Source organism: Myxine glutinosa, chromosome 7, assembly GCF_964187855.1.
Source record: "Myxine glutinosa chromosome 7, kmMyxGlut1.1, whole genome shotgun sequence".
Taxonomy (NCBI): domain Eukaryota; kingdom Metazoa; phylum Chordata; class Myxini; order Myxiniformes; family Myxinidae; genus Myxine; species Myxine glutinosa.
Genome location: NC_136267.1, coordinates 102,089,914 through 102,234,092, shown reverse-complemented (window position 1 = coordinate 102,234,092; position 144,179 = coordinate 102,089,914). Strand labels below are relative to the sequence as shown.

Sequence of the window (144,179 nt, the reverse complement as noted above, 5' to 3'; positions counted from 1 at the left end):
GTCATTGATTTAATGGACTTGTACTTTTGTATCTTACTGTAACTGCTTACATTTTACTGGATAACAAAACGTTTTGCAAATGATGAACTAGAGTACATCACAAGAGCAAACCACAAATGTTCCCTCAACCTGATAACCATCACCACCACCATCACCACCCGCTCCCCTTCCGCAGATGTGTGCGGAGTACTGCTTGAGTGGTGCTTGCTACTCTTAACAAAGCAGGACAATGAGCGGTTGGTGTTGAGAACGTACACCCGTCCACCTTCAAGGCCAACTGACCCCCCAGCACAATACCACCCGTTAATTCCTCTGCAGAAAGCCTTACTTCGGGATGTTGCAACGGGTAATGGCGATTGCGCATGCTTGCATTTGTTTGTTATGGATTGTTTGTCAAATAATTATTTAGCCACGGTGCTATTCAAAGCATGATTTTATCAAATAAAACTGAATAAGACTGTTTACCACTGTGGGGAATGCGATGCAGCTTACATTTCTAACGTTAGCCTTTCGTCAGAGCAAAGTGCATTCATCAAATTGACAAAAGAGGATGAATAAGTTATTTATGTATCCATTCACTCACAGAGAGTGATGTTACAACAAGATGTTACGATACCACTTGTACTGTGTGGGTTATCTACACTGATGCACTGATGTTTTAAACAGAAATTGCTCACTCTTGTTTAGAAACAATGAATATGGTGAATTGTGCAGTGTTTCAAACCATGAGCAACTATCATGGAAATTTGAAAGATTCTTGTCCCAAATTTATAGTGTTTCATTAGCTTTTATGGTAGAATTAAGATACAACTGGAACCCAGCCATTGTTACCCTCGCCTGAGAATAGGGTATTGCATTTGAGTCCGTTTGTTTGTTTGTTTGTCTGTCTGTCTGTTTGTCTGTTTGTTTGTCTGTACAGAATAAATATGATTTTCTCTGCAACCGTTGGTCCGATTCACAGGAAATTTTCACCACAGTGGCAACTCCACCTGTATAATTTTTAAATCATAATTATGACGTCATACGTCACGTGGTATGGCCGCCATCTTGGAAAACCTGAACAACTTTGCATCTCTATATCTCCAAAAGCGCTGCATATAAAAACATTGAGACATGGCTCATTGTAAAGAGCTCTCCATGTGGCATAACATATGTTAATGATGATGTCATACGTGCCTCCATTATGGCGTCACAATTCGACAAGTACAAAACTTCATCTGATTAAGATGAAATTTCTTGAGCATCATCTAGGGATAAATTGGTGGAGGAAAAAAAAAACGACGACGTTATCGGTCACGTGGTTCGGCCGCCATATTTGTTTTAACACAACAGCCTTAAAAAAAAACACTGAAAACACGTCCTGGCGAGGGTCTGCAATCTCTGATTGCTCTTTCTTGTTAGTAGTTGTAGTCTCAGCATGTCATCATTGTGCTAGTTAACATATATATATATATATATATATATATATATATATATATATATATATATGTATATATATAAAGGTATATTTCTTGGTCTGAGATCAAGTTGAAAGAAAAATGTAAAATAATAATTGGGAGGTGTGTGTGTGCGTGCGTGCGTGCGTGCGCGCGCACGCGTGTGTTAATGTCACATTAATTACCGGCTTTTTTATCCAGAAGGTGAATATAAATCTGTCACTTTTACTTAGTATTTGATACGTTATTAATACTAGCAGAGTAACCCACCTTTCAGGCGTTCTTCTTTCAAGCGTGCAATGCATTCTTCTGGCACATCCCTTTATTTGGGCAGTGTATAGGCAAAATACCACTGTCTCGATCGCTCCCAAAAATAAAAATAACCTGCATTACTTAAATGAAGCAAAAACATGTGTACCGCTTGTGTGCATATGTAATACTTTGTGGTTATATGTATAGCTCGGATAGTAATTCCAACTGCGCTGGGCCATAGGCTGACAACAGAGGCCTAAAGTCCAAGGCTTGAAGTTCAAGGCCTGAAGCCTGAGGCATGTATGTACTGTCACCTTCACTCGGCTCATGATGCCAATTGGCCCCGAGCTTTCGATATTTGAGGATCCTTTTAACAGTCGCTTTGGTTGTTTTACACAGAACAGAAAACTTGTAGGTTGGGCATGGCGATTGTGAATGACACTTCCAAACATGTCTTAGGCTTACCAAAATGGTGGACGTATGATTTATTTTTTCAGGTACAATTGTGGCTGGTGTCAGGCCAGCTGTCCAACCAATGGGCATAGAGTGGGCATACAAACATACACATACAAACACTTGTTCCATTATATATAGATCATAATGTGAAATTTAGTCTTATTCAATAATGAGCAAGCAATGCCAGCTCTGATCATTTCAAGGATTTTGGAGAGAAGTTGCACCGTTATTTACTTTTGTATGAATCATTAAATGCAGTCACTCCATATGAAGTCAATTGTATGGAATCAATTACTGAATTTTTCTGCAATGCACTCCAGAGCATAGTGTTTGTGGAGTTTTGTGGAATGCACAGGCATTTGTGGAATGCACAGGCATTTGTGGAATGCACAGGCATTTGTGGAATTTTTGGCTTAAACCTCAAAAAATATTTGTGCTGCTTTTCACATTGGTTTTAATAGAGTCTTAAGTGAGGATATTATCTTTTGCTCAACAGGCATTAATTACAGATGGAAGCTTTATTTGTCTCTACCACTCATGAGTTTTCTTTTTGTCATAGCGATAGTTTTGTGTTTTGAAATGTGTGTGCGCATCTGTGGACGTGTGCATGCATATTTATGTTCTGATTTGTATTCTCCTATCTCCATTATCTAGCATGTTTTAGCCCCGCCCATTCCCAAAGGGACAGGAGAGTCCATTGTAATCAGTCTGTTTCAGTAAGTGTGTGAGAGTGAGTCTGCATGCAGATCCTCTTTCATGTAGATTGTTCATTCCCAGATGTGCGCTAATCTATATACCCCAGTTGAGACAGCAGTATTAAATAAATGCTGGGTCTTTATTGGCTGATTCGATAGAAGGACTGAATTGAGATTACAGGTTTTACCTATGTTAATTTATTTTTTTTAGACAAAAAGGCCTTCTTCTTGCTAAGCACAGCTGGCTCTACTCCCCTCATGTATGAATTTGTGACTCCAACGGTGATGGAGCGCCGTTCCTGGTGGGATTGCATTGCCATGGCCTTGTCTCCTGCCAAGCAACTCTCTCGAACATCTCTCAATGTCTCACATGATCATTCGCAACTTCCTGTTGTCTCGCCTAGTCTATTTCCTCCACGCCCTGAGAATGGGTAAGCGGTTGACCACATTCAGGTTGAAGGCTCCCATGCTCTGGCCACCTCATTGTTGTTTGAATCTGATGATATGTTTGAACCTGATGATGTGAGATTCAACTCTTGATGCATGCATGCTTGTTCAGAGACAAAGATACCGAAGAAACAAATGAAAGAAAACTACCAGACAGTCAGTTTTTGGATTCTCAGATACGTGAGTGAAATGAACATGCAGAAAAGAATTGTTGTAATTGAAATGTTGAATTTGTTAATGCGTTTGGGTGGAGTCCTGTTATTTCACGATGACATTTGTACATGGTAATCTTTAACATATTTTGCAGTTCATTAATTATTCTCCCTCCTTTAACATCCTTTTGTTTTTATCCCACTGCACAGGTCCCACTTTCATCCACCCCCCTAACCCTCCTTCCCACTTGGCCCCAAAGTTCCTCTTTCCTCCCCGACCACCTTCTCCTCTGTTCCCTCGGACAGATAGTCCGTCCCTCCTTCTCCTCCTTGAAGAGGATGAATGGCTGATAAGTCGATCCATTGAAATAGGTGACCTTTTTTGTTTTTTCACTCATTTATGGAAAATTTCTTTTCGTCACGCATAGTCAATTTTGTGCTATGAGGAAATGTAAATAAATTGCACAAAGTCTATCTTTCAAAATAAAAGTAACTCTAACTTGTAAGCAATAATTTTTTGCCTGTGGTATTTGGGTATTTGCAAGCATTTTTATATTTGTGCATTATGTGGTACCTAGCCTGGTGTTGGCTTAGCGGTTAGGGTGCCGGCTTGGGATCCTAGGATCCTGGGTTCGAATCCCGATCGATCGCTGAATTAACGCCAGGGGGGTTGACTCAGCCTGTCATCCTTCCGAGGTCGGCAAATTGAGTACCAGCTTGCTGGGATGAATGATCCCGGTGTGTACCCCGATTTAGAATAGGTACACCGTATCCCTGCGCATCGTAAGAGGCGACCAAGGGTTGGCGTCAGGAAGGGCATCCGGCCATAAAATAAAACATTGCCTCAAACAGGGAACCCATGATTGTCATGGAGCCCGCAAGGCTAACCCCCGCTCTAGCGGGAAAAATGGCCTTAAAACGATCATTCATTCATTCATTCATTCATTGTGGTCCCTCTGTGCTGTCTTTCCCTCGTGGTCCCTCTGTGCTGTCTTTCCCTCGCGGTCCCTCTGTGCTGTCTTTCCCTCGCGGGGTCCCTCTGTGCTGTCTTTCCCTCGCGGTCCCTCTGTGCTGTCTTTCCCTCGCGGTCCCTCTGTGCTGTCTTTCCCTCGCGGTCCCCCCTTGCTGTCTTTCCCTCGCGGTCCCCCTGTGCTGTCTTTCCCTCGCGGTCCCTCTGTGCTGTCTTTCCCTCGCGGTCCCTCTGTGCTGTCTTTCCCTCGCGGTCCCTCTGTGCTGTCTTTCCCTCGCGGTCCCCCCTTGCTGTCTTTCCCTTGCGGTCCCCCTGTGCTGTCTTTCCCTCGCGGTCCCCCCTTGCTGTCTTTCCCTCGCGGTCCCCCTGTGCTGTCTTTCCCTCGCGGTCCCCCCTTGCTGTCTTTCCCTCGCGGTGCCCCTGTGCTGTCTTTCCCTTGCGGTCCCACTGTGCTGTCTTTCCCTCGCGGTCCCACTGTGCTGTCTTTCCCTCGCGGTTGTCAGCTCTTTCACGAGCCTCGATACAGTATTTTTTTTAAAAAGAAAAAAAAAAATTCATTTATGTGGTACTACAACATATTGATGTACTGTGTATTAAAAAGATAAACTTTCATTATTGTCTCGTATAAAACAATGTTAAAAGACCAATAGTCATGACTGAAATGACATTGTTTTGTCAACAAAATAACAACTATATCATGTATTTTTAACCATTCTAGAATGTACAAAAAAAAACAAGTCCCACCTTTTTGAAAATAATAAATATTTCAACAAAATGGGCGAGATATTTATAGTATCCTGGATTACCACATGATATATTGTTGGTCTCGATGTTGAATTGTTTTTGTTGACCATCAGTTTGTTTTATGGATATTTATTTATTTATTTATTTTTCACTGGAACATACTGTATTTGATTAAATGCTAGTTATCAATTATGTAAGAAACATTGCAAGTTTTGTTGACTTAAAAAACAACAAAAAAACAGACATGTATGCTTTTGGTAAATATTGCTGATGACCAAAGCCCATAATATTGCCTACGTCATACTGTTGTGAATTGCACTATTGCAATGGCTCACATTGCCACATAGTTCACCGGCACTTGTAGTGCTGCTGGCTTTAAGATTTTATGATATTTTCTTGCACAAACTGTAAGAAGGAATTATCACTTCAGGGATATACAGTTGTCATCACATGTTCATAAGATGTTGACAGCCTAACACCAAATTCCACACGTTGTTGGCGTACTGTGAGGTGTATTTGTCATACCAATTTGGTCTTCCGGACATATAATCTGTACATCTCATTGTGTGCCGTAGCCTGTTTTTTTCCTCTTTTTTTTGTGCTGGGTTTGTGTGTGCTTGTCCAGGCCTCATGCTCTTGCAGGCCTCGTTTTGATCTGTTGTTTCTTCCACTTCCTCTTTTGCTGATCATTCATTCCTGCTTGTTACTCCACTCCCCCACTGTCGGGTGTGTTGTCCTTTTCTCCTTTGCCATCTTCCTCTTCCATGAGCCTCCATTTTGCAGAAGAGAAAGGATGTCTTACCATATTTCAAAACCCTTGGCATTTATTTCTTCAATCCCCTCCTTGGGGGTGAGGGGTAAGGGAGTGTGGGGAAGCTTATTGGAGGGAACATCCTTTATTTGTTGTGCTTTATAATATTTGTGTATTTAGTGAACTTCCATTTTATTCACACAAATAAGTCATGTATCACTTTTTCCCCCTTTTTTTTTGGTATACAAGATCTAGGCTCGTGAAAGAGCTAACATTAATCACACAAAAAGTCAAACTGACACATAAAACATATAATAAGGGGAGCGGTAGACAAGATGGGGAGAGAGGGGGAAGGACAAACACAACATTTGAGAGCAGGGACATCAAGAGATCTGGGGGAGGGAGAGGGCTTGGGGGGAGGTGGGAGAGGTATAAAACATATGGACACTGCAAGGACTTCCAGGAAAGAAGTTGGTATTTCAAAAAAGTGGATCTGGGGTGAATTAGCAGGGGTAGAAAAGATCAAGGTTTTGGATGGGGGAAGATAAGAGATGGTGGTGAACAGCTGTTTTAAAGACCTGGAAGGAGAAGTGGGATTGAAGGGAGTGGGGGAGTTTGTTCCAGAGGTGGGAGAAAAGAGGAATGAAAGCGTGAAGGTGAGCAGAGAGCCTAGATTTTGGCAGTTTAACCATAAGAGGGTTGCTGGCAGATCTTTTGCGACCTGTAGGAATACTTGGGGGACAGCACAGAGAGAGCTGGGGGAGCAAGGCTGGAGAGAAGTCAGTAGAAGACAGAAAGACCACCAACCTGCCTGCGGTGAGTGAGTGAGAGGCCCTCGGAGTTAGCTTCATCGCGGGAGATTTCAATGATTCTGAAAGCTTTGGTTTCAACAGTGTGAAGCTGAGCTCGGTGTGAGGCAGGAGCACCGGCCCAGAGGGGAGAACAGTATTCCATTGAGCTGCGGATGAAAGCCTTGTATGTGGTGAGGAGCTCAGGTGTGCCAAGGAAGGACTTCACACGACGGAGGATGCCCAGTCGGCGACTAGCTTTGGAGGCCAGCTTGGAAATGTGGTTTTCCCAGGAAAGATCATGGCAGATAGTGAGACCCAAAAGCTTGAGCGACAGAACTTCTTGGAGAGGATTGTTGAGAAAGTAGATGGGAGGGTTGTGTTACGGGGTCCTCTGTGATCCCCTGGTCTCGGTAACCTCCAAACCCCGAGAGGAACCCCGGCAGAAAGATATATATGTTATTCCGTGTCACCTGGTGTTGGCTTAGCAGTTAAGGTGCTGGCTTGGGATCCTAGGATCCTGGGTTCGAATCCCGGTCGATCGCTGAATTAACACTAGGGGGGTTGACTCAGCCTGTCATCCTTCCGAGGTCGGCAAATTGAGTACCAGCTTGCTGGGATGAATGATCCCTGTGTGTACCCCGGCTTAGAATAGGTACACCGTATTCCTGCGCATCGTAAGAAGCGACCAAGGGTTGGCGTCAGGAAGGGCATCCGGCCATAAAAACATTTCCTCAAACAGGGAACCATGATTGTCATGGGGCCCGCAAGGCTAACCCCCACTCTAGTGGGGAAAAATGGCCTTAAGGGTGTAGTACTGGTGAACAGGTGATTTTTTTTATTTTTATTTTTAAGCTGAACAGTTTCCTTATAGTCTTATAAACAAGAATCATGCTATTGGAGGTCATAGAAGTACCCCTAAATATTGAAAAATTCAAATTTCAATTCAATCAATATAATATTTTGCATTTTGCATGCATGAAATTTGTTATAACTTTAATTTGCATCATTCCTTTGGGCTGAAATTTGGACAGGATATTCAGAATATCACTTCCTTTAAAATGATGAAGGCTTTTGTTTATAGGATTAGCTATTGTGGATTTATTGAAGGACAACCAAGTTTTATCTGGTAATTGGCATAATTAGCTAATTAGTGAACATTTGACATAATTTCACAAAATCCTCTCATCAGGTAGTAGAGTAACACATGTATAATACATGTACCAAGTTTTGTGTGAAAAGAATGATAGGTGACATAGAAGATAGAAGTAGAAATGTGTTCTTTGTTTTTCCTTGTTTTTTATTGACGGTCTAATTTATGCAAATTATATGCATGTAATATGACAAAGAAGCGTTGAAACTGGTCTGAGTTAAAGCCAAGATTATATCTTTCAAGAAAAACTGAAAATTAGATATTAACTTGACTTTGTTTTTGTGTAAAGGCCTCTCAAAGGTACCGATGTAGTTTTCTCAATTTTTCACCAGTACTACACCCTTAAAACGATCATTCATTCATTCATTCAATCAAACACTAATGAAACCATCCAGGAAACCACCAAAGGAAACAATCCAGATCAATAAGGAAACCACACCCTTGGTTGGCAATGAACAAATATTATATTAACAGCACATAAAAAGAACCATACAACAATGGGGGCAATCAGCCCTACAATCAAATCTTAAAATGGTAACCTAGCTCAAACTCACGGCACCCCAGGGACTTAAACCGAGCCCTTCTCAATGTCTCTGGAACACAATGGTGCTCCTGGCGAAGAGGCGATGGCGATGAGGCGGGTAAGGAGATGTAGGTAAGGCGGGGACCGTCACGTGGTCCCAGCCAACCCCAATTGGCGGTGGAAAGAGGAATCCCAAAGACGCTATCCCAAACGTGCACATACACCGTGCAGTTGTGAACCGCACCGTATTCTTCAAAGGCCGCGGTCACGCACACACATCCTCGGCAAACCACCGGAGGGCGGGACCAGCGGACGCGACTAACCAAGGGTCCGCGAACGACGCGCGAGGTCCCCGAAATGGCGGTCGGTTCTTCCTTGGGCTGCAGCCACTAGGCGAAGATTCTCCAGAATCTCCCACCTGTACCTGGCTTCGCAGGCTTTTCCCCGACACCCGCGATATCAACGATCGCACGAGATTCCTTTCCAAGACTCAAAGTTCCCTCTCCATGGATGCTCGACCACGCTGGGTGCAGAGCCGTTACCAAACGCCTCGTTTCACCTCCGCCTCACGCGCTCTTCCTCTTTGCTCCCTTTGTCTTCCGGGTCACGATCCGATTTCCGGCCACATTTTACCAGGAGCGCTTTTAAACCTTTTAACCACAATAACCCTTTCTGTTAAGCCACAATAAGCATAATATCTAGAACCAACAATGATAACAATAACAACCATAATTAGGGCCGAATCCGTAACAGTTGTCCAGTCGGTCTTTTCGGAGAGACATAGTAAGAGTGTGAGATTTGTCAGGATTGAAAGACGTGTTCCACTTGTTTGACCAGTCTGTGATTTTGTCCAGGTCTGCAGAGAGTGAGGAGGCTGCAGACTGCCCATCTGAGGGATGAGGAATGGAGCGGCAGAGAGTGGAGTCATCAGCAAAGATATAGAGAGGATTTTCCAGAGAGTCGGAGAGATCATTGATGAAGACCAGAAAAAAGCACAGGGCACAGAACACTGCATTGGGGAACTCCAGCCTGAACAGGAAGGGGAGATGAGAGAAATCCATTCCGGGCCACACGTTGACTATGACCAGAGAAGAAGTCCGTAAGAATTCACATACTTGTTCAAGTGTTCAAGATTCAATTCAAAATTCACATACTTATTCATCCACATTGTATGAACCCAATGGAGTCATCGCGATCATCTATTGGCTTATCAGTCACTGCACCTTCCGTCGACTTTCTCGTTATTATAAGTACTCACGGCACTTTCAATGGACTGAGAAACCAACTCATCTCAGCTCAACGAGTGGAGAGCATCTCACGTGTGACTGCCTTGCTTAGTTTGATGTACGACTAGCCGTGCTGGGAAGGCATTGGCAAACCACCCAGTATGACTCTTGGCAGCAGCACCAATGCTCTGTAAAGAGAGTATGGTATAGGTTTTATACCCAGAGGACCCAAAAGACCCATAACACGCCAAGGACTCAAAAGACCCAGTGGACCAAAAAGACAGAAAAAACCCCCGATGACTAAAAAGACAAAACCATACACATCCTGGCAAAGGTCTGCAATCTCTGATTGCTCTTTCTTGTTGTATTATTGTAAAATTTAACTTGAGATGCATATTATTGCAATGAAGTTGCACTTCCTCTCATTATCCTTAGTTACTCCCGCCAGGGAGTAATGCATTCACTTGTGTGTGTGTGTGTGTGTGTGTGTGTGTGTGTGTGTGTGTGTGTGTGTGTGTGTGTGTGTGTGTGTGTGTGTGTGTGTGTGTGTGTGTGTGTGTGTGTGTGTGTGTTCATGAACAAGATATCTGGAAAAGTTCTGAACGAATTTGGATGAAAGTTGGTGGGATGATTGCCCTTGGGATAAGGAAGAATTGATTCGTTTTGGTGAAGCTCAGGATATTATTCCCGATCCAGGAATTTTTTGAAGGATCAGTAATCGATTAATTATTTATTGATTCATAAATCAATTTTTTTAGGTGGGGGGATTAATGACTTATTTAATTAATTTCCTAAAAGTTACAGCTTCGGATGAAGCACTGGTAGTTTAAGTATGATATTAGCCAATTGATTAATTATTTTGTTATTGATTTTAATTGTGCAATCAATCAATTATTGTACACCTCTCCCTCCCAATACAGTCTCTATGAGCTGCACAGCGGTATTGCCGGGCGCCTGAGGTGCCCCGGCAAATCCGCGCTGGAGGATATTTAATTATTTTGCATGGGGGCGGTGTACTTTGAATGTATCTGTACTTGTTTCAGTAATTGGTTAATGACAGCGTGGTACTTATTGGTGTACACATAAGAATAAAAAGCAATTGTGTTTGGCCTGATCGATTTTTGTTTTCATTTTATTTGATTGTTTTTTTAATGTTTGGGAAGTTTTGATCAATCTTCATCAACTGTATTCCCCTTCCCTCCCAACTTCTCTTCCACAGTGAATGACATGGCATTAAACTGGCAATCTATCTTGCCAGCATTAGCTGTGAAAGTAGCCACAAATGCAGATCCTGGAAAACAGGGTGTGAGGGTGTGTGAGCCAGAAAGCAAGATACAGGGCATTAATGACAATCAAAGAAAGAGCAAGAGCAGTGAACTGTGTGATGTGGACAGGGACAGGCAGAAAGAGATTGTAAAAACTGGGAAAGAAACTGAAAAAGAAGAAAATCATATGAAAGAAGGGGCAATGGGGTGCAAGAGCACAATAGAGTCAGAAAACGACCAGTTGGAGGGTGAGGTGGGCAGCTTGATGGAGGCAGAGGACGGCAGACCTGATGGCGAGGCGGACGGTGGACCTGAGGGTGAGGTGGGCGACAGTCCTGAGGGCGAGGCGGGCGACGGTCCTGAGGGCGAGGCGGGCGACGGTCCTGCGGGCGAGGCAGGCGACGGTCCTGAGGGCGAGGCAGGCGACGGTCCTGAAGGCAAAGTGGGCGACGGTCCTGAGGGCAAGGAGGGCGACGGTCCTGAGGGCGAGGTGGGCGACGGTCCCGCGTGCGAGTTAAGCATGACAAGAAAGACCAAGGATTATTTTGAGAAAAATGAGAAACTGTTCGTAATTGTAAGAGAGGTGGAGGGAGGGAATGGAGATATTGTGAGGAATGTGATAGAAGAAGTGCAAAGGAACGTTACGTGTATGCAAGAAGATGGGGAACATACCAGAGGTATGGAATCAGATATTAAGGGTGCCAAGGACATGCATGGAAGAACAGCAGATACCAGGGTTATGGAGAGTGACCAGATGGATGTCAGCAATATGGAAGGAGGTGCACTGGATGCCGTGGACTTGGAGGCATATGTTATGAGCACCAGGCATTTGGAATTGGACGTTATTGACATACAGGGAGAGGCTGAGGCTGTGAGAGATTGCAGGTACATTGAAGGAGGCACAGTTGACACAATGGAAGTGGAAGAAGGTACAGAGGATGCTAGGGATACAGAGAGAGGTGCAGAGGATACCAGGCATTTTGAAGGACAGGCAGTGAGTGCCAAAGTAGAAAGAATGGCAGAGGAACTGAGACAGAAGGAGGAACTGGCAGAGGCAACAGTTAATACGAAGGCAACTGCATGGGAGACAGTTCAGACAGAAGTAGGGATAAAGGACACAATTAATGCTGAGGCTGTGGCAGCGTTAACAGATGAGGCAGATGCACTGGCCGAGCTTCCGGATCGGGCGGAGGAGCCGGCCGAGGTTCCGGTTCGGGTGGACACGCAAGCCGAGTTTCTGATTCGGGCAGATGCACCAGCCGAGCTTCTGGCACGGGAGGAGGTGCCAGCCGAACTTCCAGCTTGGATGCAGGTGCCGGACGAATTTTCAGCTCAGAGAGAGGAGCCGGACAAACCTTTGGCTCGGGCAGAAGAGCCGGATAAGCTTTCAGCTCGGGCGAAGGAGCCGGCTGAGCTTCCAGCTCGGGTGCAGGCTCCGGATGAACTTATGGTTCGAGTGGAGGAGCTGGCTGAGGTTCCAGTTCATGTGGAGGTGCCGGCCGAGATTCCGGTTCAGGGGGATGAGCCGGTTGAGGTTCTGGTTCGGGTGGACACGCAAGCCGAGTTTCTGATTCGGGCAGATGCACCAGCCGAGCCTCTGGCTCGGGAGGAGGTGCCAGCCGAACTTCCAGCTTGGATGCAGGTGCCGGACGAATTTTCAGCTCAGAGAGAGGAGCCGGACAAACTTTTGGCTCGGGCAGAAGAGCCGGATAAGCTTTCAGCTCGGGCGAATGAGCCGGCTGAGCTTCCAGCTCGGGTGCAGGCTCTGGATGAACTTTCAGCTCGGGTGGAGGAGCCGGACGAGCTTTGGGCTCAGGTGAAAAAGCCGGACGCAGGTGCGGCTCAGGTGGAGGTGCCGGCTGATCTTCCTGCTCGGGTGGATGCGCAGGCCGATCTTCCGGCTCAGGTGGACACGCAGGCCGATCTTCTGGCAGGGGCGAACGCGCAGGCCGATCTTCCGGCACGGTCGGACGTACAGGCCGATGTTCCGGCCCTGGCAAATGCGCAGGCCAATCTTCCGGCCCGGGCAGATGCGCAGGCCCACCATCCTGCCCAGGCGGATGCGAAGGCCGATCTTCCGGCCCGGTCGGACGCGCAGACAGATCTTTCGGCCCGGGTGGACACGCATACCAATCTGCCATCTTGGGCAGACGTGCAGGCCGATCTTCCACCTCGGGCGGAGGAGCAGGCCGAGCTTCCAGCTCGGGCGGCGGAGCAGGCCGAACTTCGGGCTGTGGCAGAGCTTACAGCTCGGGTGGAGGCATCGGCCGAGCTTCCGGCTCAGGTAGAGGTGTCGGCCAGGCTTCCGGTTCTAGCGGAGGGGCCGGACGAGCTTCTGGTTCGGTTGGAGGGGTCAACCGGGCTTCCAGTTCTGGCGGAGATGTCTACTGGGGGACCGGTTCGGGCGGAGGGGCAGATGGATTGTCCAGTTCGGGCGAAGGCGCTGGCGGGTGATCCAGTTCAGGCAGAAGGCCCAGCTTGGGTAGATGCATCGGCCGGCAGCCAAGCGGGATTGCCAGGGGGCCTGGCACAGGTGAATGCACCTGAATCTGGACAGAATGTTGGGATGACCACAAAAGAAATGCAGATAAAGGGGTTCTCTGATGAAGCATCTCCTGTGGTGTTTGATGGAAGTGCAAAAAGAGTGAAAAAAGGGGATAGAGCTGTTGGAAAGATAGATGAAAACATTGAATTGGAATGTGGAATTAAAAAGCGAGAACGAAGGACCAAGAAAGAACGAAAGGGCAAGCGAGAACGAAAGACTAAGAAAGAGAGAAAGACCACTAACTTGGTCGAAATTGATTGTCAGCATAATATTGGGAAAAAGGATCGAGCAGGAAAAAGACAAGAAAGTAAGTCTGAGGAATATTTTTCTGATAACTATCCTTCAAAGAATAATGATGAAGAATGTACTTTTTTAAAGGATAAACCAATTGGAAAAGCATTGCCAGAAACATTAATGGAAAAAACTTTAAAAAAGATTGAGACACTCGACATGGCATGGGACAATGACACACAAGAGATGGACAAAGACGTTGACACCCGAAAAATTGCTGAACCAGTGTTGCAGAAGCCTGTAAATCGTAAACATATGCAAAATAATCAGAAATTTTCGTCAGCGTTGGAAGCTGATGAGGCGGGCCCAGCACAGGAGGATGATGGAGTCAGTTTGCATAAGTCTGAGGATGAAGAAGATGCTTGGAAGTGTGAAGCTGAGGCAGAGGATACGGATTGTGCCAGGATGCGGGAGGCAGAGCATGCCAAGAAAGCAACCACATGGGAGGCTAATGATGTGGGTGGTGGTGCTGGAACATGGGAGTGCAACAATGCAGACTGCATCGGGAAGTGGTTGGTCAAGGATACGGACGGCATTGTGACACGGTATGGCACCACGATGTGTGAGGTTGAGGATGTAGACGGTGTTATGACGCGGGAGGCCAAGAATGCGGATGGCGTCATGAAGCGGGAGGTTGAGAATGTGGACGTCGTTGCGACGCGGGAGGTTGAGGATTCAGATGGCATCACAACACTGGAGGTCGAGGATGCAGACGGAGTCACCATGAGAGAGCTCGAGGAGGTGGACGGCTTCCCAACACAGGAGGTCAAGGATGAAGACGGCGTCGAGATGCGTAAGATCAAGGATGCGGATGGCATTATGACACAGGAGGTCGAGCATGTGGATGACATTGCGACGCAGTTGGTCAAGGATGTGGAAGGTGTCACGATGCGGAGAGTCGGGGAAGGTATCAGCATCGCAACACGGGCGGTTGAGGATGCAGACTGCATCATGACACGTGAGGTCGAGGATGTGGACTGCATCGCGACACGGGAGGTGGAGGATGCAGACAGCGTCAGGACACGGGAGGTGGAGGATGCGGACATCGTCACGACACGGGAGGTCGATGATGCGGACGGCGTCATGACACGGGAGGGCAAGGATGCGGATGGCATCGCGACACGGGAGGTGGAGGATGCGGACAGCATCACGACACGGGCGGTGGAGGATGCGGACAGCGTCGTGACACGGGAGGTTGAGGATGCGGATGGCATCGTGACACAGGAGGTGGAGGATGCGGACAGCATCACGACACGGGAGGTCGATGATGTGGACGGAATCGTGACACGGGAGGTCGAGGATGCGGATGACGTCGCGACACGGGAGGTCGAGGATGCGGACGGCGTCGCGACATGGGAGGTCGAGGATGCGGACGGCGTCGCGACATGGGAGGTCGAGGATGCGGACGGCGTCGCGACATGGGAGGTCCAGGATGTGAACAGCGTCGCGACAATGGAGGTTGAGGATGCGGACGGCATCGCAACACGGGAGGTTGAGGATGCGGATGGCATCACGACACCGGAGATCGAGGATGTGGACGGCATCGCAACACAAGAGTTTGAGGATGTGAACGGCGTCGCGATATGGGAGGTCGAGGATGTGGACTGCATCGCAACACGGGAGGTTGAGGATGCGGATGGCGTTGCGACACTGGAGGTTGAAGAGGTGGACTGCGTCGCAACACTGGAGGTTGAAGAGGTGGACTGCGTCGCAACACAGGAGGTCAAGGATGTGGACGGTATCGCAACACGGGAGATTGAGGATGTGGACAGCGTCGCGACATGGGAGGGCGAAGATGCAGACAGTATCAGGACACTGAATGTAAAGGATGAGGACGGCATCGCAAAGCGGAAAGTTGAGGGTGCGGACGGCGTGGATGCAGATGGCACCAGGACCCAGGAGGCAGAGGATCTGGGTGGTGCCACGACAGCAATAGCCGAGGATGAAGAAGGAGGCAATACCATGCCACCCAATTCAGGGGATGAGGATGGTGCCACGATGCCCAAAGATGAGGATGGTTCCACAATGCTGGGATCCAAGGTTGACAGTGGTTCCACGATGGAGATAACCAAGGATGACGAAGACACCATGACTTTGCCAGTAGAGAATGAGGATGACGTGCATGTAACAGTGCTCGGAGATGCGGATGCGGATGAGGCTGGTGCCAATACAGTGGAAACCAAGGATGTGGATGACCCCAGTCCATGGGCGGCCAAAGATGTGGACAGCGCCGGTACGTTGGCAGCTGAAGATGCGGACTACATCGGTACGCGGGAGACTAAGGATGCGGACGGTACCGGCGTGCTGGGTACTGAGGGTGAGGGTGGCACTGCTTTGATAGGAATCGAGGATGACGATGAGGAATGTTCTGTGACACCACGAGCAGAGGATAACAATGAGGAGGGTGAAGTGACACCGAGAGCTGAGGATAAGGATGCACATGGTGCCCTGATGTTGAGAGCTGTAGATGTGGAAGGTGCCTGGGCCCCAGAGCCCAAGGAAGTGGGGGGTGTCCTGTCCATGGAGCCTGAGGATGAGTTTTCTGTGCCATCGGAAATTAGGGAATGCATACGTGCCCGGGAAGCATGGAATGATGAGGGTTCTTGGCCTCTGGAAGCTGAGGTAGTGAAGGGGATTGAGATCCGGGAAACCAAGGATGTGGATGGTGCTAAGGATCTGGATGATTGCAGGTGCCAGAGTGCCAAAGATGTTGAGGTGCGTTTGGCTGGGGCATGGGCCATCGAATGTTCCAATGGCACCAATTTTCTGGAGGTTTCTGATGATGATGAACATGATGATGATGATGAACATGATGATGATGATGGGTTAGGAGCTCAGCGTGAGGATATCATCTGGACTCGAGAGGATGTGAATAGGGCAGCCCTAGATGTTTATGAGGACGAGAATAAGACAGAAGTCAGGATATGGCAGGCTGAGGTCATTCGGATGCGGGATAACAAGGGATTGGCTCATTTTCAGACAACGAATGAAGGAGCATTCAAGAAGGGGAGAGAAACATTTCAAGAGGAAGAGCAACAACCAAGGGCAGATAATAAAATGGACTTGTTGGAAGATGAAAAACTTGGAGATCAAGAGCAAAAAGCCAAATATTTACATGCTTTAGAGGGAATAGATGTTGATCCAAGAATCCTCGAGCAAAAATGCAGTGATCCTCAACTGCTGGCACAAGGTTCTTGGGAAGTAGCGGCACATGGTGAGTAAAAACTTTGTTCTTGTTGGATTTTGTTCTTGCAATGTTTTATAATTCCACAGCATACAATGTTCTGTAATTTACCGGCACAAATATACTTTGGCCATTTCCACCGAAATGCACTTGAAACGATTGAGGATTTCATGATCCATCTGGATAAAGTTTAAAGGGGAATACCAGGCTAATTTTGATTGTAAACTCATTATTGCCCTCATTTAAGTGTTTGCTCGTTTGCCAGTACCAGATTTTATGCTGGATCCTTGGGATGAGTTATTTGAGCAGGTAGCTCATGATGCCGGGATTTAAGGTTCAAATGATGCCATACCCTGTTGATTTCTGTTGTCTTTCAATGCCATTGTAATTCATCAAAGGTATTGCTGTCTCTAAATGTTCTTGTCCTGTGTGTGAAATGTGTACAATCTCCCCCATGTGCACCTTAGGCATTTTAGGATAAAAGTTACTTGCTGATAGAAATAAAGCATGTGTTACCTTGCTGGTTGGAATACAATGATGTATTTTTACCTCTGCAACTGAAGGTGAATGGATGTTATGTTTACACCCTTGTCTGTTTGTTTGTCTGATTGTTTGTTTGTGAACAGGATATGTCAAAACGTTGTGTATGGATTTGGACAGAATTTTGTGTAGAGATTGGGTATGAGACACGGGCGAAATGATTAGATTTTGATGAAGATCCAGATCTGTGGCTGGATCCGAGAATTATTTAAGTGCTTTGTATACAAGGTCGAGGCTCGTGAAAGAGCTAACATCAATGACAAAAAAAAAAAAAACGGACACACAAAACATACAATAAAGGGAGTGGGAGACAAGATGGGGGGAGAGCGGGAAGCACACAAGTACAACAGGAGAGGACAGGGACAGCGGAAGATCTGTGGGAGGGGGAGGGCTTGGGGGGAGGAGGCATGGGAGGAGGAGGCATGGGAAGGCGGAGGGGGGGGGGGGGTGAGAAAGGTATAAAACACATGGACACTGCCACAGATCCCACGGTGCGTTTTGCAAAGAGGATTTGGGGTGAATTAACGGGGGTAGAAGAGATCAAGGTTTTGGATGGGGGAAGATAAGAGATGGTGGTGAATAGCTGTTTTAAAGACCTGGAGGGAGGAGTGGGATTGAAGAGAGTGAGGGAGTTTGTTCCAGAGGCGGGAGTAAAGAGGAATGAAAGAGTGAAGGTGAGCAGAGAGTCTTGATTTTGGCAATTTTACCATCAGGGGTTGCTGGCAGATCTTGTGCGACCTGTAGGAATATTTGGGGGACAGAGCACAGATAGAGCTGGGGGATCAAGGCCGGAGAGGAGTCGGTAGAAGACAGAAAGACCACCTACCTGCCTGCGGCGAGTGAGTGAAAGGCCCTCGGAGTTAGCTTCATCACGGGAGATTCCAATGATTCTGAAATAGAAGTGAAATAGAAGACATTTTGTCACAATCTTGCACTGTAACATATCCTTTGAGCCATAGACATAGTTCAAGGCAAAGGCACACATTTCCTTTCAGCAGCCAGCCATTACTCTCAGTTCATCGCTACAACAAACATAAATGTTGATGATATAAACAAACCACTTTCTGCAACCGAGAGTGTCAAAAAAACTGGGTCAGAGAGGAATTGCGCTGACAAGGAGGTGCTGACACGCATTGTGTGAGTCGTTTTTGTGATGTCCATTCAATCCATCTCGACCTTCTGCGATTCAAGAGGAATGGCCGCAAATTACTTCTGTTCTCTCTCTTAAATTTCCCTCGTGTCGTCCACAGAGAGTGGCCTTTGGTCTTGTGAAGGGTGAGTTCCATTGGAAAAAAACCTTGGTCAGATTTCAAATTCCTACTTTAAACTACAAGAAGACCACAACAGTGGCACATTTGATTTCCCAGCAAAGTATGCTACCCGCAGCCACATGCTGCATACGACAGCTGAAGAAGAGGAGTTCTCCATTGGCTGATGTCTATTTGATTTCATTGCTGCTCACTTTTGTCAACCACACTTGGCAAGTACGCCAAATGCCCCTCAAAATGAAATGGGTAAGGTCTTAGTCATGGAATGAACTGGAATAGCAGGCTGAGAATGTCAGTGCTAGTGATGATGGAAGAATGCCTCTTCCCTCTAGCGCTGAAGACATTACATAATCTTTTTTGTTCCTTCTTTCTTTTCTCTAAGTTGTTCTCTAACTTCAACTTTGTTCTTTGTTCTCTATTTCTCAAAGTTCTATAAGTTCTCTCTTTGTTGGATAACAATCACAATGTTTTGTTTGGTAAAAAGTTTAAAGTTATTTAAAAAATTAACCCTCTTTGCGTCTTTGAAGATAAATCAGTGACAGACAGATGGGGGTTGCAGGTTTTTTCCATACGAAGTTGAGGTTCGTGGAATAGAACTATAACACCGAACAGAACGGAGTGGAAGGAGGGAAAGCACACTGTGAGAATGAGAGAGTAAGGGAGGAAGAAGAAGAGGGAAGAAAGACACAGCGTGGGAAAACAAGCTCAAGACCAGCTGAAGCTGAAGCATTAAGGGGCTGAAAGAACAGGCTGGGAAAATCAGGGATTAAAGAGCAATGGAAGAAATAAATTGAGAGAGGGGAGAACATACAATATCCAGAAAAGGAAGGGGGGGGGGGGGCTTGGGAAGGGTTAATGAGGGTATAAAATACCAGGTGTAGGGATGATTGAAACGAAAATGTAATGCTGATATAATTGTTTGTCTTTCATCCTGTTTGAAAGTATAATTATTTGCCAATGTTTCTGGTAAGAAATCTCGGTTAAACTTACCCGAGTCAGACATAATACCCAATTCCTTTTGAGAGGGAATCCCTAGTTTTGGTTACTGTGTGTGTCCAGGGGTTTGCAAGTACATGAAGGTTGACGAACCCTGGCCTAGAGGTCTGTGCACTCACCTTTGAACTATCTGGTGTGGATTCAAATCTCAACCCAGCTATAAACGGTCACCCTGCATGGCGTTTTGCACCCAGGGAAATGCAATGTGCACCGACGTCCATCAAATCTCGACCCAGCTAAAAGCGGGAGGACCCATCTGCCAGCATTGGCCGTTGGTGGACATTAAAGATCCCACGGTGCGTTTTGCAAAGAGGAGGGCGAATTATCGCCGGCTCCATGAAGATTTTCAAATTCCTCCTTTAACCTACATATGGGGCACTGCACCAGCGGCACAGCACCATTCCCAGCAGTGATGTAAACAATTAGCCATGCATTGCACACGAAAATACGATAGGTTTTGAGAAAATGGACGATTCCGTTTGTTTACCCTACTTTAAATAGGAAATAATGTTGTTGTCCCCATACTATATCCTCGTTATTTTACTCCAGTTGCAAGTACTCTTATCATAGAGCTGTCTCCACACCCTTGCCACTCCCCCAGGTGGTCAAGCGGATGGAATGTCTGGTTTTACAGATATTATGGAGTCGGGTAAAAACTGGGAGGTTCTCGCACCAAACTCGAGTTCATGCCAACCTCAGTCGATGCCTCCACTTTCTTCCCCATTCAACCATTCAGTGAAAAGTTTTCTGAGGTCTGTGGACTACTCGGCAACTATTTTGGGATCTGATCAATCCAGTGAAGTGTTCATGCCCATGCAGAAAATAACGCAGGATTTTCACGAGATCCTCAGTATTTTGTGTAAACTAAAGGTAACTTTTTCGGTTGATTTCTCCCACTCTTAATTAATTATTTATTTATTTTGCTTTTTCCATTGTGTCACTTTTGCTGTGCAATGAATTTTCGCTTTTTATTGCCTTCCCAACCCCCTGCCATTCCACAGAGTGATTTCCATATCATTCGAGAAAGACTGGATGCCACCATTCCACCACCTCCCCCTTCCCATGCGCCACCACCACCACCTCCTCAGCACCCACCCCCTCCTCTCCCTCACTCATCTCCCTACTCTCCCACAAATTCTGTCTTCCCCGATAGCAACATCAGTGCAGGTACAGAAGATTGTGTTCAAGGGGGAAGGAAGTGGGAGTTTCTGATTGCTTGACTCTTGCTAAATTAATGTATGAGGGCCATACCAAAAGTAATGAGCATGTTTATTGCACAGTAAAACAAAGATACATGTAAGAAAACTGATATTGTCCATAGTAACTGGACATACCACATTACTTTTCGACAAAATCTCCTGAACGATCCACGCATTTCTGCTAGCGCTGCACGAGCTTTTAAATCCTCCTGCGGTAGAAGTTTATTCCAACACTTCGCAACCAGCTACGCACCGCTGTCTGTACTGCATTGTTCTTTTCATAGTGCTGGCTGCTCATGTGATCTTTCAAGGCCTGAACAGATCTTTCAAGGGATGAGTGGGCCAATTCCAGACTGTATTGGGGCTGGGGAAGCACTTCCCAGCCATTCTTTGAGATCTCCAATGTCAGACATATGCAGTGTGAGGTCTAACGTTGTTGTGTTGAAAGATGACACCTTTTTTCATCGGACACTTTTCCTGAAGTGCACGTTTCAGTTTCTTGAGATTCTGAATGTCTCGAGCCACGTTGATGGTTTCCCTTTTGGGCAGGAACTTTTGTATGTGTCCCTTGGCATCCCAGAAGACGGTTCCAATAGCTTTGGCAGCAGAGGGTACTCTTTTGGGCTTCTTTTTTGGAGATGTGGAGTGATGCCATGCTTTGCTGCTTGGTTTCTGGGTTGAAATGGTGGAACTATCCAGGAATGGAACAAAATTTCATCTGAACAAAAAAAAACCCCAACGGGAACAAACTTTCATCACCAGTCACGATACGTAACAGGAAGTAATCGCCCTCGTCAGTATGTCATTGAAGCAACTGTGATGACACATTCATGCGTGTGTACTGTGTATTTGTTTTCTTCCCTAGGCAAACGGGGACCTCAACAGGAGCAAACGTTCCGATATCCAAGGTTGCCATCATGTCCTGTATGGACGGCATGGTGTCCTGTGTGATGCTGTGCTGCAATCTCCTTAACTGTCACCCTTCGGTCCTCGATGATGAGCGCATCAACTTTCTGCTCGTTGCATTTCGTCGTGGTGCTTCTCACCCGCCCACAGCGGGTCTGATTGGCGATGTCCGCGTTTCCATCTTTGAAGTGTTTCACCCACCTTCTGACACTGTTAGCGCCCATGCAGGCATCTCTGTACACCTGATCTACAGTCGGCCGCAGATATCTGCAACTGAGTCGTTCTCCTGCACGAGGAATTTAATCACTGCATGCTTGTGAAATGATGTCATTGACAGCCATTTTGTCACAGTGGATTGTGGGAATACCAATGGTGTGCATGCACCGAGCCTGTGTTTATATTGGAGTGGATAGATGGATATCTGTCACTAATAACTCGTGTTCCACTCTATTCGGCACAAGCATGTGGAATCCACTGATGCGCATGACTTTTGGTATGGCCCTTGTATGTTTAAAGAAATGATGTCATATTGTCAAAAGGTGAAGAATGAAAGTGAATGAATGAATGATCGTTTTGAGGCCATTTTCCCCGCTGGAGCGGGGGTTAGCCTTGCGGGCCCCATGACGATCATGGTTCCCTGTTTGAGGCAATGTTTTTATGGTCGGATGCCCTTCCTGACGCCAACCCTTAGTCGCCTCTTACGATGCACAGGGATACGGTGTACCTATTGTGAGGAATGAAAGTGTGAAAGACAAATAGCAAAACTCGAAAAAGATGGTGTTAAAAGGTTGTTTTTTTTTAACATATGATGTTTTGATCACAGGGATGTTTTCAGGATCGATTTCCCTCCTCCCTTGTTTTCTCTCCAGGGGAACAAGATGATTGTGATGATCAACCTTTCTCCACGAAATCTTGACCTAAACTACTCCGTCACCTCCTACCTTCCCTCATTAGTGTCATTGAAGTAGATGCTGTATCCATGCACAATCTGTATTACTTCGCCTTCCTCTCCCATTCTCACTGTTGTGATAATTTTGCATTTGTTTCCATATATGTTGGATTTCTTCTTCTTCTTCTTCTTCTTCTTGTAATACTCCTTTTTGGCACTAAGTTTCCTTTTGCTTGCGCAGCATTGGTCTCTAATGAAGGCACATATGATGATACACTGTCATTCCTTTTACCCACTACCCCATCCCCAGTAACAACCATCTTGTATGATATTCATTTACCTCTTCCCACTGCTATATTTATCCCGACTTAATGAATTCTCATTTTCTAATAGAGAGCGAACGAAAGAATAACATCGGTTTTTGAATCCTCCCCTATTTCTTTCATTTGCCCCGGAAGCTCTTGCTGCCAGCTTGTGCAATTCCTATGCGATATTATATCCCATAGTGTTGTTATAGGTCATATCTCATCAAATACATAATAATCTGTTACCATTCAAGTAAGCTTTCATAAAACTGCTCTAATTTTGTCCTATTAAATTTCTATAATTTATATTATTTGAATTCTCAAAGTTTTTACATAGGACGCGTATAAAGTTATTTTGAAAACGCTAACCTTGCTGTTTCGCATTTTAATCGGAGCGACCCCCACTCATGTCGCATCCTGAAACACGATGCACCCCGTTCTCGCACTTTTTCTCATTAAATACATAATTTATTTCAATTTTTTTGAATTTCTAAGGAAAGGTAAAACAGCTTTTTGTAATGATAATAATAATAATTAATGTCGTTTAAAACGACAGATTATGTGGAGTTGGTGTAAGAAATAAGCTAATGGGTGACGCGGCTACTGTTTTAAGATGTTTGATATTATTGTTATTAAAATGTTATTTTTCTCATCGTGTGCTATTTGCCATTAAGCTGGGTGATTTGTATCTACAGCTGTCATGTTACACTGCTGCAATCAACGTATGCCAAAACATTGCCATATATTGATCGTTCTGGCACAGGAAGTGCCAAATGTTTATCGTTCTTTTTTTTTACTATGCAATTCTATCTATGAATGCTCCGTTTCCTCTTTTTGTAACTCTCGCCTCCCTGTTTCTCCGGGGGAGGCACAGCTACCAGCCTTAAACGTATCGCAACGTCCAAGCTCGGTCCAAACACGCTGCTTCAGCCTCTCAGGAGACAACTGAAAACGCGATTTATATTCCTGGATGAGGGACCTTGATGGAGTTTCTCCAGGCATCCTGACACTCTGGGTTTTCATTGCTGCTGCAACGACCAACAAACGTCCGTGGCACATTCTTGACGAATTCCTTTAAGGACAGTACTCTGCACTGTGGACATCGATGGTGGGTTTTTTTTTTTTTTTTTAAATAAAGTGGACAGTGAAAAGAAATTTTGTACAAATTGTGAAGGAGTTTTCCACCATCCATGTTCTGAACATATAACCCACAGGTCCCCCTCCTCACCCACCCCTCCTCCATTTGAGGCACATGAAGATTTCCATAGCAGCACTCAATAAATCGTCAGGATTTCAAAAACCCTCTGCCTCTAACTTGGTTGTGTTTTTCGGGAAAAATAAATTAAATTCCAGGTGACTGCACTGAAATATTGATTTGCTATAATGATTTAATCTCGCTACTTGGCTAGCAGGATGGCCTAGAGGTATGCAGACTCGTTTTCTGACCTGTCTAGCCTGGATTTGAATTGCAGCCAAGCTATAAACAATGCATGTGCCGTCCCTCAGATAAACGTTAATCCAGGTATCCTGTCTGCCAGCATTATTTGGTGGACATTAGAGTCCATGGTGTCCTTCGTGAAGAGCAGGCGACCTGTAATCGCCGGCACCCTGCCCAAATTCGAGGCACTGTATTGGCAACACAGCTGCACCCCTCTCCCCCCATGAAATGATGCTACTTGCAGCTGTGTTGCTAGGATGTGGAAGAAGAAGAAGAATATCTCACTCTAAGATCGATCAGCTTTTTGTTTCCATATTGCCATTGCTGTTTGTTATTAGTCCCATACCCGGAGTGGAGTCTATGTTTGCTCTGCGTCTGTCTGTCTGTCCGTCCCACCTATGGTTTTCTGCACTTTTTTCCCATGCCCTTCAGCATATTGAACTGAAACTTGGTACATAGCTTTATTATGGTAAGTTAAAGAATATGTTTGAGTTTCGGGGCATTTCATCAATTATTTTAAATTTGTTTAAAAAAAAAAAAAAATTCATTGGCACCTGAAGGGGATATGTTTTGCAAAGCAATTATCGCTCTTATTTGCTATTGCCCCTTATTTTATTACTTCAGCCTCTGGCCCAAATATTATCTCATCATTACCTTCGCCAAAAAGGGTGGGTGGAGGTTGTTTTCAACCCTGTTTGTCTGTGAGCCGGATATCTCAAAACGTTATGGACCGATTCAGACGAAACTCGGTGGACCGATTGGGTGTGTGACGAGGACGAATTTATTTGGTTTTGGAGAAGATCCGGATCCCAATATTAGAATTTTAAAAATGATTATTCACAATTGCGATGGGGCCATAAACGACGTACAGCATGATATTTCAAACTGTTGTGGACGGATTATGACAAAACTTGGTGTATGAGTTCGGGTGGTGACAAGAACAAGCGATTCGATTTTGGTTTCGGTCCGAATGCAGATCAGGCACATCAGTGGATACAAAACGTAAACTGTTCAGCCTGGCGGTGGTATGCTCTCTACCGAGTGCCGTTCTGGTTTCAAATAATGACTTGTTTAATTCCGTAAATCGGAGGATAGATTGGAATCGGATTCTAGATAACAGGATAGATCGGAGATTGAGTGTTTACATTTGAATCAGCTCATCTGGGTTTGATTCCTGACCAAACTATAAATTGTCATCTTGGTGCTTCACTAGAAGGGTTTTGCATCAATGAGTAAGCCGACTGTTCCATCGATTAGTATTTGATTGAGGACCCACCATACCTGTTCAAAAGAGTATGCCTCTTTGTTGGTAGCCTGGCCAACTTAAATGCCCGCACAGATTGAGGGTTGCTTCAGTAGCACCCTGTGATTGAGCAGTAGCCTGGTGTTGGCTTAATGGTTAAGGTGGCTGGCTTAAGACCTTTGTGTCTTATGTTTGAGCCCCTGTCATGCCGTTGAATTAACACCAAGTGGGTTGACTCGGCCTGTCATCCTTCCGAGGCTTAATGCCCCCAATTTTTCCCATCTTGTGCGATCGTCTGCATAAAGTTTTTAGTTTCGCCCCGAATTGTTGTAAAACTTGTAACTTGGTCTGTCTGTGGCCACCTCTACATATATTTTCCCTTTTTTTTTTTTTTTTCTCTGCAACCACTGGTCTAATCGATGCAAAACTTTAAGCATAGTTGGGACTCCCCATGGATATTTTATTAATCACTCTGACGTCATAGGTCACATGGTATGGCAGCCATATTGGATTAAAGGAAAAAATTGGACATTTCAGAAACTGCTCAATTAACAAATTTGAAACTTGTCATATGTCATCAACTAACTACCCATGAGTTATATAGGGTGATAACGATGATGTCATCGTTGAAGTGGTATTCCAGGCATAATTGGTTGAATTGAAATCCTTTTCCGAAAACTCTGAAACTTCATATATCTGATCGATGACCCGAAGTGAGTGAACATTAAATTTATGACGTCACCGGTCACATGGTTTGGTGGCCATATTGGATTGAAAATAATAACGTTTAAAAATATTTTCCAGAACCGCTTAACAGATCAATACAAAACTTCATACATAGGATCATCTAGTCGCATGGAATATAGCTTGATTTTTTTTTCATATTCATTTTCATTGATGCAATAAGGCCTTAATGTGAACAAAAATAGATATATATCTTAATAATCAATAATATATGCTATTCTTTTCACACCGTAAGACACATTGGAGCTGCCAAGGCAGTTTCATTGGCTGAGGAGAACAATTCTCGACGAGTCACCACTCCGACGCAGGATACTCGAATGGCTTATTAGCCAGACTACGGATTTTTATGTTAAGAAAATAGGCCTTTTATGTTTTGAAAAGCGGAATTTTTTTTTTTTTTATGTGAAAAAATCCCGAAATATTTTTTTCCCCCGTTTTATTCATTTTTTATTATTACCAAATTTTTCAGAAATCAGTCAAAAAAAAAAATGGTAAGCTTTTTCCTGCACAACATTAAGCACTCTGGGCTAGTAAACAGGTAAAAAATGACGTTCAGGTACCTTTATTGCAACCGCATTGTTTGATAAGTAGAGGACTAGAAGAAATTGACAAGACCCTTTAAGGAACGGTTAAAGTAGGTGTTTGAAATCATTATCTTGGTAATGTTCTCCTTGGTGAGGCGGTGTCGGCGGTCAGTGAGGACGTTTCTGTAGACGGAGAAGGACCTTTCCACGTCGACGCTGACGATGGGGCAGTACCTCAAGAGGGGGATGTCGGCATGCTTGACTCCAGCCGGCACACCAACCTCAGATCCGTGCTGATCTCCATTCAGGATCAAATCCACTGTCCTCAGCACACCAATGTCGGGATTGCGCTGCAGCACCGCCTTGAACTTGGTGAGCAGGATCTCCTTACGGCAGCCTCGGATCTTTTCGAGCTCCTCCTTGGCCTGATCAAGGAGCTGGAAGGCCTTGGCCAGCTCCATGCCGGCCTCCTCCAGCTGCTTAAGGATCTTCGGGATGAACGACACGTGGGCATTTAAGAAGACCAAACTGAGCTTGATGTCCGCCTTTCCGAACAGGTCCTTGGCACTCCGGATTGCCATCGCGTCGTCATCGTTCAGCTGGTCCACAATGTCCTTGACGGCCTCGAAGTGCTCGGCGTAAAACACCGCGGCGTCGATCCACGTCCCCCACCGAGTCAGAATGGGCTCCGGGGGGAGAGAAAGATTGGGCTGCTGCTCCTTCCAAAGGACAACACGTGACGGGGCTTTGACGAACACCTTCTTCGTCGTGGCAATCAGGTCGTTGACGTCCTTGAACATTTCTCGGACTGTCTCGCAGACACGGTGGAGCGCGTGGGCAACGCAAGTCACATGCAGCAAGTCCGGGAAGAGTTTCTTCAGGGCATGGCCGGCCTTGATCATATAGGCCGCGGCGTCGCTGACGAGGACCTTGAGGCACTCCGGCTTGAAATCAGGCCAAAGATAGCGCAGCGTGTCATTGACTGCGCGCCCGATCTCCCCGGAGTTGGTCTTCTCCAGAAACATGCACTGGACGAGGTGGGGACGAAAGTACCCCTCCTTGGACAAGCGTCCCGCGATGATGTTGGCCACATATCGACCTGCCGAATCGGTCGTCTCGTCGACGGACAGCCAGATGGGCTGCTGTCCGAGGTCGGCACGGATCCCCGCCAAGGCCTCGTCGTAGCACTTGTCGAGGTAGTGCTTTCTAATCCAGCTTTCATCGGGGATCTGGAGAGTGATGTGCTTCTCCAGGAACGACCGGAGGGCAGGGTTTTCCAATTTCGACCATGGGATGCCAGCGGCCAGCATGGCCTGGCACAGCTCCTGAGCCACGACGTCGCACTTGTGCCTCTTTCCGCCACCAAAGTCCTCCATGGTGGCTTGCGTGACCGTCCTCTTCTTCTTCAAGGCCAAGTTGCTCTTGTGGCGGTCTCCTCAGACATGTTGGGCCAGCTCAGACTTCTGCTTCGCCCGGAAAGTATTTTCACAAGCTCGACAGAAAGCCGTGTCACTCGACACGTACTTGAAGGTGGCCCCATCGCCGCCAGCGTTGAATTCCTTCAGCCACTTGTCATGAAGAGCAGCACTCATCTTGATAGGAGACTTGTTCACACTTTGTGTACACTCTCTCACTGTAGTACACCGCCTCACTGCTGTACACGCTGGGGACGCAACGCACGCAAGTGGACGCAACGTTTTGTTTTTGAGATCGATCGCAGCTAAAAATTTAGATCGCAGTTAAAAATTTCGAAACATACCCTAATTTTTTTTAGCGTTGACAGATATTTTCGACCAAAAAGGGCATTTTATTTTATTTTTCCCGAAAAAGGGCGAAATATTTTTTTTCTCCGAAAATAGCAAAATAATTTTTTTGCGCGCAAAAAAGCCGTTTTATGTGAAAAAATATTTTTTCTTTTTTCACATAAAAATCCGATGTGCACTTATTACCGTACCCCAGTAAGCTGGTACTCATTTTGCCAGCCTCGGAAGGATGACAGACTGAGTCGACCCACTTGGTGTTATTTATACAGAATGACAGGGCATCAATCGCAAGACCCTAAGATCTTAAAGCCAGCCACCTTAACCGTGAAGCCAACACCAGGCATAAATAAATCAATAAAGCTATGGATAATTGCAATATAAGGTGCATGGATGATGCAGCTATATGGGCCTGGGCCAAGATGGCGGTGCACCATAATATTGTTGCGGATCTGTCACCGGCCTTCTTCCCTTACCAAGGGGGGATTAGTCCCCTTGTCTTGACTGACCTGACGCGACCCGGGACCTATTAGGTCCCTTCCGGACAGCGCTAAATAGGGTTTCGGGACCAAATTCGCTGTTATCTAAGTACTAGCGCTGCCCTGAAGCGAGGAAATAAGCTTCGCACGAACCACGTGTGTTGGTGATACGCCGAGCGGTTGCGTACACGTGATCCGCACCGTTATAGATGGTGGAACCCGATTCAAGCGGTTCTATTCGTACCAAGCTTAGCCAATGGAGAAATCACGGGAACGATCGAATCAGAAGGAAGAACAGAATTTATTTACACGATACAAGGATTGGTAGAAGGAAAGGGACACAGAGCAAGCCTTATACAGTCTTACTTAATACCCCAGGACAACGGACCCGTCTGACACGCACACTCACACGGGGATTGCAGATGGGCAGGATGATGTTCTCCAGCGTGTCCAGGGATGGCTCTCGTGCAGCTCTCTCCGGTCCCCGGCATGTCCCGTGTAGATGGAGGCAGGAGAAGGCAGGAGCTCATAGCGTGTCGCCTGAACAATCGGGTTATCTCGGGGCGCACGGTAGAGGGCGGACTTTGGCGCGACTGGCGGTTATTCACTCGCGGTTATGGCCGCGTTCACTCGCGTGACCGAAATGCACTATATTCGTTACCGGCGCGTCTGGCTGCGCCCGCGTACATGTACGGCCAACGCCTCTTCCTCTCTCCCCTGGCGCACACGTTCTATTGTGAGGGTCAAAGTTCAACAACGGCGAGTGATGCAAATTCTCTGGCACATTCTTTTCTCCTCAAGTCCTATCGCGCCACTGGTGCAAGTCCTTTCGAGGGCTTTTCGTATTACTTAGGCAGTTAAGACCGAAAAATAGGGCGTATCGTTCATTTTTTCAGGAAAGCACCAAATTTGGCACAGATGTAGTATGGACCTAGACAATTGTTTTCCTGAGGGGCACCCAAAAATTCAGAACCCCTGGTGGCCGCCATATTGAATTTCAACATGACCGCCCTCTGTGACCTATTTCCCTCAATAACTTCTATACGATGAGCGATAACACCACAGTTCCAGTGTCTTACTCCATGTTTTCATGGTCCCTGAATCCAATGGGATCAATTGCATAAAGATTGGTATCCATCATCTTTAATTTCAAGATGGCCACCATGGTGTTTCCATTTTCCTTGAATCTCTCATCGTATTTTAGGTAAAATTTCAATTCCAAGTGATACACATTGTTTTATTGGTCTCTGATAACAATGGAATGGTATTAATTAATCAAAGTTACACACAGTCGCAGTTTTAACTTCAAGTGTCGGCGCATGTCATTCACTGTCTTTATCTCGGTAGTCCGGTCATAGAGGATGGCAACATATCTTTCTATGCTCTGTTGTTCCATAGTAATAGCGTCCACAGATGGCCTATAAGCGAGAGCATGAAAGGTCTGCATGATGCTGGGGTATGCCTCCCAAGCCTTCCAGGCTGTCTTTTTCCCAATTTGGGCAAAAAAGGACACTGTGTTGCAGCCAGTGAAGGCATGAAATAATGGCAAAGACTCTTCCTTCCTGCGGCCAAGGCCGGTGGCAATTTTATGGATGGCAAGGTAGCGGTAGCTTTTACCAGTGCCAATGGCAATCCAGAGTTCCTCCACACCGTGTGACTGGTAGGTAAAGTAGTGTGCTATTTCCAAGACCACAATACAAGACCAAGACCACTCATAGTATAGAAGTTATTGAGGGAAATAGGTCACAGAGGGCGGTCATGTTGAAATTCAATATGGCGGCCACCAGGGGTTCTGAATTTTTGGGCGCCCCTCAGGAAAACAATTGTATAGGTCCATACTACATCTGTGCCAAATTTGGTGCTTTCCTGAAAAAATGAACGATGCTTCCTCTTAACTGCTCTGCTCTATGGGCTTATATAGACCCGCCCCGCGAACCTTCTGGAACTCACCAGACTCTCTTCACCACGCCCTTTCACGCCATTCCGCTCTAGCTCTGATTGGCTAGTGGCTCTTACCGTCCCCCCACGCTGCTCACCCCGACCCCGCTCCCCTCCTTCACCTTCCGAGGCCCACCTCGTGTTAACTTGACTAGGGACGGTGGATTGCGCCCACCAAATGGGACGCGGGGTGGATTGCGCCCATAGAGGTAGAATGGAGGTTGGAGCAAAATGATTGGGGGGCCTATTCTCCTGTCTTTACACAACGCAGGTACTAAGAGGGGAAATGGCCTATTTTTTCACATACTAAGACATAACTATACTACAAATGGGCCTATATGTTGCTCGTGTGACTAACTCTGGGGGGCAAACCTTTAACCTTTAATGACTTCAATGTGCCAATCTCAAAACCGCAGCAATATTAATAGTAATATGTTCAGTTAATGATGCACTTTTTGTTCAGAACGAGCACCTGAGTCTAGAGTATGCGTTATAGTTGACCCAAGTCGTCACAAACAGGCTGATATGGCTTGGTGTCGGTTTGCCCTCTCATTTCCTGCATGTTATCCGAACCCTTTACCAAAGTGAACGGAAGTTTGACTGTATGAGAACCACTGTCTGTCCAATCCGGTGACGAGTAGGTATATATTAGGTTGGTTCTTTAAAATGAAAGTTAGTAAAGTCATGCTCCTAACATTTAAAAAAAATTGTTTGTATGAAAAAACCCTTGTGGTGAAATTTTAAGCCATTTGGACTAAATTTAGGGGTTGCACACGGAGTTTGTAATTTCACATATTTGGCTCGCATAAATGTTTGGAGTTGATTATTTATTCTCCACTGCACGTGTATGACACGTGCACGTGCACTCCACGTGTATGACATTATGATTTTGACCATTACAGTTGACCTATGACATTGCTATGTACTGCACATTTTGAAGTTGTTTTTAATTTAATTGAATATAGTACAGCTGTACTCTGGTGTATGCAGTTGCTCTCATTGAAGAGTACAATCGTCTCCTGACAAGGGATGAAAAGCAAACCCAGTATCTGCTTCAAGTTGTGACAGAACATCGCAACAGGTTTCCTGATTGCAGGAAATCAACACTTATCGGGCACAACCATTGAGTGGCTGGCAACCATGAGTCACTGTGCAACCCCTAAAACTTGATGTATTCAAAAAATATTCCACAGGCAGAAGTTTTACCTCAATACCAAAAAAATTAAAGGTTAGGAGTAAAACAATTCAAATTTTTTGCCTTATGTAGCTAAGAACCACCCTAGGGGGACATGTATTTTGAGTGAAGCCAAAAGGAAAGATATCATATTTTGGCCTATGAGAATCTTTCACAAGCCCTGGCTGGCTAAGTAGAAGAGAACAGGTTACGAATGATTAAGAAGATAAGATGTGAGTTTATCGCTAGGTGAAGATAGACATTTCAGGTATGAAATCGACATCTCATGGTTGTCAGGCCTAGCGGCACACATGAAACCCCACTCGGCTAGCGATGCCCACGGGCTGCGGGAGGTCGGGGCAGCACGGTTTTCAACCCGAGTTGAGTGGGTGCGTGGAAACAAGGTATCCCACATACACATTGAGATTCCCCTGAACACTATAAAATTGTCTTTCTTTTTGCTAATGGCGGTGATGAGAAAGAAACTCGTGTGAATATTATTGGCCAATCGGTGAAGACCTTTCGGATAGCCAATGGGTGCTGCGGACACTAAGAAGAGATGCTGAGACTAAGAGCTCGTGTCAGGGTCAGGAAATGTAGTTTGAGGATTTTTTCCCTGCAGGACTTTTTTCCTTTATTTGAGGTGATACACCCGTCAATATTTAATAGTGACTTCTGTTCCACACCACCACAACCATTGAGTGAAGTGGATTTTTTGCTGGTTTGGTTGAGCAAACTCGGTTTTGCTCTTCACACCATCTCGAGCCACGACGGCTCCACACCGAGGAATCCAATCCTTCTTCGGAAACAGTTGGAGAGACAACGCAAATGATTTTTTTTTATCAACAGGACTTCACTTAAAACACGTCATTGCGTTTTATCTGTGAGTGAGTTTCTTTTTGTCCTGGTTTAAACACCATCTTATTATTATGGAGCAAACACATCATGGTTACGTATATTTGTGACCAAAATATTGTTACGTTTGTAGGGGGTAATGATACCATAGACCAGGCACAGTGCATACATTAGCATGCTCCATATGCCGCGATGAAGAAGAAGAACCACCATGTAATAGCCGGCGAAGCCGGTGTTGTGAATGAACGAGTACGTATTATGTTGAAAAGCCAGATTTTTCTGAATCCTTTGAGAATTTCGAAGCTTTGACGCACCAAATCGCTCCATGGAGGCCGCCATCTTGCAGATGCGGAAATATGCATAAAAATTGCGAAAAAGTTCAAAAGGAGTTTGTTTCACCCGTCTTTTTTTGATTCACAATCTTATGCACCTCTAATTTGTAATTAAAATACTTCAAGACCAACCTTGTTCCCCAGGCCCGCACGGACCCTGGTTATCTTCAACGAAAATCGTCACCAAACACCGGAACCAATGAGATTCGAGTACGTATTTTGAAAAAATATTTCAAAAAAGCTTATTACCACGTTTCGGAGGCTGAAAACGGCGTCTAATATTCTAAATTTGACAAAGTTATTTTTTAGAAATCTCGCGGCCGTAGGGCATAGTTTTTCACGGCCGGAAATATCCGAAATTGAGACGGAATTCACCGAATTAATCAAGAAGGAAATTTTATAAATTTTAATCTCATCCAGAATGCAAATGGTGTCATTTTGAACTAGCTACGGTACCTACTACACCTACCTACTACCAACTACCTAACCTACTGATGCCATCGTGATGGGTGAAATAGTGACAAGAGGCTTTGGCTTCGCCGGCTCATTGCGGCTTTGCAGTCGGGTACTAGTAAGTAGGGAATTTGTATTAGCCTGGATGTCGTGTGAGGTGTATCTTCGTCCCCATTATGAGGAGTGGGGTATATTATATTAATTAGGTCAGGGATTATGGGTAATTTATTCCTTGTATGTCATTACCTCTGTAATTTATTTCCTATGTCCCTTTTGGCACCACACCATAGACACAAGCCAATCGCGCACATTTAAACACCCTGATTAAAACCTACCAGAAGCCAGGACATTGAGCACTGCTGCAGATGACATTGACTTTGGAAGCGCACAGGACGGGCGGGCCGAGGGCCACGCCCAGAAGGGCAGTGATTGGTCGGGGTTTTGATTGGTACAAGCCCGGGGTAAGATGGGACTTGCTGATAAGAGCAGGGAAGGGCTGGTAGGAAGCGATTCGCTGATTGGCGAAGCACTCCAGATGACGTCAGAGCCTGGGTGATAAAAGAACACGCTTGAGGACATCTCTCTTCTTCTTGGCTTTTCACTCTAGCGGACATTTTGCTCTCTTCTCCTTGGCTCTGACCGAATTCCCTCTTGCGCTTTTTCTCGCCTGGACCTCGTACGAACGGTGGCATTTTTCTCGGGCTCAAGGGAGTGATCGTGAACGTCCGTGTTTGGAGATCTTGCTGGTGGTCGTGAGGAGGAAGAGCCGCGGCTTTCCAAGCAAGAGCGACGGGTGGACGAGCGATGCTGGCTCGCTGAAGCGCGATGAGGCCCGGAGTATGTCAGTTGCATCCTGTGTATTAATTATGATTATTATTTGTTTCAATACAGAATCGAGGCTCGTGTAAGAGCGATCACATTGAACATGAAAACATGCACAGACACATAAAACATACAATGAAGGGAGCGGGAGCCAAGAGGGGGAGAGAGAGGGAAGCACATAAGCACAACAACAGAAGAGAACGGACGTCGGTAGATCTGTGGAAGGAAGGGGGCTGGGGAGGAAGGGGGAGGGGTACACGGTATAAAGCAAATGAACATTACTAGGAATTTCAGGAAAGAAGTTGGGGATTGAAAGAGGTGGATTTGGGGTGTTTTAACAGTGGTAGAAAAGATCAAGGTTTTGAATGGGGGAAGATAAGAGATGGTGGTGAACAGCTGTTTTAAAGACCTGGAGGGAGGAGTGGGATTGAAGAGAGTGAGGGAGTTTATTCCAGAGGCGGGAGAAAAGAGGAATGGAAGAGTGAAGGTGAGCAGAGAGTCTTGATTTTGGCAGTTTAACCATAAGAGGGTTGCTGGCAGATCTTGTGCATCCTGAAGGAATATTTGGGGGCAGAGCACAGACAGAGCTGGGGGAGCAAGGCCGGAGAGGAGTCGGTAGAAGACAGAAAGACCACCAACCTAACCTACCTACGGTGAGTAAGTGAAAGGCCCTCAGAATCAGCATCATCGCGGGAGATTCCAATGATTCTGAATGCTTTGGTTTCAATAGCTTGAAGCCGAGCTCGGTGTGAGGCAGGAGCACCAGCTCAGAGGGGAGAGCAGTATTCCATTGAGCTGCGGGTGAAAGCCTTGTATGTGGTGAGGAGCTCAGAAGTGTCCAGAAAGGACCGCACGACGGAGGATGCCCAGTCGGCAACTGGCTTTGGAGGCCAGATTGGAAATGTGGTTTTCCCAGGAAAGATCATGGCAGATAGTGAGACCCAAGAGCTTGAGTGACAGAACTTCTTCAAGAGGATTGTATGAAACAAAATTACGTGCTGTTGGAATATACATTTTGACTGCCGAACCCCCTTAGACCCTTAAAGACCCCCCCCCAAAAGACCTCGAGGACCCAAAAAATTCCAAAGACCGTTACAGTTTGGACCCTTGTCCATTTTAGAGCTTTACAACACTTGGACCTTTTTAGATTGCAAATAAATAATATCACTAATAAGAATATATTACAAATAAATTTGTTCAAAAGAAATGTTTGTATTATGATTGGTGTAAATCATGACAACACAAAAACTCAAGTTCAGTCAGGTCATTTTCCTCCGTTAAAACAAGCCCATGCCTCTGTACCGACGTGTGGTGAGGCGGGGATCCACGCTAGTCACCATAACCAGCACAAGTAAAGGGAACATCACCTCACAGGAGGTCAAGGCAGCAGGGTTTTCAACCCGGGTTGAGTGGATTCATGGAAACAAGGTAGCTTACAGTACTACACACGCATTTAAGTTTTACTGAGCACGTGGACATTGTGGTTCATCTTTCTCATTCAGGTGAGTTCAGATTGTGTAACTGTCGTCGTTTTTGGGGTTGTTACTTGCAAAATCGAAGATTTTTCAAGTATATTGGTCGGTTGTGTTTGTGGTTCTGTCTGTCTGTTTGTCTTTCTGTTTGTCTGTTTGTTGTCACCGGCCTACAGGTCACAATTTTCAACCGATCTTCACGAAACTTCACCAAACGGTAGAGTTGGTCAAAAGCAAGAAGCCTATTGTTTTTGGGGTCAATAGGTCAACATAGGCCAAAGGTCACCAACTTTGCTAAATTTCTAAAATCCTCAATTTTCATCCGATTGACTTGACATTTGAAGAGGGCTTGCATATCTGGTCACTGAATTCAACCACCAAGTATTTTTGAGGTCAACATAGGCCAAAAGGTCAACATAGGCCAAATTTCTAAAATCCTCAATTTTCATCCAATTGACTTGAAATTTGAAGAGGACTTACATATCTGGTCACTGAATTCAACCACCAAGTATTCTTGAGGTCAACAAAGGCCTAAAGGTCAACATAGGCCAAATTTCGAAAACCCTCAATTTTCATCCAATTGACTTGAAATTTGAAGAGGACTTGCATATCTGGTCACTGAATTCAACCACCAAGTATACTTGAGGTCAACATAGGCCAAAAGGTCAACATAGGCCAAATTTCTAAAATCCTCAATTTTCATCCAATTGACTTGAAATTTGAAGAGGACTTGCATATCTGGTTACTGAATTCAACCACGCATTATAATTTAGGTAAACACAGGCCAAAAGGTCAACATAGGCCAAATTTCTAAAATCACCAATTTTCATTTGATTGACTTGAACTTATTAGAGGATTTATATATATGGTCACTGAATTCAACCACCATCTATTTTTGAGGTCAACATAGGCCAAAAGGTCAACATAGGCCAAATTTTTAATATCCTCAATTTTCATCCGATTGACTTGAAAATTGAACAGCATTTGCACATCGAGTCACTAAATAGGGAAACTAACTAGTTTTGAGGTCAAAGGTCAACTCATGGTCAACCTTCCAAAATCATCATTTTTCATCTGAAAAATCATCAATTTTCATCCTGTTGACCCGAGCTTTGATCAAGATTGTAAATTTTAATCTTCATGAAATGGACAATTTGCTGTATCATTGGAAAACTTTGGGGGGGGGGGGGGGATTTTGCAAGTATCGTGTTACGCATGACATCTTCTTGTTTGATTGTTGAGACATCAATAAAAAAAAATTGTTTGCATTTAGTTCTGTTAAAATATGATGAAATGCCTTTCACGTGCACATGCAGGTATGCAATAAGGTTTCTTTCGGAAAAATTTGTGCTTTCCCCTCTCTCCCCATCTTCTTTACTGCTCCCCTTATTATATGTTTTATGTGTCCTTTTTTGTGATTAATGTTAGCTCTTTCACTAGCCTCGATCTTGTATACAAAAAAAATAAATCTGTAACCATTAACGAAGAGGGTAAAAGGGTTGCTGCATATTATCTGGATATTCATGCTTTCCCAGCTCTCCTGGTTATTAATAACAACAGTCCTGCTTTTCTGCTTTCACACCTTTGCTTTATGCCCTGCTTTTTTCCACCTGTCAACCCACTGAATATATCTATGGCTATCTTGTAGTGCAATAATTATACCATACAACAGCATTTCTTTGGTATTTGTAACTCAATAGCTCAGACTTAGTTTACAATAGAGGATTTGTGACCTGGAGGTACTGTCATCGTTAATACAGGACTGTAGTCGTTATAACTTTTGTGGTGGCAGAACAGGAGGTTTATGTGTCTGCAGAACCTTTGGGAAAAAAACAAACTTAAAGGGAACATCTGATCCATATCCCTTCTTTGAAAGCAGTTCATTTCCCTTGGAGAAGAAGAAGTTGAATGCACAATGTTGGAGGGCTGCGCCTTTCTTTGAGTCGACTTGCTGAAGTTCTGAGAACGATTTATCTATGAAATTCGAACTTTTCTAAATCAGGACATTCGGGAGAAGGGGAATTGTTAAGAGCAGAATGGAAGGGAACAAAATGGAAAAGGGGAAACACCGACAGCAGAGTAGAAGTGAGATCAATTGGAGGGGGAGAAGGACATTTGGGGGTGAACAATCTGCACAGAAGCTGAAACATAATAGCCTGGAAAAACATGAGTGCTTGGTAATGGGGTCATATGGGGTAGAAGAGATCATGAGTATGGATGGGGGATGACCTGGATGGAGGATTTCTGAAATAGATGAGTCGGCTGTTGTGTGCCACGTGGCCTGGTAAACTTCCTGCCTCCTGTTTTGCAGAGTGGTCGTCTTAGTTTCTCTGTTCCATCAGAATGTGGTGACGAACGCCAAGATAGTGTGGTTCTGTGGTTTGCAATGAGGTTAAGTGCTCTACTACTTTAGAGTCGACCATTCCATCATTGTTACAGCAACCAGTTATTAGAGTAAAAAGTAACTACAGATTAATTCCAAGATTAGTCGGCTGAAGAAAAGATGGAAAAGTTTTAAGTTTATCAAAACTATATAGAGCTTCCATTTTGTTGATGAGATCAGTGTTCTGTTGATACCTGGTGTTGGCTTAGCGGTTAGTGTGCAGGCTTGGGATCTGAGGATCCTGGGTTCGAATCTCGGTCGATCGCTGAATTAACACCAGGGGGGTTGACTCAGCCTGTCATCCTTCCGAGGTCGGAAAATTGAGTACCAGTCCACTGCGACTAACAGGGTTGGCGGCGGGAAGGGCATCCGGCCATAAAACATTGCTTCAAAAAGGGGACCACGGTGCCCGAAAAAGGCCAACCCCTGCTCTGCGGGGAAAAATGGCCTCCAAAGGTGGTCTAAAGGTGGTCATCAGTGTTCTGGTGGATAATTTTCAGAATGATGGTTGAGGTGGTCTCCAGACTGATTTATTCTGATTGTAAGCTGGTCTTCATGAAAGCTCATGTCGGTTTGTGTTTTAACCACCGTAGGAAGCGAGAAGCGGCTGACGTTTCGAGCGTTGGCCCTTCATCAGAGCAAAAAGGAGTATTATACATTCGTCATATCTTATAAAAGGCTTCGCCGTACATTCAACCATATGTCTGTTGGTAGCATTATTTGATTGGGTCCCGCTGTGTTGCTGATGCAGTGCACCCTGTGGGTTTGAACAGGAACTCATAATTTAGTGAGGGTGCCGGCATCAGTTGGTGAGTGTTAAAGATCCCATGATGTCCTTTGCGAAGCGTAATCGAGCTATCACCGGCACCCTGAGCAAACAGCAAATTCCTGCCCTAACCTTAGTCGACCGTCAGGCCTCGCCAGCCGATTCGTGAAAGACTTGGGTCAAGCTTCCCCCAGCCAACCCCACAATAATTTGGGAATAATTATGGCCGTTAAAGACGAAGTCAGAGATGGCTCGCGTACTCTTCATAAAGGACACCATTGGGATATTTAGCGTCCATCAACCGATGCGAGCAGACTTGACCCCCAGTATACACACACTGATGCCACACGCTGCTTGCAAAACACCAGGATGGCAGTTTATAGCTTGATCAGGATTTCAACCCAATGTTTGACTGCTCAAATGTGATTGTGTATACCTCTGGGCTATTTATCCTGCCAGTCCTTGTGAATAATGAATGGATCATACAGAAATGAAAATTCCAAGACATTCTAGTTACAATGAAAAAAACTGAAATGGAACTGGACTGGATTACCAACAACTAGAAAATGACAACCCAGTGAAGGCTGTAGAAGAAGCAGAGGTATCCCAACGATTAAATGGAGTGATTGAAAATGGAGAGAATTAGAGAGAGAAATTTTACTGTATTTTTTCAGTTCAAGTAAAAACGTAATTAATGGCCTCAAATTACGTTGAGTAGAACCGAATGGACTGGGTAGAGGGAGGCCTTCAACAGGCATTGGTCTAAACAGACTGGTCAAGTAAACAAACAACAAACATGGTATATTGGATTTGAATGTGGGTTCCCTACATTATGAGACAGGGGTCAGATGGTCAGGCCTGGCTAGATAATTATGTGTACGATTTGGAATTTGTTAATAATAACACAGTAACTTACAATACTGTACTGATTATTTAGCAAAAGCTAATTATTTATGAGCCCAGCACAACCCTATGTCAGACTCTGGATTGAATACACCTGTCGCGAAACCAGAAAACCAGATGACACGACTGTTCTCATGAATATAGTTTATTCAATTTTAACATGCTGCAATTAAGACTCTATGTAAGCATTAATGGAATTAGGGGCAAATGAAGTTTGCTACCCGCACAAAAACAAAAGAAAACAAGAAAGAGCAAACAGAGATTGCAGACCCTCACCAGGAGGTGTTTGTGTGGTGTATTGTGTGTGGCTGCTGTGTTTGTGTGGTTTATTGACGACATCTATTTATGTTCAATCCAATGTGGCTGCCAAACCACGTGACTGACGATGTCATCAATTTAACTCTCCCATGCAATTTTTCTGCAGATCACACTCCAGAAATTTCAAAGCAATCAGATCAAGCGTTCTACTTGTGTAATTATGACGTCATAATTAAGGCACCGATGACATGAATATATGTTGGTTCTCATGGGGAGTACTTGACAATGAGCCATGTTTCAAAAAATATTTCCATGAAGCGGTTTCAGGGATATGGAGGTGCAAAGTTTTTCGTTTTTTCCAAGATGGCGCCCGTGCCACGTGACATATGACGTCATGATTATCACAAAAAAATCTACAGGAGGGGCGCTTCCGTGGTGAAAATTTCGTGCCAAACGAAACAGCGGTTGCAGAGAAAAGCATACTCACGTTCCGTGAGGACAGACAGACAAATGAAAAATCACTCATGGAGCGACACTCGGCAAAACAGAACAAAGTAGAATGGCACTCAGTACAGCATCCCTTTGACCTCAAAAATAATTAGTAGTTGAATTCAGTGACCTGATATGCAAATCGTCTTCAAAGTTTAAGTTAATCGGATTAAAATAGACAATTTTAGAAATGTGGCCTATGTTGACCTTTTGGCCTATGTTGACGTCAAAAATAGTAGGTGCTTGGTTTCACTAAGCTGATATGAAAATTCTTTCCAAATTTCAAGTCAATCGGATGGAAATTGAGGATTTTAGAAATTTGAAAAAAGTGGTTGACCTTTGGCCTATGTTGACCTTGTAACTTATGTTGACCTCAAAAATAGTTAGTTAAATTCAGTTAACTGATATGAAAATCCCATTCAACTTTCAGGTCAATCGAATGAAAATTGAGGATTGTAGAAATTTGAAATTGTTGACCTTTGGTCTATGTTGACCTTTTTGCCTATGCTGATATCAAAAATAGTTGGTTAAATTCAGTTCGCTGATATGAAAATGCCATTCAAATTTCAAGTGAATCAGATGAAAATTGAGGATTTTAGAAATTTGAAATTGTTGTTGACCTTTGGGGTATGTTGACCTTTTGGTCTATGCTGATCTCAAAAATATTTGGTGGTTCAATTCAGTTAGCTGACAGAAAAATCCTATTCAAATTTCAAGTGAATCGGATGAAAATTGGGGATTTTAGAAATTTGAAAAAAAAGTCGTTGACCTTTGACCTATGTTCACCTTTTAGCCTATGTTGACATTTTGGCCTATGCTGATCTCAAAAATAGCTGGTCGTTGAATTCAGTTAGCTGATATGAAAATCCTATTCAAATTTCAAGTCAATCAGATGAAAATTGAGGATTTTAGAAATTTGAAAAAAGTGGTTGACCTTTGGCCTATGTTGACCTTTTGGCCTATGCTGATCTCAAAAATAGCTGGTGGTTGAATGCAGTAGCTGACATGAAAATCATTTTTCAAATTTAGAGTCAATCGCACGAAAATTGAAGATTTTAGAAATTCGATAAAAAGTGGTTAACCTTTGGCCTATGTTGACCTTTTGGCCTCAAAAATATAAAGGATTTTGTCGGACCACAAACTCTACCGTTTTGTAAAGTTTTGTGAAGGTCGGTTTAAAATTGTGACCCGTAGGTAAGTATAAGTGAGCGGACAGACAAACACACAACATACTTGTCAAAAAGGGTTTTTTCCCCCATTAACAAACAGAAAAACAAACGGACCCAAATGCGATAACCTCTCGCCTTGCGAGGATAACAAGCGCTCGCCGATTGATGCATGTTGAGTGCTTGAGAGGCAGGAGTCACGGAATTCCGCCTTGCCTAAGCTAGAATTCCATTGTGGATGTTTTCTGGGATGAGATAGCAATAGGGCAAGGCCAGGTCTGCATTCCGCTCGGCAATGTCAGCTGAGGCGGTCTGCAAGCTTGTGCGGAAACGTTGCAGAGCGGCCTGCGGCCCGGGTTCAGTGAAGTACATCTCCGAGTGCTGCCCCAGAGCCGTCTGCAAACACAACATGATCAGATGCAGTGATTATGAGTTTGCAACTTCAGTATCAGTCGATGATCATACCGAGTATGCAACTCCTAAACAACAATAGCATGAGGGTGCTTGAAACATAACTTGGACCTTGTTTGTAAAGACCTATTGTACTGCAGGTGTGTTAAAATTTTGATGGAATCTATTGTTTATGACTACACATGTGCTTCGAATCAAGATGGTAGCAAGTGAGATGACAAAGATTGTCGGAAAAAAGTAATGATTATGAAATTACTCGTCAACTAAGATATCAAACATTCTGGTCGGTCAATGAATACAGACTGAACAGATATATTTACAGATAATATAATTAGCTGCACCATATGGTACTGAGTGCCTGCCAAGGACATGCCAATTAAACAGCACCATTGGAACAAAACTTTTTTGATGAACGAAGTTAGAAAGAATGACGTCAGACACAAGTGAAGCACATCTCCGAAAGAGTTACACACAGAGGTCATGCGAAAGCTACTCTGATGGGGGTAAATGTGTGTGAAAAGTGGAAGAATACCTTGAAAAATACCATAGTGCAAAAAAAAAATTTGTGTTGTAACTGTGTGGAAAGGAGTGGTAATCCCCCTTGTCCACATCTGCGTACGTAATTTTGTGAAAGAGCATACCTCAGGCATATTTGCTGGATAGAGTATCCGCCCATAAACCTGGTTTTCTCCTTTCTGCGCCTTATTATCATTTTATTGTTATGTTAAAAATATCCGTATCCGCCCCAAAAAAAAAAAAAAAAGTATCCGCCCATAAATTAAAAATTCCCTGTGGTGCCCTGGGGGGCAAATTCACCGCACCTGAAGTGCTACCTGTGCAGGAACATTCGGTTGGGTGAGGAATGCTTCGGCCTACCTCCTTGGCAAGGTAGGGGCAAGGCAAGCCAGCCGAGAGAGAACCGATGAACCTCGGGCTAGCTGTGTCTGATCGCGAAGCAAAAAGCAGGGTTAGGCATTCGGCTGCGTACGTGCGTACATGTGGCGTACGTGTCTGCATTTTTAAAATTCATTTCTCGGCAACCGTTGGTCCAATTGACACGAAATTTTACCATAGAAGCGCCTCCACCTGTATATATTTTTTTATTCATAATTATGACATCATAGGTCACATGGTATGGACACCATCTTGGAAAAACGTTACACCTCTATATCTCCCAAACCGCTCAATGGAAAAAATTGAAACATGGCTCATTGTCAAGTACTCCCCATGGGGAATAAGTATGTTGATGACGATGTCATCGGTGCCTGCATTATGACATCATAATTTCGACAAGTACAACGCTTGATCTGTTCAGTATGAAAAAAAAATCCTCTGCAACTGTTAAACCGAAGGACACGAAATTTTCAGAACATGAGCGGCTCATCCTATATAATTTATTTTAATGATAATTATGACGTCATAGGTCACGTGGTACAGGCGCCATCTTGGAAAAACTTTGCACCTCTATATCTCTGAAACCACTCCATGGAAAACAATTGAGACCTGGCCCATTGTCAACTACTCCCCATGTGGAATAAGATGACATCATAGGTCACGATGGTCACATCATTAGCCTTTGTTATGACATCATAATTCGACAAGTACAACATGTATCCGATCATTATGATTTTTTTTCTCTCAGCAACTGTTGTTCTGATGGACACGAAATTTTCACCATAGGAGCGACTCCTCCTGTAGCACATTTCAATGATAATCATGACGTCAAAGGTCATGTGGTACAGGCGCCATCTTGGAAAAATCGAAAAAAGGTTGCACCTCTATATCTCCAAAACCGCTCCATGGAAAAAAATTGAAACGTGGCTCATTGTAAAGAACTCCATATGGGGAATAGGTGTTGTTAACGATGACGTCATTGATGCCGTAATTATGACGTCAAAATTCGACAGGGACAATGCTTAGTCTGTTCAGTTTGAAATTTATTGAGCATGATCTATGCAACAATTATATTAGAGAATATAAATGTATGATGTCATCGCTCACGTGATCTGGCAGCCATATTGGATCAAAGAAATAAAAAACGTTCAAAAACAGAAGAGTTGGCTCGCACCAAGTTGACTGCGCAGGGTAAGTATTCTATGAATACCATCTAGTTATTTATAAAACTGGGTATTTGGATTTGTTGCAAATTAATCATCCTATTATCAAATTGTTTAAAACTGCATAAGGAGTTTACCCATCTCGTTCCATCATGAGTTGTGTCAGCCTTTCTTTTTTTAGGCTAAGACCATATTTCCAACAATGGCTTTTAAATTCAGCCAATCAGGCTGCTCAATTTATCTTGGGGGCAAAAAGTGCCCATTACCAATACCTGATCATGTTACAAATTGGATTGATGTCATGGACAAGCTTTGATTGAGATCACTTTGATTGATATCATAGACAAAGTGCAGCGGAGAAGACTCAGTTAGTGCATGATGTAGAGTTCAGACAACTGGCCAGCAGAGTCCTCTTTGCACAACATTTCAGTGGTATTGGTAATGGATACATTGTACCTAGCTGGTCGAAGAGGGCATACCAGTCAGACACATAACTTCATAATCTGTTAACTTTTCCCAGCATTACTAAAAATTAATCGAATTGATTAAATTTAATTAGAACCCTTGGTGAAGATTGGGTCATCAACAGGAAAATACAGGGTGTCCTCGCTTAACGTCGTCCCGGTTAACGTTGTTTCATTATAACATCGGCGGTACTAATTAGGTACCAAGGCTTCACAGAACGTCGTGATTATTTACCCATTACTCGCTATTACGTCGTCAGTCAGAGCGGACTACTTGGTCGGAGCACACTAATCCAAGCATTACCTCCGCACATTACTCTCTACCACCCAGCGTGCACTACTTCTGGTATCAGTTGTTCTTCCATCTCATACCGTACATATGTCGTACCTTACTTTACCCATCAACATGGCTTCAAAACGACCATCACGTGTTTGTGCTAATATTAATGGTGAAGCAGAGCAGCAGAAAAGCATCAGTCTTGCAGTGAAAATGAATGCTTTATATCTTTTTGACAATGGTGAATGTGCTGTAGACATCGGTGTCGCGTTGAGTCTCGCAGGAATAGGGGGAGAACCCTCCTGATCTCAATGAGAACCACTCTCCACCATCCACAAGTAGATTGTTTTATTGTACTAAAGGATGATATTTGTCATTTATTTTGCATTTATTTACCATACTGTATTTATAATGTACTATACAGAATATATAAACAATGACAAATGTTGAATATACTTAAATGTGATGCATATAATGTGGATGAAGCAACCCCCTTGAGATGAATTGATCATTTCACAAAACATCATAACCGTGGACCAAGTGTATCGTGTATTTTCCATTTTAACAAGAATTGAAGAATGACTGAATTGTTACCTGGACAGGTCTGCTGGAGAGCTTAGCCTGTATGGCCAAAAACTTGCTGCATTGATTCATGTTTGGTAGGGCAGAAAGGATATACTCTAGATTGATGTTGCCTTTCTCTTGGGGAGGTGGACAGTGCATTGTTGTTGGACAATTTGGGATGCATGCGTGCCAATCAACCTGCAAACATAATGTGGACAAAATAATTATACGATCACAGATGACTGTGTTTCACGAGTCATTTATTTAGCCACAGACTCAAGCTTGATGTTGTACTGCTGCTGTACCATGCTGCTGTTGAGAGCACTGTACTGTGCAGTGCAGGTGAATATCACCATGGTGACAAACTCTTTGAGTGTATCCAACTTGTCAAAGGCGAAAGGAAAACCTGTTAATGAAAAATTATCTCAAATCAAATAACAAGTACAGATACATTCAAAGTATACCGCCCCCATGCCAAATAAATAAATAACATATCCTCCAGCACACGACATTGCTCCAGCACATAGAGACTGTATTGGGAGGGATAGGCATACAATATAATTGATTGATTAATTGTGTAATTAAAATAAATAAATAATAATTGTAAAATAATGAATTTATTAATCAATTGGCTAATAGCATACCTAAACCACCAGTGTTTCATCTGAAGCTGTAACTTTTTGAAAATTAATTAAATGATTCATTAATCGGAAAAAAACAATTAATTGATGAATTGATTAATCAATAAATAATTAATCGATTCATTGATTTATCAATAAATCAAAAATATCCTCACCACCACGTAATTCAAAACACCTCACCACCACGTAATTCAAAACACCTCACCACCACGTAATTCAAAACACCTCACCACCACATAAACACCACATAATTCAAAATACCTCACCACAACGTAATTCAAAACAACTCACCACCACATAAACGACACATAATTCAAAACACCTCACCACCACATAAACACCACATAATTCAAAACACCTCAACCACCACGTGGCCTCCACATAATTCAAAACACGTCAACACCGCATAAATGTTACACATAATTCAAAATACCTCACCACCACGTAAATGCTACACATATTTCACAACACTTCACCACCATGTAATTCAAAACACCTCACCACCACGTAATTCAAAACATCTCACAACCACATAAACGTCACATAATTCAAAACACCTCACCACCACATAAACGACACATAATTCAAAACACCTCACCACCACATAAACACCACATAATTCAAAACACCTCAACCACCACGTGGCCTCCACATAATTCAAAACACGTCAACACCGCATAAATGTTACACATATTTCAAAACACTTCACCACCATGTAATTCAAAACACCTCACCACCACGTAATTCAAAACATCTCACAACCACATAAACGTCACATAATTCAAAACACCTCACCGCCACATAAACGCCACATAATTCAAAACACCTCAACACCACATAAACACCACGTTATTCAAAACACCTCACCACCACATAAATACCATGTAATTCAAAACACCTCAACACAACATAAATGCCATGTAATTGAAAATACCTCACAACCACATCAACGCTACATAATTCAAAACACTTCACCACCACATAAACACCACGTAATTCAAAACACCTCACCACCACATAAACACCACATAATTCAAAACACCTCACCACCAAGTAAATGCCACATAATTCAAAATACCTCACCACAACATAATTCAAAACACCTCACCACCACGTAAATGCTACACATATTTCAAAACACTTCACCACCACATAAACACCACGTAATTAAAAACACCTCACCACCACATAAACACCACATAATTCAAAATACCTCACCGTAACATAATTCAAAACACCTCACCACCACGTAAATGCTACACATATTTCAAAACACTTCACCACCATGTAATTCAAAACACCTCACCACCACGTAATTCAAAACATCTCACAACCACATAAACGCCACATAATTCAAAACACCTCACCACCACATAAACGCCACATAATTGAAAACACCTCAACACCACATAAACACCACGTTATTCAAAACACCTCACCACCACATAAACACCACGTAATTCAAAACACCTGAACACAACATAAATGCCACGTAATTGAAAATACCTCACTACCACATCAACGCTACATAATTCAAAACACTTCACCACCACATAAACACCACGTAATTCAAAACACCTCACCACCACATAAACACCATGTAATTCAAAACACCTCACCACCAAGTAAATACCACATAGTTGAAAACACCTCACCACCACGTAGCCCCACATAATTCAAAACACATCACCACCACGTAAACGTCACATAATTCAAAACACCTCACCGCAACGTAATTCAAAACACCTCACCACCACGTAAACCCCACATAATTCAAAACACCTCACCACCACATAAACGCCACATAATTCAAAACACCTCACCACCAAGTAAACGCCACATAATTCAAAACACCTCACCACCACATAAACGCCACATAATTCAAAACACCTCACCACCAAGTAAACGCCACGTAATTCAGAACACCTCAACATAAAATTGTGAATTTAAAAAAAGTTTTAGAGAATTACCAGAGGTTTCTGGAAGCTGTAAAGCATCAACGATTTCTCTGATCCAAGTCTGCACTTCAACATCGTTCCAGAGGTCAACATTTGACTTGTAATACAGATCAATGATATCAGAGACATACCTGAAAGTACAGGTGAAAAAGAGCAGGACGTCATTCCAGCATTGAGCTGTTATATTGCTCTGGTTATGTAATTTCCCCACGATCAAACATACGGTTTCCACTCCATCAGTCAAATTCAAGGTATGCCCATACTATTCACAGAACATTGTGGCCCTTATGACCAGTGAACATTCTGACTGAGAACCAACTGTGGGCAGATCGCAATTCCATTGTAGGATGCGACAGGTTAAGGCAGGAAATTGGAATTTTGTCAATGTGTTGGGCCAAAATTGCTTCGTTTTATGAAAGAGACGGACATTTAAATGCCCATGAGTAAATCAGCAATTACTTTAGCAATGCCTAGTAGAGGGCCCATTCCAAATTGGTTACCTTCTGTGCAGGGACACCTCACCACCACATTATCAACGGCAGAGCCACACCTCAGTGATGAGGCAACAAGCAAGGTAGATTCTTAATTAAATCCCAGTCCAAAATATATTTGCTGATGATGAATAATCAGGGTTCGACAATAATATACCAAAACCATCTTCTTACTCTTAAATGTCCACAATTATTCCCATGATCTTCTGGGGTTGGCCAGGGGAAGCCTGGTCCAAGTGTTTCACGAACCGGCTGGCCAGGTCTGATGTTCGACGAAGGTTGGGGCACGAATTTGGAATTTGTTCATGGTTTCGGCCATAGCTCGCCTACTCATCGCGAAGGACACCTGAGATCTTTAATATCCACCAACTAATGCCGGTAGATGAGACGCCATTACTTTAACTTCCATCCGAGGGATGGCACACACATTGATAAATCACCCTGCCTGTGAAACACCAGGATGATGGTTTATAGCTGGGCTGACATCCAAAGCCAAACTAGATAGCTTAGAGACGAGTGTGCGTACCTCCAGGCCATTCTACCAGCCCCAATATACCTAAACCATCTATTACTAAAAAGAGAAGCGCCCATCTGTGTGTGTGTGTGTGTGTGTGTGTGTGTGTGTGTGTGTGTGTGTGTGTGTGTGTGTGTGTCATGTTGCATTCTAAAGGGTTCCTGCCGTCGTAGAATAATAAGAATGGTACCCTTGGAAAGCTAATGATTGATTTACTTGGAACCATATTTGTGTCCATTTTATCAAAATGATGCCAGTTTTGAAAGCCTTTCGGCTTGAGGAAGAAGACGTGAGAACGAGAGCTCAATGTAGCGGTTCCAACGGTCAGATTTAATATTCTACCAAAGTATGAACCCTTTAGTTTAGAAGATCATGGAGGGAGCCCACAAAATTATATAAAGTAATATTTCTCAAAGCAATAGAAAAGCATATAAAAGTACACAAAGGAGCGCACAAACACCAACCACAGCTACAACAACAACAATTAGGTGTTATAAAAGATCTTGTTATAAAAGACCCTGTTATTAAAGATAAAAGGTATACTGCACCCAGAGATTGCCCGCCAAATCTTGAGTGCATCATCCCGGTAGTGATAACCAGGCAAGGTGGCAACGTCCCTGGTGATGATATCAGTGGGCAGCATCAGGGATTTGTAGGTGAGAAGCTTATGGGCCTTTGCTATAACCTTGAAAGCACTTGGGCCTCCTGTTGCAAGAAACTGAGGAAGAGGGAAACTGTTTTAATTAAAAAAAAAAAACTTGCGTTTGCCTCATGAAAACATGATCAACGTATATGAGGATAAGTCACAGATAATAATGATGATTTATAGTATTAAAGCACAGGATTATGATTAAGATTGACAACAGGGACATTTGCTTTGCAATGCATGTCCGCTACTTGTGATATTTTCGAAGTCCAAAATGGCATAATTCCACGAAAAATTGGTGAAATGCCCTGAAACTCGAACTTCTTCTGTAACTTATCATAGTAAAGCCACGTACCAAGTTTCAGTTGAATATGTTAAATGGTAAGGGCGGAAAGTCTGGAAAACCACAGATGTGACTGATAGACGGACAAAAAGATGGACCTATAGACCCCTCCAGTGAAACCGGTACAGGACTAATAACATTCCTACAAGTATTGAATAAGGGGCAGGCATTCTAATAGCTGCAATGAGACAATACTGATTTTATAAGTGCATAAAATTGTCTTCAATGGATGTCTTTTGTGCTGGAACTTTTGGAACTTCATGCACAAGATGGAAGATTTTGCCTTCCTGTTGGCACTGCTAGCTAGCAATTGTCCAAACTAGCCCACAGGATCTTGTTTCTCACAGTCTGAGAGTCCTTTAGGTGCTTTTTTTGCAAACTCCAAGCGGGCTTTCATGTGTCTTTCACTGAGGAGAGGCTTCCGTCTGGCCACTCTGCCATGAAGCCCAGATCGGTGGAGTGTTGCAGTGATGGTTGTACTTCTGGAACTTTCTCCCATCTCCACACAGGATCTCTGGAGCTCAGCCAGAGTGACCATCGGGTTCTTGGTCACCTCTCTTACCAAGGCCCTTCTCCCCCGATTGCTCAGTTTGACCGGGCAGCCAGCTCTAGGAAGAGTCCTGGTTGTTAAAAACTTCTTCCATTTAAGAATTATGGAGGCCACTGTGCTCTTGGGAACCTTCAATGCAGCAGGATTTTTTGTAGGCTTCCCCAGATCTGTGCCTCGACACAATCCTGTCTCTGAGCTCTGCAGGCAGCTCCTTCGACCTCATGGCTTGGTTTTTCCTCTGATATGCATTGTCAGCGGTTTTTCCTCTGATATGCATTGTCAGCTGTGAGACCTTATATAGACAGGTATGTGCCTTTCCAAATCATGTCCAATCAATTGAATTTACCACAGGTGGTCTCCAATCAAGGTGTAGAAACATCTCAAAGATGATCAAGATAAATGGGAGGCACCTGAGCTAAATTTCAAGTGTCATAGCAAAGGGTCTGAATACTTATGTAAATGTGATATTTCAGTTTTTTCTTTTTAATAAATTTGCAAAACTTTCTAAAATCCTGTTTTCTCTTTGTCATTATGGGGTATTGAGTGTAGATTGATGAGGGAAAAAAAGAATTTAAACGATTTCAGCATAAGGCTGCAACATAACAAAATGTGAAAAAAGTGAAGGGGTCTGAATACTTTCTGAATGCACTGTATGTACCACCATCTCAAATCATCTCCAATCCAATGATCTTGTCTATCCTCACTAATCCGTCCCCCCTCCCCCCCCCCATCCCACCCAAGTCCTCCTCCTTACAAGTTACAAATTTCCTTTTTCGCCTCCTGTGAATGTCCTTCTGTATCCATCATGTCCTTTCTAATACCAATACGATTAACAACAATACTATTGACCATAATCACTTACGTTGGAGAAATAGCCCGTTGCTCCCAGCAGCTTTTCTCTCATTTCTATGTTAATGCCCAGGGTGTATTTCAAGTGTGGAATAAGTATCTGGAAAATGATAGAATATAGTTAAATTGAGGTTATTGCACAGGTCAGGTATGTTTAATGCTTTACAGAAATATCAATTCACTGAACTGAACTCAAAGAGATAAAATTCAGACATCCGAATATAGCCAAAGACCATTCAGTTGCACGACACCCAAGTCACCTTCCAAGTGTTTCACTCAAGTTACAGACAAACAAAATGTGTCCAGTATCAGTGAGCCCCTATATGCCATCGTTTATATAGGTGATGAACTGTGCTCACAGGTAAGTTGACTGGATGGTCTGTTACCATTATGGAACACAGAGTTACCTTGTAAACAGGGTGGACACTCGGCAGACAGCGCAAAGTGGCAACAGTAAAGGCCTCGGAGACCAGGTGCACACGAAGGAAAAGTTGTTCAAGAAGGTGTAGTTGCAATGCAGCTGATTTCACCCACATCTTGGCAAAAAGCCAGTCTGCCTGTGAGTCACTCGGTAGGAATATGGAATCATTCCCTCCTGGATATTTCCAGAGCTGCCAAGTGAGAAAGATAGTCCGTCAATTACTTTCACACAAAACGAATGGCACTGCTTGGCTGTGGATCTCAAAAATCCAATTATAAATTCACCAGCGCAGCCTACCAGTTAGTCGTTCGGTTTGCCAAAATTAATTTACCTGTGTGAAGAGTGCCTTAACCTCAGCATTGCCCAGATAAATCAGGTAATTGTAATACCCTCTGCCACCACCACTAGGTGGTGCTACACCGTACACGTTTACAGGGAGAATTTACGCCTCACATGCACTGCCCTCGAAACCCCACATAGCCCATGGTCCTGTCCCCCCCCCCCCCCCCCCCCAAACCACACCCGAGTGCATTCTAACATTAAAAAATGTTTTTGTTTTAATATACATTTATGTCAGTCAGGTAATTTTATAATACAATGGAAACCCCCACACCATTCGGGTGGGGAGGTGGGGCAAATATATTTTGTGCAGTGGCTATAATAATGCCACCTGTCTGGAGTAGGGGCCAGAAAACCACTTGTATTGCCACATTAAAACCACGGCATGTGTACAGGTGAAATTGTAAGCCTCCCCCCCCCCCCCCCCACCCTTCCTTCATTGCAGGGGAAGGGGAATTTTTTTGTGCCCATGACCTGACCCTGGACACTTCCAATACGTATGCAATTTATTTTTATTACTAGCAACGGTACCCTATGGGTGGGGTTTCAATTGGGAGGCCCAAATGAAAAGGCAAAATATCAGAAATTGAAGGCTTTTTATATTTTAAACAATTCATATAAACATCCGTTGAATCATATCACACGCAAATCCACAAAATCTAAACAGTACATGGCGCCCATTTTGAAAAAAGATTGAATTCTGCAAAACGGAAGCGGCCGCTAAAAGGTCTTTCTCAGTCGCACGTTTATTTGTGAAGAGTACGTGCCGAATCTGTAACACGGAAGCGGCCGCTACACCTGTTTCTCAGTCGCTTTGCACACGCTGCCTTGTTACTTCGGAGTCGCATGTTTATATAGGAAGAGTTCGTCAGGAGTCGATCTACTCTCTCCTGGTACGTAGAATAAACAGTATTTGTAGAATTTCAACAAAAGCCACATCATTGTTCATATCGGTAAATATTATTCCATCGTGTTTGGGAAAACTGGAAAATTGGAAAATTGGAATTATTGGAAAAACAATATAGTGTAGCGGTTACCGCTGGATGCACACAATCGCCTTGCACCGGCCAGAACACGGCCAGACGCGCCTCTCCCGGGCATGCCCGGACTCACTGTTCCCGGGCACGCCCGAACCTCCCGGGCACGCCCGGTCTCGTCTTTCCCGGGCATGCCCGCTCTCGCCTTTCCAGGGCTCGCCCAGAGCGTCCGGGCATGCCCGCTATCGCCTTTCCAGGGCTCGCCCAGAGCGTCCGGGCATGCCTGCTATCGCCTTTCCAGGGCTCGCCCAGAGCGCCGGGCACGCCCAGCCTCGACTTGCCAGGCCGCAGCCAAACACGCCCGGGCAGGTCCAGACTCGCCTTTCCAAGGCTCGCCCTTGACACCCGGGCATGCCCGGTATAGCTTTTCCCGGGCAAACTTCCCGACATAAATGTGTATATATATTGCTGCCCGATAAACGGGCTTGTCAGAATACCTGAGCTGTTTTGTTTGAATAAAGCAACTCGGACGAATTCCGTCTTTGGTCGCGTCAATTCTTTCGACTCGCGTTGGAGCGCAGTTCCTTCAATAGCCTATTTTACTCCCAGGGGTCCCAGGATTACCCACCCAAAATATCGTTTGAGCCGTTTTTGTAGTACCTTCGAACGGACGGACGGACATTTGGTGAATTGTAGTAAGATGCTGACATGATCAGTGATCACAAACAACATGCATAAACACCATAAAAGGAGGGTGCCGTTAGTGGCTGGATTACAAGAGTATAAAGAAGTACTGAATACGGGAAGCTAATTAGAATGTCTGGAAGCCAGCACCTGTATAGCGATTGGTTTGAGCTGCTCTTCCGGTGTAAGGTACAGCAGACATGTTGGTGACCCCACATAGTGGACCATTTCTGGGTCAACACTGTTAGCGGGAATACCATCCAGCAAGCTGCAGTCGACCATATAGACGTTTCCAGCCTGCAGCAGCAGATATTCATATAAAGATAAACAACAGAAATTTTGGAGTTGCAAATCATGTAACCTTTAAACATGTCAAATCTTCTTCTTCCTCTTACATATGCAGCACAAGGCGCGTCGTATCATTGGCTGAGGGCAAAGGCCCTCAGTGTCTACACCCTCTGTAGATTAAATTTTGTACATTCGAGGACACTCTATTATACGCAAAATTAAAAAACCAGAATAATCATGTTTTCCTGATGAATTTACACCTGAAATATGACAGAAACCTGGTGACGACAGGTAAGTCCATCCAAAACTTCGTTGAGTTTGAATCATCAAAAACAAAAATTTTGTGAAAGCGGAATTTTTCGCGATTAATATTATTTGACAATAAAATTCGAAAGTTGTTAAAATATTCAAAAAGTGGTACACTACCATCAAAAGCGGTAGGGTTTTTTTGTATACTTAGTCGAGGCTCATGTAAGAGCTAACACATAAAACATGAATGAAATGTTTGTTCCAACCTTTGTCCAATGTTTGTTTTGTTCCAACCCTAACGCTGGAGGTCACGTGGCGATTCTCAAGCTTCTTCTTCGCTTAGCCCAATTCACCACACCAACGGTGGAGGTCATGGATCGATTCTCACGCTTCTTCTTCGCTCAGCCAAATTCACCACACCAACGGTGGAGGTCACGTGGCGATTCTCAAGCTTCTTCTTCACTTCGACCAATTCACCACACCAACGGTGGAGGTCATGTAGCGATTCTCAAGCTTCTTCTTCGCTTAGCCCAATTCACCACACCACCATTGGAGGTCACGTGGCGATTCTCAATCTTCCTCCTCACTTCGACCAATTTACCACACCAACGGTGGAGGTCATGGAGCGATTCTCACGCTTCTTCTTCACTTCGACCAATTCACCACACCACCATTGGAGGTCATGTAGCGATTCTCACGCTTCCTCCTCATTTCAACCAATTCACCAAACCAACGGTGGAGGTCATGTAGCGATTCTCAAGCTTCTTCTTCGCTTAGCCCAATTCACCACACCACCAGTGGAGGTCACGTGGCTATTCTCAATCTTCTTCTTCACTTCTACACCTGCTATGACCAAGGTGATGGATTCTCGCCGAAACGTCGACTACACACCGACTAGTAAGTTCAGCTCTTTTCAATTGTAAACTTTTACTGTTTTAATTCGACTGGATGAATAACAACGTGCATCGACTTCTTCAGTCCGATGTTTGCACCAGAAATACTTGCAGCAGATATATTTCCAAGCACTAAGAGCGGCACTAAGTAGCGGCACTAAGAGCTTATATATAATCACAACAAGAGCATGTCAAACCGGACATATGATCGGCATTCTTACCGTTATTGAGCACTTGGTGCAGGTGGAAACTTGAAATTATACATACTTATTGTTCGGTTCTGCATGAAAAGCCAAATTATATCTCACTTCTTGTCTGTTATTTCACAAAGAAAATGTAATTTTACAACCATAAATCAAATAATAGCATGCACTCACACTTCAAATGTACATTGAATTTGCTGCAACAAAGCCGAGCTTAAAATCCAAATCCTTAATACTGCAGCAATAATCCAGTCTTGAACCTCCAACCTATAGCTGACATTGCACTGACAGCTTCTTCTTCCTCTTCTTCTTCTTCTTCTTCTTCTTCCATCGTATGCAGGATATGGCTGCGGGTAGCATCATTTGCTGGGAATGGTTGACGCATTCTCTAAAGCTGTTCTTTTCTGGTGGGTGTTTTTGATCTGTATGTGAGCCAGGCCATCACCGATGGACACGCGAGCTGAGCCGAGAGGCAACGGGTTGAGCTTGGATCATGTCGCAACTCATTCTGCTGGAGCTAAGTGTCAGCCAAGGTGTAGTAAAGGTGTGACTTAGACTTCACGAGGGGAATAAAGCATGGGAGTGTGGCGGACACAAAAGCCCACTGGCGTGGTGACATCATTCCGCGCACCAAGTGGGCGGTGGCCACGCCCGAGGGGTAGGCGTGGCCTCATGATATACACCGGGCGCCCAGCCCGGAGCGGGCCAGTGTTACAGTGAGCTCCTGAAATAAAGACGCTTATAAGTTACCGCTTGTCCGCTTCCTCCTTGCTCGCAAGCAGCGCGCGTAACGCCGCGCTTTACTGGTGACCCCCTTGACGTTGGATCTGCCGGAGCGATCCTTCCACACGCGACGCCATTGCCATGGCCAACTTCATCAAACTTCCCGAATTTTGGGAGGCTCAGGCCGAAGTCTGGTTCGTCCAGGCCGAAGCCCAATTTCAGCTTCGGCGCCTCACCAGCGATGACACGCGCTATTGCCACGTCGTCGCCTCCCTCGGGCCCTGCACGGCCGCTCGAGTTGTGTCCGTCCTTCGCCACCCACCGGACGGCCACAAGTACGAGGCACTCAAGCGGCTACTCCTAGCCACGTTCGGCCTCACGGACAACGCACGGGCCGACCGCCTCCTGGATCTCCCCGAGCTCGGTGACACGCGCCCGTCGGTCCGAATGGACCATATGCTGTCACTGTTGGGCGACGAAGACCCCGGTTCTCTATTCCGGGCGCTTTTCCGTCGCCAACTTCCAGCGCAGGTTCGCGTCGCGTTGGCCGGGACCCGGCTAACGGAACCCCGAGCATTGGCAGCCGAGGCGGACAAGTACTTCGCCGCTTCAGACACGCGGGCGAGAGTCGGCGTGGCCGTCACGGCCCTCGTGGCTGATGCTGCTGATGCTGCTGCTGATGCTGCTGATCCACAGCATCAGCTTATACAGCATACGCAGCATGCTGATACGCACCTCATGACCGCCGCCACGCCCCGCCCACCGCCGCGGCGAAAACCGCCACCGCGGGGAAACCCGCCAACTCCACCGGCCTGGCGGAGCCAGCCGCGCTCCTCCAGCTCCACCACCTGGTGCTGGTTCCACGCCAAGTTCGGCCACAAAGCTCGGCAGTGTCATCCGCCATGCTCCTTCAACAGGTCGGGAAACGCCTGGGCCGGCGCTCAATAGTGGTGATGAGCGCCGGCCGTTCGAGCAGCCTGCTGTTCATAACGGACACCTTCTCCGGGCGCCGTTACCTGTGCGACACGGGAGCGCAGGTGAGTGTCGTTCCCGCCGGCACGTCAGACAAGCACGCCGCGGGTGGGGGCCCCGCACTGCTTGCTGCGAACGGGACGCCCATCTGTACGTACGGAAAACGCTGCCTCTCTCTGCGGTTCGGAGGGCAGGTTTTCCGATGGACGTTCGTCACCGCCGACGTGCCCATGGCACTGCTTGGCGCGGACTTCCTGTGCGCTAATGGGCTCCTGGTCGACGTCAAGCGCAGACGTCTTGTCCAGGCCGAGACGTTCAGCTCGCTCGCTTGTGCGTTGCCCAGCTCAACGAGCGGCTTGCCAAGTGGCTTGCCGAACGGTTCGGTTCCGGCCACATTGGTCTGTACGCTTCCGGCAGCGGACGCATTCACCCGCCTCCTCGCCGGCTTCCCGGCCCTCATGCGGCCCACCTTCTCGGCGGGGGCCGTCAAGCACGGTGTGGCCCATCACATCCCCAACGTCGGGCCACCGGTCTACGCCCGGGCACGCCGCCTCGAGCCGACGAAGCTGGCGGTGGCAAAAGCGGGGTTCGCTACCCTGGAGCGACTCGGCATCGTTCGGCGCTCAGAGAGCGCTTGGGCGTCGCCGCTGCACATCGTGCCGAAGCCCGGCGGGGGATGGCGACCGTGCGGGGACTATCGCCGTCTCAATGACGCCACGACTCCCGACCGCTACCCCATCCCCCACATTCAGGACTTTTCCGCCCGTTTGGTGGGCATGTCCTTCTTCTCGAAGGTGGACCTCATACGCGGCTACCATCAGGTCCCCGTCAGGCCGGAGGACGTCCTGAAGACGGCGGTCATCACGCCATTCGGACTCTTCGAGTTCCTGCGCATGCCCTTCGGTCTGAAGAGTGCGGCTCAGGCGTTCCAGCGACTGATGGACAGCATCCTGCGTGACTTGGATTTTGTCTACGTCTACCTGGACGATATCCTCGTCGCCAGCGCGTCCCGCGAAGAGCACCTACGCCACCTCCTCACGCTCTTCGAACGCCTGGGCCAGCATGGCCTGATTGTGAACCCCGCAAAGTGCCGGTTCGGCGCCACCATAATCGATTTTCTGGGGCACCGTGTCACCAGGCACGGAGCCGTCCCCCTGCCGGCCAAGGTGGAGGCGGTGAAGGGGTTTCCGCGCCCCCGCACGATCAGAGGGCTGCAGGAGTTCCTGGGCATGGTGAACTTTTACCATCGGTTCCTGCCCCGTATCGCCCAGCTCCTGCGCCCCCTGCACGAAGCTCTCCGAGGTAAGCCGGGCAAAGGCGACGTTATCTGGACCGAGCAGATGGACACGGCGTTCACGGGCGCGAAGCTCGCCTTGGCTAACGCCACCATGCTCGCGCACCCGGTGCCCGATGCACCGATCGCCCTCACCACCGATGCCTCGGACTACGCGGTGGGCGCGGTGCACGAGCAATGGGTGCGTGGAGCTTGGCAACCGCTGGCGTTCTTTAGCCGGCAGCTTCGCCTGCCCGAACGCCGTTACAGTACCTTCGACCGCGAGTTGCTCGGGCTTCACTTGGCGGTCAGGCACTTCCGCCATCTGCTCGAGGGCCGTGCGTTCACTGCCTTCGTCGACCACAAGCCGCTGATCTTCACGATGGGCAAGGTCACCGAGCCGTGGTCGGCCCGGCAGCAGCGTCACCTCTCGGCCGTGTCCGAGTACACGACGGACATCCAGCACGTCGCGGGGAAGGACAACCCGGTGGCGGATTGCCTTTCCCGGGCCGTCGCCCACGCAGTCCACCTCGGCATCGACTATGCCCGGATGGCAGCGGACCAGGCCGCTGACCCCGACGTCCAGGCCTTGCGGACCGCCGTCACGGGCCGCCGCGTCACCGAGGTGGCGTTCGACGGCGCGGGTTACAACCCTCTTGTGTGACGTCTCCCTCGGGCGTGCTCGCCCCATCGTGCCCGCGGGCTGGCAGCGCCAGGTGTTTGACGCCATCCACAGCCTGTCCCACCCGGGCGCGAGGGCCTCCCAAAGGCTGATCGCCGACAAGTTCGTCTGGCATGGCCTCCGGAAGGCCGTCCGCGGCTGGGCCAGGACGTGCCTCGCGTGCCAGCGCGCCAAGGTGCACTGGCACACCCAGGCCCCGTTGGCCCCGTTCACGGTGCCGGAACGCCGGTTTGACCACGTCCACGTGGACCTAGTGGGACCTCTGCCCCCCTCACGGGGTTTCACCTATGTCCTCACCATGGTGGACCGCACCACCCTGTGGCGGGAGGCCGTGCCCTTGGCGTCGACAATGGCGGCCGATGTCGCGCAGGCTTTCATCGCCACCTGGGTCGCCCAGTTCGGCGCCCCCTCAGACATCTCGTCCGACCGCGGCCCCCAGTTCACCTCGGAGCTCTGGGGGGCGGTCGCGCAGGGGCTCGGGGTCCGGCTGCACCGAACCACGGCCTACCACCCCCAGGCTAACGGCCTGTGTGAGTGATTTCACCGCTCATTGAAGGCCGCGCTCCGGGCCACCCTCCGCGACGGCGGCTGGGTCGACAGGCTCCCCTGGGTCCTGCTGGGCCTCCGGACGGCACCCAAGGAGGACCTGCGCGCATCCACGGCGGAGTTGGTCTTCGGGCAACCGCTGCGCGTGCCGGGCGAGTTCCTCCCCGACTCCACGGCACCATGGTCCGTGGCACAGCAGCGCTCCGCTCTGCAAGAGACCGCCCAGAGGTTCGCCCCGGTGCCAACGGCATGCCACGGGCACCCACCGACGCACGTCGCCCCGGAGCTTCGCACGGCGGAGTACGTCTTCGTCCGCCACGATGCCCACCGGACACCACTGCGGCCCCCGTACGACGGGCCTTTCCGCGTGCTGGAGACCGGGGCGAAGCACTTCACCCTGGACATCGGCGGTACTCCTGACCGCGTTTCGGTAGACCGCCTCAAGCCGGCCCACCTCGACGTGGACCATCCACCGCCAGTGGCCCGACCCCCACTTCGGGGCCGCCCCCCTGCGGGCGGACCCCTGGCACCGCCCAGCCCCGCCGCCACGCCGCCCCCCGGTCCTGCACCCATCCCAGGGGCAGCCAGGGGCATCCCACCTGGCATCCCTGCACCCCGGACGCCGCCGATCGCCAGGGGGCGCTTCGGCCGGGTCATTTGTCTGCCCCGCAAACTGGCCCTCCATGTGCGCGGGAATTCTGGGGGGGCGCGTGTGGCGGACACAAAAGCCCACTGGCGTGGTGACATCATTCCGCGCACCAAGTGGGCAGTGGCCATGCCCGAGGGGTAGGTGTGGCCTCATGATATACACCGGGCGCGCAGTCCGGAGCGGGCCAGTGTTACAGTGAGCTCCTGAAATAAAGACGCTTATAAGTTACCGCTTGTCCACTTCCTCCTTGCTCGCAAGCAGCGCGCGTAACGCCGCGCTTTAGGAGCATGTTAGTACAAACACAATATCAGATGGCAAACGAGCATCATCACGACTACTGCACAATACTCAGCATTATAGGAGAACTTGCAACCAGAATACAATTACAGCATTACACGATTTCAATCCGATATATATGCATAAAGTGGGCAAATATTAAAAATGTGAGGTAAATATGCATCGTTCAAGTTGTTTTGAGACAATTCCCTTTTACGGCACAAAGCATCCCCTTTTGGCGCTGATGGCTGACCTCCATTTCCTGTTCGAAGCTCATTGAGCGACAAAGGCTGGGTTCGACCATGGTATGGGTAACAGAGATGTGGCTGGGTAGCACAGTGCATTTCTGGATCATCCTCGCAAATGAGCCACAAAGGAAGTGAGACCCAAACACCTCATCCTCCTGCCAGTGGTCAAGCAAATACTCTGCAAACACACACACACACACACACACACACACACACACACACACACACACACACACACACACACACACACACACACACGTATGCGGTTATGGAAATTGACCTCGGGGATGATGCATTCAACACATATGGGATCCTCAGTTAGTTATCTCATTAGTAATTGTGTTTAGTCAGGTTATACCTTAATTTCCCCTCATGGCAAGGATGGGAAAATGCGTTGTGTGTGTGTTTAGCAGGCCCTTTGTGATTTCCCACCTTCTTGAAATCCCCCTCTTTCATCCATGCATCCCAATCCTCCCCCTTTCCCTCTCAAACCTGTCCTTCCCCGTACTTTATTTTGTGTGAACCACCGTGCCAGCACAAAGCAGTGCGCATTGACTAACAACTCCAAGGGATTTAGGCACGATCGAGCCCTTGGCGGACGCTGTACGGCAAGTGGGCAAAGCTGCCCAGCCAACTGCATTGCAAATCACCAATGGGAACATGACACGCAATGGTCATAGGACCCTGGAGTGACCCTTGCTCCCTCAAGCCCTGCCTCGCACAATAAAAGGGGGAATGCACCAAAGTTCACGGCTGATTTGCGTCAAGGGGCGTGTTTGGTGGCGAGCGAGAACAGAGCTGCTTGCCTGCTTGACTGACTGCCCACCTGTTTGGTTCGAGAGACAGAGCAAAAGAGTTACGTTTCAGAGAGGCTCCAAGAATGAGCAGCTGCACGAGTTACCTGGGACGCATCGGCCTACATACTGACTCGCACAATCTTTCCTTTCTGTATCTATTACCCAATTCGTTTACTTTTGACTCACAAAAGAGAGCAATACGAAATATATATCGACGATTAAGCCTCTTGCCCCGTCTGGGCGAGATACTGACATGCATATCATACCTTTCCTCTGGAGCCTACACAGCATACGCTGCACTTTTCCCAACATACTGGCATGCACACACACCAACTCCATTCTTTTCCTTCCTCCCTCTCCCTTCCCTCCACTTTGGGACCGACATGAGTCTGATGGCTCGCGTCGGATGAGCAAGGGGCCGTCCATATGCCCCAACCCCTCTCTCTCGCTCTCTTCCTCTCTAATTTCCCCGGAGTGATTGAGGCGCGCCTGTCTTGTGTGTAGATAAGATAAGAATGTGTAAAGGGTTCTTCTGTGCATAAGGGCTAAGTGCTTTCTCTGTGACACTTCAGCCAGCATTCAGCCACGGTTCGCTCGGCTGTTGAAAGATGGGTGAACGCTGAGGGCGTGGACCCTCGCTCAGGTACCTAGTTGTTCGACGTGGACGAGTAGGTAATGATAATGCGACGTGGACATGAGGACCCTGCTCAGTGTAATTGCTTTTGCCAGTGCCCGCAAGTTGGCTGACAACCCACTGGTTCATGGAGTTAACCGTGGCCCGACGGCCTCAGGTCGGTCAGGTAGTGGCGGTGGATCCGAGCCAAGTCGGAAGTTGACGTTTCCAGTTTCGCCACATGTGCTAATACACAAACGTTCATTCGCTTTTTTTTTCAGATTTTTTTTTGCATCACAAACCTTCCTGGGAGTTCCCCAAATCCACCGTCATTGGTTTCATTGAAATTGGTTCTCAAGTTATAGCATGACAGACAGACAGACAGACACAAATCCTTTTATAATTAAGTCGCAGGAGTACATGGCGTTGCCCGGTGATGTTCTAATCCTGTTGGCATTTTGAAAAAAATCACTTTTTTTTTTGGTGGGTGCCGAAAACACTTCCCTACACCCACGAAGTAAATTTATATTTAATGTAAAAAATCCCCAAAAATGTTTTTTTTGACTATGCCATGCTTGAGCCGCGTGGCGATTGTTAATGGAATACACCCTGAGACATGTTGGTCACCACTCCATTGCGAGGTGTAACAGGCTACAGAAGGAACTTGTAATTTTAGCAGAATTTACACACTAGTTTAGTTTACTGCGAAAGAACGTAGGATCTTTTACAAATTCTTCATAGACGTAATGCTCTCCAAAAGGACTCAATGTGAAGCACCAGAATGGCAGTTTATAGTGAGCTCGCGAATCAAACCCAGAAATATATGGTGATTAGTGATTAGTGATTACCCTACTTCTGACATGTTATCCCAACCCATTGATTATACAAGTAGAGCTACATGCAAATTACACCAACCCCATGCCAAATAATTAAATAACACATCCTCCAGCGCGCGACATGGCAGGGCGCGATGACGCCGTGCAGTGCATGGAGACGGAATTGGGAGGGAGCGTTGTACAATAATTGATCGATTAATTGTACAATTAAAATAAATAAATGATAATCGTAAAATAATTAATTTGTCAATTAATTGGCTAATAGCCTAAACCACCACCGAAATAGCCTAAATATCCATAATAGCCTAAACCACCAGTAATTCATCCGAATCTGTAACTTTAAAAATAATTAATAAAACAATTAATCGAATAATTAATGAATGAATGAATTGATTGATTAATGAATAAAACAAAAATACCCTTTATAGACAAATCACTTGGTCACTGTCGTGTCCAAATATCAGCTTACAAGCTCAAAGGGTGCCTTATATATTGCCCAGAAGAGAAAGAAAATAAATAAGCAATTAGTAAATCGATAATAGTTAAGTAATTAATCAAAAAGTAAAGAAAATAAATAAGTAATTGATAAATGTATAATAATCAAGAAATCAATTAATTAATTGATTAATCCCAAAAAATAAAAAGTATCGCTTTGCCAAATCACTTGTTACCCTCGCCAGAGGAGAGGGTATTGTATTTGAGTCCGTTTGTTACTTGGTGTGAATAAGCATAGGACGTTTGTGTGTGTGTTTGTTTGTGTTTGTGTGTTTGTTTGTTGGTTTGTATGTTCGTCTGTCCGCTCACTTATACTTGCCTACAGGTCACAGTTTTTAACCGATCTTCACAAAACTTCACCCAACGGCAGAGTTTGTGGTCCAACAAATTCCTATATATCTTTGAAATCAAAAGGTGAAAAGGCAACATAGGCCAAAGGTCAACCACTTTTTTTCTAATTTCTAAAATATTCAATTCTCACCCGATTGACTTGAAAGTTGAATAGGATTTACATATCGGCGAACTTAATTCAACCACCATATATTTTTGAGATCAGCGTAGGCCAAAAGGTCAACATAGGCCAAAGGTGAACCACTTTTTTTCGAATTTCTAAAATCCACAATTTTCATCCGATTAACTTGAAATTTAAATATAATTTACATATTAGCGAACTGAATTCAACCACCATCTATTTTTGAGATCAGCGTAGGCCAAAAGGTCAACATAGGCCAAAGGTCAACAACCATTACAAATTTCTAAAATCCTCAATTTTCATCCGATTGACTTGGAATTTGAATGGGATTTTCATATCAGCGAACTGAATTCAACCACCAACTATTTGTTGATCAACATAGGCCACAAGCTCAACATAGGCCAAAGGTCAACCACTTTTTTCAAATTTCTAAAATCTTCAATTTTCATCCGATTGACTCTAAATTTGAATAGGATTTTCATATCAGCTAGTGAAACCAACCAACTATTTTTGAAGTCAACATAGACCAAATTTCTAAAATTGTCAATTTTCATCCGATTCGCTTAAAATTTGAAAATTATTTGCATATCAGGTATTTGCATATCATACCATATCACATATACATATCATATCATATCATATCATATCACTATTTGCATATCATACCATTTGCATATCATACCACTGCATTCAACCACCAATTATTTGTGAGGTCAAATGGATGCTCTACCAAGTGCCATGCTGCGTTTTTCTCTTTTGCTAAGTGTCGCTCTAAGAGTGATTTTTCATTACTTGGCAAAAAATATATATATATTTTGCAAGTACGTTGATCACTCCGGTTTGCGTGTTTGTGTGTTTGTTTGTTGGTTTGTGTGTTTGTTTGTTGGTTTGTATATTCGTCTGTCCGCTCAGTTATACTTGCCTAAAGGTCACAGTTTTTAACCGATCTTCACGAAACTTCACCAAATGGTAGAGTTTGTGGTCTGACAAATTCCGATACATCTCTGAAATCAAAAGGTTGTTTGTTGTCAAACGTCAACCACTCTTTTTCAAATTTCTAAAATCTTCAATTTCATCCGATTGACTTGAAATTTGAATAGGATTTCAATATTGGCCAACTAAATTCAACCACCATCTATATTTGAGATCAGCATAGGCCAAAAGTTCAACATAGGCCAAAAGTCAATGACGTTTTTTTGAATTTCACAAATCCTCAATTTTCATCAGATTCACTTGAAATTTGAATGGGATTTACATATCAGTTAACTGAATTCAATCAACAACTATTTTTGAGGTCAACATATGTCACAAAGTCAACATAGGCCAAAGGTCAACCACTTTTTTTTCGAATTTCTAAAATCCTCAATTTTCATCCGATTGACGTGAAATTTGAATAGAATTTACATATCAGTTAACTGAATTCAACCAACAACTATTTTTAGGTCAACATAGGTCACAAGGTCAGCATCGGCCAAAGGTCAACCACTTTTTTCAAATTATTAAAATCCTCAATTTTCATCAGATTGACTTGTAATTTGAATGGATTTACATATCGGCAAAATCAATTTAACCACCAACTATTTTTGAGATCAACATAGGCCAAAATGTCAACATAGGCCAAAGTTCATCCACTTTTTTTCAAATTTCTAAAATCCTCAATTTTCATCCGATTGACTTGAAAATTGAATGGGATTTACAAATCAGTTAACTGAATTCAACCAACAACTATTTTTGAGGTCAACATAGGTCACAAGGTCAACATAGGCCAAAGGTCAACCAATCTTTTCAAATGTCTAAAATCCTCAATTTTCATCCGATTAACTTGAAATTTTAAGAGGATTTACATATCGCTGAACTGAATTCAACCACCAACTATTTTTGAGATCAACATTGGTCACAAGGTCAACATAGGCCAAAGGTCCACCACTTTTTTCTAATTTCTAAAATCCTAACTTTTCATCCGATTGAATTTTAATTTGAATGAGATTTTCATATCAGCGCACTGAATTCAACCACCAACTATTTTTGAGGTCAACATAGGCCAAATTTCTAAAATTGTTAATTTTCATCCGATTCACTTAAAATTTGACAATGATTTGCATATCAGGTCACTTAATTCAACCACCAATTATTTGTGAGGTCAAAAGGATGCTCTACCAAGTGCCACTCTACTTTTTTCTCTTTTGCCAAGTGTCACATTTGCACACTGCATGAGTGATTTTTCATTACTTGGCAATTTTCTTTTTTCTTTCCAACAAGTATGTTGATCACTCCGGTTTATGTGTTTGTTTGTGTTTGTTACTTGGCAAACAAAAAATTAATTTTTGCAAGCATGTTGATCACTCCGGTTTGTGTGTGTATGTGTGTGTGTGTGTGTGTGTGTGTGTGTGTGTGTGTGTGTGTGTGTGTGTGTGTATGTGTGTTTGTGTGTTTGTCTGTCCACTCACTTATACTTGCCTACAGGTTACAGTTTTTAACCGATCCTCACAAAACTTCACCAAATGGTAGAGTTTGTGTGCTGACAAATTCCTATATACTTTTGAGGTCAAAAGGTCAACATAGGCCAAAGGTCAACCACTTTATTTCAGATTTTTAAAATCCTCAATTTTCATCCCATTGACTTGAAATTTGAATGGAATTTTCATATCAGCTAAGAGAATTCAACCACCAACTATTTTTGAGGTCAGCATAGGCCAAAAGGTCAACATAGGCCAAAGGTCAACAACCATTTCCAATTTCTAATATCCTCAATTTTCATTCGATTGACTTGAAAATTGAATGGGATTTACATATCAGTTAACTGAATTCAACCAACAACTATTTTTGAGGTCAACATAGATCACAAGGTCAACATAGGCCAAATGTCCACCACTTTTTTCAAATGTCTAAAATCCTCAATTTTCATCCTATTAACTTGAAATTTGAATAGGATTTACATATCGGTGAACTGAATTCAACCACCAACTATTTTTGAGATCAACATAGGCCAAAGGTCACCAACCATTACATATTTCTAAAATCCTCAATTTTCATCCGATTGACGTGAAAATTTAATGGCTTTACATATCAGTTAACTGAATTCAACCACGAACTATTTTTGAGGTCAACATCGGCCAAATTTCTAAAATTGTTAATTTTCATCCGATTCACTTAAAATTTGAAAATGATTTGCATATCAGGTCACTTAATTCAACCATCAATTATTTGTGAGGTCAAAAGGATGCTCTACCAAGTGCCATTCTACTTTTTTCTCTTTTGCCAAGTGTCGCTTTTGCATACTGTGATTTTTCATTACTTGGCAAAAAAATTTTTTTTTGCAACAAGTATGTTGATCACTCCAATTTATGTGTTTGTTTGTATTTGTTACTTGGCAAAAAAAAAATGAAATTTTTGGCAAGTATGTTGATCACTCCGGTTTGTGTGTGTGTGTGTGTGTGTGTGTGTGTGTGCGGTGTGTGTGTGTGGTGTGTGTGGGTGTATGTTTGTTTGTTTGTGTTTGTCTGTCCGCTCACTTATACTTGCCTACAGGTTACAGTTTTTAACCGATCCTCACAAAACTTCACCAAACGGTGTAGTTTGTGTGCCGACAAATTCCGATATACTTTTGAGGTCAAAAGGTCAAAAGGTCAACATAGGCCTCAATTTTCATCCGATTGACTTGAAATTTGAATGGAATTTTCATATCAGCTAACTGAATTCAACCACCAACTATTATTGAGATTAGCGCCAGTCAAAAGGTCAACTAAGGCCAAATTTCTAAAATTGACAATTTTCATCAGATTAACTTAAACTTTGAAGATGATTTGCATATCAGATCACTGAATCCAACCACTAATTATTTTTGAGGTCAAAAGGATGCTCTACTGAGTGCCATTCTACTTTGTTCTGTTTTGCCAAGTGTTGCTCTATGAGTGATTTTTCATCTGTCTGTCTGTCTGTGTCTGTCTGTCTGTTTGTTACTTGCCGGAAAAGATTCGGGCAAGTATGTTGATCGTTTGGTTTGTCTGTCTGTTTGTCTGTCTGTGGGCAGCACTATGTCTACACCGTTGCACGTAGAATCACCAAACTTTACACACATATTTGTCTTGCCCTAGAATAGACTGTGCCCAATTTTTAACTCTCTCGACCCAAGGCCTCCATTATGACGTCATAATTTGATAATTCGACAAGTACAAAACTTCATCCAATCAAGATGCAATTTCTTGAGCGACATGGCGGCATAAACTGGTGGAGAAAAAAAATAATGATAGGTCCCCCGTCGGTGAAGTGATGTGAGTTGACAAAGTGGAAGACGCAAGGCGGCCATCTTGGATTTTGACGTGGCGACCCAATTTTCAATAGCGTTCTTCCTTATGCATAGATACACCCACACACCAGATTATAAGTTAGTAGTTCGTTTATTTTTCAAGATATTTCGCTCACAATGTTCAGACATACATGGAGGTGGCCATCTTGGATTTTGACGTGGCTACCGAATTTTCAAAAGCGTTCTTCCTTATGCATAGATACACCCACACACCAGATTAGAAGTTAGTACCGTAGTTCGTTTAGTTTTCAAGATATTTCGCTCACAAGGTTCAGACATATATATGATGGCGGCCATCTTGGATTTTGACGTGACGACCCAATTTTCAATAGCGTTATTCCTTATGCCTAGATACACCCACACACCAGATTAGAAGTTGGCACTTCGCTTATTTTTCAAGATATTCCGCTCACAAGGTTCAGAGATACATGGCGGCGGCCATCTTGGATTTTGACGTGGGTTGCACCCACACACCAAATTATAATTCGGTCCTTCACTTACGCATGCACGCACGTATGCACATATGCACGCACGCACGGACAAATGGACGCACGCACGCACGCACGGACTGATGCATGGACGGACGCACACACGGATGGAGGGGAAAACCATAGTCCCCCTTTCGCTCCGCGGTGCGATGGGGGACAAAAATTTTTTATACAGAATGAGGCGCGTATACGGTGAAAATTTCCTGTCAATTGGACCAACGGTTGCAGAGAAAATCATATATATTCTGTGAGGACAAACAGACAGACAAACAAATTAAAAATCGGTCAGCGACCGAGGACTTGCCAGAATGTACTTTTTCATCGGCCATTTTGGACAAATATGGCGGCCGAACCACGTGACCAATGACGTCATCATTATTTGTTTTCTAAACTAATTTATTTCTTGATGATGCTCAAGAAATTTCATCTTGATCAGATGAAGTTTTGTACTTGTCGAATTATGACGTCATAATGGAGGTACCTATGACATCATCATTAACATATTTTATTCCCCATGGAGAGTTCTTTACAATGAGCCATGTCTCAATTTTTTCTATTCAGCACTTTCGGAGATATAGAGGTGCAAAGTTTTTCCGTTTTTCCAATATGGCGGCCGAACCACGTGACCGATGACGTCATCATTATTTTTCTTCTACACCTGTTTATGCCGACATGGCGCTCAAGAAATTGCATCTTGATCGGATGAAGTTTTGTACATGTCGAATTATGACGTCATAATGGAGGCACCAATGACATCATCATTAACATATTTTATTCCCCATGGAGAGTTCTTTACAATGAGCCATGTCTCAATTTTTTATATTCAGCACTTTCGGAGATATATTATGACGTCATAATTTGACAAGTACAAAACTTCATCCGGTCAAGATGAAATTTATTCAGTGTCATCTGGGGATAAATTGGTGGAGAAAAAAAATGATGTCATCAGTCACGTGCTTTGGTTGCCATATTTGTTTTCACACAAAAGCCTTAAAAACCACTAAAAACACATCCTGGCGAGGGCCTGCAATCTCTGATTGCTCTTTCTTGTTCAATATCGTGCCCAAATTTCAACTTCCTAGCTCAAAGGATGGCTGAGATATTACCTGGACAAACAAGAAAACTAATAAAACTAACAGGAAAACAAACCAAGTGAAAACTGTGTACGCCTTTTTGGTGCACGTCATTGCTGGGCTCTGAAGGCCTTAGGCGCCCGGAGATGACGTCGTTCAGCGCTTGGAGATGGAATAGCTAGGGGCGGAGTACAACAAGAAAACAAACAAATGGAGACAACTATTGGGGATGCCTCTTCGTGGTGGTTGAACCTCCCAACGTAAGTCAGGGGCCAAATCTTCCCTATTCTTTCCTGCCGCCCGGATTTGTCAGGGCAGCGCTGTCATGGTCAGAGTGGCGAATCGGTCCCCATGGACCGGACTTTTCCCTCTTGTGTGTGTCTCTGCCTCTGTCTCTTTCTCTCTCCCTCCCTCTCTCTCCCTCCCTCTCTCTCCCTCCCTCTCTCTCCCTCGTTCCCCCTCTCTCTCTCTGTCTCTCTCTCTCTCTCTCTCTCTCTCTCTCCTCCTTGTCCCCTCTCTCTCCCCCTTGTCCCCTCCCTCTCCCTCTCTCTCTCTCCCTTGTCCCCTCTCTCTCTCTCGTCCCCTCTCTCCCTCTCTCTCCCTCTGTCCCTCTCTTCCTCTCTCCCTCTCTCTTATCTCTCTCTTCTTATCTCTTTCTTCTTATCTCTCTCTCTTCTTATCTCTCTCTCTTCCTCTCTCTCTTCCTCTCTCTCTCTCTTACCCTCTCTCTCTTTTACTCTCCCGCGGTCTCTTTCTCTCTCTCTTTCTCTCTCTCTCTCTCTCTCTCTCTCTCTCTCTCTCTCTCTCTCTGGTGTACACCATTCCTAGATGTGGGAGACCTCTGGGTTGCTCCTGGGAGTTCAATCGGCTGTCTCCGTTCCATGGGCTTGATCAAGAGAACTGTCTGGGCTATCCAACAACAACAAACAGAATGAAAACTGAGTATGCCCTTTTGGTGTGCTTAATCGCCGGGCTCCCTTCGGCCAAAATAGTCAATGTCAATGTTCTTATCACTTGTAAGGTCTGATAAGATAGTGCAGAGGTAATGGTGCATTGAGCTTTGTGCTGTCTAATCTGAATGGGATTTTAGACCCGACGATAAACTGTCAGATTGGTGCTTCAGAGGCAGGGCATCACATCACAAAGTATCCCAAACGCTTGGGTCATTTCAAATATCCCTCTCTGGATTTGCACAAATATTTCTTAAGCCCGGTATCTCGTCTTCTAGCATTAGTGGACGTTAACGATCATACGGTGTCTTTTGCTTGCCAAGGGACTGCTTCAGCAGCACCAATACTCTATGAAGATCGTTTGGTATTGTACATCAAAATCAAAATGATAAAATAATAAAATATGCATCTGTATGATTTACACACATAATCTGTTTGGGCCTCTCTAAGGGTGGCTTTTCGTTTCTATCGAAAAGTGGTTGCTATAAACTATATAAGATGTACTTTCTTCTATCTTTGGTGATGGGCATACCACATGCAGGTGTCAGGCTGGGTTTAATGAAGCGACGGATGTCATCAAAGTTGCTCCAACCTGGGTCGTCAACGTCATCGATAATCAGCAACCTCAGCTCAAGTTGGCTGCATCAAGCATGCACAAAACACCAGCTCATCCACAAAAACATTGTACAACCCAATAACACTAACACATTTACCCAAACCAAGTTCATTGAACAAATGTTATCAGAAGAGAGAAACACATGAGAAGGCAACTTTTTTTGTAATATGATGAACAAGTTGTACACAAGTTGTAATATAATGAACTCAAATAGAGTAGCAATGGTCCTGTAGCTCACCTGGCTGGTTGGCAAAAAGTGGAGTGATGAATGGATCAGGGTAAAAATAAGAGCTGGATTTAGAATACACATTTTATGTGCAATCACGTAGTGTTGATATGATGTTCACAATAGTGCAATTCCCTGCTGTCTATGAGCCTTAGTTTTCGAGATATTGCAAACTTCCACTTTGATGATGTCATTTCTGGTTGTGTCAAATTAGTCCAATTTGATAAGGTGCAACTCCAATGTGTCTATAATTCATATTTTTTAAGCTATTGGCCACTTTCTGTATTATGGTGTCGCTAGCGGCCATATTATGTTTCAGATCAGCTTATTTTAATCAAAACATTCCCATAGGTAGTCGAACATATATTTAAGTTTTGCATTGATGGGTTAAGTGGATTTGGAGAATATTAATTTTAAAGGTTTTCCTTTGATCCAATATGGCTGCCAGGCCACGTGACCAATGACGTCATTGTTACCAAATTATATTTCCTACTTGTGGTTTATCACATATGTAAATTTTGCATTGATCAGTTAAGCAGTTTCAGAGAAGACGGTTTTTAAAGGTTTTCGTATGATCCAATATGGCTACCATACTACGTCACTGATGACATCATTGTTAATAAATTATATTTCCCTTGGGTAGTTGATCACAAATTTTAAGTTTTGCATTGATTGGTTACGCATCTTGAGAGAAGAGGATTGTTAAATGTTTTCCTGTAATCCAAAATGGTGGCCAAACTAGATCAAAATTCAAGTACTTTTGGGAATTAGAAAATGGTTAAAACACCTATTAAGCCACAATTAGAAAATGTATCAACCAAATTTGTTATGCACAACATTCAATCATGTACAACTTGATAGCTATCCAAATAAGGCCAAATTTACAAAATTACCAATTTGCTGCTTCCATGGCAACTGTAGTTTATTTGGATATTTCAAGTATCGTGCTATGCATGATATCTTTCTTGTTACTTGCAAAATCGAAGATTTTTCAAGTGTATTGGTCGGTTGTGTTTGTTATTCTGTCTGTTTGTCTGTCTGTCTGTCACTAGCCTACAGGTCACAATTCTAAACCAATCGTCATGAATCTTCACCAAGTTGTAGATGTCGTCACAATTGAGAAGTCTATTGATTTTGAGGTCAAAGGTCTAATATCACCATTTTTCATCCAAATTACTTGAAAATTGTACAGCATTTGTATATCGAGTCACTAAATTGGTAAACCAACTATTTTTTTTAGGTGAAAATGTCAAAGGTCAACTCAAGGTCAAACTTCCAAAATCATCTATTTTCATCTGAAAAACTGTTAATTTTCATCCAATTGACGTTGAAACCTATATAGCAATTGCATAGTGCATCACTGAATTGGGAAACCAACTATTTTAAGGTCAAAGGTCAACTCAAGGTCAAACTTCTAAAATCATCAATTTTCATTTGAAAAATCATCAATTTTAATCCGATTGACCCGAGCTTTGATTTGGATTGTCAATTTTAATGTTAATGAAATGGACAATTTGATGTATCTATGACAACTTTTTTGTGGGGGGGGGGGGGGGGGGTGGATTTTGCAAGTATCATGCTGTGCATGACGTCTTCTTGTTTGTTATTCCGGCAAGTATGTTGGTTGGTTGGTTTGTCTGTCTGTCTGTTTGTGCGCAGTACTACGTCTGCATCATTGCACATAGCATCGCCATACTTTACATACATATTTGCCGTGCCCTGGAATAGACTGTGCCCAATTTTTAACTCTCTAGGCCCACGGTCAAGCTCCAGGTCACCCAAAACGTGAAAATCGTGACCGCAGCGTAAAGCCGGGGTGAGGCGGAGTGATACAGGGGAAGAATTCGACGGTTTAAATGAAGCTGCGATGAGGCGGATTTTCATTGGGACCTTCATCCTGATTTCGTTACCTCCACCACCAAAGGTGAATGAATGAACGAATTAATGATCGTTTTAAGGCCATTTTCCCTGCTAGAGCGGGGGTTAGCCTTGGGGGCCCCATGACAATCATGGTTCCCTGTTTGAGGCAATGTTTTTATGGCCGGATGCCCTTCCTGACGCCAACCCTTGGTCGCCTCTTACGATGCGCAGGGATATGGTGTACCTATTCTAAATCGGGGTACACACCGTGATCATTCATCCCAGCAAGCTGGTACTCAATTTGCCGACCTCAGAAGGATGACGGGCTGAGTCAACCCCCCTGGCATTAATTCAGCGATCGGCCGGGATTCGAACCCAGGATCCTAGGATCCCAAGCCGGCACCCCAACCGCTAAGCCAACACCAGAGTGGCTGCAGGTTATGTTTTCACCCCTGTCTGTTTGTTTGTTTGTTTGTCTGTTTGTTACTTGCCGGAATAGATTCCTGGCGAGGGCGAGGTGGGGTTGTTGGTTGGTTAGTTACTTGCCGGAATAGATTCCAGCAAGTATGTTGGTTGGTTGGTTTGTTACTTGCCGGAATAGATTCGCTGGAATATATTTTGGGTGGTGAGGGGGCTTGAAGCCAGATTTGAATCTTACAGCCGCCATGTTGGTGCTTGCCGTCACTGCGATGCGAAGCGAAAGACGCCTCAGAGCTGTCACATTCACAATCGCTATGTCGTATGTACTCCCGATACGTGTTTCCTCCATTGTAAAAACTAACAAGTCAACAGTCAAAAGGATTTTGAGCCGATAGGTGTTACGGCCTTGGCAAGATCGATGGAGACAGCGATCTGTTAGCTTATACACCGCCCAAATAGCAATGTGGAATTCTCTCATGTAGATATTAAACCCACATCGTTTGAACTTTGGCAGAGGTCATTATTTACTTTTAATGATATTTATATACGAATCAAAAAGAAGATAATTGGTTTTGGGTCGTCCTTTCCACATATCTCGTGAGATTGTGAGTTGGAGAGATGACTGTGATGGCGGGGAGTTGGTTGGCATTCTCTCAAGCAGGGATTCAACGCATGTCCTTGTGTATTATTATTTTGATCCAAAATGGCCGATAAAAAAAGTACATTCCGGCAAGTCCTCGGTCTCTGACCAATTTTTCATTTGTTTGTTTGTCTGTGAGCAGGATATCTCAAAAAGTTATGGACGGATTTGGACGAAATTTGATGGACAGATTTGGCATGTGACAGGGCCGAAATACTTAGATTTGGTGAATATCCGGATCTGGATGAGCGAATATTTTTTACTAGCAAGGTACCCATGCTATGCATGGGTGGGAAGCATGAAGCAAATAAATAATGTGAAAATGGTGAATGGTAAACCATGGAACCAATAAATTCCACATTCCTGTGCCACCTTCAGTCGAACGTCAGACATGGACAGCTGGTTCGTGAATGACTTGGGCAAAAAACGGCAAATGGGAGACGATGAACCAATAAATTCCACATTCTTGTGCTACCTTTAATCGAACATCAGACATGGACAGCAGGTTCGTGAAGGACTTGGGCAAAACACATTCCCAACTGAATGGTTCTATACCCACTACCCAGTCAATGGTGAATTTGCATCTGGCGAATCCGTGAAGGTCATGGTTAGAGAGTAGAAACCCTCACGTCATTTCCTCATTGGTTCACGAGTTATCAAGTGACCACTATATTCGTCATGTGTGTGTGTGTGTGTGTGTCTGTCTGTGTGTGTGTGTGTGTGTGTGTGTGTGTGTGTGTGTGTGTCTGTCCGCAGCATAACTACCCGATGATATCATCTGATCTTGATGAAACTTGGATGGGAGGTTGATATCATTATCTAGTTGTCCTGCTGAGAGTGGGCGTATTGCGCCCATTGTGGGCGGTGCCATGCTCGAAAAAGATGTCTTCGAGTTCAAGCTACATCTTCTCTGAGGGGTTTGGTGGAATCTGACAGGGGTTTTGGTATTTGGTTAGGCCAATGTCATGTGTCTAGCCCCACGGAGATCGGTTTTTCTTTTTTTTTTTCTTTTTTTTTTCATTTCATTTTTCACCGAATTTTCGGTATTGTGTAGCTCACTAACCTCATAACTGATTATACATTATTTTCTATCTCATTTCAAGGTCAGTAACCTTCGTTTTGACATTTCCGGGCCTGGCCTGTCCGGGCCTGTTTCGGTTACAGTGCGTCCTTTGTCTTTGAATACCGCTCGCTCGTGAACCATCGTCGTCTCCTGACTTGTTCAAATTTAAACTCGATATCTCTATTTTCATTCCAAACAGCATTATTCCAATCACACATTAATTATATCCCAAAATATTGTGTTAAATCAAGATTGTATTGAGATATTATCAAACCAGCCCGTTGTCATCATCTGTTCACTTCCGGATTTGGGAGCAGGTCCATATCGAGTCAATTTCAAAATCATAATTTTATTGAGGAACTTATGGAACCTCCTGCCTACCTTACAACATACGCTAGGACCCCAAAACGTTCCACAGAAGGTTTGTTGGGCTAGCCCCAAGACTGAGGGAGTAATTTGGGGATGGACAGACAGACAGACAAACACTCCTGTTTTATAATATAGGTTTTTTTTTTACCTGATTCTTTGCCATTGAGGGATGGGGCTAAAACGATATATCGCAAGATATTCGAAAAAGTTGTGGACAGATTATGACAAAACCTGGTGGATGATTTGGGTAGTTGACAAGAACAAGCCGATTGGATTTTAGCTACGGTCCAGATGCTGATCCCGCCTATCAGTGGATACAAAACGTAAGCTGTTGGAGGTATGCACTCCACCGAGTGCCTTTTTATTTTATTTTAAATTGATTCTTCACCATTAAGAGATGGGACCAAAAACAATATATAGCACAACATCTCAAACAGGACTCTACCAAGTGCCATTCTATTTTTCTTGGCTTCATAGATGTGTCTGATATTGTTGGAATATTGTGTTGCATTAAGGCCGAGAAAAAAATATTTCCGGTCTCTGGTCAGCGCGCGCATCGATTTTGACCCTGCGCGTCAACAATTTTTTTTTCTTCAAATTTCCAACGGTACCTTCAACAGCGCGCGCCTGTTGTTGCCGGGCCGGCCCGCTATCTCGGGAAATACGGGTCTGTGAGGGTCGCCATTGCTATCGACGTTCGCGCACGGTTCTGCTCGACAAAACTTCGTTTAGTTTGTCCAAATCCAACCAGTTGTTCCAAGGATATGAGTAGTTTTGTGTGCCGTGAAGTCATGAATCCAATCGGCTGGATATTGTAATTTATGAAAACGAAGACGTTCTTTGTCGGGTTCGTGTGAAGCAACCAGAAGGCCAAGAGAGCTGCGGGTGGTCTCGTTAGTTAGGCCTGGATCCTATCTCGTTTGTCAAGAATTTGTAGGTGTCTGTGATAATCTGGTGGACTGGGAGAAGAGATCGTGGGAGACCATCGGCCTGTTAGACCACTTGCGCATGCGCAGTATTGACGCGATCGACACATTGGAATGTTTGACGGTACGGCGAGGCGATCTCGAGAACGAAATGGCAGTCTATAATATGCTTGAAGAACTTAATGATTTTCAGAATAAATACATTTTAAAATAACTTAAGCTTGTGTTCATTATATACAAAAAGGCCTACCAGTCCCATTGGCTGTCTTTAATTTCTCTCTGGGCGGCGCCACAGCAGATGAGGAGGACCGCAAGGCATGAGGACACAAAAAACACCTCTATATGTGCAATCCATGCTTTTCAAAAAAGAAAAAGAAAAAAAAAACCGCATCGCCGCATCAATTCTGGAACTTTGGTCTGACCAGAGACCAGCAATATATATTTTTTATTTTAAATTGATTCTTCACCATTAAGAGATGGGACCAAAAACAATATATAGCACGATATCTCAAACAGGACTCTACCAAGTGCCATTCTATTTTTCTTGGCTTCATAGATGTGTCTGATATTGTTGGAATATTGTGTTGCATTAATCCTCATTTATGAACTTAATTGATTAATTTTGTTGATACCGAACCATATTTCTCGACTCGAGGGATTCGACTGGATCAACCTGTGCTGTAACCCTACCTGGCTGTGTGTAATCTTCTGACTGTGCTCCTAGGTGTGAGTTTCACATGAATTGAGTATATGCATACAATGCATGATTCATGGCCATGTGTGGTTAAAATGACGAATATTTGCTGTAATTGCACACAATGTAGGATTCCTGGCCAAGTGTGGTTAATATGACGATTACTTGCTGTAATTCATTTTGTTGCTTATGGTTCGAATTACTAACAAATAGAGGAGAATATGAATTTCCTGAGGCTAAATCAATATCTATAGTGGACCAATGTGGCAACACTTAATCTTTGGGTAGTTTACTCTCTCCCCAGTCTGAAACCTGGTAATGTTGCACTTAAGTGATATATTTAAGCCTAGTCCTAAAATATAGGGAAGGCTTATAGCTGTTGTAGGGATTGTTTTTACAATTAGAGTCCCCAATTCTTAATGGCACCACAGAATTTCTTAGACCTCTAGGAGTACTCAACCACAATATAGAAAATTATTAGTTTTTTTTTTCTTTGCGCGCTCTCAGTTTCCGAGCTGTATCAATTTCCGAGCTGAATAAATTTCCGAACTGTATCTTGGAGGCAGCGGGGACTTTCGGAATGAAATGTTGCATCAATAATGTGAATATAAAGTATGCAGGGTTGACATCTTTTTTGACCTTGACCTATTTTTCAAGGTCATTACCAATTATAGACATTTCAACCTTTATCACCATAACCTGACTGACGTTTGTCTGATTGGAACGAAATTGCTATCTCTAGATAGCATAGAGCAAGGTGCATTTATACTTAATTTACCTCATACCCCTCTGAATTAAAGGTGAAGTTCAAATGGCGGTCTGAAAAAAGTGAGTTTTTTTAACCATCGTTCTATTTTGCAAATGCGGAATCTCAAAGACTGGCCTTTCAATATGTTCTTGCGTCATAAGTGTACCTCCATTTAATTTTATGATGTTGAGCTTGATGGATAGATTGTAGATGTGAACACATTTTCTTAATTTACACTCTATCCTTAAATGTTGGAGGTCAAGGTCAATGGTGGTTCAACAAAAATGGCCATCATTGGATCACAGGCCAAGGGTAAGTCGCAGTTGATCGCCAAGGGAAAGCCGGAGGAGGCTTAAACTTGGAGATCGCTTTGTGAACGCAGATACCTACTTTGACGTTTGTGTTTGTTTTTTTGAGATAATGTTTATTGTTTCTCAATAAACTTTGAGAAAGTTTCTCAATAATTGAGTATTGTTTCTCAATAAATAAGTATATGTAATTTGTTACATTTGATTTATTCATATACAGTCACATGAAAAAGTAAGTACACCCCATGTAAAGTTTTGACTTTTACAACATATTTCAACATACAGCTATTTGATCTTCATTTCAACAATATTGATAGATAAAGGTGATATAATATAACAAATATCATGAAACATTTACATTTTGTAGTCCATTGTATAATTTAAATAAACATAAATGCAAATTTCGCATGTGGAAAAGGTAGGTACACCCCAACATTTATCACTACTTCAAATACCTAAAATTAGAATCAGGTGCTCTAGCTCAGGTGCAAATGATTAGAACATCGTCAGAGAGAGGATCTTGGAGGAACCTGTCTTATTTAAACCTCAGACATTTAGTTTGGTTTGCTCTTTGTTGTTGAAGTGTGCGGCGTCACCATGCCTAGATCAAAAGAGCTCTCTGAGGCCTTCAGAAAGGAGGTTATAGATGCCTACGAGTCTGGGAAGGGATTTAAAAAGATCTCCAAACAATTTGAAATCAATCATTTGACTGTCTGGAAGATCATCTATAAGTGGAGAAGACTCTAAACAACTGCCAACTTGTTCAGGCCAGGCTGCCCCAGCAAGTTCAGCACAAAAGCAGACTGCAAGATGCTGAAAGAAGTCTCTAAGAACCCCAGAATGTCATCACGGGACTGACAGGTAGCTCTTGCCACTGTTGATGTCAAAGTGCACGAGTCTACCATTAGAAAGAGGCTGCCAAATTTGATCTACATGGGAGGTGTGCCAGGAGGCAACCTTTGCTGTCCAGAAAGAACATCAGGGCAAGACTAAAGTTTGCCAATGAACACCGAGGGTAAAGACCAGCACTTCTGGAACAATGTGCTCTGGACAGATGAGTCAAAGGTAGTTGGCCACAGTACCAGAAGACATGTTTGGCGAAAACAAAAGACAGCATTTGACCACAAGAACCTGATACCAACTGCAAAGCATGGTGGTGGAAATATTATGGTTTGGGGCAGCTTTGCTGCATCAGGGCCTGGGCAGCTCAACATCATAGAATCCACTATGTATTCTTCATTGTACCAGAGGGTGCTTGAGGATAATGTGAGGCCATCTGTCGGAGAATTGAAGCTCAACCGAAGGTGGACCTTGCAACATGACAATGACCCTAAACATACCAGTAAATCCACCAAGGAATGGCTGAAAAGAAAGAAATGGAGGGTTCTGGAATGGCCAAGTCAAAGCCCGGATCTAAATCCCATCGAAATGTTGTGGGGGGATTTGAAACGAGCTGTGCATGCAAGATTCCATGCAAGATTCCTTGAGACTTCCGGTCCCTCGAGCGACGGGGCTTGCTTCGATCTCTCCACGGCATCAAAGTTTGAGTGTTTTCCCGTTCGTTTCTTTGTCAAATTTCCGCTGCGTATTTTGTTGTGTATGTGTTATTGTGTGTTTCTATTTGGTTTTGGTTTTGTAGTTTTGCAAATTTGTGTGTAATTAGTCGTTTCTTTGTTCGCGCCTCGTGCGGCCTGGTGTCTCGTGCGGCCTCCTCGTCTCGACTTGTGCCCCGCCCCCTATATCTCGTTTTGCTTCCACCTCTGCTCCTGCTTTCTCAAATCCATGTTCTCACTTAGAGACTTTTCCCAGATTGTTTTTCATGGTTTTGTTTAAATATTTATTTAAATTTTTTTTTTTTTTTTTTTTTTTTTTTTTGTATACAAGATCGAGGCTCGTGAAAGAGCGAACATTAATCACACAGAAAGACAAACCGACACATAAAACATATAACATCGGGAGCGGTAGAAAAGATGGGGAGAGAGGAGGAAGGACACAAACACAACATTTGAGAGCAGGGACCGAGAGACATGGAGACATCGAGAGATCTGTGAGAGGGAGAGGGCATTGGGGGGCGGCATGGGAAGGGGGGGGGGGGTGGGAGAGGTATAAAACATATGGACACTGCCAGGACTTCCAGGAAAGAAGTTGGAATTTCAAACAAGGTGGATCTGGGGTGAATTAGCGGGGGTAGAAAAGATCAAAGTTTTGGATGGGGGAAGATAATAGATGGTGGTGAACAGCTGTTTTAAAGACCTGGAGGGACGAGTGGGATTGAAGGGAGTGAGGGAGTTTGTTCCAGAGGCGGGAGAAAAGAGGAATGAAAGAGTGAAGGTGAGCAGAGAGCCGAGATTTCGGCAGTTTAACCATCAGAGGGTTGCTGGCAGATCTTGTGCGATCTGTAGGAATATTTGGGGAACAGAGCACAGAGAGAGCTGGGGGTGCAAGGCCGGAGAGGAGTCGGTAGAAGACAGAAAGACCATCTACCTGCCTGCGGTGAGTGAGTGAAAGGCCCTCAGAGATAGCTTCATCGCGGGAGATTCCAATAATTCTGAAAGCTTTGGTTTCGACAGCGTGAAGCCGAGCTAGGTGTGAGGCAGGAGCACCGGCCCATAGGGGAGAACAGTATTCCATTGAGCTGCGGATGAAAGCCTTGTATGTGGTGAGGAGGTCAGGTGTGCCGAGGAAGGACTTCGCACGACGGAGGATGCCCAGTCGGCGACTGGCTTTGGAGGCCAGCTTGGAAATGTGGTTTTCCCAAGAAAGATCATGGCAGATAGTGAGACCCAAAAGCTTGAGCGACAGAACTTCTTGGAGAGGATTGTTGAGAAAGTAGATGGGAGGGTTGTCCAGTCGATCTTTTCGGAGAGACATAGTAAGAGTGTGAGATTTGTCAGGATTGAAAGACATGTTCTACTTGTTTGACCAGTCTGTGATTTTGTCCAAGTCTTCAGAGAGTGAGGAGGCTGCAGACTGCCGATCTGAGGGAAGAGGAATGGAGTGGCAGAGAGTGGAGTCATAAGCAAAGTGATAGAGAGGATTTTCCAGAGAGTCGGAGAGATCATTGATAAAGATCAGAAAAAGCACAGGGCCCAGAACACTGCCTTGGGGAACTCTAACCTGAACAGGAAGGGGAGTTGAGAGAAATCCATTCAGGGCCACACGTTGACTACGACCAGAGAGGAAGTCCACAAGCCATGCATGGAGATTTCCATGGATACCATAGGAGGAGAGTTCGGTGAGCAGAGCTGGGTGCCAGACCGTATCGAAGGCACGTGATATCTCGAGGGAGACAGCTCTGATTTCCTGTTTGGCATTGAGGACCTCCATCCATTGTTGAGACAGCAGAAGCAGCATGTCCAGAGTAGAGTGACCTGGTCTGAAACTAAATTGATGATCAGAGATCAAGCCATTGGAGAAGAGGAAAGATTTCATATCCGAAGCAATGATGGATTCCATGACTTTGCTGATAATTGGGAGCAGGCTGATTGGTCTGTAGTTGCAAGGATCTGTTTTTGCACCTTTTTGTGTAAAGCGGTAATGTTTGCTGATTTCCAGGATGCTGGCAGATGAACTTGAGCAAAAGAGAGGGTGAAAAGGACAGAGCGAGGGTGAGATAGAGCAGCAGAGCAGGATTTTAGGACCCGTGGGCTGATGCCGTCTGGTCCAGTTGCAGAATCAGAGTCGAGGTTAGACAAAATCAAGTTAGGTGTTTTACAGTTTAAACCGCAGCCGTGATGCTGACGCCCCCTCCCCCTCCATCCCCCAGAATTTCCATGTTTTAAACGTTTCCCAGTGTGTACCCTGGATAAGAATAGGTACACCGTATCCCTGCGTGTCGTAAGAGGCGACTAAGAGGGTTGGCGTCAGGAAGGGCATCTGGCCATAAAAACATTGCCTCAAAAAGAGAACCATGACAATTACAACTACATGTGGGCAGGGTACAGCCCGAAGTGGAGATCGGTTTCTGAGGTTTGGGACATGGAATGTAGGGACAATGACAGGGAGATCAGGAGAAGTGGTGGAAGTATTGGTCAGAAGAAGAGTGGACATATGTTGTGTGCAAGAGACGAGATGGAAGGGAAGTGGTGTGAGAATGGTGAAGGGTAGGCAGGGACAGAAATACAAGTTTGTGTGGCAAGGGTGCCCGGAGGGCGTGAATGGTGTTGGTGTCCTGTTTTCTGAGGAGTTTGTAGACAGTGTGGTCAGTGTGACTAGAGTGAGTGATAGGTTGATGATGGTGAAAATGATGATTGGAAAGCTCTTGGTGAACGTCATCTCGGGATATGCTCCGCAGGTTGGTCGAAGCGATGAAGAGGACAAGTTCTGGTGTGTGATAGAGAAGCTGATGGAAAACGTGAAAGATGTGGAAGTTGTTGTGGTTGGAGGAGACCTAAATGGACATGTGGGAAGGAGTATGGATGGTTTTGACGGAGTTCATGGGGGTTACGGATATGGTGTGAGAAATGGAGAAGGTGAAAGGATTTTGGAGTTTGCTGATGGAGCTGATTTGTTGATTTGTAATACTCAGTTCCAGAAAGAGGATAATAAGCTTGTTACATACACGTCAGGTGGGTCGACGACAACTGTTGACTACCTGATGGTGCGTAGGCGAGATAGGGGGCACCTCCGGGACACAAAGGTGATCCCGGGGGAGGAGGCTGTTTCACAGCACCACTTGGTTGTCTGTGACGTAAGGGTGAAAGGTGTGAGGAGAGCTCGGCGGGTGAAGTACCAACCGAGAATGAAGGTGTGGAGGTTGAAAAAGGTGACAGTAAGGGAGGCATTAAAAGAGAGGCTGAGTAGGGTCGAGGATGATGTGGTTGAGCTTGAAAGTGGTCGGATGTCAATGAAAGCTAGTCTGTTGGGAGCCGTTGGTGAGGTATGTGGATGGACAAAAGGACCACCGAGGCACTCGGAAACATGGTGGTGGGATGATGAAGTTGGAAAGAGGATTGACGAGAAGAGGAAGAAGTTCAAGGAGTGGCAGAAGGCGAAGGGTACGGGAGCAGAAACAGCAGAGCATGAAAGTTATAAGGCAGCCAGGAAGGCTGCAAAGAAAGAGGTAGCAAAGGCGCAGGAGGCATGTAGGAAAATGTTCCGAGAACGCTTGGATTCGGAAGAGGGTCAGAAAGCAGTATTCAGGATTGCAAAGCAGATAGCGAAAGAGAGGTGTGATGTGATGGGGGTGAGGTGCTTGAAGGATGAAGTGGGACAAATCGTTGTCGACCCAGATGGAATTAAAGGAAGATGGAAAAGATATATGGAAATGCTGTTGAATACAGAGAATGAATGGGATGGCAACATAGAGAGTAACCCAGTTTTAGGACCGGCAGAGAAGATAACTGAGAAGGAAGTTGAGGAAGCGATAAAAGCAATGAAGGGTAGAAAAGCGGGAGGGCCGACGGGAGTTGTGGGAGATATGTTGAAGGCAGCAGGAAGTTGGGGTGTGAAGAGAATGACAGAGATCTGTAATCTGGTGATGAAAGAAGGCCGCATTCCAGTGGATTGGGAACTGAGTACCCTCGTCCCTCTATACAAGGGGAAAGGTGACCCTCTGGAGTGTGGCTCGTACCGAGCGATAAAGTTATTGGAGCATGGAATGAAGGTATTGGAAAGGGTGTTGGAGAGGAGGATAAGGAAGAAAGTGAAGATCGACGAAATGCAGTTTGGATTCATGCCAGGAAGAGGAACGACAGACGCGCTTTTCATTGTGAGGCAGTTGCAGGAGAAGTACATGGAGAAGAGGAAGAAGTTGTTTCTTGGGTTTGTTGATCTGGAGAAAGCATTCGATCGGGTTCCACGCAAAGTATTGACATGGGCATTGAGGAAGTTAGGAGTGGAGGAATGGTTGATCAGAGTAGTGATGGCAATGTACAAAAGAGCGTGCACAGCTGTAAGGACGAAGGACGGGAACAGTGGTGAGTTTGAGGTGAAGGTGGGAGTGCATCAGGGGTCGGTACTAAGTCCACTACTATTTGTAGCTGTGATGGAGGTGCTGGCTCAGAACGTAAAGGAGGGTTTACCGTGGGAGTTGTTGTATGCAGATGATCTGGTGTTGATTGCGGAAAGTATGGATGGACTGAAGGAAAAGATGAACACGTGGAAGGAATGTATGGAGACAAAAGGTCTGAAGGTGAATATCGGAAAGACGAAGGTGATGGCAAGTGGTAAAGCATGTGGTGAGGTGGAAAGAACTGGGATGTGGCCCTGTGCCGTGTGTAGGAAGGGTGTCGGAGTGAACTCCATTCAGTGTACAATGTGCGCTGAGTGGGTTCATCAAAAATGTAGTGGTCTGAGAGGGTCATTAACCCATGTGGCAGCTACATTCAAATGTAAGGTGTGCACAGAGGGAGCTGCAGATGGAGGAAATGTTGAGTTGGATCTTGGAGACGGCGTGAAGTTGGAAGGTGTGAAAACATTTTCCTACCTCGGAGACATGCTGAATGGGGAAGGTGGATCAGACTCGGCAACGGTTGCTCGAGTGAGATGTGCATGGAAGAAGTTTCGGGAATTGAGTGGCGTGCTGATGATGAGGGGAGTGTCGTTGAAGCTGAAGGGAAAGGTGTATGCTGCATGTGTGAGAAGTGTTATGATTTATGGGAGCGAGACATGGGTAATGAACGTAGAGCAGCAACGAAGGTTGGAAAGGGTGGAAATGCGAATGGTTCGACGGATGTGCGGAGTATCGTTGAGAGAGAGGAAGACAAATGATGAATTGCGAAAGATGATGGGAATAGAGCCTGTGATTGATGCTGTGAAGAGGAACAGGTTGAGATGGTTTGGTCATGTGTTGAGGAAGGATGAAAGTGACTCGTTGAGAAGAGTGATGGAAATGAATGTAGAAGGAAGTAGAAGACGGGGAAGACCGAGAAAGACTTGGCTAACGATGGTGGAAGAAGAAATGCGGGCAAGGGGGTTAACAAGGAGAGATGCAGAAAATAGGGCAAAATGGAGAAGATTGTCATGGGGACCTCAAGGCTAACCCCCGCTCTAGCAGGGAAAATGGCCTTTTAAAATGCATGTTGTTGTTGTTGTTGTTGTTGTTGTTGTTGTGCATGCAAGAAACCCCTCAAATATCGCACAGCTGAAGTAATTCTGTATGGAGGAGTGGGCAAAAATTTCTCCCAGTCGATGTCAGAGAGTGGTAGACAGTTATAAGAAACGCCTACTTGAGGTTGTTTCTGCCAAAGGGGGCAATACCACCTTTAGAGCCAAGGGTGTACTTACTTTTTCCACATTATGCGAAATTTGCATTTATGTTTATTTAAATTATACAATGGACTACAAAGTGTAAATGTTTCATGATATTTGTTATAAGATATCACCTTTATCTATCAATATTGTTGAAATGAAGATCAAATAGCTGTATGTTGAAATATGTTGAAAAAGTCAAAACTTTACATGGGGTGTACTTACTTTTTCACATGACTGTATGCCTCCTCATCCCTTTTTCTGCATCTTACATTGTTGTGAGTATTTGTTTAGAACTTTTTGAATTCCCCAAGTCAATTGCATGCATTTAACTGCCAATCTGAATAGCAAGACCTACACTTAAATTCCTTCACTTTAATCACTAATTATATATATGTTCCTTAATGGTGCCTTTTTCCATCGAATTTTATCAAGGGAAATTTTTGATAAAAACTAAATCCTGGAATTCTGAATTTTTAGTGTTTGACTTCCCTTTAATACAATGCATTCAGTCTATAAAGGATTAACTTCACAAAACTTTCTATACTGGTAGACATAACACTGCACTGGTATACATTTCAGATGTCTGAAATATTTCAGATGCACATATTGTATTGATTTAGGAAATTTACATGTGTGGAACACTTTTTAACATAAATCATTTGTATGTTTATCATCACGTTAAATTTTTACTCAAACAACTGAATTATATCCAATTTTACAACATTGGTTAGTTGAAAGTCAGTCGCATACAAAATATTGAAGACAGACATTAAAAGTTACCATACATTTGGCTTAGATCATCCATGTTGATTGCTGTTGGATCTGTGCATCTGACATCACGTGGAAGATCGTAAAAAGAACTTGCAGCAATGCCAAGGGGTCCATCAAGAAGACAACTCTTCCATCTACATACAAAATAGACAATAAATCACACAAGGACATGTGGAATTATAAAGGACATGTAGAGGCGAGTTATTTCCAACAGTTAAAATTGTATTAAAGACAGAATGTGCTTTCAAAGTTTGCAGCCTGAGCAAAACTTTTGCTGATGTGTTTTTGTTTTGAACAACACAATATTGTTCTTTTGATAGAGCTTTTGATTTTCCATTCTCTTCCAGGCTCCTCCGTAAGATTTCATAGGGAAATGGATTAGAGTGGATATCAGAAGATTGTGAAAATAACTTTGATTTTTTTTCGAAAAATGTTTTTGATAGAGGAAGATGATCCATGTTGATTTGATTTTTGATTTGAATGGAAGTTAGTTTGATTTAAAAATGTGATAAAATCCACATTGTGAAATCAATGTGGAATCAGAATATTTATGTTAATGTGAAGATACCTTCAAAAATGAGCAAGGTGGTAAGTTGAGAAAAGCAAAGGAAAGGTCCATATATATATATTATATATGTGCTTAACATCTGGCATGCCTTTTCAACAAGGAACGCAATTACCTGGCCTCTGCAAAAGTGTTTTGGCTCTGGTGACAAGGGACCGATACGTGGGTCCCCACCTATCGGTGGTCATTTACCTGCCCGATCAGTTTGGGGATCGGTTGGTGAAACGGTTGTAAAAAAAAAAGAAAAAAGGAGGTGTTCCTGGACTCAGCTGCCATCGTCAATTGAAAGTTGGAGAGACTCTTCCTGGAATCACCAGTGAAGAACGACTGTCATACCAACCTCAGAAGACGCAACATACAGGTTACGGTGTATAAGGTGGAATAACCCCAGCAGATTTTATTTATAGTACACACAGCGGTTTACCCAATACATTCATATAGGTATAATGGGAAATAGGGCTTGTAAGGGTAGAAAAGTTGAACCAGATATTCCACAAAAAGGTACTTGTACATATTATATGTACAACCATTATGGTATAGAGGCCATTAGGGAGGTTGAGAATTGGTATTTGTGGACAAAGGGACATGCCAAGGAGTTTCCAAGCGATGGTTCATTTGAGCGAAGTCGATTGGACAGATTAGGACAAGAACTGAAAGCCAGGAAGAGACAGAACCTATCGGTAGACTGGCTGGCATTCCATCATTGGGATGTTGAATCCAGGAAGTGGGAACAGCAAGAAAGGATAATGGACCTAGAACTTAAACTAAAAAGGATACAGGATACATTGAAGGAGATACATGCACAACTGCCTTCGAATGTAGGAATAAAAGTGACATTTGCCCCACCTGATTCCCATTTGTCTCCCCAAATAGAACAGTACAGAGAATTTTCTTATGATCCAAGGGAAAATCAGAGACCTAATCGACAAAGAAGTAACAGGACGAGTAGGCCTGAAAGAACAGGCAATGACAAGGACTGGTGTTTTAAGTGTGGAAATATGGGACACTGGAGACGACGTCGTCCATATTCAAATAGGAGACTATTTCATAGGGAAAATCAAGATCAAGGGTACCAGTGCTTACCTGTACCTCAGACAACGATTAGGCCTTCATTGCTGCAGATCCCAAATGACGATTGGCCTCAACAGATTAGATCACTAGATTAAAATGAGCAACTGTCGACGCTTCTTGTGGCTGAACAGTCTTCGGAGCAAGAATGATTCATTTTTTGCTTATTAGCAAAATAATAATTAATTGATCAAATGCCGAAATTGGAGAATTTTGGGAACATTGAATTAAAAGATCCAGGATTAGAGTTCATTCTGGAAGCCTCATATTTGCCAATTATAAATGTGGCTTTAGGGAGCATTTTGGGCAAAACAATTTTTGAATTCACAAAGTTTGGAACAATTGCTTTGCAAAAAAATTTTTGGAACCAAGTGAGAAGAGTCACATGATGATCAGGTGGGAATTTCGGACTATTGTTTTGCATGATTGATATGTCAGTGGTCGACTGACATGTAAATGGGTGTGCTGTCAAATTTGGATAAGCTATTGTGGGAGACAAAGGGTGATTTCAATGTGGATATTATAGGGGTTTTCTCAGAATTTTTTTTGTCTGTTTGTGTATCTGCGTTTCTAAAATTAAGGGACAAACTTTATGAAATTGACACCCACCTTGATATGAAAATAATGGGTCCAACGCAAACAAAATATACATAATGCATGAGTTTGTGTGTTTTTTTTCTCTTAAAAGATTGCTGAAACCGACAGTGTGCCTGTCTTGAAATAGATAATTTGATGTGGATGGGATCAAATATCCATAAAGCCATAAAATAAAAAACATAATTTGATTATGAAGATTATCTCTTTTGACAATGTAGATGGAATACAAAGAGTTGATGTGCTGAGTTACAAGCAGCCATTAATTAATAGTAAGAAATTGTGAGTAACCTTGGGATTCCATTTTTGATAAAACTTATATGAGAACAAAGCTATTTATGGATATGAGCTTCATAAAAATGTGGGAGTAAAAATTAGCCAAATTTTTAAGAGATCTTACACGGATTTACCAGGGTACTTTGCTCACGGATTTTTTATATATATATAAACTTGAATTTTATCAGCATATAAATTGTGTTGTATGTGTGGATGTGTATTAGGCGTAGATTATATGGGAAAAATAGTAAAGAAAATCTTGCTGAATTGATACCGAAAATGTAACACCAGACTTGAACGTATATTGATTTTCATAAAACATGGATTTTATGGGAAATGAAGAAGGATGGAAAATGGAAACGAACAAATCAGATTGTGCAATGGACCAAGTTGGTTGATTTTATTAGTTATTAAAATCATAAAAAGATGGGAAAATCTGATTGAGTGATATTTTGGTAATGGAATAACATTTTAAGAGAGAAACAATAAATGGGAATATTCAGCCACTATTGTGAGTTTTAAAACGGAATGTATTGTGAATCTTAAACCAAGGGGTAGACATGCACGCGCTGTTACGTAGTTTAAACTCAGAACGCGATGTTACGTGTACCTGCAGTATATTTTGATAATTTGGAACACCTATATTGGCATACTGGTGTCATTAGTACTCACTAGTTGCATAGAAATAGATGAGAAACAGCTATGGGGGCGTAACACTTACTTGAATATTTTCTACAACATAAAAAAGGGTTTGAATAAGTAGTGGTTGTACACATGTGATTCATCAAATTGGAGTTTAAACAAAGTCACTGATTAACAGAAGGAGAATGGATAGTAAATAATTTTTAGATGTTGGGTAAATTAAGTGAGATATTACGAACTCATAAGAGCTATTATCTTCCTTACGGCAGTTGAAAGACAGATCCAAAACAATGAATCTATAAATGAATGTGATAGGGATAACATCCTCAATTTGTACTTATTAATTAATTGTGGGTAAAGGAATTAATTTATCGTAGTGGATTGTTAACAGCAGCCTGAAATGTCCTGAGAGTGTGCATCCATATAATCAGAAATCCCAGATTTTAAAATTTGGTAGAGGTCTTATGTGGAAGAATACTTGCTTGGTAGATAAAAAGGTACTGCATGTTAGCAGAAACTTCTGCGGCCATTAAGGCCAAACAAAATTGGGAGAAACTGTAATTGAATACGTAATTTATAGATGAGTATTTGGAAAGTAAAAAGGGAATTTATTGATTTGGAAGATATTTCCAAAGGTTTATTAAAGTGTTACAATATGACAGTTGGCAAGGAAAATTATTGGATGAAAATTAGATCTGTTTATAAAATGAATTTGTTGACTCTTTGAAGTTAATTGTTCAAATTTTTGTTTAACTAGCATTTTGAGTTCAAATTGGAAATAGTTTGGTGGAGGCTTGGTTAAAACCCTTGGTTACAGTGTGTTGGAACAAATTGATAAATCATAGGATGCTGATGAGAATAGAAACAGATATGGAACCAAAAGAGGAAGACTTTTATGATGACATGAATGCGGAGATAAAAAGATTGAATCAAGTAATGTTGCAAATGAGTACAGTAGAGTTAAGATAATGGCATAATGAAAAAGTTATGAATTTTGTCAGTTTTACAAGATCAGTCAACTCATATCACCAAAAGTTACACACCATGAAAATTAAAGTGATGTAGGGTACCATTTGAAGATCACATACTAGTAGTAAACACTATAGAATTAATTACTCATGTTTTGAAAAAAGAAAAAGTGGGGAGAAACTATGATAAATTAATACATTAAGCATATTTGCTTGTTTGCAAAGTTTGTTGGGAATTAGATATTCCTGTTTGTGATTTTAATCATATGTACTCATTATTAATGCATTTATTTTCTTTGAGTAGTGTTAAAAACTCATTGACCAGAATATCTAATTCGTTCCAGGATGTTAGGACCATGGTTTGATTCAGACTGCATGAGTTTAATTTTTCAAACTATATTAACCTGAAAGCAACTTTAAATGCTATTCTTAGTTTAGTAGTGAAAATACATACCTGATTTGGATATTATTCATGTGAAGCATATAAATGAATATAACTTTTTGAATGTTTTGAGGAAAACAGCAAATTGTTAAATGTGAAGCTGTTATAAGATATACATGATTAGATAAAACATGGTAATTTCATGTCAAGGTGTACCCTATCTGATTCAGTGTGTGTGGAAAGCAGATACAGATGTGGCTGAGTAAAGGATAAGACCAGATCACATTTAAAATGGAGTGATAACAGCATTGGGAAGAAGTTCGAGAAAGAAAATTTGTGGCTAAAAATGAAGTTAATCTTGGCATATACCCTCCTTCTCAAAGAATGATGAAGGCATTCTCCTTTGCAAGATTGGAGACGGATGCTTACCTTCACCAAGGAAAAATTATGTGACCATTTGCCTGGATCACACTGCAACGTATGGAAGAAAGGCAATCACTTGCTTCTGTTCGAATGTCTCGAACATTCATCACGTCAGCAATTGTGGGACGACGACATCTTACCTGCAACTTCTACTGGATGCGGTGACTTGTGTCATTGCTCCACCAACTTCCGGGGAACCAGCGTGGAGTTGTAAGTGGACGGCTGTGCTTCTTCCTCTACAACGGCTGTGCACGATTCTGCTGGTTGCTCCTGGCATGGGCCATGGATAACTTGAACACCATGGTCCTAACATTGTTGTGGATGCATCTGGCATCTCTGTTCCACATCTTGCTGGTCAACCAACATCACATCAACACTTTCTGCCCACTCACGATGAGTGAGGAGGCAAGTCAACTACAACTGGACGAAGCCCTGGTTCAAATCTACTATGGCTCACAGCAAGAGTGGCAAGGATGTTACATGCAGAGCAGGGTCAGTTTATGATTCCGCCCAGCTATCACAACAGCGGAAACCCTGCGCGAAATAGTGTAGGTGCTATGAAGACATCAGAAGAAAATGTTTCATACTTGAATTTCAAACACAAGTGATCAGCCTCTTCTTTTCAAACAGAAAGTCAACATTTGTTCTGACGCAAAACGTATTTTCGAAGAATAATTGCCAAATGTTTCAGATGCTTTATTATTTTTAAAATGGTGAATTGAAATTGTTGTGTCTTGGGAAAGGTGAAATTTTGTTTGCAGAGATATTTGTGATGCAAATGAAATGAACTGAATTAGCAACATGGAAAGAGTCAACGAACAAAGAAATGTTTTATGATCAGATTCTTCCAGGATGAGGGTGTATGCCTTAGGTATTGAAAATTGGATGACCAAATTTGTAATTTGAGTATTTTGCAATTGATGTTTAAAATAATTGTTTAATATAAACAAAAATAAAAAGTGAGGGATTGTGGAATTAAAAAGGACATGTAGAGGCGAGTTATTGCCAACAGTTAAAATTGTATTAAAGACAGAATGTGCTTTCAAAGTTTGCAGCCTGAGCAAAACAGTGAACATGGAACCAGGACGATAAGCGGCCATCTGTAAAATAACCTTTGCCCTTAAGTGGAGAGGCCCGGGCAGAGTGTTGACTTAGCCTGGGTTTTGAATGCATTCGTCAATTAGCGAGATTAACAGGTCAAAGAAGATTGACCTATAGCGGTTAGAACAATGGTTTCTTCTTCGGCTGTACATGATAGTTATCTATGGTATACTTCTTAGTCGTTTCATGATGGAACCCAGATGGGCTTTGGCTCCAAAAAGACTGACCTGACCAAGTTCTGTGTTGACCTCGAAATTCCAACTGAACAAGATCAAAGCAGCCGGGATCTATTTATCAAGAACACTCCGAGGCTGCGAGAGAGAATTCTCCCCATGGGACGACGCGTTGTATTCTGTCTGTAAAGTATAACTGTAACAGTGTTGGATTCCCTCTCCGCAATATCGGAATAAATCTCGATTTGAACTGAGTGAGTCTCGCCGAGTCTGACTGAGTCTCGCTAAGAAAGGTGTCTGAAAAGCAGCCACAACAGACAGATACATTCAAAGTACACCGCCCCCATGCCAAATAAATAAATAACATCCTCCAGCGCGGCATTGCCGGAGCGCCTTTGGTGCCTGGCAATACTACCGTGCAATACATATAGACAGTGTTGTGAGGGAGAAGTGTACAATAATTGATTGATTAATTGCGTAATTAAAATCAATAAATAACAATTGTAAAATAATTTCTTAATCAATTGGCTAGTAGCATACCCCAACCACAAGTGTTTCATCCGAAGCTGTAACTTTTTGGAAAATTCACTAAATAAGTCATTAATCGAAAAAATTAATAAACAAATAATTAATTAATCAATACATAATAAATCGATTAATTGATGAATCAATAAATCAAAAATATCCTTTATAGCCACATCACTTGGTCACTGTCGTGTCTGAATATCAGCTTATTAGCTCAAAAGGTGCCTGAGATATTGCACAGACGAGAAAGAAAATAAATGTGATTTAAAAAAAAAAATTTTTGGATACATAATCGAGGCTCGTGAAAGAGCTAACATTTATCACACAAACAAATCAAACAGACAAACACACAAAGTGTATAAAAAGGGGAGCGGTAGACAAGATGGGGAGAGAAGGGGAAGCACATAACACAACATTTGTGAGGGACATCGGGAATGTGTGGGAGGGAGAGAGCTTGGGGGGAGGCGGCATGGGAAGGGGGGGGGGGGGGGATGCGAGAAGTATAAACACAAGGACACCAAGGACTTCCAGGAAAGAAGTTGGTATTTCAAAAAAGAGGATTTGGGGTGAAATTAGCAGGGGTAGAACAGATCGAGGTTTTGGATGGGGGAAGATAAGAGATGGTGGTGAACAGCTGTTTTAAAGACCTGGAGGGAGGAGTGGGATTGAAGGGAGTGGGGGTGTTTGTTCCAGAGGCTGGAGAAAAGTGGAATGAAAGGGTGAAGGTGAGCAGAGAGTCTTGGTTTTGGCAGTTTAACCATAAGAGGGTTGCAGGCAGATCTTGTGTGACCTTTAGGAATATATGGGGGACAGAGCCCAGAGAGAGCTGGAGGAGCAAGGCCAGAGAGGAGTCGGTAGAAGATAGAAAGATCACCAACCTGCCTGCGGTGAGTAAGTGAAAGGCCCTCGGAGGTAGCTTCATTACGGGAGATTCCAATGATTCTGAACGCTTTGGTTTCAACAGCGTGAAGACGAGCTAGGTGTGAGGCAGGAGCACCAGCCCAGAGGGGAGAGCAGTATTCCATTGAGATGCAGAAGAAAGCCTTGTATGTGGTGAGGAGCTCAGGTGTGCGAAGGAAGGACTTCGCACGATGGAGGATGCCCAGTCGGCGACTGGCTTTGGAGGCCAGATTTGAAATGTGGTTTTCCCAGGAAAGATCATGGCAGATAGTGAGACCCAAAAGCTTGAGTGACAGAACTTCTTGGAGAGGATTATTCAGAAAGTGGATGGGAGGGTTGTCCAGTCTCTCTTTTCGGAGAGACATCGTAAGAGAGGGAGATTTGTCAGGATTGAAAGACATGTTCCACTTGTTTGCCCTGTCAGTGATTTTGTCCAGGTCTGCAGAGAGTGAGGAGGCTGCAGACTGCCGATCTGAGGGATGAGGAATGGAGTGGCAGAGAGTGGAGTCATCAGCAAAGTGATAGAGAGGATTTTCAAGAGAGTCGGAGAGATCATTGATGAAGACGAGAAAAAGCACAGGGCCCAGAACACTGCCTTGGGGAACTCCAGCCTAACAGGAAGAGGAGATGAGAGAAACCCATTCAGGGCGACATGTTGACTACGACGAGAGAGGAAGTACGCCAGCCATGCGTGTAGATTCCCATGGATACCAAAGGAGGAGAGTTTGGTGAGCAGAGCGGGGTTCCAGACCGTATCGAAGGCACGTGATATATCGAGGGAGACGGCTCTAATTTCCTGTTTGGCATTGAGGACCTCCATCCATTGTTGAGACAGCAGAAGCAGCATGTCCAGAGTAGAGTGACCTGGTCTGAAACCAAATTGATGATCAGAGATCAAGCCATTGGAGAAGAGGAAAGATTTCATATCCGAAGCAATGATGGATTCCATGACTTTGCTGATATTTGGGAGAAGGCTGATTGGTCTGTAGTTACTAGGATCTGTTTTTGCACCTTTTTTGTGTAAAGCGCTGATGTTGGCTGATTTCCAAGCAGATGGCAGTTGACCTTGAGCAAAAGAGAGGGTGAAGAGAACAGAGAGAGGGAGTGAAAGAGCGGAAGAACAGGATTTTAGGACCCATGGGCTGATGCCGTCAGGTCCAGTTGCAGAATCAGAGTCGAGGGTTGACAGAAACTTTTCCAGCTTGTCAGGAGGAAAGGACACAGAGTCCAGGAGCAGCTGGGTACGACTGGGTACGGTGGGTACAGAGAGGGATGGGTTTGGGACACAAGAGTTAGAGGCAAACACAGAGTTGAGGCATTCAGCTTTTTCACGTGCGGAGTCAGCTGTGTAACCATTTGAGATAAGGGAGGGGATGGAGGGGGAACAAACACCAGACACAGATTTGAACAGATGCCACCAGGATTTGGAAGAGGGAGACAGATAAGAGACTTCGGACTTGAGAACGGAGAGATATTGTTCCTGGCTCTCCTGAGGGTGGAGACATACTTGTTTCGGGCTTTGTGAAAGGAAATGAGATTCCCTTCCGTTGGATTTGCTTTCCAGGAGACGAAGGCAAGTTGTTTCTGGGCAACAGCCTCACCACAAGATTCCGTGTACCATGGATGGGGGGAGGGGTATGACAACTGAAGACGAGATGGGATAAATCTGTGCATGAGAGAGAGCAATTTACTTTGGAAGAATTCCCAGGATGAGTTGATGTCAGAGGTGGTAGAGATGGGAGACCAGTCCAGATGATTGATGGCTGCTTGAAGACCGAGCCAGTTGGCCTGATTGAAATGCCAGACTCGTCGACGCTGAGGAGGCTCCCTGAGAATGGTCAGAGAGATGTTCACTTTAACAAGCACATGATCAGATGAGCCGATTGGAGCAGAAGAAGAGCAGCGGACATTTTCAGGGAAGTTAGTCATAACCAAGTCCAGAAGAGAAGATGCTCCGTTGACTGAGATCCGGGTTGGGAAATTGACAGATTGCGTCAGTCCCAATGAGTCGCAGAAGTCCTTTGCTGAGGAGCCATGGCTGGTGAGAGAGGTACCCACACCCAGCCAACTGGCATCGTGACAATTGACATCACCACATATGAGGAAGAGAGAGTTGGGATGAGTAGATAGAAGTTGGTCCATATTATCAGACAGCGAGATGTAGATGGAGTCATCACTGTTTGGTGGACGGTACAACACACATATGAACAAGAGGTGGGAGTGAAGGGGAAGCCGTAGCCAGAGGTATTTCTGGGGGTGAGGTGGAGAGAGGGCAGTGCAGGGCGAGTGAGAAAGAGAGTTTTTGATAAAGATAGCATCCCCACCTCCAGGACGAGGCTCAGGTCTATCATACCAGAGGAGGGAGTAACCCGGGAGAGAAACTAAGGAATCAGAGACATCATGAAGGAGGAAAGTTTCTGTGAAGCAGATCACGTCTGGTTTGTCAGAAGCAACCTTTTTGGAGAGATCAGTTAAGTTTGAACGAAGGCCCCGGATGTTTGAGGTCCATACTGTTAATGAAGAGGAAGGGGGGGCATCGGATACAGAACAGGGGGGGGGGGGAGGGGTAGGGTAAGATGTGGAAGAGGAGGAAGAGGTAGGGAGAGCTGTTGGAGGTGTGTCAGATATTTCAGAATAGCTCGGAGAAAGGGAAGGATGGGGCGGACAAAAGGTTTGATGGTGATTGGGTGAGGCACAGTGATGTGTTATTTGAGGAGGGGGAAGAGCGAGGCAGAAGGTTGGGGGAGATGGAGGTGAGAGTTGGAAGGGGGAAGAAGCGGGGAGGACGCTTTGAGGAGGAGGGGTGAGAGGGGGGAAATGGAGAAGAAATGAGGGTGGGGAGATTTGAAGGGGAGGGGCAGGGGGAGTTTGTGAGGGGAGGGGTTAGGGGGAGTCTTTGAGGGGAGGGGTGAGGGGTAGTCTTGGAGGGGAAGGGTGTGGGGGGAGTTTAGGAGGGAAGGGGAAAGGGGGGAGATTTGAAAGGGATGGGTGATGGGGAGGATTTGGAGGGGAGGGGCAAGGGGGAAGATTTGAAAGGGATGGGTGATGGGGAAGATTTGGAGGGGAGGGGTGATGGGGAAGATTTGGAGGGGAGGGTGATGGGGAGGATTTAGAGGGGAGGGGTGAGATTGGATTTTGTAAAGTGTACGATTAATGGGAAACGAACATTTATTGCAAAATGAGTTTCTTGTGACATTCGAGTCAAAAATACGTTTGAGGACACTGGAGGGGGGGGGGGGGGGGAATGGAGAGCAGGAGAGTTTAGGGAATGTATGAAAGAGGCACTGTAAGAGATGGAATTTTTTTTTGGAATGAATAGATTTGGTGAGCAAGTCGAAAGCAACCTTTTAAAGAAGAAGAAGAAAAAGGTGTTATAATACACGACAGAATACAGAACTTCAGGGGAAAGTTTAAACATTTTAAAGTTTAACAGTGAAAACTATCTGGGGAAATGTGGGTGAAACACGAAGAACGAAGAACGAATGAACAAATAAGAACAACGAATAAGAACAGAGAAGGGAAAAAAAAATTTTTTGTTTTTTTTGTTTTTGAGTTGAGATTTTAAACAAGGACGTATGGGGTGAAAAGACTGGGAAAAAACAGAGAACGAAAGTAGTTGGAGCACAATAGATGGACCACTGAGAGAAAAACAAAGCCTCAAGGTCAGACAAGGTACAAGGCCTCAAAAGACACGACACAAATTAACCGACGATATTTCATACAGGTATGAAAGATTACACTGAGAATCTTCCTTGTGACACACTATACATACACACACCATAAAATAAATAGTTTTGACGAAAATACAAATGGAAACAATTACTTAACTTCGATAGTGTGGAGAGCGTAGACAGCTTCGAAAAAATGGAAACCTCGCCGGCAAGACCGCAAAGAAATTAATATTGAATTAATAATGAAATTAATGATTAATAATGATTAATTAAATGTTTTAATTAAATGTAATTTTAATTAATGAAATGATTAATTAATAAAATGATTAATAATGAAAATAAATAAATAATCGTAAAGTAATTAAATTATTATTCAATTGGCTAATATAATACTTAAACCACCACCATTTCATCCGAATCTGTAACTTAAAAAAAAATTAATTAAGTCATGAATCGAATAATTAAATAATTAATCTATTAATTGATTAATCAATAAATAAAAAACACCCTTTAGCAGCCAAATCACTTGGTCATTGTCATGTCCAAATATCAGCTTCCTGCCTGAGAACCATGATTGTCAAAAGGTGCCTGAGATATTGCCCAGATGAGAAAGGAAATAAATAAGTACTTAATTGAATGAATGAATGAATGAATGATCGTTTTAAGGCCATTTTCCCCGCTAGAGCGGGGGTTAGCCTTGCGGGCCCCATGACAATCATGGTTCCCTGTTTGAGGCAATGTTTTTATGGCCGGATGCCTTTCCTGACGCCAACCCTTGGTCACGCTCTTACGATGCGCAGGGATACGGTGTACCTATTCTAAACCGGGGTACACACCGGGATCATTCATCCCAGCAAGCTGGTACTCAATTTGCCGACCTCGGAAGGATGACAGGCTGAGTCAACCCCCCTGGCGTTAATTCAGCGATCGACCGGGATTCGAACCCAGGATCCTAGGTATCCCAAGCACGGCACCCTGGCCGCTAAGCCAACACCAGGCTAAATCAATAATAATTAAGTTATTAATAAATTAATTGATTAATCAAAAAACAAAAATGCAATTTTTGCCAAAGCACTTGAGCACTATTATGCGGAAATTTCAGCTTACTAGCTCAAAGGATGGCTGAGATATCACCCGGACAAACAAGAAAACAAGAAACCGGAGTGAAAACTGAGTACTCCCTTTCAGCGCACATCATTACCAGGCCCCCTTCGGTGCCTGGCAAAGATGTCATGCAGCGCCTGGAGATGGAATAGGAAAGGAGCTGTGTACAATTATAGTTCTATGAATAGAGACTGTCTGCGTGATTGACTGAGCATTCAAGTAGGATAAAAACATCTCATCAAACACACACACACACACACAACACACACACACACACACACACACACACACACACACACACACACACACACACACACACACACACACACACACACACACTCATACATGTAAACACACACACACACACGAAGGTGGATACATTGAGACCTGGGACGGCTCCGTTCCACCTTCTGAAACCCGCATTTGGAGATAACGACCAATGACACACACACACACACACACACACACACACACACACACACACACACACACACACACACACACACACACACACACACACACACACTTTTCTCCTTTTAGTAATAAATACAAAAGTCCTGTGCAATGTCTCTTGGCCCTGGAACCAGACAAAAAATAATGTTTATAACAGTCATAACAGCTCCCACTTCCCCCTCCCCCTCCCCAAATATGATTAATGGTAAATATCATAATTTTAAGAGTTGATTTTAAACTTAACCTGTGCATTCACAAGCCCCAGATTTGACCTTTCCATTGCTGTCAAGAAACACCCCAACGAGATACAGTGTCTCCCTCACGGAAGTCTGCCTGATATCTCTGCTTCCGCGTGAATAATAGCTTTGTGTGTTCTCATGTGATGAAGATATTCTTTGTCAAAGACTTGGTAACCATTATTTTGTTGGTAATGATACACGGCATGTCCATTAAATAATTAACCAAGCCTGCCATATTCACAGGAGGCACCCCCATAAGGTTCAATTTCTATTTACTGGTCGGTATCCATCGAGGGTTTGGGTAGAACTGCCCATCCACAGTTTGGGCTTTGCACCAGCCCTCATCATCGGGAGTTTTTGCATTACGAGCAGCTGCAAGATCTCAGCATTTTGGGTGAGTTGAGAAAGTTATCCAACTCTTTTGTTGTGTAGATGCACACCCCTTCTCTCAAGTACTTTAACAAGTATTTTCAGCTTCTTTTTGAGGTTTTATGAGCCATTTTTGGTAACAAGACTTATCTCGCATGCAAGATATTCATTGGTATGCATGCCCCACTCAACATTGCTGCTAAGGGGTTCTGCACATACGTGTCAAGCATTCTAAGACAGATTACCTAATTTTGAAAGTCCCGTATTCTCAGCTGTCAATGATGTCTATGATATATTGTATGGAGGGTATGAGGAAGATGATTATGACTTCTTTGTCAAACTTTTTAGCTCAACACACATTTTCGTACCTTGGCATCTTAGCTTTGTTTTGTCAAACTTCCAATACAAAAGCTGAATAACTTGACAAAGTACTCACTGGTACTTCAGTTTATTTTCTTGAATTTCATAAGTACGGGACATCATCAGACCTTCGCTCACTTCTTGGTGCTGCAGTAGGGCTGGATAGAGGGTGTGAAAGGAAACAAAAAGAAAACAAAATTGCCTAACTCATAAAATGGAATGGGCCAATAAGTATATGCAATTATATGTAGATGGTGAGTCAAATGTTTCAGAATCTGAAATGAAATTAAAGAAAGAGGAAATGAAGTGTCAAAGAAAGAGGGACAACAGATATAGGCAATATGAGGCAAAGTATTTTACAACAGAGTGAAAACAACTGCTGATATCTTACCATGGCCAGTTCGCAATATCATCGTCTGACCCTCGTGCCAGCGATATGCAGGAAATTTGGTGACTTCCTCATCAGGCTGATCGACAGAGACATCGAGGCAGTGCCAATCATTGGGGATAATGAATGGAAATTTATCGACATATGCATGGAGGAGGGTCCCGAGATGATATTCACTGAACAATGAAAACGTGGCCACCTGAAAGATGTAATCAATGATTGAATCAATAATCAGAACTTTTAACTTCCTGATATGATGCAGTCCACTGGATAAGAAAAAGACTCATCCTGATTGCTTAACTCATTTAGTTAATTAATATCGTTTTCAAACTTCCAATAAAATAAAATACTATCCACAGTGGTATAATGAAATACAATTGCTGCTAAAACTTACTTCAGTGTCATCTTCAGTAGTCGTAGTAGTAGTAAAGTAATATATTTTACTACTATAGTAAATGGTTATTTGTATTTTTAAGGACTTTTAATCACTTCACAGGGGCATAATTAATGCTAATTACAGCAAGTTGAAGTGACTTACATCTCCCTCTGCAAAGTCCCAGCTTTCGACGACGTGGTACCACATTTGTGCATTGGATCCGATCAGTGATAAAATGATGTAGTCATAAGTCCCAGCATTATTAATGTCTGCAGTTGCAATTGACACGTCATACTTTGCCATGGTGGACCTGAAATGTAAGGGCTAGGATTAGATTATGCGAATAAGACATTAATGAAAAATCACTCATAGAGCTACACTTGGCAAAAAAGAACGAAATACAATACAATACAAATACATCCTTTTGACCTCAAAAATAATTGGTGGTTGAATTCAGTTAGCTGATCTGAAAATCTAATTCAAATTTCAAGTCAATTAGATGAAAATTGAGGATTTTAGTAATTTGAAACAGTTGTTGACCTTTGGTCATGTTGATCTTTTGGCCGACGATGACCTCAAAAATAGTTGGTGTTTGATTTCAGTAAGCTGACATGAAAATTATATTCAAATTTCTAGTCAATCAGATGAAAATTGAGGATTTTAGAAATTTGAAAAGGTTGTTGACCTTTGGCCCATGTTGACCCTTTGGCCTACACTACCGGTCAAATGTTTTAGAACACCTCAATTTTTCCAGTTTTTATTGAAATTTACACAGTTTAATGTCTCGATGTACTCTGAAATTAAGCATAGAACAAATAAACAATTGGGGATAAAAAAGAAATCATAGAATCATTTTGTTTAACAAAATTTTAATTAAAATTTTGACTCAGCAAAGTCGCCACCTTTTGCAGATATAACCGCCGAACACACTCGTGGCATTCTTTCTACAATGGAAATGAAATATTGTTCGGGAAGTTCTTCCCAACACTGTTGCAGAAGTTCCCACAAATGTGTTGCACTTGGAGGTTGCTTTGCTTTCACCCTTCTGTCCAGTTCATCCCAAACCAGCTCGATGGGGTTTAAGTCTGGAGACTGCTGTGGCCATTCCATGATTTGAAGCCTACCATCTTGTTCTTTTCCTTGAAGGTAGTTTTGACATAGCCTGGAGGTGTGTTTAGGGTCATTATCTTGCTGTAGGATGAACCCCTGACCAACTAGGTGAAAACCAGAGGGTATTGCATGGCGCTGCAAAATGCTGTGGTAGCCCTTTTGGTTCAGGGTGCCAGTCACTCTGTGCAAGTCGCCGACCCTGGATCCAGAAAAAGAGCCCCAGACCATCACGCTTCCTCCTCCATGTCTGACAGTTGGTGTCACACACTGAGGAACCATCCTTTCACCGACTCGACGGCGTACAAAAACCCTGTGTGATGAACCAAAGATTTTTCAAATTTTGATTCATCGGTCCATAAGACCTTCTTCCAGTCTTCAGTAGTCCACTGGCAGTGCTTCATGGCCCAGGCAAGCCTCTTTTTCTTATTTTTCCATCTTAGCAATGGCTTTCTTACTGCCACTCGACCTGTCAAACCTGCAGCTCGAAGTCTTCTCTTCACAGTTGAAACTGAGACTTGCTTACTTCGACCAGTGTTAAGCTGTGCTTGAAGCTGTTGTCCTGTGAGCCGCCTATCATGCAAGCTGTTGACTCTCAAAAACTTGTCTTCTGATTCTGTTGTGGCTTTGGGTCTGCTGGACCTCTTCATGTCAGAGTTTCCTCCAGTTTCCAATATACTTCTTCCTGCAGTGCAATATTGTCCAAATAATGCTTCAGAGGGTGTAATAACAGTCTGTTCCAATACTGCTTTGATACAGACAGGGAGTTTGTAATCAAGTAATCAGCAGAGGTTGGGACACCTGGAGGAATTGTTTGCATTAACTTTCAAGGCTTAATTTACTTACATTGCTGCAGAACATCTGTAAGTTGTTAACCCATTTAGTCTAGTAGGAAGACTAGGTCCCCCTGCACCCCCCGGAGATATACTTCTAATCAGTGTTTCTAGATTGGAAAAAATGTGTAGAAAATGACTAGCTATGGCCCCAAGCTGAAAAAATGTCCCACATACCATTTTTATGCAAATTACTGCTGCAAATTTTATGCAAAATTATGCAAATTTTATGCAAATTTTTGATGAGGAGTAGAGTTGAGGGGTCTTTGAGGGCTTCATCGAGGTGCTCTCGGTTGCAAGACTGGGTCATTCTGAGAAGCACAGCAGGGTCAGAGATCATGATGTTCTCCTCCTCAGTGAATCTCTCCATCAACAGCCTCTCCATTGCCTCACACACTGTTTTGAGGCAAAAGAGGGACTTTGCGTAGGCCTTTCCACTGAGAACACCTTTGAGAGATCCACTTGTTACTAGTTGTGCCTCAAAGAGAATCTCTGCATATCCAGAACCACGCATCTTGTGTCCAGTGAGCATCCCGATGTAGTTCATGGATGTGTGGAAGGGTCCAATCGTTACTACATGACTAGCAAATTCATTTGGCCAGCGCCAGATGATGGGAAGGGCTTTCATGCAGACACCCAGATCAAATGTATTCAGGACCCATCTCTGACCCACCTCAGCAGTTGCTGCCTCGGAACGCTTCAGTAGCTCACGAACAACTGCGTTGTCTGTGATCGGTTGGTGGATAGGCGTGCAGTAGTCGACTGTTGATTTGCTGGGTGGGGGAGAACCAGTTGCAGAGGTGAAACCCCCTAGCCCAGGCACAGGCTGCAGGCCATTGCCATGCCATGCAGGCACCAGGCACAGACCGATCACAGACAACGCAGTTGTTCGTGAGCTACTGAAGCGTTCCGAGGCAGCAACTGCTGAGGTGGGTCAGAGATGGGTCCTGAATACATTTGATCTGGGTGTCTGCATGAAAGCCCTTCCCATAATCTGGCGCTGGCCAAATGAATTTGCTAGTCATGTAGTAACGATTGGACCCTTCCACACATCCATGAACTACATCGGGATGCTCACTGGACACAAGATGCGTGGTTCTGGATATGCAGAGATTCTCTTTGAGGCACAACTAGTAACAAGTGGATCTCTCAAAGGTGTTCTCAGTGGAAAGGCCTACGCAAAGTCCCTCTTTTGCCTCAAAACAGTGTGTGAGGCAATGGAGAGGCTGTTGATGGAGAGATTCACTGAGGAGGAGAACATCATGATCTCTGACCCTGCTGTGCTTCTCAGAATGACCCAGTCTTGCAACCGAGAGCACCTCGATGAAGCCCTCAAAGACCCCTCAACTCTACTCCTCATCAAAAATTTGCATAAAATTTGCATAATTTTGCATAAAATTTGCAGCAGTAATTTGCATAAAAATGGTATGTGGGACATTTTTTCAGCTTGGGGCCATAGCTAGTCATTTTCTACACATTTTTTCCAATCTAGAAACACTGATTAGAAGTATATCTCCGGGGGGTGCAGGGGGACCTAGTCTTCCTACTAGACTAATTACTTGTTCCCTGAAGAAGGCCTTTTTTTTTTTTACAACATAACTGTGCAATTTACATTATTTTCACGTTTTTGCTAACCTAAGCTTTTTTTTTTCACCTCGAGCAGTTTACTGCTTACCTTTGTATCATTTCAGGTTATTCGCTGGACTTGAATTGCTTAAATTTCATTCAAAACTTGAAAAATTGAGGTGTTCTAAAACTTTTGACCAGTGGTGTATGTTGACCTTTTGGCCTATGTTGACCTCAAAAATAGATGGAGGTTGAATTCAGTTCACTGATATGAAAATCTGATTCAAATTTCAAGTCAATCGAATGGAAATTGAGGATTTTAGAAATGTGAAAAGGTTTGTTGGCCTTTTGTCCTATGTTGACCTTTTGGCCGATGTTGATCTCAAAAATGGTCGGTGGTTGAATTTAGTCTGCTGATTTGCAAATCCAATTCAAATTTCAAGTCAATCGGATGAAAATTGTGGATTTTAGAAACTAGAAAAAAGCGGTTGACCTTTGGCCTATGCTAACCTGTTGACCTCAAAAATAAATAGGATTCTGTTGGACCACCAACTCGACAATTTGGTGAGGTTTTGTGAAGATCGGTTTAAAAGTGTGACCTGGAGGCAAGTATAAGTGAGCGGACAGGCAAACACACACACAAACACACAAACCGGAGTGATCAACATACTTATGGTTTTTTTATTTTTTTTGCCAAGTAATAATGGACTTAATGTGAATGAATGACTTAGGAATGTCTTGCAATCAAAATGTTGAGAAATCACTTGAAATGTAAGTTTGATATGTAATACCAATTGTTAATTGATATATGGTATACCATGAAAGTACACTGAAAAATGTTGACTTACCGAAATATATATCAGAGTACGCTAGTACTCTCTATGTAGGGATGGCGCGGAAAAAAATGTCGCTCCCATCTGCTACATACAAAACTAAAGTTGGAGTATCTTCTTTAACAACTCGCTTAGGCTACATATGACAGCCGACCTGGTCAAATTACTAAAATCTGATCTTTTCAGATCTCCAGACCAAGGCAAACGCAAAATAAAGCAAAAAAACGAGATCGGTCAAACTCGGGAGTTCATCTTCTTGTTCATAATAACAATAATAATAATAATAATAATAATAATAATAATAATAATAATAGCCGGCGAAGCCGGTGTTGTCAATAAACGAGTACGTATTATGTTGAAAACCTGATTATGCCTTGGCTCGAGAATCCGAAGCGCAGTGGGCGCAGCCATCTTGCGTGGGCGGAAGTATGCATAACAAATTTTAAACGTTCATTAGGAGTTTCTTTCACCCGTCGTCGTTTGATTCACAATCTTATGCACCTCCGATGTATTAATAAAATAATTTAAGACCAACATCGGCCCGCACGGGCCTGGTTATCTTCAACAAAACGCGTCACCAAACACCGGACCCAATGAGAGTCGAGCATTTGCAAAAATATTTCTAAAATGAAAGCGCTCAATGGTGGGCGCCATCGACTGGATGCGGAAGTTTGCATAAAACAATTGCGAAAAAGTTCAATAGGAGTTTGTTTCACCCGTCGTTCTTTGATTCACAATCTCATGAAACCTCTAATTAGTAATTAAAATACGTTAAGACCAACCTCGTTATCTTCAACGAAAATCGTCATCAAACACCAGAACCAATTATTATTACGCGTTTCGGACGGTGAAAACGGCGTCAAATATTCTAAAATTGACGAAGAATTATTTCTTAGAAATCTCGCGGCCGTACGGGATAGTTTTTCACGGCCAGAAATATGGTATAAGCGGTTTACATATTTAGTTTAGAAATACGGATAGTTTTTCACGGCCGGAAATATCCGAAGTTGAGACGGAAGTCACCGAATTAATCACTGCAAGCTAACGTCTTCTGGTGGACGAAGCCGCCGTGCCCGGAGAGAGAACCAGCCCTGGCGCCTGACAGCGACTGAAGTTAGAAGACTACACACTTACTGTGAAAATGTATGTTAAGCCTAGTTAAAAATAGGCCTTAAGCTAGCACATCGTATAGTTACTTCCTTAAGCTTTTTTTGACATTTATTGTATTGTATGCAGGTATTGCCATTGGGGAGGACTGTCTGCTGTTCTCTTTTACCAAGTCTTACCAGGTACGGTACCTACTACACCTACCTACTACGAACTACCTACCTACCTACTACCAACTACCTAACCTACTGATGCCATGGTGATGGGTAAAATAGTGGCAAGAGGTATGCAGGTATTGGGGAGGACTGTCTGCTGTTCTCTTTTACCAAGTCTTACCAGGTACAGTACCTACTACACCTACCTACTACCAACTACCTACCTACCTACTACCAACTACCTACTACCAACTACCTACTACCAACTACCTAACCTACTGATGCCATGGTGATGGGTAAAATAGTGGCAAGAGGTTTTGGCTTCGCCGGCTCATTGCGGCTTTGCAGTCGGTACTAGTAGCCGGCGAAGCCGGTGTTGTCAATAAACGAGTACGTATTATGTTGAAAACCTGATTATGCCTTGGCTCGAGAATCCGAAGCGCAGTGGGCGCAGCCATCTTGCGGAGGCGGAAGTATGCATAACAAATTTAAAACGTTCATTAGGAGTTTCTTTCACCCGTCGTCATTTGATTCACAATCTTATGCACCTCCAACATATTAATAAAATAATTTAAGACCAACATCGGCCCTCACGGGCCTGGTTATCTTCAACAAAATGCGTCACCAAACACCGGACCCAATGAGAGTCGAGCATTTGCAAAAATATTTCTAAAATGAAAGTGCTCAATGATGGGCGCCATCGACCGGATGCGGAAGTTTGCATAAAACAATTGCGAAAAAGTTCAATAGGAGTTTGTTTCACCCGTCGTTCTTTGATTCATAATCTAATGAAACCTCTCATTAGTAATTAAAATACGTTAAGACCAACCTCGTTATCTTCAACGAAAATCGTCATCAAATACCAGAACCAATGAGATTCGAGCATTTGAAAAAATATTTTTTTACAAGCTTATTACGCGTTTCGGACAGTGAAAACGGCGTCAAATATTCTCACATTGACGAAAAATTATTTTTTAGAAATCTCGTGGCCGTCGGAGAACCGAATTAGCCAATCAGCGCCCTCGACACAGGACATCTTACCAGCGCCCCAGACACGTCTGCGACGCCGGGAACGAGGTTGGTGCAAAACAACCGAATCACACGTAAGCATATACTGCTCGAAATAGTTCTCATCATATGCTCAAATTTCCTAAGCTAAATCGTCATTGCTTTGGGCACTGTTGTCTGTTACGGAGAAAGAACAAGAACCTAAATGAAAGGAAAAATGGTACAACCTCCACCAGTGCTATCATCACTGAAACATGATTCGACAACAGTCCGTGGTAACTTGAGAGAGGTTTTTATGTTGCACCAAGTAAAGCCATTGGATGTGACACCATTGTCTTCTTTTTGGGAATATGCTGCAGTAGATGTCCCTGGTGATGGGTCATGTTTTTTTGAGGACTGTCTGCTCTTCTCTTTTACCAAGTCTTACCAGGTACGGTACCTACTACACCTACCTACTACCAACTACCTAACCTACTGATGCCACAGTGATGGGTAAAAATAGTGGCAAGAGGCTTTGGCTTCGCCGGCTCATTGCGGCTTTGCAGTCGGTACTAGTAGCCGGCGAAGCCGGTGTTGTCAATAAACGAGTACGTATTATGTTGAAAACCTGATTATGCCTTGGCTCGAGAATCCGAAGCGCAGTGGGCGCAGCCATCTTGCGGAGGCGGAAGTATGCATAACAAATTTCAAACGTTCATTAGGAGTTTCTTTCACCCGTCGTCGTTTGATTCACAATCTTATGCACCTCCGATGTATTAATAAAATAATTTAAGACCAACATCGCCCCGCACGGGCCTGGTTATCTTCAACAAAACACGTCACCAAACACCGGACCCAATGAGAGTCGAGCATTTGCAAAAATATTTCTAAAATGAAAGTGCTCACTGGATGGAGTGCTGGAGACAGCCATCGACCGGATGCGGAAGTTTGCATAAAACAATTGCGAAAAAGTTCAATAGGAGTTTGTTTCACCCGTCGTTCTTTGATTCATAATCTAATGAAACCTCTCATTAGTAATTAAAATACGTTAAGACCAACCTCGTTATCTTCAACGAAAATCGTCATCAAAGACCAGAACCAATGAGATTCGAGCATTTGAAAAAATATTTTTTTACAAGCTTTATTACGCATTTCAGAGGGTGAGAACGGCATCAAATATTCTCACATTGACGAAGAATTATTTTTTAGAAATCTCGCGGCCATATGGGATAGTTTTTCACGGCCAGAAATACGGTATAAGCGGTTTACATATTTAGTTTAGAAATACGGATAGTTTTTCACGGCCGGAAATATCCGAAGTTGAGACGGAATTCACCGAATTAATCACTGCAAGCTAACTTCTTCTGGTGGACGAAGCCGCCGTGCCCGGAGAGTCAGAGAACCATCCCTGGCGCCTGACAGCGACTGAAGTTAGAAGACTACACACTTACTGTGAAAACGTATGTTAAGCCCAGTTAAAAATAGGCCTTAAGCTAGCACATCGTATAGTTACTTCCTTAAGCTTCTTGTGACATTTATTGTATGCAGGCATTGCCATTGGGGAGGACTGTCTGCTCTTCTCTTTTACCAAGTCTTACCAGGTACGGTACCTACTACACCTACCTACTACCAACTACCTACCTACCTACTACCAACTACCTACCTACCTACTACCAACTACCTACCTACCTACTACCAACTACCTACCTACCTACTACCAACTACCTAACCTACTGATGCCATGGTGATGGGTAAATTAGTGGCAAGAGGTTTTGGCTTCGCCGGCTCATTGCGGCTTTGCAGTCGGTACTAGTAATCTTCTTAACACGGCATATTTCCGAGCTGCCTCTTTCAATGGCAATGATTCTGCTGCCATTCGACAGAGTTTTACTTCCTGCAACATCCTTTGGTATTATAATTCTCGTAGCTTGAAAGGATTCCACGAAAAGTACGTAAAACTACATTCCTATGTAAAACAAGTCCAAAAAGTTTTAATTAAAACAAAAGCCGCGTCGATGTTACACAATGCCTAGATGCAGCTGTGCCTATAACGTCGATGTTATAGGCACAGGACATTCCTCTTGATTCGATTACTTGATGTTATTTTTGTGCAAAGTGAAAATATATCTCGGCAATTTCCCGTGTGTGGCGACGAATTTTTAATATATCTCGGCATTTTCCCGTCTGTTATTTCAGGCGGTGTATGACTGACCATGCCGTGATTTAAAAAAAACATATCTCGGCAATTTCCCGTGTGTGGCGACACGTGAACGAAGCTATGCTCCTCTCTCCACATTATTGTGACGACGTATAAATTAAATATTTCATCGTGACGATTGTCATCAAATGGACGAATTTTTAATATATCGGCATTTTCCCATCTGTTATTTCAGGCGGTGTATGACTGACCATGCCGTGATTGTAAAAAAATTATATCTCGGCAATTTCTCGTGTGTAGCGACACGTGAACGAAGCTATGCTCCTCTCTGCACATTATTGTGACGACGTATAAATTAAATATTTCATCGTGACGATTGTCATCAAATGGACGAATTTTTAATATATCTCGGGATTTTCCCGTCTGTTATTTTGGGCGATGTATGACTGATCATGCCGTTATTTAAAAAAAAAAAATCTCAATGGGCTTGAAGTTACAGGCCTTTGAGAATTCATTTCGTTCTATAAAGGGCAACTTTCATCGGATTTTCTTCCCGTTTTTTTTCAACCGAGTCTAAAACTATGTTAGCGACTGTGAAAAATGAAATGATATATCGAATTTTATTTGAAATAAAACCGTGTGAGACAGGAAGACACCACGGGCCTACAAAACAGGCCTCAAAGCTATGTGAGTTAATAAAATGGTGGATATTTGTTTATATGAAGCCTCTCCCAAAATGGGTGGAGCTATGGTTCCCAGAATGGGTGGAGCTTTGAGGTTTTGTCTTCTCTGCAAGAACAAGAAGAAGAAGAACAAGAAGAACAACAACAACAGCAGAGGGCACTCTATTAGCAGCGTCTGTGACGCGGCTAAGAATATGACTGGGGTAGGCGTGGCTATGACTGTCAATCAGCTTGATTGGGGCGGAGCCGCTAGACACATTTGCCTCAGTGTTGGCGTTATGCGTGATAATGTTATGTGGCATCAAATAATATCAGCAGAAATATGCATGTCTCAGGAAATGCCTTGTTTTTCATCGTTAAATTTATGAAAATAAAATAATAGTGAGGTAGCAGTGCTATACACCGCACATGGGACACGTGATCACGAACCTTCCAGTCATGGGTTCTCGGCAGCAGATTCACGACATCAGCTGAGGCCTTTGTTTGGAACAGTTTCATCTTTGTTTTGGCATACTGCATCGACTGCAGTGGTCAATGGTCAATGAATTGATACTTAAATATAAAGATCCTAGTTTCCCTACTCGCTCAACCCCGAACCTTGCTATGCGCATGCGCAGATAAGAAAGCGTGTCATGTGTACAGTGTTTGACTAGCGTCTTTCTGATGATTTATAGTGACTGTATTTGTGTGGCGAGAATCTACTCAACTATTGCCGAGGTCTTCTGATTTATCAGAACCAGGATTTGGATACTACAGATAAGTACTTTTATCTTATTTTGATAAAGTTCTTCATCTATCTATAATTCCAGCAATCTCTGTGTGTATGTTTGTATGTTTGTATGTTTGTATGTATGTTTGTCTGTGACCGCTGTTTCTCGACAACCACGGGTCCGATATACTTGAAACTTGCCAGGTATATTGCTGGGGACCCGAGGATGTGCCTTTTCAAGGTTTTAAATTAATCGCAGAAGTAGTTACCGAGCTATGTCCAAAAAACGATTCAACCAATCAGAGAGCAGCGAGCTATCACGTGTGCCGAACGTGGCGAACAGACTTTGCCTCGGATGGCACATTTGAGAGCGTATTCATTTATTTCCCGTCGGCAAACTATGTTGGCGCTATGTTGGCGTTAAACTATGTTTTAAAACTAATTAAAACTAATTTGCGATTCTTTCGCTTTGCGATGCGATTTGCGATTGCGTTAAACTCGCTCGGGCGTTAAACTATGTTTTAAAACTAATTACAACTAATTTGCGATTCTTTCGCTTTCCTGCGCATTTGTGCACGCGATGGCGATTTCTTTACCAAACTCCGCAAGCCGTTAGCTTTGGACCAAACCATTTCATGTAAATAGGGGGGGGGGGGGGATTGTCACTGTACTCGCAAGCCGTTCGCTTTGGACCAAACCATTTCATGTAAATAGAGGGGGGGGGGGGATTGTCACCGTACTCGCAAGCCGTTCGCTTTGGACCAAACCATTTCATGTAAATAGAGGGGGGGGGGGGATTGTCACCGTACTCGCAAGCCGTTCGCTTTGGACCAAACCATTGCATGTAAATAGAGGGGGGGGGGGGATATACTTTTAGATATATATATAGTACGGGCATGCCCTAGTTGAAGTTAATTTTACAAAACTATTATCAGAGAGTGCGCTGGCACTCTCGACTCTACATACTAACGTCGGAATGACGCAAATAAAAAACGTCGGCCCCACCCACTGATACAAAACGAAAGTTCGAGTATCTTTTCGTACTCTCATGGTAGTTTATCGAGGACACTTTCAGTTCGAGTGTATTATATGTTTTATTGACACTTCAAGTAAGCAAAACAGTGAAAACCACGAGAGTGTCTTCCGCATCTCCCCCGTGCATAAATAAATTCCTCCCGAGAGGCTCCGCCCCTCCCCTCTGTCCCCACCCTTCCCCTCTGTCCCCACCCTTCCCCTCTGTCCCCACCCTTCCCCTCTGTCCCCACCCTTCCCCTCTGTCCCCACCCTTCCCCTCTGTCCCCACCCTTCCCCTCTGTCCCCACCATTCCCCTGTGTCCCCACCCTTCCACTCTGTCCCCACCCTTCCCCTCTGTCCCCACCCTTCCCCTCTGTCCCCACCCTTCCCCTCTGTCCCCACCCTTCCCCTCTGTCCCCACCCTTCCCCTCTGTCCCCACCCTTCCCCTCTGTCCCCACCCTTCCCCTCTGTCCCCACCCTTCCCCTCTGTCCCCACCCTTCCCCTCTGTCCCCACCCTTCCCCTCTGTCCCCACCCTTCCCCTCTTTCCCCACCTTTCCCCTCTGTCCCCACCCTTCCCCTCTGTCCCCACCCTTCCCCTCTGTCCCCACCCTTCCCCTCTGTCCCCACCATTCCCCTCTGTCCCCACCATTCCCCTCTGTCCCCACCATTCCCCTCTGTCCCCACCATTCCCCTCTGTCCCCACCATTCCCCTCTGTCCCCACCATTCCCCTCTGTCCCCACCATTCCCCTCTGTCCCCACCATTCCCCTCTGTCCCCACCATTCCCCTCTGTCCCCACCATTCCCCTCTGTCCCCACCCTTCCCCTCTGTCCCCACCCTTCCCCTCTGTCCCCACCCTTCCCCTCTGTCCCCACCCTTCCCCTCTGTCCCCACCCTTCCCCTCTGTCCCCACCCTTGCCCTCTGTCCCCACCCTTGCCCTCTGTCCCCACCCTTGCCCTCTGTCCCCACCCTTGCCCTCTGTCCCCACCCTTCCCCTCTGTCCCCACCCTTCCCCTCTGTCCCCACCCTTCCCCTCTGTCCCCACCCTTCCCCTCTGTCCCCACCCTTCCCCTCTGTCCCCACCCTTCCCCTCTGTCCCCACCCTTCCCCTCTGTCCCCACCCTTCCCCTCTGTCCCCACCCTTCCCCTCTGTCCCCACCCTTCCCCTCTGTCCCCACCCTTCCCCTCTGTCCCCACCCTTCCCCTCTGTCCCCACCCTTCCCCTCTGTCCCCACCCTTCCCCTCTGTCCCCACCCTTCCCCTCTGTCCCCACCCTTCCCCTCTGTCCCCACCCTATTGGTTGGAGGGAAACCTTCAAGGCTTCAAACCACACCAGTTACATTCGAGGAGCGAACGGATGTTATCCGGTCTATCAAAGGGAAAGCACCGCTACAGTAGCTTCCTCCAATATGCTTTCTGCTCAGCAAAAGAAAAGAGCCCAAAATAGAAAATATTGTAACGGTTTTGAGAAGTGTAACGAATTTGAGAAGTGTAACGGTTTTTTGAGAAGTGTAACAATTTTGGAGGAAGTGTAACGAATGTGAAAAGTATGGTTTTGTTATGTGTAACACCCTCGTAATGTAAATAATGGTCGCAGCCGTCCTCCTAGTTAATTCCATGAAACTTACACACAGGCCACGATATATCTTTTTAAATAGTGTATTTCCTTATCCTATGTAGGCTAAATATGTGTTTCCCACTAGATTGACTCTGCATTGTATCAAACGAAATAAGCGTAGGCCCTTCCAATTTCCCCAATCATCTCCGCTCTCCAAAGTTCCTTTCAAAAGCGGTGCGAGTGGTGTTCAATCCCGCAAGCCGCCATTGCCCATGTGCTAATCTCGGAGAAGAAAGGCGTGTCTCCACCTCGTCATAGAGGGGAGGAGTGAGCCAACCCCACTTGGCCAACCAGCACCGCGGTGAGCGACCCGGTAGGCGTGCCCTCGCAGCCGGCGGCTTGATTCCGCCCCGAGTGATAAAAGCGACTGTAAGGGACTGCTTCACCAGATGACCTGGGAGATGAGCGAAGAGGCGACATACAAGAGGAGCGGTGAGCGGTGAGGTGCGAGACGCTCCAAGCCAAAGAGGAGAGGTACTCGGAGAGGAAACCAGCTTTGGAGAGACGCGCTGAAAGGAGGGAGACGGCTCCACCAGAAGGAGAGGAGCAGGTGTGCCCGAGCCAGCGCGTGACGTCTACAGCATCGGCAGCGGATACGCGACGGAGGGTTTTCCCGCCAAAAGCGCGAGGAATTGAGAGCTGCTGCCTCCGACCCTGCCTCCCCCTCCAGCAATCCACCTCAAGCCCTACCTGCCTGCAATATCCCGCGTGTAAGTGTGAACGTCGTCTGTCCTACTCGTTGTCCTGGGGTTAAGTAAATTGAATAGGATAAGCTAACGATGCACTGTGTGACTGCTTCTTCCATCCATTGCTTGTAAATAATTTTGGTCGCTCTTTCTTTTTGCTTGTGTGTGTATAATAAATCTGTTCTTCCTCCGTACTCTGTCTTCTTCTCTTTTCCTTCTCTTTCGGTCGCTTTAGAGGTTTCCCGATTGAATATCTGCGGTGCGATCTGGTCAACGTCGGGTGGAATCGGGCCAATTGGGGATCCTGTTAGGTCGCGGTTGGACCATCCGCTCGGCCCATCGTAACATCAAAACCACGTCTGTAACAATATTATGCAAATAAGAAGCAGATGATTTTATCACGGGCACGTGACAAGTACCTCGATGAAAGTGAGGAGACAAAGTCTGTCTCTAAAGATAGCAATGCAGGGGGCTCTGTAAGGCGCAAAGCTGCTTTCGATAAATACAATAGTGCTCACAGAGACGAGAGCAAAGCTGCTTGTAGTGAGTACAATGGTGCTCACAGAGGCGAGCTCAAAGCTGCTTGTAGTGAGTACAATAGTGCTCAGAGACAAGCTCAAAGCTGCTTGTAGTGAGTACAATAGTGCTCACAGAGACGAGCTCAAAGCTGCTTGTAGTGAGTACAATAGTGCTCAGAGACAAGCTCAAAGCTGCTTGTAGTGAGTACAATGGTGCTCACAGAGGCGAGCTCAAAGCTGCTTGTAGTGAGTACAATAGTGCTCAGAGACGAGCTCAAAGCTGCTTGTAGTGAGTACAATAGTGCTCACAGAGACGAGCTCAAAGCTGCTTGTAGTGAGTACAATAGTGCTCACAGATACGAACTCAAAGCTGCTTGTAGTGAGTACAATAGTGCTCACAGATACGAACTCAAAGCTGATTGTAGTGAGTACAATAGTGCTCACAGATACGAACTCAAAGCTGCTTGTAGTGAGTACAATAGTGCTCACAGAGACGAGCTCAAAGCTGCTTTTAAAAGACACTACATTGCTCACAGCAATATAATAAAAGCTGTTCGTCATGTGTACTACAGTACTCACAGACATAAACAACAAGCTGCTCGTCGTGCACACTATCTAAAGAAGGCCAAGTCCATTCCACAGTGTGCTCGGACATGTCACACGAAGAACAGAGTCCAGCGTTGTGCAGACATGAGGCGGAGGTATGAACTAGCTGAACCTAAGCCTTATACAAAGCATCAGTATGTTCTTGAGGTGAGCAAGAAACTACTCTGCAATGCTGAAGCTTTAGTCAAAGCTTTCAAAAAGAAACACCCAAATATATCCAAAACAATGACCATAGTTACTCTTGCAAGAAAGCTGTGTCATCTCTAGCAGCTAAGAGCTAAACGAGGCCCTTCAGATGCGTAAGCAGTATGCTGGGGACTTGCTTCAGGCTATCAGGTCAATATGTAGCCTTGAGATAAAAGAAAGGGGAGACTTTGGTGAGGGTTTGCACTGTGCTCATTGTAGTGAAATCGTATTAACGCTGAACCCAGGTGATGCTCGCTGCTTGCTGACACCGCTAGGGGGGCGCGGTTATAAGACCCGATGCGGCCGCTGCTCTGGGCGACTTCTCCTGTGACATGTTACAATGACTAGTAGACTCGCTAACGGTACGTACCGCATAGAATATTACACTTGCTTTCATTGAACTATATTATGGATTGACCTATGTGATGCCAAACCTTATTTCTATTGCATTCCTGTATTTGCAGAATGATGTCAAAGGTCTTAATGGAATTAAACCAACAGATGGACTAAAGTTGTGGACTTGAATGATTTTCACAACACTTAATTCCATTAAGATCTACGGACATGGCGGGAAACAAGATGCTGGTGGTATCGCAATTCTGCGCCGACCCGCAAGCCCCGGATGCTGGTTTGCAACTGACTCACTGGTTGAAAACTTTGGAGAACCAGTTCGCTGACCAGGACGCCATGCCGACAGCTGCCGCGAAGCTAGCAGCGCTCCAGTCCAAAGTCGACTACAAGGTGGACAACAGTATTGCACGATGTGCGACGTACGACCTCACTGTTGCGGAGCTCAAGCGATTGTACATAAAGAAAAGGAGTGTGGTGTATGCTCGGCATTTGCTGTCATCACGACGCTAGCAACCAAACGAGTCGATGGATCACTATGCCCAGGAGCTCTGGTAACTCCTGTAAGACAGCACTCAGGAGCCACGGACTCACGAGCAGGTTTAAGATGACCTTCTCCTAGACGCTTTCGTCTCCGGAGTCTCCTCTCAGGACCTCAGGCTCAAGCTCTTGGAGAAGACCGACCTGACCTTCACGGCGGCTCTAGAACAAGGAAAAGTATATACCGAAGCGCGGCTGCAGTCGAACGACTATGATCGCACGCGCCTCTTGGCGGGGACCTCGCTACACGCACGGCCGGAGAGTGCTACCGCCGAAGAACCGGGAGCGGACCCGCTCGCGGAACTCCAGGTTGCCCTGGCAGAGGATCCGGGGATCCTGACGGCTGCCGCTATGGCCAGACCCAAGGCCTTACGCGGAGCCACATGCTACTTCTGTGGGGGGTCAACGACATCCCCGGTTAGTGTGTCCGGCTCGGGACGCAATATGCCATATGTGCTCGCAAAAGGGGCACTATGCAAAAGTGTGCCGGAAAATCGCACGTGGTTCGCGGCCGCGCACGACCTTGAATGGGCTTATTGCAGAGCCTATGGGCCGAGCACGGAACACGGCGCCTTACCCGGCTTTGATGGGCAGGGCCCCTCCTCGCGGGCCCCTGGTCGCCCAACCGACCTTGGCAAGAGACACCGAACAGCCACAACTGTCTCATCCTCAATCGGACACGGAACGTGCGTCCTTGACTAGACTCCAGGCAACGCGAGGGACTTTGGGGCTACGCCAAACCCCAGCGGTACGTAACCGTCACGTCTCTCAAGAGCGTACAGCGTCCTCTGGCGGCGACACGTGTTTGGTACAAACTACGGAGGCCCATACTCGTCAAACAGCGATTTTGAATGGCAAGACAGCGGACCGCATGGGGGAGCTCTCTGACGGCTCTAACTCCGCCAAAGACCGCGAAACTGCGGAATGCATGGGAAAGCTCTCTGACAGCTTCAACGAATGCCCCATGAACAACGAATACTCCGGCAACGACCGCAGAACTGCTGATTGCATGGGAACGCTCCCTGACAACTTATACGAAACTCCATGGACACCCTCTGATGCCCGGAAAACAGCAGCTGGCATAGGATCCACCCGCGAGGCGCGACCGACTCGCACAGGTGGTTCGGTCCCACTCCCAGCAGGCTCATCCGGCCTGGCTCAAGCCATTATTCCCCTCATGGTCGAGGGCCATTGTGTGCATGCCTTGGTGGATACAGGGTCTACGGATAGTTTTATCGATCAGCGACTAGTGCACAGGCATGGTTGGCAGGTCTTGGGGGCTACGAGACGGATCTTCATGGCTTCCCAGGGACTTCGGCTCAGCACGAAGGGGGAATGTCGATTGAAACTCGTGATAAAGGGACGGGTTTTCCCAGATGTGCACCTCATGGTCTTACCTGCTTTATGTGCTGATATTCTGTTGGGACACGATTTTCTTAAGCGACATGGACGACTGGAAATGGAGTTTGGTGGGCCTGACACGCTTGCTGTGTGTGCCCTAGCGAAAATGGAAATCCAGCCACTTTCGCTGTTCCCCAATTTAACCTCCGACTGTACACCTGTGGCGGTAAAATTACGGCGCTACTCTCGAGCAGACATGCAATTCATTGCGGGAGAGACTGCTCAGCTCTTGAAAGACGGTATCATAGAACCTAGCCGGTCGCGTGGCGGGCCCAGGTCTTAGTGGTGCGAAGCGAAGCACACCGCAGACACATGGTAAACGACTATTCCCAAACGATTAACCGCTTTACACAGCTGGATGCCTACCCCCTTCCGGGGATGGACGCGCTGGTGCGACAGGTGGCCCAATACTCGGTCTACAGCACTCTCGATCTCCGTAGTGCGTATCATCAGATCCCTATCTCTAGGGCCGATCGTATCTATACCGCATTTGAGTCGGGGCAACGGTTGTACCAGTTTACTCGATTGCCTTTTGGGGTGACGAACGGGGTCACCTGTTTTCAGAGGGCCATGGATGACCTCATTGCGAGGGAGAACTTGACCGATGTTTATGTCTATCTAGACAATCTTACGGTTTGTGGGTATGACCAAGGGCACCATGATGCTAATCTGAAGCGCTTCCTCGAGGTCGCGCAAAGGTATCGCTTAACCATGAACGAGGCTAAGTGTCAATACTCCCTACGCAAGATAGATCTTCTGGGGTACACCGTGACCCATGGCTCTGTCGCTCCGGATAAGGAGCGTCTGCGACCTCTGCTCGACATGGCCCCTCCCAGCGATCGGGCGTCCCTGAAGCGCGCTCTCGGGCTATTCGCCCATTACACTAAGTGGGTCCAAAATTTCTCTGCGAAACTTCGCCCCCTTGTGGCCTGCAACACTTTCCCTCTGCGTCAGGCCGCTTTGGCGGCCTTTGGAGGCCTTAAGGCCGACATCGCCAGTGCCGCTGTGGCGACGATCGACGAGAGCGGATCTTTCGTCCTAGAAAGTGATGCCTCAGATCATGCCATAGCGGCGAGCCTCTCCCAAGGAGGGCGTCCGGTGGCTTTCTTTTCACGGACTCTTACCTCCGCTGAGCGGAGACATTCGTCTGTCGAAAAGGAAGCGTACGCGATCGTCGAGTCGATTCGGCGATGGCGCCCGTACTTACTCGGGCGATGCTTCCAAATCATCACGGACCAACAAAGTGTTGCGTTCATGTACGACACCTTACACGCCCAGCGCATTAAGAATGAGAAAATCACTCGCTGGCGTATAGAGCTTGCCGACTTCTGCTACACTATCAAATACCGCCCGGGGAAGGATAACCAGGTCGCCGACGCCTTATCGAGACCGGTTACGTGCACGGGCATCGTCACTCTGGAGGGCCTACGCGCTTTGCATGAAACTGCGGGGCATCCGGGCGTAACGCGTTTCGCTCATTTTGTGCGACGTGGCAATCTACCGTACTCGATTGACGATATCCGCCGTATCTGTCGCGACTGCGCTATATGCGCGGAAATCAAACCACGTTTCTATAACCCTCCCATGGGGACGCTGGTTAGGGCTACGAGGCCATGGGAAAGATTGGCGATGGATTTCAAGGGCCCGTTGCCGGTGTCGAGTAACTCTCGCTATCTGCTCACTATCGTCGATGAGTACTCGCGGTTTCCTTTTGCTTATACGTGCGTGGATATGACGGCTGCCATGGTAATGCGATGCCTGCAGAATTTGTTCTCTATGTTTGGGTACCCGGCCTACGTGCATACTGATCGGGGTGCGGTCTTTTTGTCTCAGGAAGTGAGAGGCTACTTGCTCCAAAATAACGTCGCTTGTAGTTATACCACGCCGTACAGACCCCAAGCGAATGGGCAGATCGAACGCTTCAACGGGATTATATGGAGGGCCGTCGTGCTCAACCTCCGGACCCTCGGCCGGGGCCTAGATAAATGGGCTTGGTCGCTACCTGTGGTGCTGAACTTGATCAGGGCTCTACTATGTACGGCCACCAACCAGACTCCCCACGAGAGACTTTTCCACCACCCGAGGAGCACGGGGTGTATACGGTCTTTACCCAGTTGGCTCGCTGAGCCCGGGCCGGCCCATCTCAAACGGGCGGTTCGCACGAGCAAGTACGACCCCTTAGTGGACAAAGTGCAGGTACTCCAGGCTAATCTCGAGCATGCACGTGTGACGACGGCAGATGGGCGTGAGTCCACAGTCTCCGTATGCCATCTTGCCCCATGCGGGGTCACCGACCCTTATAAGGAACCGGACGAGCCAATCTATGAGACTATGGACTCTTCCGACACTTCCGTCACTGAACGTCTGCCGACCCTCCCTTCGCCACATCCACCTTTACCTGACGGCTTGGCGGTACCCCCCCCCCCTCCGTCACCTGACTCCGGCAGCTACTCCGACGCCAGGGTCTCTGGGTTACGTGATGCCGTACCCGGGGAATTTCGGACCCGTGCTGGCAGGGAAATTCGCCGCCCGGACCGGTACGGTTGGGCCGACTGATACCATCATTCCGCACCCTGTTAATGCTGACGCTCACTCGATTCTAGCCGCGCGGCAGTGTAATTCTAACGGTGGGGAGAATGTAGTGAAATCGTATTAACGCTGAACCCAGGTGATGCTTGCTGACACCGCTAGGGGGGCGCGGCTATAAGACCCGATGCGGCCGCTGCTCTGGGCGACTTCTCCTGTGACATGCTGCAATGACTAGTAGACTCGCTAACGGTACGTACCGCATAGAATATTATGCTTGCTTTCATGGAACTATATTATGGATTGACCTATGTGATGCCAAACCTTATTTCTATTGCATTCCTGTATTTGCAGAATGATGTCAAAGGTCTTAATGGAATTAAACCAAGAGATGGACTAAAGTTGTGGACTTGAATGATTTCCACAACACTCATAATGAGCCATTCTTTTATGAGGCAGTCTACCTGTTTAATGTGGAAGGTAATACTGTTGATGAGAACAATATTGATCAGAATGGCTCGTGCAGGCCAGCATATAAGTCTGCAGATGGCACAATGGAAAAAGGCTCGTATTTCAAAGTGCTCTAGCAAGTGCAAACTGCTTACCGAGTCAGAAGTTTCCACAATATTAGAGTTCAAGTCTGACTTTGAAAAACCCATGCGTGAGGTACGAATTTTTTTTACACACTTGTGATGAAAACTGCCCTAATAATCATTACACTAAAGTTGTCCTCGAGTCAGACGAGAACTTTCAAATGGTGCATCATAAGTCTGTTAAACGTAAGGGGCACAGCTTGCTTTGTTATACCGGTAGTGATTGCAAAAGTAGGCTTCGAAGCCTGAGATCAGCATCAACCCATTTTCCCATCTTGAATTCTCTCTTGCGTCTTGTCTATGCTGCAATTAGAAGCTACAAATGTACTGCCAGCCTTGATGAAGCACTCAACAGTGGAGACTTCAATCATGTAATGAAAGCATGTGAGGTAGACAGTGACGATGCTATATTGAGCAACGAGCTACAGTCAACACACGAGTTCAACTCGTGTGTTGACTGTAGCTCGTTGCTCACGAGTTCAACTCGTGTGTTGACAGACGAGTTACTCGTGTGTTAACACACTCGTGTGTTAACACGAGTTCAACTCGTGTGTTGACAGACACGAGTCAACACACGAGTTTTCGTGGGCTTCCCCAGATCTGTGCCTCGACACAATCCTGTCTCTGAGCTCTGCAGACAGTTCCTTCGACCTCATGGCTTGGTTTTTGTTCTGATATGCATTGTCAGCTGTGAGACCTTATATAGACAGGTGTGTGCCTTTCCAAATCATGTCCAATCAATTGAATTTACCACAGGTGGACTCCAATCAAGGTGTAGAAACATCTCAAAGATGATCAAGAGAAATGGGAGGCACCTGAGCTAAATTTCAAGTGTCATGGCAAAGGGTATGAATACTTATGTAAATGTGATATTTCAGTTTTTTCTTTCTAATAAATTTGCAAAACTTTCTAAAATCCTGTTTTCTCTTTGTCATTATGGGGTATTGAGTGTAGATTGAAGAGGGAAAAAATGAATTTAAACGATTTCAGCATAAGGCTGCAACATAACAAAATGTGAAAAAAGTGAAGGGGTCTGAATACTTTCTGAATGCACTGTATGACAATATAGGAACACATGTGCAGTGTTTGACATTGCTGAGTAAGATATCTTGGCACTTTTGTTCAAAGATGGGTTATCCTCTGAGTACCATATACCATTGTGTTATTCCACATTGTAAAAAATTACAGAAACAAGTGAATAAAAAAATTTATGCTAAATTAAAAAGGCAATGTCGGGATGACAAACTACAGTCTAAAAAAGGTCCTAAACAAGATAGTGATGATGTTGGTTTAGAGTAGCTAACAGTATTGCCATCACATAACAATCCCAACATCACTGCCTCCAGACTATTGTCTTGGGCTAGGCCAAGCTAAAAGTATTAGAAGCTCCTATATTTAATTTCTGCATAAGTATAAGAAGCTCCGATATAATTTCAGGGACTTCTTGCAGCCTCAGTTGTCCTTCCTACTTTTCTTTTTTTTAATCAACTTAGAGTAATTAATCACAAATGCAGATAATTATAGAATGCTGTTATTGGAGATGTTCATGCAGTTTGTAAGAAGTTGATGATCATGTACTGATATTATAACATTGTCCTTGGGCTGATAATTTGTTCAGTCTCAGTATGTGGCGACACTACAGGAGTAATCAAGTACTGTTGTAACCAGTGAAGTGTTTGTAGAAGCTTGAAGCGATAACTGATGAAGTGTAAATGAGGCAGTGATGTCGGATTGTTATGTGATGGCAACACTGTTAGCTACTCTAAACCAACATCATCCCGATCTTGTTTAGAACATTTTTTAGACTGTCGTTTGTCATCCCTGCATTGCCTTTTTAATTTAGCATAAATTTTATTATTCCCTTGTATAGATACTAGCTTGGCTCGGCTCGCTACGCTCGCCTCACCACGTGTCGCTACTGAGGAACAGGCTTATTTTAGGTGAGGATAATGACTGTACCTGAGTTGTTGTGTTGTCATGATTTACACCAATCATAATACAAACAATTATTTTGCACAAATGTATTTGTAGTGTTTGTGATATTACATTTTTATATACTGTTGCGGATCTCCAACTTCGGCCTTCCCCTTATCAAGGGGGGATTAATCCCCTTGTCCTTTTACTGGCCGACACGATCCCGGGGCTATCACGTTCCTTCCTGTCGGTGTTAAATAGGGTTGTTGGTCGAATTAGTCCTATTACCTAAGTACTAACACTGGCCGTGAAGCAAGGAAAATAACCCCACCCAAACCACAGCGTTAGTGGACACGCCGAGCGAAGCGAGCCGCGATCCGGGCCATTAGCAGGTACTAAACCCGATTCGAGCGGTTGTCAATCGTGCCACGCGTACCCAATGGAGAAATCACTAAGACGGTCGAATCAGGAAAGACAGGAAGAACAGATTGGTTTATTACTATTTACACAGGAAGAAGAGGAAGAGAAAGAGCAATGTACAATGAAGAGGAAGAAGCAGATACACAGGGCAGCCTTATACAGTCTTACTTATTCCCTGGACACGGGCCCGTTCACACTCAGACTCACCCTCAGGCTCACTCACACGGGGTTTGTAGACGGTCGGGTTGAGGGTCCACATCTCGTCCGGTCCCCGACTCGTACCGTGCAGATGATGGAAGACGGCAGGCAGCTCTCCGCGTGGCGTAGGCGCGAGGCGGACAGTTATATATCGGGGAAAGGTCGGTTGGCTGGCGATTATATCGCGTATGCAATAGGTGTACCAGCGCCTTTATACACGCTCCCGGTATTGCTATGTACCATGCGCCGCTCCCCCAATGATGTTACCAATGGTGCCTTCCCACAAAAGACCTTCTGCACGCTGCAGTCCTCTGCAATGCGTGCCGCGTGCCCGTCCCTTGTAAAGCACAATCAATCCTCGTAACTCAACTCACAGAGCTTGTCCTCCTCATAACTGAATACCACAACTGATGAGCGCCTCTCCCTTCTCATCACTCGTTACACGAACCAAGCGCCTCTCCCATCATAACTGAGGTGGGGGCCTCGCGCGAAGGGTTATATTGCCACGCCCAGCGAACCCTCTGGAATGTCCAGCCACACCCCGTCAGGCGATGTCGCCTCAGCCCTGATTGGCTGTTGAGGGCTTACTGGCTCCGCCTTTGACGGCTGCTTGACGTGGCCACACCCCCACCCTTGCGCTCTGCCCCCTTTTCGGGCCTTACCTCGTGGCATTTGGGCTGGTTCGAGCGGAAGCCCAAGGGCAGCGAACGCTGCTGGCAAAGGAGGTGTATTAGCCAAATCAGGGCGCGGGATGGATGCTGCCCAACGAGGTCGATTTGGAGGGGGGGCCACAAAATGGACGAACGGGGCCTACTCTTATTTGTTTTACACAACGCAGATGCAACTATTGGAAATGGCCTTATCCTAAACACATACTATGAAATAACTAACGTTCTAAGGTGACCTACGTGTTTCTTGTGGCCTAGCTATGGGGTGCAACCTTTAACCTTTAATGATGGTACCTGTGTGGGTTCTCAAAACCGCAACAATACGTTGAAGATTTAGGTTGAATTTTTTTTGTTTGTTTCAAAAAAGAACCCCTCAGCACATACATATGGGAGGGGTAGGTGCAGACTGGAAGTTGGGGACGATTACACCTCCACCACATAATGCAAAATACCTCACCACCACATAATTCAAAACGCCTCACCACCACGTAATTCAAAACACCTCACCATCTCGTAATTCAAAACACCTCACCACCAAGTAATTCAAAACACCTCACCACCAAGTAATTCAAAACACCTCACCACCAAGTAGTTGAAAACACCTCACCACCAAGTAGTTGAAAACACCTCACCACCAAGTAGTTGAAAACACCTCACCACCAAGTAGTTGAAAACACCTCACCACCAAGTAGTTGAAAACACCTCACCACCAAGTAGTTGAAAACACCTCACCATCAAGTAATTCAAAACACCTCACCACCACATAATTTAAAACAACTCACCACCATCATGTAATTAAAAACACCTCACCACCACAAAATTAAAAACTTCACCACCACGTAAATAAAAACACCTCACCACCACATAATTCAAAACACCTCACCACCAAGTAATTGAAAACATCTCACCATCACGTAATTCAAAACACCTCACCACCAAATAATTCAAAACACCTCACCACCACATCATATAAAACACCTCACCACCACGTAATTCAAAACACCTCAGCACCATGTAGTTCAAAACACCTCTCCACCACATTATTCAAAACACCTCTCCATCACATTATTCAAAACACCTCACCACCACATAATTCAAAATACCTCACCACCACATAATTCAAAACACCTCACCACCACATAATTAAAAATACCTCACCATCACATAATTCCAAACACCTCACCACCATGTAATTCAAAACACCTCACCAACACAAAATTCAAAACACCTCACCACTACGAAATTCAAAACACCTCACCACAACGTAATTCAAAACACCTCACCACCACGTAATTCAACACACCTCACCACCACGTAATTCAACACACCTCACCACCACGTAATTCAACACACCTCACCACCACGTATTTCAACACACCTCACCACCACGTAATTCAACACACCTCACCACCAAGTAGTTGAACACACCTCACCACCACATAATTAAAAACACCTCAACACCACATAATTAGAAACACCCCACCACCACAAAATGATAAACACTTCACCACCACGTTAATAAAAACACTTCACCACCACGTAATTCCAAACAACATAACTCCAATCACAAATTAATCACAAAATAAACTTTAACAACATTGTTAATGTTTCCTTCATTGTAAAAATTACCAAGTCAACAGTTAAAAGGATTTTGGGCCTATAGGTGTTACGGCCTTGTCAAGATCGATAGAGGCAGGGATCTGTTAGCATATACACCGCCCAAATAGCTATGTGGAATTCTCTCATGTAGAGATTAAACCCACGTCATTTGAACTTTGGCCGAGGTCATTATTTACTTTTAATGATGTTTATATACGAATCAAAAAGAAGATAATTGGTTTTGGGTCGTCCTTTCCGCATATCTCGTGGGATTGTGAGTTAGAGAGAAGACCGTGATGGCGGGGAGGGGGTTGGCATTCTCTCAAGGAGGGATTTGTCAGGGATTAAATATTCATATTGACAATATTGTTAGAATATATATCAATGTAATCTTGTTTAAAGTGGAATTATGTTTTACTTTACGAATGAGCAAAAGAGCATAGAACTAGCATTAACATGTGGTCAGGAGAGTTAATTTCAGACAAGAATGTGTAACGCTCTTGGACCGCCACCTGTCGATCATTAATAGCCTCTGTTCAGGGCACTGCGCACACGCTGCAAATTCTTTTTCAGCAGGTCAGAGTATTTGACCTCTTGAACAGAAATAAGTATTTGCTGGCCAAGAAAGCCATATAAGGTTTTTTGGATAAGGAACACCCTGCATGCTCTGCAACATCAAAGGAGTTTGGGGCTTTAAAACCAGGAGAAAGTTGCGAGGAGAGAGAGAAGAGTGGACTGGGACAGTGAACTGAAGAGGAGTGAAAACTGAAGACCAGTTGAAACTGATCAACCAACTGGAGATTGTCAACAACTGAACGAGCTTCAGAAGACCTACTGAACGAGCTTCAAAAGACCGACCAAACGAGCTTCAACAAACTCTGGAACAAAGACTCATTAAAGATCTCGGCTTAGTATACAACAAATTCTCAAAAGTGAATAAAACATTGATTTTGCTAAAACGAGTTTCTGAAGTTTCTGAAGTAGAACAGTAGTTAAAATTATTATTCTACAAGTGGTGGCCCGTAGGGACTCAACTGCCCAGGTAAGCTTTTGTTTGTTATCTGTGTAGTCTGATGTTAATCTGTGAAAATAGTTCAGTGTTTGAGTTTTGTGTACGTTTGTTGATGTGTGGAAGGAAAAAACACGAGGCCTTTAACAGGTTTCAGAAATCATGCCAATTTTTTTCTTCTTCCAAAATTTATGTATACGCATTTTTGAGGGATGGTGCCATGAACTGTCACAAATATCCACTAAAGCTTGGTGTCTTTAGAAAAGGTGCTGTGCTTTCATGAAGGATTTGTTTTAAAATTTCAGAAGTCATGACGATAAAAAAAAAATTTTTTAAAATTAATAATCAATTATTTTTTTGTTTTTTCTGTAATTTGAATTTTTTTTCGGTACATTTTACGAGTTTAATGAGACGATTGCAAAGAGCCACTAACGAACCCCGGGCGTTCGCCAACAGGTGCTGCATTCGTCTTGTCATGTACAACTGAAATATGGATTTTGTATATTTCTTGCTCATTTCATGAATGTCATGAATTCATGAAATAGAACGTCAATTTTGTAAATATCTTTAAAATGATTTCCAGCAATGGTCTGCATTCTAATCTCTGCTCGTTTTCGTGATTAAATGACTTATAAGTGTGTCGATTTTCCCGTTAAAATAATGGTTGAGATCCTGCTTGGGTTGTGACCACAGACGAGCAGATTGCAGAATGGACACTATTTGATTTATAATCATATTCGCGGTTTTTGTAAAAAGCGATTTTTCAAGCGATTTTTTAAAAGCGATTAAAGCGATGATAACAGCGTCTGTACAGTAAGCCAAATAATGGTAAAATCGGCTGGATTCGATTTTCAAACATGCATTTCCAGTGTGGTAACAAAAAGTGAGTTTAGTATTTAGCATTGTTTAGCATTTAGCCAATTTGTCTGCACGAGTCGACAGACAGTCCAAAAATAGGCATTCTTTTCCACACTGACCCTGCCACTGGAATGCGTGCAGGCAGGTTGCCCATGGTAACCGTTTGGTGTTGTGTCCTGGGTCCCGTAAGATGTGCACACACTGACCCTGCCACTGGAATGCGTGCAGGCAGGTTGCCCATGGTAACCGTTTGGTGTTGTGTCCACTTATCTATGGAATCAGAAGCGATTTTTTAAATGTAACCTCTTTACATCCTGATTAGAAAAAATATATATATATTTTTAGGATTTTTATGGCGGCGGCCATCTTGGACCACAGCTAAAAATCCTTCAATCAAGATGAAATTTAATGTGAGCCAATCCCATGCTACTGTGATCCGTAATCTCTAAAAAATAGAACCATCCAATGTACCTTTGATCATTTTATATTTCATCTGTCTTTTAAGATTTTAAAAAGGGAATTTATTGATATAAGATCCTATGACATTTGCCAAGGCAATTAAATGGAGGGAAACCAATGATGAAATATATTGTGATCTGTTTATACATGAATGAATTTACATGTACATGAATTTGTTGACCCCAACCCAATCTTAACCCTAACTTCATTCTACCATTATCCATCCCCTCCAAATCATGTTATATTACTGATTGTATGAGGCATGTAAAGGATTGTTGATCCCATATCCCATTGGATCCCATGTTGATTTAGCATATCACCTCATTATGTGGCTTTATGTGTTTTTGTGTGTGTGGGTTTGTGTTCTTCATTCTCACTTTTAAAAATTTCTCCCTCTCCCTAAAGAATATGGCCCCATAGTGTTAAAGTGATGAGTGCCATGGTACGACACAGTTGAAATGGTTAAAAAAAATACACAGGTGAGTGTAATGGCTCGCACAGAAGTTCGAGAGGGAGACAGTATTTACCATATAATCTCACAGCCTTGTAAGGGAGTCATGAGTGCGGCCAATGATACACAGCTATCTTTAGGTTAAAATACAATGAGTGTCGTATTTCGCATAGTATTAATTCCTCATTCCTCCCTTGGCATTCTGCCACTTCTCCTCCTCCCTTCCCCACCCTTTTCCTCCCCCCTTTCCTTCTCCTTTCCTCCTCTTTTGCTTCTTCTTTTACCTGTTTTCACCTTTCATAGTTCTCATTGTTTTCTCATTTCTCTCATTGTTTCTCATTCTCATTGTTTTCTCTCATTATTGATGAGATTCATCATTGTCATCATGATTGTCATATGCTGATTATTATTGATGTTCATTCTCAAATTTTGTACAATTATGGTAAATTTATATTTACAATTTATAATTACAATGATTTACAATGGTCATGATTTTACAATCATGAAAATTGCTATGATTATCAGGCATGTCATCATTGGGTTTTGATGTAAATCGATTGCATGGACTTTAAGGATAGCTTTATAGCCCTGCAGGATTAATGATGTATTACAAGTTACAAAGTTTATTGGAGTGTCGAAATTTCGGTATGATTGGATTCCCTTGATAAATATTATAAATTGATTGCCATTCATTGGTACACATTTCAGGAATATTACACCATTTTAATTGTCAAGAACTTTGAGTCTCTTTCAAAGTGCGACATGGTGGGTGACACATCACATGATGTGTGACATGTGACACGTGTGACATGTGGCACGTGACATGTGCGACATTGCCCAATGGACTGGCTCATATCTGTTGGATCAATTTTCGCTGATTGTCTCACAAATGAAGGGTTGAGTTGCCTTCAGTGGTTGTTCAGCTTTAATTTGTGATATAATGACCACACAGGATTGAACAAATATGTCAGATATGATCCAGAGGCAGAACGGTTATTTGTCAATTGACGGAAGGTATGGGTCGAAAGTGACGTCCATGATCAAATACCTCCGCCAGCGGACGGAACTGTTTTGCCTACATTGCGAACAGGCATAGATATAGAGTTATCAGACTGATAAATGTGAATTTTGCTATTTTGATATTTGATATTTTGATATTTTCAATGATAAATTCAATGATGATTTGATATTTGAATTTTGATATTATCATTTATGATATTTTATTATGTATTATTATTAGGATTTTATTGATTAATGTTGGTGAATTGATTGAGATTGCATATTTGAATTGATTCTGATTCTGATCCGATTGATCTGATTGATTTTGATCTGATTAATTTAATCTGATCTGATTTTAATTTAAATTTAATTTAATCAAGTCAATTGATGGATGAATAAAAAGTGCGGTCTCAAGAAAGAAGCTTTGAGACATTTGCGAAACATCGATGTGCAGACAACCTTGGACGATGAGCGAGGTGGTGAGTGTAGTGGTTATTTGTTATATTACGTGGTTATTTTTGTTTGACCCCCCCTTAACAGGACTTACTGATCCAGACTCATCTGCAACACTGATCGGTGAGATTGGGGTGTGGGAAAAGTCACAGGGGAGGGGGACTCTCTGGAAATCACCTGCAGTCATCAAGTGGACAGGTGGAGAGATACTTCCTGGAAGACCACAGAGTGGAGCTTATCGGAATAAGCTAGACAACAACGCATTCAACGCTACTTTGTATAAGGTGGAACAAACTTCTGCGATTTTTGCAGTACACACAGTTGATAGTGGATACAGGTGTAGTCTGCTGTGTAGTCCTTGTAGTTATTTGATATATTGAGTGAGTATAAAGAGGTACTCACACACAGGCAAAATGGGAAGTGGATTCTGCAAGATTAAACAAGGTCAATTGGACTTGAGTCAAAAAGGTGCTTGTATCAGCTCCATGTATCAGAAATATGGGGCAGAATCACTTAAAGATGTGGAATCCTGGTATGAATGGACGAAAGGTCGGAAAAGTGGATTTCCACAGGAGGGCACTTTTGATAGAAACGTATTGGCAACACTCAGAAAAGAATTGGAAGCAAGAGGGCGACAGAAGTTCAAAGTGGATTGGCAACCATTCTATTACTGGGACGCTGAATCTAGGGACAGGGAGACCAAAGCAAAGATGGGGGGCTTGAAGAAAGAGGTGAAACAGATACAGCATAGGTTGTGTAAGGTAGCAAATCAAATGCCTCTTCAAGTCAGTAATGGAGAGCAATCCCAACCCAAATTGTATCCAGAAGCCAGATCATACGAGACAAATGAACTGGAAGACGAAACTCCTCCACCTTATCGGAGAACTATTGTATATCAGCCACAGGTAGTGCCTGTACCTGTACCTGCCGAAAGACCAGAACAGAGTGCAGCGATTGGTTCTAGTCAACAGAGGACAGGTGAAAGACGTGACTCATTTGAGGTAACTACCCAAGAGGGTGCAATTGGGGCACAGGAACCGACTCAAAGTGGGCAAACGATGCAACCAGCTGTTATACCCTTATCATGCTCTCCATTTCACCATACACGGAGTAAGGGTCGTGTGATCAATGCCAATCAATCTAACGATCAATGTGATTGGCTAATGAATGATCAAAAGTTGACTCTCTCACAAGGAGGGTTTGAGCAATGTGGTGTTATGAATTTTCCTCAGCGGCAATTTCCAGGGGCAAATCAGCAACATCCAGATCTGATGTATAGACCATGGCAGGTACATCAATTGAAGGCATTGCAGAGTAGTATGCCATCAATCAAAACAGATCCACTTCAATTTGCGGAGGAACTGCGGTTAATTGTGGAAACTCAGTTGCCCACTGCAAGAGACATGGAAATACTTTTAAAATGGTTAATTCCTAATACCACCACTTTGAGGAACTTAATGCGTGAGGCCAACTGGGTAAATACGGAAGATGGACAGGTGGACATGCCCACGGAGGCTAGAACGGCACAGATCAATAACTTGATAGAGGCCATAAAAAAAATTTGCCACCAGTGACGGATTGGAACAAAGTGGTTACATGCAAGCAGAAAACAGGCGAAGATGCTAGCGATTATTTGGACAGATTGCGAGATGTTTTCCGACTATATTCAGGCATAGACCGGGCACAAATTGACAATGCCTTAAAACCCCTTTTTATTAATGGTCTATTGCCCAAATTGAAGAGTGAAGTGGAAAGACAATGTATTGCTTGGGAAGGCAAGCCAATGCAAGAAATATTGAATTACGCCTTGCATCATCAGCGGATTCAAGCCAGGAATAGTGCTGTAAATGCCGAGAAATTGATGCAACTACAGACTCAAGCCCTGATGACTACGAATCAACGCAATAGGTTTTCTGGGCAACAACGCAACAATGCAGTAGGAAATAACCAGAGAGTGGAGTGGCAACCCAGAAACCAAGAGATGCAGCCCAGAATTCCAAGTGCACAGGTGGACAGACCAGCCAATGATAGACGCCGATGTTTCAATTGTGGAGAAATGGGACATTGGATAAGGCGATGCCCATATCAAAGACAATTTCGGAAGAACAACCAAGAACAGGGATACTACCAGTTACCACCGCCTCCATCAACAAATAGGGTTCTATTGAGGAATGCCCCAATTCAGGGAGGACCTCAGCAGACTAAATGGTCTGCCACACCCTGTTGACTAGACCACAATGACCAAGTGGCAGCGCTTCCTTTAATCTCAGGGTCGGCTGCACAGGAACCAAGTGTTAATTTGACAGTAGGTGGACGCAAGGCACCCTTTCTCGTCGATACGGGAGCTACGCGTTCCACGTTACGACAAGCAGATTTTCCCGATATACCATTGTCAAAATACTATACGAAGGTGGTTGGAGTGTCAGGAGTTCCCATACATACGCCAGTCACGGAAGAATTGCGTGTCCAATTTGGTCCATTGACTGCACAACATGCCTTTCTTGTGGCATCTGGCGTTCCAGTAAATTTGATGGGAAGAGATTTATTGTGTAAATTGAATTGCACCGTCATCTGTAATGAAAACGGAGTGTATCTAGAAATGCCAGAACACTCCCACGACTTTATTTCTAAGGTACTAGATGGCCTGACAAGACCAACAACACATCGATGGGATATCGATGATACAATCATGGCGGAACTTTTGTGTGTTAGTTTTATGACACTGAAGGATGAAATGCCCGAAGTACAGGAATGGTTAGATAATTTTTTGATGGACTTTCTGACATGGCAAACTGATCTTCACTGTACAACATGTTATGATGCTACAGGAGAAGAGGGGTCCTATGCAGAGCGGGTTTTTAAATACCTGCACACCAAGTATGATATACATCTGACGTCATTGTGGGTGGGACGACAGGGAGTTGGGATGTCAGTGTCTTTGACGCCAGACCAACAACTCCTGTGGAATCAACCCGAAACAACAACCCCACACGTCACCTTAGCGGTGGCACAAGGGTATGAAGCAAAAGATGTTGGAATAATGATTGCAACTCTGAAAGAGTGTAACAACAGGGGATACATGGGAGAAATTCAAAGCGCCCCACTCTATGACTTAGATGGAGATGGATTTTGTTGGCAGCTCGGACAGCAGGTGCTTTCTACAACCTTCAACATGATTGTTGAATCGAATGATACTGACGATATTGGGGTATACCTACTCAGCTCTGACGCTGACGGTGACCAGGACCCACTCGATCAAATACCAATATGCTTGTGGACAACGCATCCAAATGATGTGGGACGAATCAAGAGTATTGCACCTGTAAGGATCACAGTAGATGATTCTAAGCCATTGCCTAGAAAGCGTCAATATCCATTGAGACCAGAGGCAAAAGCTGGTATTGCACCAGTGATTCGATCATTGGTGGAACAGGGAGTTATAGTTCGCACTGTGAGCATGTGCAACACTCCTATTTTACCTGTGAAGAAGCCAGGCAAGACTACTTGGAGATTTGTTCAAGATCTTCGAGCAATTAATGATTGTGTCATCCCAGCCTATCCAGTGGTCCCTAACCCGATCACTGTACTGTCAAGTATTCCATGCAACACGAAGTTTTATTCTGTGGTGGACTTATGTTCAGCGTTCTTTAGTGTACCCATTCATGAGGATTCGCGTTATCTTTTCGCATTCACGTACGAAAATTTACAGTTTACCTGGACTGTGTTACCACAAGGGTACACGGAGAGCCCAACTTTGTTTTCACGTGCTCTACATGAAGACCTCAGCGATGTTGAATTTCCTGGGGGTTCAGTGATGGTACAATATGTTGATGACCTTCTCATATGCTCGACTTCAAAGGAAGCATGTGAGCAGGACACTGTTGTGCTACTGACAGCGTTGGCAGACAAAGGCCACAAGGCCTCGAGAGATAAGTTGCAGTTCTGTAAGGAAGAGGTGTTGTAAAATTTGTAAAATTTGTAAATTTGTACAATTTGGATAAATTATTGTAGGACCAAAAAGGGTAATTTCAAGGTGACATTAGGGGTTTTCTAAAAATAAACTTTTTGTCTATTTGTGTATTAGCGTTTCTAACATTAAAGGATAAATTTTACGAAATTGAAATGAAAATTGACACCCATCTTGATCTGTTAATGATGGTTCAAATGCAAACAAATATACATAATGTTTGGGTTTGTTTGTGTTTCAATGTTTTGTTTTGTGTGTCAATCTTACAAGAATATCCAGAAAATTCGTAAAATAAAATAGGAATATAATTTGATTATGAACATTATCTCTTTTGTCAAGGGCGATGGAATATGCGGATTTGATGTGCTGGGTTATGAGCAGCCATTAATTAATAGTAAAATTGTGAGTAATCTTGGGATTCCATTTTTGATAGAATTCATATGAAAATAACAGCTATTTATGGATATGAGCTTCATAAAAATGAGGGAGTACAAAATTAGTCAAATTTGGAAGAGGTCTTACATTGACTTTCCAGAGTACTCTGCTCACAGATTTTTGACAAATATAAACTTGACTTTTATCAGCATATAAATTGTGCTGTATGTATGGATGTGTCTTAGGCATAGATGATATGGGCAGATAGTAAAGACAATTTTGTTGAATTGAACTATTGTGAGTTTTACAACGAAATGCATTGTGCATCTTAAAACCAAGGGGCAGACGTGAACGCGCTGTTATGTTTTTTACACTCAGATGTTTTTTTGTTTGTTATGTTTTTTTTACACTCAGAACACGATGTTACGTGTACCTGCAACATATTTTGTTAATCTGCCACACCTATATTGGCATACTGGTGTCAGTAGTCTTCACTAAGTTGCATAGAAAAATGGAGGAACAACTTTTAAGGGAGTATACAACCACGTATTTGGATATTTTCTACAAAAGTAGGGGTTTCAATAAGTGGTAGCTGTACACATGGGATTTATCCAATTAAGTTATGGAGTTTAAACAAAGTTACTGGTAAACAGAAGGGAAATGGATAGTAAATAAATTCTTCAATGCTGGGTAAATTTAATGAGATATTACAAAGACTTATAAGAGCTATTGTTCTTCCTTATAGCAGTGGGAAAAGAGTGAATTAGAACCAAATGAATCTATAAATGAATGTGATAGGGATAATATCCTCAATTTGTGTTACTTATTTGATTGTGGGTAAAGAAATTATTTTATCGTAATGGATTGATAACAGCAGCCTGCAATGTCCTGAGAGTGTGCATCCATGTAATTAGAAATCCCAGATTTGTTTTTACAAACAACATTTGGTGGAGATCTTATGTCGATGAGCACTTACTTGGTAGATAAAAATGGTACTGCATGTTGGCAGCCACTTTTGCGGCCATTTAGGCCAAACACATTGAGAGAAAATTGTCGTTCAATACGTAATTTACACATGGCTATTTGTAAAAGGGAAGTTGTTGCGATGGGCAACATTTCTGAAGGTTTATCAAAATGTTATAATATGACATGTGTCAAGGCAAACTATTGGATGGGAAAATTAGATCTGGTTATAGAATGAATTTGCTGACCCTTTGAAGTTAATTCTTTGAAATTGATTGTTTTACTAGTATTTTGAGTTCACATTGGAAATAGTTTGGTAGAGCTTTGTTAAAACCTATGGTTGTGGTATTTTGGAACGAATTCACAGATCATAGGAAGTTGATAACAATAGAAATAAATATGGACCCCGGGAAATAGGGGCATCAGAATAAGGCAAATAATCAGATTTATGTTACATATTAAGGGATTTTTCTTTAGTCACATTTTAAGAAGTTTGTTAGTTTGGTATATAATGTTGAATGTCATTGACATAAATGAGGGCATAACAACTTGTTGTGCACTATGTCCGTTTTACACGATCGATGAACTCATATCACCACAAGTAACACTGTTAAAGAAAAAAAGCGGGGAGGACTATGCTAATAACATATTAGGCATAGTTTGCTTGTTTGCAAGAATTGTTGGGAATTAGATATTCCTGTTTGTGATTTAAATCATATATAATCATTATTAATGCATTTATTTTCTTTGAGTTGAGTTACAATACCTGCATGAGTTTAATTTTTTGAATTATATGAACCTGAAAGCAATTGTGGATGCTATTCTTAGTTTTAGTAGTGTAAAACACATGTCTGGGTTGAATATTATTTGTGTGAAGTTGTTATAAAATATAGTGATTTCATGTTACAATGTACCCCATCTGATCCAATCTGTGTGGAGAGCAGATATAAATGTGGCTAAGTAAAGGAAAGACAAGACCACATCCCAAATGGAGTGATAACGACATCTGGGAAGAAGTTTGAAAAAGGAAAATTTGTGAAAATGAAGTTAATCTTGGCATACACCCTCTTTCTCAAAGAATGATGAAGAAATGCTCCTTTGGAGGATGGATGTTTACCTTCACCAAGGGAAAATTATGTGACCATTTGTCTGGGTCACACTGCAACATATGGAAAAAGGACGATCACTTACTTGTGTTCAAATACCTCGAACAGTCATCACATCAGCAATTGCAGGACGACGAGATTTTACCTGCAACGTTTACGGGATACGGTGACGTGTGTCATTACTTCACCAACTTCCGGGGAGCCAGCATGGAGCTGCAAGCGAACGACTGCCTTTTCCTTCACAACAGCTGTGCACGATTCTGCTGTGTGCTCCTGGTATGGACCATGGACAACTGAGTACCATGGTCCCAACATCATCATTGCGGATGCATCCGGCATCCCTGCTCCACATCTTGTTGACAAATCAACATCACATCAATACTTGCTCCATGCTCACAATTAGTGAGGAGGCAAGTCGACTACAACTGGATGGAGGCCTTGTTCAAATCTACTATGGCTCACAGCAAGAGTGGCAAGGATGCTGCATGGAGAGCAGGGTCAGTCTTTGACTCTGCCCAGCTATCACAACAGCAGAAAATCCTATGCAAATAGTGAAGGTGTGATGAAGACAACAGGAGAAAATGTTTTATGCTGAAATTCCAAACACAAGTGATCCGCCCCTTTTTTCAAACAAAGAAAGTCAATATTTGATTAAAGGCAAATATTTTGCCAAATGTTGCAGATGCTTTATTATTTTGATGAACTGAAATTATTGCATTTTGGTGAAGGTGAAATGTTTTGTGATCTTTATGCAAATGAGTTGAATTGAATTATCAACATAGAAAGAGTCAATGAACAAGGAAATGTATTGTGATCAAAATTCTTCCAGAATGACGGTGTATGCCTTAGGAAATTGAATTACCAGATTAGTGGTATGAATATTTAATGTGGTAATGTTTAGATTAATGGTTAATATAAACATAAAAGAAAAACTGGGGATTGTCAGGGATTAAATATTCATATTGACAATATTGTTAGAATATATATCAATGTAATCTTGTTTAAAGTGGAATTATGTTTTACTTTACGAATGAGCAAAAGAGCATAGAACTAGCATTAACATGTGGTCAGGAGAGTTAATTTCAGACAAGAATGTGTAACGCTCTTGGACCGCCACCTGTCGATCATTAATAGCCTCTGTTCAGGGCACTGCGCACACGCTGCAAATTCTTTTTCAGCAGGTCAGAGTATTTGACCTCTTGAACAGAAATAAGTATTTGCTGGCCAAGAAAGCCATATAAGGTTTTTTGGATAAGGAACACCCTGCATGCTCTGCAACATCAAAGGAGTTTGGGGCTTTAAAACCAGGAGAAAGTTGCGAGGAGAGAGAGAAGAGTGGACTGGGACAGTGAACTGAAGAGGAGTGAAAACTGAAGACCAGTTGAAACTGATCAACCAACTGGAGATTGTCAACAACTGAACGAGCTTCAGAAGACCTACTGAACGAGCTTCAAAAGACCGACCAAACGAGCTTCAACAAACTCTGGAACAAAGACTCATTAAAGATCTCGGCTTAGTATACAACAAATTCTCAAAAGTGAATAAAACATTGATTTTGCTAAAACGAGTTTCTGAAGTTTCTGAAGTAGAACAGTAGTTAAAATTATTATTCTACAGATTCAACCCATGTCCTTATAAAAGGTCTTTGTCCGAGGTCACCGAGTCTGATCGGTGCAGCTGTGCAGCGATCGGTGCAGCCATTTGTGCAGCACCCAGGAAAATAACGTTATGCGGGAGTCCAAACCTGAAAATGCTGGAGGCCAAAGCTGAAATAGGAAAAACAATATACCCTATTTTACTCCAGGAGATCCCAGGATTACCCACCCAAAATATTGTTGCGATCGGTTCAGCCGTTTTTGCGGTACCTTCGAACGGACGGACAGACAGACAGACGGACGGACATTTGGTGAATTATAGTAAGATGATGTGGATAACCAATTGGTTATGAGACTCACAAACACATGGATAAGTAACACATCTTACCTTTCTCTTGGGGCAGTGAGATAGGGAAGGCTTCAAGAGAAAGCATTATAGTCTGCCTTCTTAAAGTATACATTCTCCTCCCTTCTTGTGTCATCAAGATGTTCATTTTATTGCTTTGTATTCATAAATATGCACAATAGAGTGTGCCTGTATAATACATTCACCACACACCACATTAATAGAAAGGTTTTGAGTCATGACTCTATTTTAAGCTAATTTTGTCTCACTGATGCGGCCTTTTTGTGGTCTCAACAGAGACTATTCATTTTTGAGATCACTGACATTATTAATTATTGATGAGATCTTTTTTCGACCTCGTTGACTTTGAGTTATCGACATTTTGTTTGTGTGGCTTATTCTGCACAACTGAAAGTAATTTATGGGCAGAGCTACTTCATCAAAACTTTGCTTGCTATCATCACTCTTGGTGATCCATCGTTTTCAAAATAGGTATAACAAGTGAACCTGCCTTCCTCGAACCCATGACATTTATAAACCCAAATTTTAACAACAATTATTTTTCAAAATAGGTATAAGGAGTGAACCTTGCCTTCCTTTGAACCCATGACATTTATGAACCCAACTTTTAACAACAATTAATCCTACATCAGAATTAGGCAAAAACTGCATGTCTTATCAAACATCCAAATTGAAATCAAGGGGGTAGTTCAAAAAAATAAGACTTGGGTAAGACTTGATTTTACCTTGAAGGAGAGGTAAGAACTTCATCAGAAACGAATTGACAAATGGACAAATTGTGGGTCAAGTGAATTTTGTTGAAAATTTTGCTTTTACATGAAAAATAATCTTTCCAGATAAGTTGTCCAAACAGATACAGATTGAAAGTAATGAGCCTGTTATTTTCCCAGTTAATCACATTCTCTAGGTCCTGATTGAGAGTCGCACTGGCCTGGACAAAGGATGGAGGAGATATGGTTCCTGGGTATGTATACTGACACACTTTGAAAACGCAAAACATAGAAGTTGGTGAAATTTTTATATAATCCAGGCAATAAAAATATTGAGACAAACATAACATTTGTGAGTGGTAAAGACATAATCTGATCGATTTTGCTGGGTTTGAATGTCATTCGTGTTCCCAATATGAAAACAATAGCCATATTAAACACACAAAATGCTGTGCAGTTGTACACCAAGCCTGCACAATCAAGGTGAATGCACTGCACATGCAACACCAGCAGCTCGACGCATTAAAAGCAATACACACTCACGAGGTGTCATTCACTGCCAGAATGTCACGTTAAACCCAAGGTGAGAGAGAACGAGCTTTGGGTATGGTGCTAGCGGGAAGATCACACAGTGTGGTTGCCAGAACATTTCATGTCCACCCATCCACCATAGGGCGTCTTGTTGAACGGCATCAACAGACCGGAAGTATCCAGGATGGACCTCGACCTGGTCAACGTCCTGTGACCACCCCACGCCGAGATCGACAAATGTGCCGGAACCACCTCCGTAACCGCTTTCTTCTTGCAACAGCGACAGCAGCCAACACCATTGGAAGGCACGGGAGGCCCATTCATCCCATGACGGTCATCCGACGTCTCCGTGCGGTTGGACTGATGTGTCGACGTCCTTACAATTGTAACATCCTCACACAACGACACAGAGCATTGCTGTCAGGACAATATTCTTTTGTGGTTTGCCGACTGATTAACCTGTTTTCCTTCCATAGTAAACACCTTTCAGTTCCACTGGTTGTTTGTCATATTATTGCATCCAAAGTCCGTTTTGCGTTTTCAAAGTGTGTCAGTATAGTATTGTGTTGAATCATCTGCGTTAATGGCTACCTGTGAAAGAATACATTCATGCAAATCATTGATTATACAGCAAGAATAATGTCGGACGCAACACACAGCCCCGAGAAGCACCAGCATTAATATTTGTTACATGCTCCTCCCCGACCCCCTGGTCACAGTGTACCTCCGAGCCCCGAGAGGAGTCACAGCAGAAAAATGCGTTATTCTGTATGGCAAAGATCAATGGAGCAGCCACCCCAATTGTTACTCACAAACAAATATTGTATTAAGATCACACAAGAATAACAATACAACAATAATAGTAATCAAATGTACAATTAATATGTCCTATGATGGTACCATCAGTTTCGTAATATATAACTCACTGTGCTCCAAGTGAGTGAAGCAAGAACATTCCCCAATGTCTCTTATTCCCGGCTTCAAGCCAAAGTTGATTCGCTCCAGCGATCGCCAGAACGATGTCCAATCGAGACCAGAATCCCGTGCGGATGGCAAGTGCAGTCACACAGCCAAAGCTGCACAAAGGCGCCCTCAAGGCGACTGGGAAATCCAAAGGCGGCCTCCAGGCGACTGGGAAATCACACCCTCGGGTATGGACTTTCACGGCTCGCAGTCGGCGAACCACAAATTAATCTTCAAAAGCCACGGTGCACACACACACAGTGGATACGTCTGAAAGCGGTGAAAACGGATGACGAAGCAAAGAAACCTTGCTCGACGCGCGGAGCGCGTGAGTCAAAATGGCCGATGACCCGTTCTTAAGACGTAACAACCCGACGATAATTCTACTCGAAATCCACCGCCAGAAACCTGACACGCAGGTTGATCGGTCACAGCGATGACAACTCTGTTGCAGGAATCTCTTTGCCGGGAAACCCGAAAGTTCACGAGTGACTCCCGTTCGACAACGTTGGCTTCAGAACTCGGAGCAACTCGGCTTTCTTCTCCGACTCACTCGCTCCGCCTTCTTTCTCCCCTCTTCTTCCTCTTCGTCGTCCGGTTCCCGATCTGGTTTCCTGTTTCTTTTAACATTAACTTTTTTACCTTTTGAAAACAGTTCATGAACAATAAACCTTTTGAAAACAATAATAGTACATGGAATCAGAAATATTTACAGTGGATGAAAACCACCACAACAGAAGTGACGAATCCGTAACACCCCCCCCCCCCTCAAGAAAGAAAGTTTGAACATAGTGAAAACTTTCTTTGCAGGCAAAAACTCTTTTAACAAACAAAAGTAAAACTCACCCAAATCATCAATTCACGTGAGCAACATTAATTTATATTATCCCCAAAAACTATAGCTACAAACTTCCAAACAACCTACAGAATTTTCCAAAGTTAGCTCACTCGGGACAAAGCATCAGCAACGACATTGTCCCTGCCCTTTCCATGCTCAATTTCCAAGTTGAACTCCTGCAAAGCCAAACTCCATCTCATCAACCTCTGGTTTTTATTTTTCATTTTTTGAATGAAGGTTAAGGGGGGTTGTGATCAAAAATCCAAAACAAAACAAATCTATAGCACTTTTTCAAGGATGCCGAGCAGAGATCCAGGTTTCATGGTGGTTGGGTGGTGAGGCCTGGAAGTATTCACTACAAGGACGCCTTTAGGAACGTGGAGTTCACGGTTAATTCGTGTAGGAATCTTGGCTCGGCTGCTCCGCAGCATTCAGTGCTTCAAACTCTTCCTAACTTTCATAATAATCACGGTTGGAGCGCATGTCGCTGTAGTCACGTGAATAGCGGTCTCCTTCTCGGCCACTACCCTGATAATCATCCCTTCGGGAGCTGCCGTAACTCTGGGAGCCTCCATAGTAATCTCGACTGCGGCCACCACCAAAACTACTCCCACCCCGGGAGCCATAGCCACCCCTGAAACTACCTCCACGTTTTCCTCCTCTGTAGCCCCCTCGACGCCCATGGCCTGCCCTTCTCTACTGTTATGGTCCGACCATCCAAATCCTTGCCATTCAAATCCTTTTCTGCATCTTTGGCGTCCTTTGTGTTTTCAAACGTGACAAAGCCAAACCCTCTTGACTTTTGCGTCTCCCTGTCTTTTATCAGCAGCACTTCCAAGAGCGGTCCATATTTGCCGAAGACAGAGTCCAGAACATCTTCCCTTGTGTTGAAGTTCAGTCCACCTACAAAGAGCTTGCCAACATTGCCTCCATCCCTGACTTGGGTGTGCTGACACTTAGTTTCAGGGCACTTGACAAGAAGTGTCTGTGCAAAGCATGGCGTCAGTACCTTCCTCTTCTCTTCAGAGCGCTTCCTACCCATAGCACGAGTCGCGGTACAGGATGGAAAGATACCCGGAATCTCCTGCTCCAATTGTGCGGTGTTATTTTCCATACTCGGCTTTTCAACAAACATCGGGTTACCAGAAACCTGACCACCGGCCAAATCATTCCCGATAACAAAAGATATTCCCTCCACAGGAAGAGTAGCTCGTAAACCTACGGTGACCGGTCCTGACACCAAATCAGACTACAAATGGATGACATGAAGTGGAGCTTCAACATAGCCACCAACTCCCTGTAAAGGAACACTAACACCAGTTGCCGTCTTCTCTGACAATGGCAAAATGCCCTCAAGCATCAAAGATTGATGTGCTCCTGTGTCCCTCAATACCGCAACAGGTCTCTGGTTAGTCAAGTCTCCATCCATTGACACAAACCCCTCTGTAATAAAAGGTTTGTAACCCTCTTGAACAAGGTCGTTCTGTGATGCCGTAACTTTGGCATGGGAACCTTCACAAGGCACTGTCCTCCAAGGACGACTTCTCGCATTTACCAATGCATTCGGAGTTGTACTAGTCTGACTCCACTCCTGATTTTTCCTTTCCAGGGCATAACATTGGGACATCAAATGTCCAGGTTTCTTGCAAAAAGCGCAAGTAGGCCCGGAGGAAAAACTCGTGGTCTGCCTCGAGCCCCCCGGAAGATAAGTCTGTCTTGGAACTGTAGTCTTCTGATCCCTAAAAGTC

At 44.1% G+C, this 144,179-nt stretch overlaps 2 protein-coding genes across 3 annotated transcripts in view; one reads left to right on the top strand and one right to left on the bottom strand.

The window, feature by feature from the left end:
- Positions 1–24,282, top strand: part of LOC137431618 (uncharacterized) — a 96,199-nt gene extending 71,917 nt beyond the window's left edge. Inside the window, exons 29-36 of the mRNA XM_068123141.2 lie at positions 176–346; positions 3,051–3,270; positions 3,399–3,466; positions 3,649–3,810; positions 10,813–16,908; positions 20,284–20,552; positions 20,684–20,849; positions 22,657–24,282. Of these exons, the coding sequence (XP_067979242.2) occupies positions 176–346; positions 3,051–3,270; positions 3,399–3,466; positions 3,649–3,810; positions 10,813–16,908; positions 20,284–20,552; positions 20,684–20,849; positions 22,657–22,703 (7,199 nt within the window). The 3' untranslated portion in view covers positions 22,704–24,282. The remainder of the gene's footprint in view (positions 1–175; positions 347–3,050; positions 3,271–3,398; positions 3,467–3,648; positions 3,811–10,812; positions 16,909–20,283; positions 20,553–20,683; positions 20,850–22,656) is intronic.
- Positions 24,283–41,769: 17,487 nt separating this feature from the next.
- LOC137431620 (polyunsaturated fatty acid 5-lipoxygenase-like) lies at positions 41,770–139,476 on the bottom strand. Of its 2 annotated transcripts, none has more exons than XM_078782070.1 (15): positions 139,411–139,476; positions 101,973–102,120; positions 101,438–101,633; positions 101,123–101,204; positions 87,248–87,367; positions 71,931–72,037; positions 61,374–61,546; positions 54,517–54,663; positions 52,353–52,556; positions 51,959–52,045; positions 50,106–50,275; positions 48,565–48,683; positions 46,259–46,359; positions 45,984–46,151; positions 41,770–42,576 (listed from the first exon to the last, which is right to left on the bottom strand). In XM_078782070.1, exons 2-15 carry the CDS (start codon positions 102,111–102,113, stop codon positions 42,397–42,399), a joined length of 1,995 nt encoding a protein of 664 aa, XP_078638196.1. In that variant the 5' UTR covers positions 102,114–102,120; positions 139,411–139,476; the 3' UTR covers positions 41,770–42,396. The 2 variants fall into 2 exon arrangements, with proteins under 2 accessions (XP_078638196.1, XP_067979245.2); XM_068123144.2 differs by lacking the exon at positions 139,411–139,476 and adding an exon at positions 124,546–124,750.
- Positions 139,477–144,179: the final 4,703 nt, after the last annotated feature.

Excerpts from the sequence above, each read along its gene's own strand:
- LOC137431620 (XM_078782070.1), bottom strand. The coding sequence starts at position 102,113 with ATGGCAAAGTATGACGTGTCAATTGCAACTGCAGACATTAATAATGCT. Across the intron at positions 101,634-101,972 it reads GGGACTTTGCAGAGGGAGAT|GTGGCCACGTTTTCATTGTT; the intron begins GTAAGTCACTTC and ends TACATCTTTCAG. Across the intron at positions 52,046-52,352 it reads GTGTCCACCCTGTTTACAAG|ATACTTATTCCACACTTGAA; the intron begins GTAACTCTGTGT and ends ATCATTTTCCAG.